This window comes from Salvelinus alpinus, chromosome 11 (genome assembly GCF_045679555.1).
Source record: "Salvelinus alpinus chromosome 11, SLU_Salpinus.1, whole genome shotgun sequence".
Lineage (NCBI taxonomy): Eukaryota > Metazoa > Chordata > Actinopteri > Salmoniformes > Salmonidae > Salvelinus > Salvelinus alpinus.
Window position 1 is genome coordinate 22,198,928 of NC_092096.1, and position 144,179 is coordinate 22,343,106.

At 45.4% G+C, this 144,179-nt stretch overlaps 2 protein-coding genes across 3 annotated transcripts in view; both read left to right on the top strand.

The window, feature by feature from the left end:
- LOC139533756 (protein RIC-3-like) overlaps positions 1-233 on the top strand; it is a 6,774-nt gene extending 6,541 nt beyond the window's left edge. The window contains exon 7 of the mRNA XM_071332098.1: positions 1-233. This exon is cut by the window's left edge and continues 547 nt beyond it. The gene's annotated coding sequence lies outside the window, so the exon portion shown is untranslated.
- Positions 234-5,873: 5,640 nt separating this feature from the next.
- Positions 5,874-98,967, top strand: kcnc2 (potassium voltage-gated channel, Shaw-related subfamily, member 2). Of its 2 annotated transcripts, XM_071332100.1 has the most exons (5): positions 5,878-7,115; positions 87,072-88,011; positions 89,091-89,267; positions 96,369-96,459; positions 97,403-98,967. In XM_071332100.1, exons 1-4 carry the CDS (start codon positions 6,564-6,566, stop codon positions 96,425-96,427), a joined length of 1,728 nt encoding a protein of 575 aa, XP_071188201.1. In that variant the 5' UTR covers positions 5,878-6,563; the 3' UTR covers positions 96,428-96,459; positions 97,403-98,967. The 2 variants fall into 2 exon arrangements, with proteins under 2 accessions (XP_071188200.1, XP_071188201.1); XM_071332099.1 differs by having other exon boundaries at positions 5,874-7,115; positions 93,966-98,967.
- Positions 98,968-144,179: the final 45,212 nt, after the last annotated feature.

The window sequence follows — 144,179 nt, forward strand, 5'->3', positions numbered from 1 at the left end:
ATCTTGTCTTGTGATAACTATAGCTTTGGAGCAAATATTTAGCGAACACACAATTCATATATCTGGAGACTATAGAAACACTGCCATGTTTGTCTCCTGTTTGAGAGGCCATTTGTCTGCTAACTCTATTTATTTTGTATAGCTGTGCTCTTGGGTATGCATAACTGAGGAACGTTGAAAGATGGGAGAAAATGTTCCACTCCTTACTAGAAAATAAAGGTGCTATGTGGCAACCCTTTTTTGTGAATATTTACTCCATTTCATGAATCTGTTTGATGGATTGATTTGATTTGCAGTATCATTCATACCTCAGGCTGGCTCGTGGTTGAATGAGCTAAGCACAATAGAGCTTTAAGTCAAAAACCAACCCACAGCAGGCAGTGGATATCTACTGCTATAATTACACTGAGAGAAGAGCAGTCGGACTGCTCTGTGTGTAATGGTCCTCTGTATACAGAAGATGGCGGTAGAGGAACACAATACTTCAACGCAATTCCCCAGCAGAATCTTTGTCAGACGCTCAATACTTCTAGACCTGCTTGTATCTGAGCAAAATCAAAATGTCAGTTCAAATGTAAAACATGTAAACTATTGCCTCTCTACATTGAGAGAGATCACACATTGTCTGATCGTTGCCTTATAACTGTATATGCCTCTAACCAGACACTGTTATCCAAAGCAACTTACACTGTGTATGTGATTCCCTGCAGGAATTGAACACACAACCTAATCCTGGATGTTGCTGCTTCATGCTCCAACGGAGCTGTATAGCAGTCAGAACCGCATTGCCTTGACTGAATGTCAAACACTTCAAAAATAATTGACCAGATGTTTTAGCAAGAGGGAAGACATTTTTTAAGAAACATTAAAATCCCTAAATAATATCCTGAAGCTATATGAGCTAGACATGTACTGTATACTTGTAGCTTAATTGTGAAGGTTCACAGTAATTCACCACAAATTAATATGCCTCTTTTAATTAGCAGAACGCACCTCAGTTTCCATCTAATCAGGTCAAAATTCACCCCAGAGATTCAACCGACTTTCACTGCAATACCCGAGCTTGTCAATTAGTTAAATAAACTGAAATTACCCTCAGTGGCAGCAAAGGGAGTCCTTTCACATGTAACCAGTGCTGTGACACCAGGGTCATGTTCATCAGGCACCAAATGTTTTGAGTTACATGCCGTATTGAACCCTGTGGTTCTGCTTGTTGTGGTCCTCTTTTCCACACCCACTAAACCCTGTTAAGGAAACTACAGGTTAATAGCGCAACTGACGTCATTTGAAATTTAGAGTTCAAATCACTTTCCAAACTTGAATAATGCATATGAATATGCTGTTTAGCCGAAGGCTGTGTTTACACATCCACCCTAAGAACCCAAAACGGATTTTCATCCTATATCTGGTCTTTTTTTCCGAAAGTCCACACTCAGATTTACATGTGACACATATCAGATTTGCGTATTCACACTGATGTAGGCTCTGAACCAGCACACAGATGCTGGTGCTATAAATCAGAAGTCAAAAGATCAGATTCCATGTGTTGTTTTGTTGTTGCTGTTTACACATTAGGGAGAAGTTCAAATAGGTATCAGATATGCAGAAGATATGAATTGGGCTGCCTGTGTAAACTAAGATAGGCTATGTCACCAAACGGAAGCAAACTATACCAAAACCCTTACTAATTTGGGTTGTGTCCAGAAGTTTATTGTGATGGTTCACTCAAACTGTCTTAGTATTTGTTTAATAGCCCACTGTTAATACGATCCCAAACAGTTTTGCATGTCAGTAGTCAAGTTTTCAAGATGGAGCACTTTCAGCCTGACGTTCAGTGGTCCTGTGCGTACACAACCTTTAATCGTTATTCCTTTGTCTGCCAATTTACACTAAACCTGTAGTATAGGACCACTTAGACTGAGTAAAGTCCTGAATGTTTCTCAAAGGGCTGGTTTCCCAGACACAGATGAAGCCTAGTCCTGGACTAACCAATTTTTATGGAGATTCTCAATTGAGCATGTTTTTTAGTCCAGGACAAGGCTTCATCTGTATCCTGTAAACCAGCACATGGTGTTTGCTGAAGCTCTGTGTGGTCTAAAGACACCCATTGTCTGCCAGGGTATTGTCTGCCAGGGTATTGTCTTGGACTAGTTTGCAATGTAGTCTTTCCTTGATTCTTTGTGTCCTCTCTCCACCTTCATCGTGGAGGACAAACAGAATTGTAGATGCTTGTTCATTGGACATCTTAAATGTCAGCAAGCTAGTCTACTGGGGGAGAGAGAGAGAGCAGGGAGAGCTCATGATCTGGGATAAAATTAGGATAGGCCGAACAGGACGGCACAAAAAGTTCATGCTGAAATGACGGCAAGGAGGTTGTGTGTTTGTGTGTGTGTTCAGGAACACTGCATCTCTGTTATGCAGGTGAATGAGGACCCAAAAGCGACTTAATAGAAACAGAGTCTTTATTCCAGTCTTAAACAAAAACGATACTCCTGGATATTATCTTAGGTAAATCCAAAACAGGAAAACTGAAATCCTCTCGTCAGTAGAGAGGAACGACTGGAGACGCGACCACAGACTGCAGGTCGCTTCGGGAAGGCACCGGCCGTAGCTGACATAGACACCTGCTCACACGCAGCATCTGAAGAAGGCAAAAACACGACAGGGCGGAACAAGGACACAGAACAGCAAACATCAAACAAGGATCCGACAAGGACAGAAGCGGAAAACAGAGGGAGAAATAGGGACTCTAATCAGAGGGCAAAATAGGGGACAGGTGTGAAAGATTAAATGAGGTAGTTAGGAGAATGAGGAACAGCTGGGAGCAGGAACGGAACGATAGAGAGAGAGAGCGAAAGAGGGAGAGAGGGAGGGGGAGAGAGGGATAGAAAGAGGGAAAGAACCTAATAAGACCAGCAGAGGGAAACGAATAGAAGGGAAGCACAGGGACAAGACATGATAATCAATGACAAAACATGACAATCTCAGCCTTCACAAGGTCACTTTCTCATAGTTCTGTGAAAGAGTTAGCTGATGTTTGAAAAGGCTTCCTATTGGCAAGGCTTTGCCAATTCAGTAAGCTCTCAGGACTTTGTATAGAATGAATCGCTTCTTAACAGCCTTCTCTATCACAATTGTAACCAATTATCTTTCATTTACATCCTCAGAGGCAAACTTGTCAAACCCTTTTGAACAAAATGCATTTTTTTGATTAGGCTAATATCCATGAAAACCTTTTAGTTTCCTGACTATAATAATGTCTTTGGTCAAATGGGAGTAGCTTACAGTGAACAAAACATACTAGTGGTCCTTATGCTGGACGTGAGCCATGTTACAATTCCCATCAAGTGGGTTAACCCTGTCGGCGCGATGTGTATGGTGTTTGCCTTTCAAGCCAGCGACCTTTCAAGCCAGCTTCCCTACCCTGCAGTTTGCTATGCTGGTGTCAGAAGTGAGATGGCGGCTTTGAAGCCATCGGAGAGCACAGCCCGGATGTGTGAGGAGGCTGAGCAGTTGAAGCACGGGGAGGTGCCTTCCCGTTCGGAGGGGGCAGTGTAGCGATCCTCGCTATATATGAGCCATGTCACAATTCCCACCAAGTGGCTTAACCCTTTTGGCGCAATGAGTGATTGCTTTTCATACCAGCGACCCGGGTTCACTTCCCTGCCCCGCCATTCGCTACAATACTATGGCTCCTTGCTCTTGAAGAAAGTATCTTGTTGCCATAGCACCTTGCCAAATGTTAAATGTTAGCTAAGTGCTGCTATCTGTTCTGTTTTTGTATCAGGCCTGATTTGACACATTCAGACTAGTGCCATTTGAATTTGTCTTAGTTGATTTGCTCTGAAAAGATTAATTTGTCTGAACTGTGTAAAATAAGCTGTGAGTACCACACAATGGAAGGTCAAACATTAGCCATTAAGCTAAGCTAGTTGAAGGGTATTTTTTAGGAAATGTCTCTACTCATATGAACCCCCTCCTAGTTTTATGAAAATGTAATCTTTCTGAAAGATGTACATTATATTGTTTATATTAGCTGCTTAAGTTATAGTTGATTCAGATGAAATATATCCATGATATAGATATTAGGCCTACTAGACAGAGAGGGTGGGTAGACCAGAGACATATATTTAAAGAGTTTGGGCATTGTCCTTTCTGCATCTAAATGTGTCTCTGGGGTAGACTATGGCTTAAAATATGAAAAATTGAACTTGCACTTGAACCCAAATGCATTCAAACCCAGGCTGCAAGACCCCTCCCTGGAGAAATGGCCACGCAGATCTACATGGCTGATATGGGCAGCCTAGGAACCACCTTGGCTCTCTGAAACGTATTTTTTACCCTTCACTTCCTGATAAAGATCAGCTCTCTGGCAGTCTGGCTGTTCTATTTTTAGCAAAGCGCTGTGGTCGAGGGGGGAAATAGATAGGTGCTGCTGGTTGTTTGGTTCTTGTATTGGTCATGTGGAAGTAGACCTCCCACTGGGCACACACTGGTTGAATCAACGTTGTTTCCATGCCATTTCAATTGAATTACATTGAACCAACATATGGATTAGACATTGAATTGGCATCTGTGCCCAGTGAGCTGTTTATTAGGAAAGACCCTTTCAGTCCACATGTGCTGAAGGCCATAATGATGAATGGCTCCCAATAGTATTAAACAAAACGTCAATGAAACAGACGGTTAAACTGCTCTGATCAGAACCATCTCACAGATTGAGGCTCCATTTTGAGAAAAAGCCTAGTTATTCTCTTCTCCTTTTCTATTTACAGCCCAATAGTATATGCAGGCTATAGCCTACTCTTCTCATTGGCTACGGTTTGTAAATTGTAATTTAAATTTTTTAAAACAAATCAACTTTGAATGGGAGTGGAGTTTTCCCCCTTTGTAGATGAGAAATTAGTTTTCATTACTGTTCAGTCGAGCGTGGCACGTTTTTACGGCATGTACATCGGGGAATATGATGCGCGTAATTATAGCTATCCTCCTCTCAAGGCCTCATCCCGTTGATTGAGCTGCGCTGAGCACATCAAAGGAGACTCGCTCTCTAGTGCCACCCAACCAAGTGTAGACATTCAAAGAGATGTCACATTTTAGGCTTGAATGTCTTGATTTCACGACGTCTTTATTTAGTTTATTTTCCGCATTGGCTAATTCCCAGCACTTTTGTAGCGTATAGGCCTATAGCTATTGCGTTAGTACATAGGCCTATGCGTTATGTTACTCCAAAAAGGGCTCTATGCTTGCTTAATGTATGGCAACACTTAAGGTTCTGTATAGAACCGAAATTGGTTCCATATAGAACCATTGCGTTCCATATAGGCTTCCATATTGGGTTCTATTTGGAACCAAAATAAAAAATGTTGGTTAAATCCAGAACCTTTTTTTCTAAGAGTGTATTGTGGCTGATCTATTCAACAAGTTAACCAGAGAGAGAGACACACTGACCTGACCAGTTCTGTTTTGCTCTTGGCAAGTGGTCCGAATCACGAGTTATTATGAGAATGTAATTGATAGCCTATGTTGCTCGAATTAAACCACTCAGCATGCCATGTAGGCTAAATCAACGTGTTGAAATACAACCCAACAAATGGAACCGAAAGTTTAACTATTTTCCTGCGGTTGCTGATGTCACAGATGTAAGGTGCTGAAAGGACAGCTCCCTCGCTTTGAAAGCGCATCTCGCGTCATTGTGAAACCAGATCGAAGATAATTCCTATAAATAATTGCACAATGAAATGTAGGACCACACTCTGTGATGGAAATAGAACGGGAACCACGTGAGACATGTTTTTCAGTCAAGCAATCTGACCTGTTGAGAACACTCACGTTCAACATCTTATTTCGGCGAATCATAAAAGCTGAAAAAAGTTGCACTAGATATTCGTTGGCATAGATTTCAACTATTTTGATTGCCAATCCAATAATGAGTGATCGTTGCTACATAGCAACATGAGCACGTGTGAGAGGATCGCTAGTAACACGGACGCACACACACACTATAGCAACAGACAACCTGTGTACAGAAAGGGAGAGGGTGTGCCCTTGACGTCGTTTCTCGTCAAAGACTCACATTTCGGAGAGAACCATATCCAGGTTTGCTTACTTGCTATTCACCACGGCATTGTCATGACCTTTAACAAAAAGGGCACAGAGCTCAAGGTTACAAATCAATAATTGGAATGGTTTCGTTTGACTTCACCTGTCCAAGTGTTGAGCGGAGAAGAGAGTAAAGACACCCCCAAGGCACACATAACCGGCGCTGCCTGTGCTTGGAGCTACTGGCTGACAGATCCTTCGCACAAGGAGGAACTGGAGGGAGTCTGACACGCGATAAGATCCTATCTTCCAAATCACCAACAACGATGAGATTGGTAAAGCACTTTCACCAAGCGTAATGAGAGCTCCAGGCTGAATTTGGAGTGGCTGCTCTCAGCTGAATCCAAAAGGGCTTTCGTGAGATTTTCTAACCCAACTGGGTGTGTACAGCACCGTGCCCGCTGTTACTCTGGACTGCACTCGATATACCTTATTTACCAAGTCATGTCTTATACAGAGCGATGGGTAAGTTCGACGACAACGAGAGGATAATCCTCAACGTTGGGGGAACCAGGCACGAGACGTACAAGAACACGCTGAGGACACTGCCGGGGACTCGGCTGGCCCTTCTTGCCTCCGATTCTGACATCGAGTCCGTTTTGGATCAGCTGCAACAAGTCCCCGGCTTCATAGAGTACAACACGCGGAACAACGAATACTTTTTTGACCGCCACCCAGGGGTATTCGCTTATGTCCTTAACTACTATCGAACCGGGAAACTCCATTGCCCAGCAGATGTTTGTGGTCCGCTGTTCGAGGAAGAGCTGTCCTTCTGGGGAATCGATGAGACGGACGTGGAGCCATGCTGCTGGATGACCTATCGCCAACACAGGGACGCCGAGGAGGCGCTCGACGTGTTCGACATAAACGTTGACAATGGAGACGACGACGAAGAGACGGGGAAAAGACTCGGAATTGAGGAAGTGGTTGATCCTAATATCAGCCGCTGGAAAAAGTGGCGACCTGTGATTTGGAATCTATTTGAGGATCCCTATTCTTCCAGAGCGGCAAGGGTAAGAGCGCGCGCTTGTGTGGAGAGCTCACATAACAGTCCATGCACAACAAGTTCCCCCGATTCCTTCTTTGCACAGAAAAGTGTAATTACATTAGACATCAATTCCTCCTAATAAAATAAAAATTATTACACAAATATAACATACATTATACATTATTAACATTTTTAAATTCGTTGTAAGGGACATAGGTTGTCTGCTTATTCACATTTCAGTGTGCATAAAATATGATTTCCCCACGACTGCTTTCATAAACACATTTTAAACTTGAATATAGTTCAATAATTAAACTCGATATTTTTCCTCTTTTTGTCATACACAAGTATGCATCTAAACATATCAATGCACTATACTTGTGGTGCGTAAATACATATTTAAGTTAAGCTACACTACCGATCCATGATAATGAGAATAAGTAGAAATATTTAACGAATTAGATGACAGTTTTTTTTCCTGATACCACCAAATGAGTTTTTTTTCTTCTGTCGGTTGTGTTTGTTTGATATTGAGCATGACGTGTGATAGAGGGGTGATGGAATGGTCCATCGCTCAACAGAGATAGGCTAATGTAGAACCTGTGGTTAGACACACCACCATATTACCAAATCGAGCCATTTATCTGCAGTCCTACACCAGAAACATTACGTATTTGTACCATTTATCTGCAGTCCTACACCAGAAACATTACGTATTTGGCCTTAAGCCTACATTTACGAACAAGATTCGGGCGGTTATTTATTTAAAATTATTAATTCATTTCAAAATATAAGTTTAAAACATATCAATTAATTTTAAATGTTTACCGCAGTAACTCACAACATGAGCCTAAATTCGATCATTGCAACAATGTAAACATGACCTTGAATTGATTGCTTTTGATTGAAATGCTCATGGGCAATTTTACCTGTTGGAGTGAGATGTGCCCCGCATATTAATAGCCTGTGAGAGAAAGTATTTCAGAATCTTTACGTATCGCAGAGGGCATTAGACCAATTGTCACTTACAATTGACTCTTTTGCATACTTGGTTATCTATCAGTTGTTTATTGTTGATTTAAGTCGAATTCTATAGGTTGCTGTCAATCATTTGTTCATTGTACACCTGGCAAACGTGTCTTCTCTTACTGAAATGTTAGGGTGAGCCTCCTACATATATATCTACCTATCAGTCCACACCTTATCCATGCGAACTGTATGCTCACATGACCAGTGAAGGACCTGTGTTTACTGGCCTGCAGTTGTTTTGCTCAATAGGCAGTAAATAACCATCTTATTGGCCGACTGGCTGTGGAGTCAGCGCTCCAGAGACTCCTGGCCACTGTCATGTCACAATGTGTACCCCATCCTTTTCGGAGTCTAATATGACCTCCTGTCTCATCTCCCTCCTGCCTAAACGGCCTTGTTTATATCCAGCTCATCTCTCACTGGCAGGAGGCCCATTAATAGCATATCCCTGGGGAGATTGTGCTGATGATGGTGCCTTGAAACAGACAGGTCCGTCTTGAGCTAATAGAATAATGAAGCCAGCAAAGCTTGTCACTCAGAGTAGGAGTGCTGATCTAGGATCAGATCCCCACTACCCATGTAATCATTTTCCATTATGATCGAAAAGGCACAACTGATCCTATATCCGTCCTGGGCTAAAGGCTAGCGCTACCGCTTACAATGAACGGGACATGGACATGGACTCATGCAATAAATCCCACTACGACCTCTGACGAGAGACATCAAACATGCAAAATGACAATATAGGAGGAAGGTCGCTTCGAGGAATATAACATTGTACATTGCGTGAAAGCCCATATGACTGTGTGATCTCGCTTTCCATGGCCGATGTGAGCAAAACGTTAAAACAGGTTAACAATCATAAGGCCGCCAGGCCAGATGGAATACCAGGGCGTGTTCTCAAAGCACGCGCAGACCAGCTGGCAGGTGTCTTCACAGACATTTTCAATCTCTCCTTGTCCCAGTCTGTAATCCCAACATCATTTTAATTGACCACCGTTGTCCCTGTTCCCAAGAGCTCCAAGGTAACCTACCTAAATGACAATCGCCCTGTAGCACTCACATCTGTAATTATGAAGTGCTTTGAAAGGCTGGTCATGTCACACAACAACACCATGGCCGTGCATGACTCCAACACCATCATCATGAGTCAGCCTACAGGGAGGAGGTCAGAGACTTAGCAGTGTGGTGCCAGGACAACAATCTCTCCCTCAATGTCAGTAAGACCAAGGAGCTGATTGTGGACTACAGGGAGGAGGTCAGAGACTTAGCAGTGTGGTGCCAGGACAACAATCTCTCCCTCAACGTCAGTAAGACCAAGGAGCTGATTGTGGACTACAGGGAGGAGGTCAGAGATTTAGCAGTGTGGTGCCAGGACAACAATCTCTCCCTCAACGTCAGTAAGACCAAGGAGCTGATTGTGGACTACAGGGAGGAGGTCAGAGACTTACCAGTGTGGTGCCAGGACAACAATCTCTCCCTCTATGTCAGTAAGACCAAGGAGCTGATTGTGGACTACAGGGAGGAGGTCAGAGACTTAGCAGTGTGGTGCCAGGACAACAATCTCTCCCTCAACGTCAGTAAGACCAAGGAGCTGATTGTGGACTACAGGGAGGAGGTCAGAGACTTAGCAGTGTGGTGCCAGGACAACAATCTCTCCCTCAATGTCAGTAAGACCAAGGAGCTGATTGTGGACTACAGGGAGGAGGTCAGAGACTTAGCAGTGTGGTGCTAGGACAACAATCTCTCCCTCTATGTCAGTAAGACCAAGGAGCTGATTGTGGACTACAGGGAGGAGGTCAGAGACTTAGCAGTGTGGTGCTAGGACAACAATCTCTCCCTCAATGTCAGTAAGACCAAGGAGCTGATTGTGGACTACAGGGAGGAGGTCAGAGACTTACCAGTGTGGTGCTAGGACAACAATCTCTCCCTCTATGTCAGTAAGACCAAGGAGCTGATTGTGGACTACAGGGAGGAGGTCAGAGACTTACCAGTGTGGTGCTAGGACAACAATCTCTCCCTCTATGTCAGTAAGACCAAGGAGCTGATTGTGGACTACAGGGAGGAGGTCAGAGACTTAGCAGTGTGGTGCCAGGACAACAATCTCTCCCTCTATGTCAGTAAGACCAAGGAGCTGATTGTGGACTACAGGGAGGAGGTCAGAGACTTACCAGTGTGGTGCCAGGACAACAATCTCTCCCTCTATGTCAGTAAGACCAAGGAGCTGATTGTGGACTACAGGGAGGAGGTCAGAGACTTAGCAGTGTGGTGCCAGGACAACAATCTCTCCCTCTATGTCAGTAAGACCAAGGAGCTGATTGTGGACTACAGGGAGGAGGTCAGAGACTTAGCAGTGTGGTGCCAGGACAACAATCTCTCCCTCAATGTCAGTAAGACCAAGGAGCTGATTGTGGACTACAGGGAGGAGGTCAGAGACTTACCAGTGTGGTGCTAGGACAACAATCTCTCCCTCAATGTCAGTAAGACCAAGGAGCTGATTGTGGACTACAGGGAGGAGGTCAGAGACTTACCAGTGTGGTGCTAGGACAACAATCTCTCCCTCTATGTCAGTAAGACCAAGGAGCTGATTGTGGACTACAGGGAGGAGGTCAGAGACTTAGCAGTGTGGTGCCAGGACAACAATCTCTCCCTCAATGTCAGTAAGACCAAGGAGCTGATTGTGGACTATAGAAGAAAGAGGGGAGAGCACACTCCCATCCACATCGACAGAGCTTTTGTGGAGCGGGTCGAGAGCTTCAAGTTCCTTGGTGTCCACATCATTAAGGACTTAAAATGGTCCACACACACCCGCACAGTTATGAAGAGGGCACGACAACACCTCTTTCCCCTCAGGAGGCTGAAAAGATTTGTCATGGGCCCTCAGATCCTCAAAAAGTTCTACAGCTGCACCATCGAGAGCATCTTGACTGGCTGCATCACCACCTGGTATGGCAATATCACCGCCCTTGACAGCAAAGCGCTACAAAGGGTGGTGCGGACCGGAAAACGGTATCGAAGCGTTGGCTCTCAGACCAACAAGCTCAGAGACAGCTTCTACCCCAAGCTATAAGGCTGCTAAATAGCCAGACTGCGAAATAGTCAATTAATGTTACCTGAACTGTCTGCACTGACTCTATCTTGCCCTGACCCTGTGCACATCCACTTTATATACACACAATATACACACTCACTCACACACACTAAGCTTTTAAACCCTCACATATTCACAAACACTACACACACACACGCATACCGACACAACACAAACACACACACACGCATACCGACACAACACAAACACACACACATACATACATACACGCACATTCACACAGACACACTTTTACACTCATTATTTGCTGCTGCTACTCCGCTCTTTATTTTACCCTTATTATTATCTATCCTGATGCCTAGTCACTTTACACTGCCTTCATGTACATATCTACCTCAAATACCTTATTATTATCTATCCTGATGCCTAGTCACTTTTCCTCTGCATTCATGCACAGTGGGGCAAAAAAGTATTTAGTCAGCCACCAATTGTACAAGTTCTCCCACTTAAAAAGATGAGAGAGGCCTGTAATTTTCATCATAGGTACACTTCAACTATGACAGACAAAATGAGAAAAGAAAATCCAGAAAATCACATTGTAGGATTTTTAATGAATTTATTTGCAAATTATGGTGGAAAATAAGTATTTGGTCACCTACAAACAAGCAAGATTTCTGGATCTCACAGACCTGTAACTTCTTCTTTAAGAGGCTCCTCTGTCCTCCACTCGTTACCTGTATTAATGGCACCTGTTTGAACTTGTTATCAGTATAAAAGACACCTGTCCACAACCTCAAACAGTCACAATCCAAACTCCACTATGGCCAAGACCAAAGAGCTGTCAAAGGACACCAGAAACAAAATTGTAGACCTGCACCAGGCTGGGAAGACTGAATCTGCAATAGGTAAGCAGCTTGGTTTGAAGAAATCAACTGTGGGAGCAATTATTAGGAAATGGAAGACATACAAGACCACTGATAATCTCCCTCGATCTGGGGCTCCACGCAAGATCTCACCCCGTGGGGTCAAAATGATCACAAGAACGGTGAGAAAAAAATCCCAGAACCACACGGGGGGACCTAGTGAATGACCTGCAGAGAGCTGGGACCAAAGTAACAAAGCCTACTATCAGTAACACACTACGCCGCCAGGGACTCAAATCCTGCAGTGCCAGACGTGTCCCCCTGCTTAAGCCAGTACATGTCCAGGCCCGTCTGAAGTTTGCTAGAGAGCATTTGGATGATCCAGAAGAAGATTGGGAGAATGTCATATGGTCAGATGAAACCAAAATATAACTTTTTGGTAAAAACTCAACTCGTCGTGTTTGGAGGACAAAGAATGCTGAGTTGCATCCAAAGAACACCATACCTACTGTGAAGCATGGGGGTTGGAACATCATGCTTTGGGGCTGTTTTTCTGCAAAGGGACCAGGACGACTGATCCGTGTAAAGGAAAGAATGAATGGGGCCATGTATCGTGAGATTTTGAGTGAAAACCTCCTTCCATCAGCAAGGGCATTGAAGATGAAACGTGGCTGGGTCTTTCAGCATGACAATGATCCCAAACACACCGCCCGGGCAACGAAGGAGTGGCTTCGAAAGAAGCATTTCAAGGTCTGGAGTGGCCTAGCCAGTCTCCATATCTCAACCCCATAGAAAATCTTTGGAGGGAGTTGAAAGTGCGTGTTGCCCAGCAACAGCCCCAAAACATCACTGCTCTAGAGGAGATCTGCATGGAGGAATGGGCCAAAATACCAGCAACAGTGTGTGAAAACCTTGTGAAGACTTACAGAAAACGTTTGACCTCTGTCATTGCCAACAAATGGTATATAACAAAGTATTGAGATAAACTTTTGTTATTGACCAAATACTTATTTTCCACCATAATTTGCAAATAAATTCATAAAAAATCCTACAATGTGATTTTCTGGATTTTTCTTTCTCATTTTGTCTGTAATAGTTGAAGAGTACCTATGATGAAAATTACAGGCCTCTCTCATCTTTTTAAGTGGGAGAACTTGCACAATTGGTGGCTGACTAAATACTTTTTTAACCCACTGTACATATCTACCTCAAATACCTTATTATTATCTATCCTGATGTCTAGTCACTTTACCTTGCCTTCATGTACATATCTACCTCAAATACCTTATTATTATCTATCCTGATGCCTAGTCACTTTACCCTGCCTTCATGTACACATCTACCTCAAATACCTTATTATTTTCTATCCTGATGCCTAGTCACTTTACACTGCCTTCATGTACATATCTACCTCAAATACCTTATTATTATCTATCCTGATGCTTAGTCACTTTACCCTGCCTTCATGTACACATCTACCTCAAATACCTTATTATTTTCTATCCTGATGCCTAGTCACGTTACCCTGCCTTCATGTACACATCTACCTCAAATACCTTATTATTATCTATCCTGATGCTTAGTCACTTTATCCTGCCTTCATGTACACATCTACCTCAAATACCTTATTATTATCTATCCTGATGCCTAGTCACTTTACCCTGCCTTCATGTACATATCTACCTCAAATACCTTATTATTATCTATCCTGATGCTTAGTCACTTTACCCTGCCTTCATGTACACATCTACCTCAAATACCTTATTATTATCTATCCTGATGCTTAGTCACTTTACACTGCCTTCATGTACATATCTACCTCAAATACCTTATTATTATCTATCCTGATGCTTAGTCACTTTACCCTGCCTTCATGTACACATCTACCTCAAATACCTTATTATTATCTATCCTGATGCCTAGTCACTTTACCATGCCTTCATGTACATATCTACCTCAAATACCTTATTATTATCTATCCTGATGTTTAGTCACTTCACACTGCCTTCATGTACATATCTACCTCAAATACCTTATTATTATCTATCCTGATGCCTAGTCACTTTACCCTGCCTTCATGTGCACATCTACCTCAAATACCTTATTATTATCTATCCTGATGCTTAGTCACTTTACACTGCCTTCATGTACATATCTACCTCAAATACCTTATTATTATCTATCCTGATGCTTAGTCACTTTACCCTGCCTTCATGTACAAATCTACCTCAAATACCTTATTATTATCTATCCTGATGCTTAGTCACTTTGCACTGCCTTCATGTACATATCTACCTCAAATACCTTATTATTATCTATCCTGATGCCTAGTCACTTTACCATGCCTTCATGTACACATCTACCTCAAATACCTTATTATTATCTATCCTGATGCTTAGTCACTTTACCCTGCCTTCATGTACACATCTACCTCAAATACCTTATTATTATCTATCCTGATGCTTAGTCACTTTACCCTGCCTTCATGTACATATCTACCTCAAAAACCTTATTATTATCTATCCTGATGCCTAGTCACTTTACCCTGCCTTCATGTACATATCTACCTCAAATACCTTATTATCTTCTATCCTGATGCTTAGTCACTTTACCCTGCATTCATGTACATATCTACCTCAAATACCTTATTATTATCTATCCTGATGCTTAGTCACTTTACCCTGCCTTCATGTACATATCTACCTCAAATACCTTATTATTATCTATCCTGATGCTTAGTCACTTTACACTGCCTTCATGTACACATCTACCTCAAATACCTTATTATTATCTATCCTGATGCCGAGTCACTTTACCCTGCCTTCATGTACACATCTACCTCAAATACCTTATTATTATCTATCCTGATGTTTAGTCACTTCACACTGCCTTCATGTACATATCTACCTCAAATACCTTATTATTATCTATCCTGATGCCTAGTCACTTTACCCTGCCTTCATGTACACATCTACCTCAAATACATTGTACCTCTGCACATTGATCTGGTACTGGTACTTCCCGTATATAGCTCCACATTGATCTGGTACTGGTACTCCCTGTAAATAGCTATACATTGATTAGGTACTGGTACTCCCTGTATATAGCTATACATTGATTAGGTACTGATACTCCCGGTAAATAGCTCCACATCGATCTGGTACTGGTACTCCCTATATATAGCTATATATCGATCTGGTACTGGTACTCCCTGTATATAGCTCCACATTGATCTGGTACTGATACTCCCTGCATATACTGTAGCTCCACATTGATCTGGTACTGGTACTTCCTGTATATAGCTCCACATTGATCTAGTACTGGTACTCCTTGTATATACAGTGAGGCAAAAAAGTATTTAGTCAGCCACCAATTGTGCAAGTTCTCCCACTTAAAAAGATGAGAGAGGCCTGTAATTTTCCTCATAGGTACACTTCAACTATGACAGACAAAATGAGAAAAAGAATTCCAGAAAATCACATTGTAGGATTTTTAATGAATTTATTTGCAAATTATGGTGGAAAATAAGTATTTGGTCACCTACAAACAAGCAAGATTTCTGACTCTCACAACCCTGTAACTTCTTCTTTAAGAGGCTCCTCTGTCCTCCACTCGTTACCTGTATTAATGGCACCTGTTTGAACTTGTTATCAGTATAAAAGACACCTGTCCACAACCTCAAACAGTCACACTCCAAACTCCACTATGGCCAAGACCAAAGAGCTGTCAAAGGACACCAGAAACAAAATTGTAGACCTGCACCAGGCTGGGAAGACTGAATCTGCAATAGGTAAGCAGCTTGGCTTGAAGAAATCAACTGTGGGAGCAATTATTAGGAAATGGAAGACATACAAGACCACTGATAATCTCCCTCGATCTGGGGCTCCACGCAAGATCTCACCCCGTGGGGTCAAAATGATCACAAGAACGGTGAGAAAAAATCCCAGAACCACACGGGGGGACCTAGTGAATGACCTGCAGAGAGCTGGGACCAAAGTAACAAAGCCTACCATCAGTAACACACTACGCCGCCAGGGACTCAAATCCTGCAGTGCCAGACGTGTCCCCCTGCTTAAGCCAGTACATGTCCAGGCCCGTCTGAAGTTTGCTAGAGAGCATTTGGATGATCCAGAAGAAGATTGGGAGAATGTCATATGGTCAGATGAAACCAAAATAGAACTTTTTGGTAAAAACTCAACTCGTCGTGTTTGGAGGACAAAGAATGCTGAGTTGCATCCAAAGAACACCATACCTACTGTGAAGCATGGGGGTGGAAACATCATGCTTTGGGGCTGTTTTTCTGCAAAGGGACCAGGACGACTGATCCGTGTAAAGGAAAGAATGTATGGGGCCATGTATTGTGAGATTTTGAGTGAAAACCTCCTTCCATCAGCAAGGGCATTGAAGATGAAACGTGGCTGGGTCTTTCAGCATGACAATGATCCCAAACACACCGCCCGGGCAACGAAGGAGTGGCTTCGTAAGAAGCATTTCAAGGTCCTGGAGTGGCCTAGCCAGTCTCCAGATCTCAACCCCATAGAAAATCTTTGGAGGGAGTTGAAAGTCCGTGTTGCCCAGCAACAGCCCCAAAACATCACTGCTCTAGAGGAGATCTGCATGGAGGAATGGGCCAAAATACCAGCAACAGTGTGTGAAAACCTTGTGAAGACTTACAGAAAACGTTTGACCTCTGTCATTGCCAACAAAGGGTATATAACAAAGTATTGAGATAAACTTTTGTTATTGACCAAATACTTATTTTCCATCATAATTTTCAAATAAATTCATTAAAAATCCTACAATGTGATTTTCTGTCATATGAAGAAAATTACAGGCCTCTCTCATCTTTTTAAGTGGGAGAACTTGCACAATTGGTGGCTGACTAAATACTTTTTTGCCCCACTGTAGCTCCACATTGATCTGGTACTGGTACTCCCTGTGTATAGCTCCACATTGATCTGGTACTGGTACTCCCTGTATATAGCTCCACATTGATCTGGTACTGGTACTCCCTGTTTATAGCTCCACATTGATCTGGTACTGGTACTCCCTGTATGTGGCTCCACATTGATCTGGTACTGGTCCTCCCTGTGTATAGCTCCACATTGATCTGGTACTGGTACTCCCTGTATATAGCTCCACATTGATCTGGTACTGGTACTCCCTGTATATAGCTATACATTGATCTGGTACTGGTACTCCCTGTATGTGGCTCCACATTGATCTGGTACTGGTCCTCCCTGTGTATAGCTCCACATTGATCTGGTACTGGTACTCCCTGTTTATAGCTCCACATTGATCTGGTATTGGTACTCCCTGTATGTGGCTCCACATTGATCTGGTACTGGTCCTCCCTGTGTATAGCTCCACATTGATCTGGTACTGGTACTCCCTGTATATAGCTCCACATTGATCTGGTACTGATACTCCCTGTGTATAGCTCCGCATTGATCTGGTACTGGTACTCCCTGTATATAGCCCCACATTGATCTGGTACTGGTACTCCCTGTATATAGCTCCACATTGATCTGGTACTGGTACTCCCTATATATAGCTCCACATTGATCTGGTACTGGTACTCCCTGTATATAGCCCCACATTGATCTGGTACTCCCTGTATATAGCCCCACATTGATCTGGTACTGGTACTCCCTGTGTATAGCTCCACATTGATCTGGTACTGGTACTCCCTGTATATAGCCCCACATTGATCTGGTACTCCCTGTATATAGCCCCACATTGATCTGGTACTGGTACTCCCTGTGTATAGCTCCACATTGATCTGGTACTGGTACTCCCTGTATATAGCTTCACATTGATCTGGTACTGGTACTCCCTATATATAGCTCCACATTGATCTGGTACTGGTACTCCCTGTATATAGCTCCACATTGATCTGGTACTGGTACTCCCTATATATAGCTCTACATTGATCTGGTACTGGTACTCCCTGTATATAGCTCCACATTGATCTGGTACTGGTACTCCCTGTATATAGCTCTACATTGATCTGGTACTGGTACTCCCTGTATATAGCCCCACATTGATCTGGTACTGGTACTCCCTGTATATAGCTCCACATTGATCTGGTACTGGTCTCCCTGTATATAGCCCCACATTGATCTGGTACTGGTCTCCCTGTATATAGCCCCACATTGATCTGGTACTGGTACTCCCTGTATATAGCTCCACATTGATCTGGTACTGGTCTCCCTGTATATAGCCCCACATTGATCTGGTACTGGAACTCCCTGTATATAGCTCCACATTGATCTGGTACTGGTACTCCCTGTATATAGCTCCACATTGATCTGGTACTGGTACTCCCTGTATATAGCTCCACATTGATCTGGTACTGGTCTCCCTGTATATAGCCCCACATTGATCTGGTACTGGAACTCCCTGTATATAGCTCCACATTGATCTGGTACTGGTACTCCCTGTATATAGCTCCACATTGATCTGGTACTGGTACTCCCTGTATGTAGCTCCACATTGATCTGGTACTGGTACTACCTGTATATAGCTCCGCATTGATCTGGTACTGGTACTCCCTGTATATAGCTCCATTCTTGTGTATTTTATCATATTCCTCTTGTGTTAGTTACTATTTTATTTTGTATTATTATTTTTAAACTCTGCATCGTTGTGAAAGGTTCGTAAGCAAGCATTTCACTGTACAGTCTACACCAGGTGTATTCAGGGCATGTGATAAATACAATTTGATTTGATCAGCATGCCTTCTCTGAGACTCTTTATGAATAAAGGACCTGGCCACTCTCCCTTTTGCTATTGATACATAGCTACACTGGCCACTCTCCCTTTTGATACATAGCTACACTGGCCACTCTCCCTTTTGATACATAGCTACACTGGCCACTCTCCCTTTTGATACATAGCTACACTGGCCACTCTCCCTTTTGATACATAGCTACACTGGCCACTCTCCCTTTTGATACATAGCTACACTGGCCACTCTCCCTTTTGCTATTGATACATAGATACACTGGCCACTCTCCCTTTTGATACATAGCTACACTGGCCACTCTCCCTTTTGCTATTGATACATAGCTACACTGGCCACTCTCCCTTTTGATACATAGCTACACTGGCCACTCTCCCTTTTGATACATAGCTACACTGGCCACTCTCCCTTTTGCTATTGATACATAGCTACACTGGCCACTCTCCCTTTTGATACATAGCTACACTGGCCACTCTCCCTTTTGCTATTGATACATAGCTACACTGGCCACTCTCCCTTTTGATACATAGCTACACTGGCCACTCTCCCTTTTGATACATAGCTACACTGGCCACTCTCCCTTTTGATACAAAGCTACACTGGCCACTCTCCCTTTTGCTATTGATACATAGATACACTGGCCACTCCCCTTTTGATACATAGCTACACTGGCCACTCTCCCTTTTGCTATTGATACATAGATACACTGGCCACTCCCCTTTTGATACATAGCTACACTGGCCACTCCCATTTTGATACATAGCTAGCTGGCCACTCCCTTTTGATACGAAGCTACATTGGCCACTCCCCTTTTGATACATAGATACAGTCAGTAACAAAGTTATTTATTTATTTGATCCCTCTTTTTCTCCTGCATCTTGACATAACTTGTCAATCAAAGTCTCCATTAGATAACTGTCTTTGACCCCACACCAGAAGTATAGAGAGCACCAGACCAGGAGGATAGAGAGCACCACACCAGGAGTATAGAGAGCACCACACCAGGAGGATAGAGAGCACCAGACCAGGAGGATAGAGAGCACCACACCAGGAGTATAGAGAGCACCACACCAGGAGGATAGAGAGCACCACACCAGGAGTATAGAGAGCACCGCACCAGGAGGATAGAGAGCACCACACCAGGAGGATAGAGAGCACCACACCAGGAGTATAGAGAGCACCACACCAGGAGTATAGAGAGCACCACACCAGGAGTATAGAGAGCACCACACCAGGAGTATAGAGAGCACCGCACCAGGAGTATAGAGAGCACCACACCAGGAGTATAGAGAGCACCGCACCAGGAGTATAGAGAGCACCACACCGGGAGGATAGAGAGCACCACACCAGGAGTATAGAGAGCACCACACCAGGAGGATAGAGAGCACCACACCAGGAGTATAGAGAGCACCACACCAGGAGTATAGAGAGCACCACACCAGGAGTATAGAGAGCACCACACAAGGAGGATAGAGAGCACCACACCAGGAGGATAGAGAGCACCACACCAGGAGTATAGAGAGCACCACACCAGGAGTATAGAGAGCACCACACCAGGAGGATAGAGAGCACCACACCAGGAGGATAGAGAGCACCACACCAGGAGTATAGAGAGCACCACACCAGGAGGATAGAGAGCACCACACCAGGAGTATAGAGAGCACCACACCAGGAGGATAGAGAGCACCACACCAGGAGTATAGAGAGTATAGAGAGCACCACACCAGGAGTATAGAGAGCACCACACCAGGAGGATAGAGAGCACCACACCAGGAGTATAGAGAGTATAGAGAGCACCACACCAGGAGTATAGAGAGCACCACACCAGGAGGATAGAGAGCACCACACCAGGAGGATAGAGAGCACCACACCAGGAGGATAGAAAGCACCACACCAGGATTATAGAGAGCACCACACCAGGAGGATAGAGAGCACCACACCAGGAGTATAGAGAGCACCACACCAGGAGGATAGAGAGCACCACACCAGGAGTATAGAGAGCACCACACCAGGAGGATAGAGAGCACCACACAGGGAGTATAGAGAGCACCACACCAGGAGGATAGAGAGCACGACACCAGGAGGATAGAGCGCACCACACCAGGAGGATAGAGAGCACCACACCAGGAGTATAGAGAGCACCACACCAGGAGGATAGAGCGCCCCACACCAGGAGTATAGAGAGCACCACACCAGGAGGATAGAGAGCACCACACCAGGAGGATAGAGAGCACCACACCAGGAGTATAGAGAGCACCACACCAGGAGGATAGAGCGCATCACACCAGGAGTATAGAGAGCACCACACCAGGAGGATAGAGAGCACCACACCAGGAGTATAGAGAGCACCACACCAGGAGGATAGAGAGCACCACACCAGGAGGATAGAGAGCACCACACCAGGAGGATAGAGAGCAATACACCAGGAGTATAGAGAGCACCACACCGGGAGGATAGAGAGCACCACACCGGGAGTATAGAGAGCACCACACCGGGAGGATAAAGAGCACCACACCAGGAGGATAGAGAGCACCACACCAGGAGGATAGAGAGCACCACACCAGGAGGATAGAGAGCACCACACCAGGAGTATAGAGAGCACCACACCAGGAGGATAGAGCGCATCACACCAGGAGTATAGAGAGCACCACACCGGGAGGATAGAGAGCACCACACCGGGAGTATAGAGAGCACCACACCGGGAGGATAAAGAGCACCACACCAGGAGGATAGAGAGCACCACACCAGGAGGATAGAGAGCACCACACCAGGAGGATAGAGAGCAACACACCAGGAGTATAGAGAGCACCACACCGGGAGGATAGAGAGCACCACACCGGGAGTATAGAGAGCACCACACCGGGAGGATAAAGAGCACCACACCAGGAGGATAGAGAGCACCACACCAGGAGGATAGAGAGCACCACACCAGGAGGATAGAGAGCAACACACCAGGAGGATAGAGCGCACCACACTAGGAGTATAGAGAGCACCACACCAGGAGTATAGAGAGCACCACACCAGGAGTATAGAGAGCACCACACCAGGAGTATAGAGAGCACCACACCGGGAGTATAGAGAGCACCACACCGGGAGGATAGAGAGCACCACACCGGGAGTATAGAGAGCACCACACCAGGAGGATAGAGAGCACCACACCAGGAGTATAGAGAGCACCACACCAGGAGTATAGAGAGCACCACACCAGGAGTATAGAGAGCACCACACCAGGAGTATAGAGAGCACCACACCAGGAGTATAGAGAGCACCACACCAGGAGTATAGAGAGCACCACACCAGGAGTTTAGAGAGCACCACACCAGGAGTTTAGAGAGCACCACACAGGGAGGATAGAGAGCACCACACCAGGAGTATAGAGAGCACCACACCAGGAGTATAGAGAGCACCACACCAGGAGTATAGAGAGCACCACACCAGGAGTATAGAGAGCACCACACCAGGAGTATAGAGAGCACCACACCAGGAGTTTAGAGAGCACCACACAGGGAGGATAGAGAGCACCACACCAGGAGTATAGAGAGCACCACACCAGGAGTATAGAGAGCACCACACCAGGAGGATAAAGAGCACCACACCAGGAGGATAGAGAGCACCACACAGGGAGGATAGAGAGCACCACACCAGGAGTATAGAGAGCACCACACCAGGAGTATAGAGAGCACCACACCGGGAGGATAAAGAGCACCACACCAGGAGGATAGAGAGCACCACACCAGGAGGATAAAGAGCACCACACCAGGAGGATAGAGAGCACCACACCAGGAGTATAGAGAGCACCACACAGGGAGGATAGAGAGCACCACACCAGGAGTATAGAGAGCACCACACCAGGAGTATAGAGAGCACCACACCGGGAGGATAAAGAGCACCACACCAGGAGGATAGAGAGCACCACACCAGGAGGATAAAGAGCACCACACCAGGAGGATAGAGAGCACCACACCAGGAGGATAGAGAGCACCACACCGGGAGGATAAAGAGCACCACACCAGGAGGATAGAGAGCACCACACCAGGAGTATAGAGAGCACCACACCAGGACGATAGAGAGCACCACACCAGGAGTATAGAGAGCACCACACCAGGAGGATAGAGAGCACCACACCAGGAGGATAGAGAGCAACACACCAGGAGGATAGAGAGCACCACACAAGGCCATAAAACGTCTGGACCATTGATCCAGTCAATAATTAAATAATTAAAGCTCTGTCTGCCAGCCTTCAACTACAGTATTGCTGTAATTGCGTTCATAGAGGTCGCTCCCCCATGCTCCTCTGATGATGCTCATGGTAATCTCATGTCTCAGTGTGGTGGAGGAGGCTGCCTGACTGCTTCACTTTGATGCCTAAGCCCCTCTGTCATGTTATTCCTGTGCTCCTGGGCTTTACTTCTCCCCTGAGTGCTGCGAGCCTGAGATCTCTCACCTCCCCAGACTGTGTGTGCTAGAGAACCCACAGGCTCCTAATCCTCCCTTGACAGGGTGTTAAAGTAGAATAATGGGGACTTATTCCCATGGAAATTAGATGGCTGGTTGGCGTTGCTGCAACTCCAGCCACCACCGCCGTCCCCTCAGACACTGTTATACCAGGGAACGACTGATGCCAGTGGGCATTATCTTAAATTAGTTCCACGGATCAGACAGTGAAAAATGCACTTGGCTTATTCTACTAGCACTGACTATCACCAAGACAAGAGAGCATGTCTATAGCAAACACTTAGCGGAGGGACCAAATCCCCACATCTCACATGCCTTTCAGCAATGACGGATGAAAGCGAGGACAGGTCCCAGAACACAGGCCCTGTCCCCTATCCTGGCTTTGTTTTCTGTCACATATAAATGCTAAAGCTTGAGAAGTTATCTCCAGTTTGAGGTAGTCATATTATGAGTTCTCTCAACGCCATCTAGAGTCTTCCGTGCTCCTCAACTTTGGCCTCTTCCTTGCCTCTCAACTTTGACCTCCTCCGTGCTCCTCAACTTTGACCTCTTCCGTGCCCCTAAACTTTGACCTCCTCCTTGCCCCTCAACTTGGACCTCTGCTAAACCAGACAGGAAGACCACAACACCACAGTCAGGAGCTCAGTCTGGGATTTGCTGTAGGGAGGATAATGTGTTCTGAACAGTGCTGCTTCTGTTTACAAGGCAGTGTGGTGCATGGTTATGATGGTGATGGTGACAATGACAACAGTAGTTGGGGTGGTGATTATGATGATGATACGTATATATGGATACTACAAGCATTTCGTTACACCAACAATAACATCTGTATCTGACCAATAAAATTAGATTTTATATGGTTGCGTCCCAAATAGCAGCCTATTTCCTGGCAGCCTATTTCCTGGCAGCCTATTCCCTGGCACCCTATTCCCTGGCACCCTATTCCCTGGCACCCTATTCCCACAGCATGTAGAGAATCTGGTGCCATTTGAGATGCACACCATGAGTTTGTACAGTCTGTGAAGGTGCAAGAGCTACAGCTCCATATGACTTCTCCTTTTCTGACATCATTCTACACACCATGAGTTTGTACAGTCTGTGAAGGTGCAAGAGCTACAGCTCCATATGACTTCTCCTTTTCTGACATCATTCTACACACCATGAGTTTGTACAGTCTGTGAAGGTGCAAGAGCTACAGCTCCATATGACTTCTCCTTTTCTGACATCATTCTACACACCATGAGTTTGTACAGTATGTGAAGGTGCAAGAGCTACAGCTCCATATGACTTCTCCTTTTCTGACATCATTCTACACACCATGAGTTTGTACAGTCTGTGAAGGTGCAAGAGCTACAGCTCCATATGACTTCTCCTTTTCTGACATCATTCTACACACCATGAGTTTGTACAGTCTGTGAAGGTGCAAGAGCTACAGCTCCATATGACTTCTCCTTTTCTGACATCATTCTACACACCATGAGTTTGTACAGTATGTGAAGGTGCAAGAGCTACAGCTCCATATGACTTCTCCTTTTCTGACATCATTCTACACACCATGAGTTTGTACAGTATGTGAAGGTGCAAGAGCTACAGCTCCATATGACTTCTCCTTTTCTGACATCATTCTACAGATGTGTTCTAGTGTCTATTTGCTCAGTGTTCATTGAAACTCTCTCTTGGAATAGGAGCTAGAACTGGCCTTAGAATGCACAGAGAATTCTGGTAGTGCTGGGAACCGATTACTGATTGGAGGAAAACCCTTAGAATTAGCTCCTTCAAATTCCCCCTGCTGACGTCACATAGCAGGCTTCCGAATGTCAATGTGCTCCTCCATCTGGGAATGCTTATGCTAGCTGATAACAACAGCAGTTGTGTGTGTGTGTGTGTGTGGCTATGTCCTACAGATTGATGAATCCATACTGTTCTCCCCATGCTGAGCAGCCTCTCCCCTTAAGCTATGCTCAGTGTGTGTGTGTGTGTGTGTGTGTTTGTGTGTTCTCCTGTGTTGCTATTCAGTTTGTTTGTCTATTCTTGTATCTCTGTAGTTGGCCGTGGCAGGATTGGGGTGGTGAAACAACTCATTACCATTATCATGTTGTTTGTGCCTGTATACAGTAACTCGAGGATGAGGTCCCCCTTCCGACGCCCAGATTCTGACCCTTTCCTACGCTTTCTTTCATTTCCCATGATCCCATCAGAGACTGACGCTTTGCTTCCCGCCACTTAAGAGGTTAAACCCACACCGTCTGGGTTGCCGCTACCGCCCGCCCGCCGCACGCCTGGAGATGCTTCCGACCCCGGCACAGGCTTGCGCTCGCTCAGCCTGTTGTCATGGCAACATGCTCGCTCTCTTCCTGTTTTCATTCAGAGCTGCCTGCTCCATGAAACCGTTTGATTTCAGGAATTCGCTCAAATATGACCCCCCCCCCCCACCACCACCACCACCACCACTCCATAACTGTTTATGTACTTGCATATTGGATGCAAAAAGGTATTAAATGTTTTTGAGTGCCAATAGGGCCGTCGTCTTTATGCATGCGTTTTTAATCATGTCTCCTATAGTCTGAGCAGCTCGGTGGATGAAGGAGGTTTTTAATAATGTCTCCTATAGTCTGAGCAGCTAGGTGGATGAAGGAGGTTTTCAATAATGTCTCCTATAGTCTGAGCAGCTAGGTGGATGAAGGAAGTTTTTAATAATGTCTCCTATAGTCTGAGCAGCTCGGTGGATGAAGGAGGTTTTGTTTGTCTGCTTGTTTCTGTGGTGAATCGTCACAGCTACAGGTCTGTGAGAGAGAGCCTGCCTGTGTCAATGCTGGCACATAATATGCCTGTTCTGCCTTTCTATAGGCCTGTTCTGCCATTACAAGCACCTATAGGCTTATTCTGTCTAAGTTTATGAGTGCAAGGTAACCCGGTGATGTGGTAACAACTGACTGCTGTGCCTTTTGAGGGAATTCAACCTGACGTGTAAACAGCAATAGACCTGACGCTGGAAGAGGAGGAAGGGCAAATGCCTGCCTGTGCGTGGGTGGCGTCGGCACGCCGCTGGGTATGTTTGTAGCCACTGCCAGTCACGTTAATCTCTCCCGTCAATCATCCCACACTCCTCTCCTTTGGAGTGTAATAACTCACAGTATTAGAGAGAGTGGAGAGCCACGTCGTTAAGGAGCTATTATTTTGGCCTCGTCATCATCAAGTGCTCACAAGTGGACTTATTTTCCTACTGTTGCTGATGGTAGTCAACCACATTATGGCAGGTGACTGATCCATGACGGGTGACTGATCCATGGTCTAGGACTGATCCATGACGGGTGACTGATCCGTGATGGTAGTCAACCACATTATGACAGGTGACTGATCCATGATGTAGGACGGATCCATGACAGGTGACTGATCCATGACGTAGGACTGATCCATGACAGGTGACTGATCCATGATGTAGGACTGATCCATGATGTAGGACTGATCCATGACGTAGGACTGATCCATGACGTAGGACTGATCCATGACGTAGGACTGATCCATGATGTAGGACTGATCCATGATGTAGGACTGATCCATGACGTAGGACTGATCCATGACGTAGGACTGATCCATGATGTAGGACTGATCCATGATGTAGGACTGATCCATGATGTAGGACTGATCCATGACGTAGGACTGATCCATGATGTAGGACTGATCCATGATGTAGGACTGATCCATGACAGGTGACTGATCCATGACAGGTGACTGATCCACGCCTGTACCCCACGCCTCAGAGAGTAGAGGGCGTCTTCTCTGTACAGAGCTTCACAAGGCTGCATCCATTTCTCTCTTTATCCCTCCTTTCCTGCATGCGGCATCAACTCATGCCTTGGCCAAAAGCCATAAAGAAATATCACTACACTTACCAGTTAAAACAAAACACACTGTCTAAAGGAGCACGTGTGAAGGAGAGGCTGTGGCGTGGAGGTGCCAGGATGGAATAATGACCTCCATCATCGCTCAGGAAGGACAGGAGCCTGATGGATTGTGGGAAGTCATTCATTGCCACACAGTCTTCCCCTTGTCCTTGAGAGATTCTGACCTGTTAAAGCAAATTCCCACATAGTGTTAATGTTCAGGGGAGTGGGGGGGTTGATGCTGCACGCCCTCTGAATGAAATGCATTTGAAATATGTATGAATGGGGCATCTCATGCATGTTATCGAAAACACATGTGTTCTAGAAATAGAAACCTTGATCTTGGAATGGAACATGTTCAGCTGTTGCGCTGAGACTCAGTGATATAACCTGAGAATAAACGGTGGCACAAACAAAGACTCTATTGAGAGGTCGTAAGGCAAGAGGCTGCCCTTGTTAGCATCACCCACATAGGTACCTTTACGTACACTATATCTGCCCATGTGCGCAAGAGAGTGCCTCCTGCTTCATACTTGCTTTATTTGTGTCTGAAGCCGGTCATTTGTGGTAATGTCACATTGATGAATTGAGGCCGTTTCAGCTTTGGTAAGATCTTTGGTCAGAGGGGACTAGTATGGACAGAGGTTTTAATAGGAGACGTTTTGAGGTGCTGGAACCTGAAAGCTACCAAGTGGTTCTTCACATTCATATATTCTGGAATAAGCACCTGTGACCAACCGAGAGTCTCTTGTTCACCAAAGGGCTGTTTTAGCCCACCGAGCTCAAGCCTAAATATCGTCTCAGGGAGCTAACGCTAGTCTTCAGGTCTCAGGCAGTTTCTGAACCACCTCTCTTACACCAACCCACATGTTACAGCGGAAACTGCTCTTCAGAATTGGTTAGGATAAGAGAGATACAGTATATTGCCTGTTTCATGCATTTATGGATGTGATGGTGATGGCATGCATGAGAAAGGTGTGTGTGCTCTCAGAAAGCGCTCCTTCCTCCAACGTAATGCTCCTAGAGTGCCAAGCGGGGCCCGATATGCACAGGGCCACATTAGTTTTAACAGAAATGCCATTTGTCTGGGGGTTCTGCTACATTATTGATGTTCCTACTATTCACCAAGATCGAGTGCCTCCTAAGGACAATGGGCATATTAAGCATGACATTTTCCAGCGCCATCCCTCAACTCTTACGCTCACACATTAAAAACGTGATTAATAAAACTGATAGATTTTTTTTCTCCAAATCAAACCCCCAATTGGCCGTCAGTGAATAATAAAACTGTGGGAAAGTTGGAGTGTTTGAGCTCTGGTAATACTAATTGTGTCTCGCATGACAGTATGTCATACTTAAGGTTAGCTTTTGTCTGTAAGGATTTAAAGGCCTTCTGGAGGTCTTTAGTCAATTGTCACACTTTTCACAGGGGCATCCATGTTGTTTAGAACTCAGACTAATGAATCAGTGAAGTTGTCATATTTAGAGCAAGGGATATTCTGGGGACTGACTCCCCTCTCCTCCCTTCATGGCAGAAGGCCATCTTAGCAGGTCTGTGATTTGCATATCCAATCGTTCATTTAACACTTGAAGGAGAGAGAATTTATTTCCAGAAGCGCCTCGCCGTCAGATTCCTCGTGACCAGGGGTGGACCGTCCGCCTCGCCGTCAGATTGCTCGTGACCAGGGGTGTCCGCCTCGCCGTCAGATTCCTCGTGGCCAGGGGTGGGCCGTCCGCCTCGCCGTCAGATTCCTCGTGGCCAGGGGTGGGCCGTCCGCCTCGCCGTCAGATTCCTCGTGGCCAGGGGTGTCCGCCTCGCTGTCAGATTCCTCGTGGCCAGGGGTGGGCCGTCCGCCTCGCCGTCAGATTCCTCGTGACCAGGGGTGGGCCGTCCGCCTCGCCGTCAGATTCCTCGTGGCCAGGGGTGGGCCGTCCGCCTCGCCGTCAGATTGCTCGTGACCAGGGGTGTCCGCCTCGCCGTCAGATTCCTCGTGGCCAGGGGTGGGCCGTCCGCATCGCCGTCAGATTGCTCGTGACCAGGGGTGTCCGCCTCGCCGTCAGATAGCCACACGTTCGATTAAAGCAGCAAAAAGCCACAGAGTCCATTAATTTCTCTTCCGCCCCCTTCCAAATATAGGTCTCCGAATACTGGAGGAAGCCATTTCTTTTCCCCTATCTTTGTCAAATGCTAATTGCACGCCTGGTTATCCTGGGAAATGAACTATGTGACTTTCAACTCGCTGCACTGATCATTTCCATTGGTTCAAAGACGTGGCTTGAAAGAGGTGCCCATTATTTAATATAGCCAACCGGAGCTCGGTGGCCAATTAGACGAGAAGCGGTTAAACTTTGGACGTACAGAAAACCGAAAGGCAGAGCGAGAGCTTGAAATGGATGATTGATCATAGCACGAAACGTTCAGCCCTCTGCAGTGTGCCAGGGTAAATGGTGTCTCTGTGATAATGGGTTCATTGAGGGCAGATGCCTTACTAATAATAAAATTATGTGATCAGTGTATGAACAGCAAAGCTGTTGTTAAAGTTGGACTTCAGTATGTGTTTGCCCATTATTTTTAAATAAGATCTAGGCCTGTATTTACAAATCGTCCTAGAGTACTGCTCTAGAATCAGGTCCCCCTTCTTATTCATTATGACTTAAAAGTCTAAACTGACCCTAGATCAGCTCTCTTACTTTTTATGAATATGGGCCTAGGTTTATAAGACTTCAACAGGATCAGTGGTTGGGATACTGACAACCTCGCCTTCTATATTATATGTAATTGACCTGATATTGATTAATGGCACAATGCAATATTTCTATACAGTGAGGGAAAAAAGTATTTGATCCCCTGCTGATTTTGTACGTTTGCCCACTGACAAAGAAATGATCAGTCTGTAATTTTAATGGTAGGTTTATTTGAACAGTGAGAGACAGAATATCAACAAAAATATCCAGAAAAACGCATGTCAAAAATGTTATAAATTGATTTGCATTTTAATGAGGGAAATAAGTATTTGACCCCCTCTGCAAAACATTACTTAGTACGTGGTGGCAAAACCCTTGTTGGCAATCACAGAGGTCAGATGTTTCTTGTAGTTGGCCATCAGGTTTGCACACATCTCAGGAGGGATTTTGTCCCACTCCTCTTTGCAGATCTTCTTCAAGTCATTAAGGTTTCGAGGCTGACATTTGGCAACTCGAACCTTCAGCTCCCTCCACAGATTTTCTATGGGATTAAGGTCTGGAGACTGGCTAGGCCACTCCAGGACCTTAATGTGCTTTTTCTTGAGCCACTCCTTTGTTGCCTTGGCCGTGTGTTTTGGGTCATTGTCGTGCTGGAATACCCATCCACGACACATTTTCAATACCCTGGCTGAGGGAAGGAGGTTTTCACCCAAGATTTGACGGTACATGGCCCTGTCCATCGTCCCTTTGATGCGGTGAAGTTGTCCTGTCCCCTTAGCAGAAAAACACCCCCAAAGCATAATGTTTCCACCTCCATGTTTGACAGTGAGGATGGTTTCTTGGGGTCATAGGCAGCATTCCTCCTCCTCCAAACACGGCAAGTTGAGTTGATGCCAAAGAACTCCATTTTGGTCTCGTCTGACCACAACACGTTCACCCAGTTGTCCTCTGAATCATTCAGATGTTCATTGGCAAACTTCAGACGGGCATGTATATGTGCTTTCTTGAGCAGGGGGACCTTGCGGACGCTGCAGGATTTCAGTCCTTCACGGTGTAGTGTGTTACCAATTGTTTTCTTGGTGACTATGGTCCCAGCTGCCTTGAGATCATTGACAAGATCCTCCTGTGTAGTTCTGGGCTGATTCCTCACCGTTCTCATGATCATTGCAACTCCACGAGGTGAGATCTTGCATGGAGTCCCAGGCCGAGGGAGTTTGACAGTTATTTTGTGTTTCTTCCATTTGCGAATAATCGCACCAACTGTTGTCACCTTCTCACCAAGCTGCTTGGCAATGGTCTTGTAGCCCATTCCAGCCTTGTGTAGATCTACAATCTTGTCCCTGACATCCTTGGAGAGCTCTTTGGTCTTGGCCATGGTGGAGAGTTTGGAATCTGATTGATTGATTGCTTCTGTGGACAGGTGTCTTTTATACAGGTAACAAACTGAGATTAGGAGCACTCCCTTTAACAGTGTGCTCCTAATCTCAGCTCGTTACCTATATGAAAGACACCTGGGAGCCAGAAATCTTTCTGATTGAGAGGGGGTCAAATACTTATTTCCCTCATTAAAATGCAAATCAATTTATAACATTTTTGACATGCGTTTTTCTGGATATTTTTGTGGTTATTCTGTCTCTCACTGTTCAAATAAACCTACCATTAAAAGTATAGACTGATCAATTCTTTGTCAGTGGGTAAACGTACAAAATCAGCAGGGGATCAAATACTTTTTTCCCTCACTGTATGTTTAACTGCACCACTCAATCCATGCAATATATCATATCAGTGAGGTATTTTCTCAAGTGAATTGGATGCTATACTGATATATACTATGACCCTATTATGTACATCTACATATTTTAGTTACCTGTCAAGTGGGTGTCTTGAAGACATTTATAAATGGTGCTGTGTGAAAGTCCAGTCAGCTTGGGTATTGACTGAACATGTGCATCCCAAATGGTACCCTATTTACTATGCATAGTGCACTATTTTTGTCCACGGCCCATAAGCTGTATACAGAATATGAACATAGTTTACTTTGTAGGGAATAGGGTGCCATTTGAGACGGGCCCCATGTAACATAAGCTTCTCTGGAGGTCGTCTCAGGGAAGAAGCAAGTCGCACAGAGGGTCAATGAGTTGCCTCTGCCCTCTGGCAGAAATCAGAATGTCAATCTCTGCTCCGCTGCACGTCAGAGGAAGGATCAGGGACACACCATCAGAGATGGAGGGAGAATCTCAATGGAATTTCCTTGATTCCTCACGTCCTCGTGTCCCCTCTCCTCGCGCCTTCCTCAAAATGCATCAAAGAAGTAGTTTGGGGAAGTACCTTGGAACCTCCTCCAATGCGTTTTAAGAAGGAGGCGAGGAGAGGACGCAAGGAATCAAGGAAATAAATATTATATTCTCACAGTGAAACAATTGGAAGCTGTGTAACCAAAACCCCAAAAAAGTTGCAGCGGTGAGACAAGATCGTAATCACGAAATTGGGGAGAAAAATAATCCCAGTGCTGTATTAGTGAAGTTATGGCACCACTAAGGGTAGTAAGGGCAGATTCATAGGCTGTTCCTCTCTCAGGCACAGATCAACTGTATAATTGTGACAAGCCCTCTCCATCTGCTATATGTGTCACTTTATTAAGGCTAAGATCTACTGTACTGCCATGGGGCTTGGTGACACTTTATTAAGACTGAGCTCTACTGTACTGCCATGGAGCTTGGTGACACTTTATTAAGGCTGAGATCTACTGTACTGCCATGGGGCTTGGTGTCACTTTATTAAGGCTGAGATCTACTGTACTGCCATGGGGCTTGGTGTCACTTTATTAAGGCTGAGATCTACTGTACTGCCATGGGGCTTGGTGTCACTTTATTAAGGCTGAGATCTATTGTACAGCCATGGGGCTTGGTGTCACTTTTTTAAGAATGAGATCTACTGTTCTGCCATGGGGCTTGGTGTCACTTTTTTAAGACTGAGATCTACTGTACTGCCATGGGGCTTGGTGTCACTTTATTAAGACTGAGATCTACTGTACTGCCATGGGGCTTGGTGACACTTTATTAAGACTGAGATGTACTGCCATGGGAGCTTGGTGTCACTTTATTAAGACTGAGAGCTGACATCAACTGTTGAGAAGACCCTTCATGGTTGGCCAGTTTTCCCCTCTAGTAGTAACATTTATTTACATGATTCTTGAAAAGTACTGTCCTTTCCCTGTCAGTGTCAGATTTGGAAAAAGCCTGGATCAAAACTTCTAATGTGCTTCCCAGTGTCACACATCTCGATAGGACAGGGCAGTATGGACCAGTTATTTTGACTCCCCCAAGGGTTAGGGAATCCAACCTGGAGAATACACAGTATAGACCAGTTATTTTGACTACCCAGTGGTTAGGGAATCCATGCTGGAGAATGTATAGACCAGTTATTTTGACTACCCAGTGGTTAGGGAATCCAACCTGGAGAATACACAGTATAGACCAGTTATTTTGACTACCCAGTGGTTAGGGAATCCATCCTGGAGAATGTATAGACCAGATATTTTGACTACCTAGGGGTTAGAGAATCCAATCTGGAGAATGTATAGACCAGTTATTTTGACTACCCAGGGGTTAGGGAACCCATCCTGGAGAATGTATAGACCAGTTATTTTGACTACCCAGGGGTTAGGGAATCCATCCTGGAGAATGTATAGACCAGTTATTTTGACTACCTAGGGGTTAGGGAATCCAACCAGGAGAATGTATAGACCAGTTATTTTGACTACCTAGGGGTTAGGGAATCCAACCAGGAGAATGTATAGACCAGTTATTTTGACTACCCAGGGGTTAGGGAATCCAACCAGGAGAATGTATAGACCAGTTATTTTGACTACCTAGGGGTTAGGGAATCCAACCAGGAGAATGTATAGACCAGTTATTTTGACTACCTAGGGGTTAGGGAATCCAACCAGGAGAATGTATAGACCAGTTATTTTGACAACCCAGGGGTTAGGGAATCCAACCAGGAGAATGTATAGACCAGTTATTTTGACTACCCAGGGGTTAGGGAATCCAACCAGGAGAATGTATAGACCAGTTATTTTGACTACCTAGGGGTTAGAGAATCCAACCTGGAGCATGTACAGTATAGACCAGTTATTTTGACTACCCAGGGGTTAGGGAATCCAATCTGGAGAATATACAGTATAACAGTAACAGCACTATCCCTGGCTGTCTCTTCTCCTCTATACGGTCCAGTGATCCAGGCCAGGTAGATACCCCACCCTCGCTATTAAGAATCCTCCATTTGGAGCACACCCCTGGGGCCTCCACCTCTCCTCCTCGACCCCTCTTGACCCTGACAGAGTCCCGCTCGGGTGCGTTTTGTGTTTCACCGATCACAATCAGGAGCTCCGGTACGGAGTCAGTCTGAGCCACAGGGTTTTGCAGGACAGAAGCCTTATCTGTGTCAGGGACGATATATCTATGTTCACGCTGCCTGTGATGAGTAGCTTTGTTCCTCAAAGGCAGCCCCCATGTTCTTTAGACAGATGTGTGAACATCATACATCGAGGTTCTAGCCCGAGAGAGAACCGGCTCATTAGAGGGAGAGGACTGTGGCCCACGGCCAAGTTTGCCATTTCATCATCCAAGGTGAAATCAAAGTTTGATATTTCTATCTTTTGTGTGGAAGTAGGACAGAGGACAGTTAGATAGGTTTTTAATAGTTTTCTTACCTAGCGAGAATCAATCCATCGGTTTCTTACCTAGGGAGAATCAATCTACCGTTTTATTACCTAGGGAGAATCAATCCTCTGTTTTATTACCTAGGGATAATCAATCCACTGTTTTATTACCAAGGGAGAATCAAACAACTGTTTGGATGTCCTAGTTTGTCATGTTGGCACATTGCTAATGTTAGCATCCAATTGGTTTTCATTATTTCACTATGTGTCAGGTTTTGGCCAGGACTGTTTAGGTTTTGTTCACTAGATGTCCCCCTTGCACCTTTTTTGTACCTTTTGTTTTTCTTGCTCCAATTATTGTTTGCACCTGTAAGTCATTCCCTTGTTAGTATTTAAACCCTGTGTGTTCCTTAGTTCCTTGCTCAGTGTTTGTAAGTTAGCACCCAGCCCAAGCCTTGTTTTATATAGACTTTTCTCTTGTTGGATTTTCCAGAGGTTCTCTGGTTTTGTTCTTGTTTATTATTTGAGTAGTCTTTTGAGGTTTGTTTTTCCCTGCTGTTTTTTACCACTTTGTGGATTTTTCGTTGTATTTTGGAGGATATCCATTTTTCATTAAACCACCATCTCTAGTACTGCTGTGTCTGCCTCATCTTCTGGGTTCTGCCAATTATTAAGTGACTGTTTCTCGCACCGGGTCCTGACAGAAACACTGAGCCATTAATATGAACCCAGAGGCAGCCAGTACCCAGGACTTTTTTCCCATGCTGTCCCACCACGAGGGGACTGTCCAACGTCACGAAGCTGCTCTGGTTCAGCAAGAGGCCTTACTGGCTGGACATTCTCAACTTCTGTCGGAGATGATGACTTCCATAAAGCAGATTTCTGATCAACTTTCTCCTGCAACCGCTTCTGCTCCAGTTCATCAGATTCAAGTGCCCGTGGCAGTTAACCCCCTGGCTGAACCTCGTCTGCCGCCTCCCCAACGGTTCTCAGGTGATCCGAGTGTTTGTAAGGGGTTTTTCACCCAATGTTCTCTCTCCTTCGAGCTGCAACCCTCGTCGTTTCCCACCGACCGGTCCAAGATAGCATATATCATCACCCTGCTGTCGGAAAAAGCCCTAGCCTGGGCTACTGCTGTGTGGGATGCCCAAAGTCCCTGCTGTGCCAGCTACTCTACCTTTGCTGAAGAATTCAAGCGAGTGTTTCAAGGTCCTACCAGCGGTCCTGACTCAGCCAAACAGCTCCTGACTCTCCGCCAAGGTTGGCGCAGCGTGACGGACTATGCCATCCAGTTCCACACGGTGGCAGCAGCGAGTGGCTGGAACGACGAGGCGCTCACAGTGTGCTTTTTGAAGGGTCTTTCCGACACCATCCAAGATGAACTGGCCACTCGGGAACCACCAGACAACCTCGAGTCCCTGATCAAGTTGGCTTCACGCATAGACCAGCGTCTGAGAGAGAGAGAGCTCAACCGTAGATCTCTCACCCTAGCTCCTATTGGTCCCAGCTCCGAGTCTCCACCTTTATCCTCGCTGACTCCACCGGAACCCATGCAGGTTGGACGCATCTCCCAGGCTGAGAGAGACCGCCGGATGAGGGAGCGATGCTGTCTATATTGCGGTAAACCGGGCCATTTCCTCTCCACGTGTTCCGGGCTCCAGGGAAAATGCACTCTCCCGTGCAGGCCTGGGAGGACTGTAACGGGAAACATAACCTCCTCCCATCCATCCAACTCCCGCCTGCTCATTCCAGTTACCCTTTCCTGGGACAACCACGAGCTTCCCCTTCAAGCCTTGGTAGACTCTGGAGCCGCAGGTAACTTCATGGATGGTGTCTGGGCGAAGGAGAATGGCGTTCCCTCTGAATCTCTAAGTGACCCCATAAGGGTTACTACGTTGGATGGAAGCCCTTTGGGATCTGGACTTGTCACTCGTGTCACTACCCCCTTGCGACTTTCAGTTTCCCAACACCAGGAAGTGATGAACTTTCATCTGACCTCGTGTTCCGAGTTCCCTCTCGTCCTTGGATACCCCTGGCTTCACAGCCATAACCCTCACATCGACTGGTCTGTGGGCACTATCAAGCAGTGGGGTCCTACGTGCCAAGCCACTTGTATCTTCCCAAGTTCCCCGAGTTCCCCTCCCGAGTCTCTAGAATCCATCGACCTGTCCCGAGTTCCCGAGTGTTACCATGACCTCAAACCGGTATTTAGCAAACAGAGGGCCACCAAACTACCACCCCATAGACCTTACGATTGCCCCATCGACCTGTTTCCGGGCACCTGCCCCCCCAGGGGTCGGATCTTTTCCCTATCTCCTCCCGAACGAGCTGCTATGGATACCTACATCAAGGACTCTCTGGCAGCAGGCCTCATGCGTCCATCCACCTCGCCAGCGGGAGCAGGGTTTTTCTTTGTGGCCAAAAAAGACGGGGGATTACGTCCTTGCATCGACTACCGGGGACTTAATGCCATAACCGTCCGTAACCGCTACCCGCTACCCCTTATGGCCACAGCCTTTGAGCTGCTCCAGGAAGCAGTGGTCTTCACTAAGCTTGACCTGCGGAACGCATACCATCTTGTGCGGATCAAACCCGGTGACGAGTGGAAGACCGCTTTCAACACGCCTACTGGTCACTACGAATACTTGGTGATGCCCTTCGGCCTGACCAACGCCCCGGCTGTGTTCCAAGCGCTCATAAACGATGTGCTTAGGGATATGCTTAACATTTTCGTGTTTGTTTACTTGGATGACATCCTCATCTTTTCGAGCTCCCTTCAAGAACACACCAAGCATGTCAGACAAGTGCTCAAACGCCTCCTAGACAGCCATTTGTACGTTAAGCCGGAAAAGTGTGAATTCCATTCCTCTCGAGTACAATTCCTGGGATTTATAGTGGAACCCGGTCGAGTCCAGATGGACCCCAAGAAGGTAGGGGCGGTAGCGGATTGGCCCACCCCCAAGTCCGTTAAGGAAGTTCAGCGTTTCCTGGGCTTCACCAACTTTTACCGCAAGTTCATCAAGAACTTCAGCTCGGTGGCAGCCCCTCTCTCAGCTGTAACCAAGGGTGGCAACACAAGGTTTCTGTGGGGAAGAGAAGCTGAGACGGCCTTCCAAGGACTCAAGCAGCGCATCCTCTCTGCTCCCATTCTGACACTACCAACGGCGGATGAACCTTTTGTGGTGGAGGTAGACGCATCAGAGGTTGGGGTTGGAGCTGTCCTGTCTCAGAGGGGTGAAGACAAGAAGCTTCATCCTTGCGCCTTCTTCTCTCACCGGCTTACCCCGGCCGAGAGGAATTACGATGTGGGGGATCGTGAACTCCTAGCGGTTAAGATGGCATTGAAGGAATGGAGACACTGGCTCGAGGGGGCTTCTCAACCGTTTCAAGTGCTTACGGACCACAAAAATCTGGAGTATATCCAGCAGGCGAAGCGGTTGAACTCCAGACAAGCTCGATGGTCTCTTTTCTTCAGCCGATTTCAGTTTATCCTCACCTATAGACCCGGGTCGAAGAATCTCAAACCGGACGCCTTGTCACGAATCTACTCTCCTGCCATTCGAGAAGATACTGACATGACTGTCCTTCCGGCCGCTAAGATCGTGGCTCCGATCTCGTGGCAAGTGGAGGATACCGTGAAACAAGCTCAAGCCATCGAACCGGGCCCTGGAGGAGGTCCTGCTAATCGGTTGTTTGTTCCCAAGGCAGCAAGATCCCAAGTCCTTCTGTGGGGGCACTCCTCTCGCCTCACCTGTCACCCGGGCGTAGGTCGCACCTTGGAGTTCATTCAGCGTAAGTTCTGGTGGCCCACCATAAAAGAAGACGTTGCCACTTTCGTCAAGGCCTGTCCCGTGTGCTGCCAGGGCAAATCTTCTCACCTCAGCCCTCAAGGACTCCTTCACCCTTTATCTATTCCCCACCGACCCTGGTCCCATATCTCGTTGGACTTTATTACTGGCCTTCCTCCGTCCCATGGTAATACTACTATCCTAGTCATCATCGACAGGTTTTCTAAGGCGGCCAGGTTTGTTCCCTTGACCAAATTACCTTCTGCCAAGGAAACAGCTGAGTTGGTGATTAACCATGTGTTCCGAGTCTTTGGTATCCCGCAAGATATGGTTTCCGACAGAGGTCCCCAGTTCGCCTCAAGGTTTTGGAAGGCCTTCTGCCAACTCATAGGGGCCACGGCCAGTTTATCTTCAGGGTACCATCCGGAGTCCAACGGCCAAACTGAGAGGATGAATCAGGAGCTGGAAACCACCCTCAGATGTATGGTTTCCAACAACCCGTCCACATGGTCATCCTTCATTGTTTGGGCCGAGTACGCGCACAACACCTTGTGCTCCTCCTCCACTGGTATGTCTCCGCATGAGTGTCAGTTTGGCTATGCTCCGCTATTGTTCCCGGACCAGGAGGCAGAAGTCAGAGTGCCTTCAGCCTCGAGGTTCATCAGACGCTGTCGGCTTACGTGGAAGAAGGCCCGTCTTAATCTTCTGCGTTCCTCACAGCAGTACCAGCGACAAGCCAACAGACGTCGCCGTCCCGGTCCTACCCTGTACCCCGGCCAGAGAGTATGGCTCTCAACAAAAGACTTACCGCTAAGGGTGGAGTCTCGCAAGCTGTCCCAGAGATTCATCGGTCCCTTTAAGATTGCCAGGAGAGTCAATCCCGTTACTTTTCGCCTGCACTTACCCAGATCCCTTAAGATCAATCCCACATTTCACATTTCCTTATTAAAACCTGTTGTTTTTTCTCCCCTTATCCCGGCAGGCAGACCTCCCCCTCCGCCCCGTGTCATCGGAGGCCAGTCGGCTTATACCGTCCACCGGATACTGGATTCCCGCCGGGTGCAGCGGTCCTGGCAGTATCTGGTGGACTGGGAAGGCTACGGTCCCGAGGAGCGCTCCTGGGTTCCTGCCAAGGACATACTGGACCCTGACCTCATTCGTCAGTTCAGGGTCCTCCACCCTGAGAAGGCTGGTAGGAACGTCAGGAGCCGTTCCTAGGGGGGGGATTCTGTCAGGTTTTGGCCAGGACTGTTTAGGTTTTGTTCACTAGATGTCCCCCTTGCACCTTTTTTGTACCTTTTGTTTTTCTTGCTCCAATTATTGTTTGCACCTGTAAGTCATTCCCTTGTTAGTATTTAAACCCTGTGTGTTCCTTAGTTCCTTGCTCAGTGTTTGTAAGTTAGCACCCAGCCCCAGCCCAAGCCTTGTTTTATATAGACTTTTCTCTTGTTGGATTTTCCAGAGGTTCTCTGGTTTTGTTCTTGTTTATTATTTGAGTAGTCTTTTGAGGTTTGTTTTTCCCTGCTGTTTTTTACCACTTTGTGGATTTTTCGTTGTATTTTGGAGGATATCCATTTTTCATTAAACCACCATCTCTAGTACTGCTGTGTCTGCCTCATCTTCTGGGTTCTGCCAATTATTAAGTGACTGTTTCTCGCACCGGGTCCTGACACTATGCTTCTACAGAAACATCCCTAAATAGCTGACACATAAAGATTTTGGAATAGAACTGTTTTACTAACTATTTTGAGTTCAGAGTTGGTTTTCATACTCACATAGTCACATTCCATGGTGCTTGAAGTGGAGGCAGGGATTTTAACCAGCCCAGCATGCATTTCTAGTCTACTTGTGTGTACTTGTGTGTAAAGATGGGCTCTTTAGCATATCTATAAAAAAAAATCCATATTGCAATAAATTGCCTGAATTAATACAATAATGATAAATATAATCATACATTTACAACATTAATGTCAGCCACAGATCTTTTTAACTACCCTTTAAACTACTGCTACTTGTTTGAATGTTGTAGCTATCAATTGTCCCATTAACAATCACCCACATCAGCACTCTTATTTCATTTCAAACTTCACATTTCTCTAGTATAGGCTACTTATTGTAATGAGCAATATCAGCAAAATGCCCATGATAAGTGGTCGTTATAGTCAGTGTCAATCATTTTCAGTTTATCGTCCCAGCTCTAATCATTGTTCACACGTGATTTTCTGGAGGGCTGATTTCCACGATCTTTCCCGGACCTCTTTTGGTCAGATTTGGAAAATATAATTCAATTTGGGGTGGACATCTATGATCTATGCACATCTATATAATCTAATGTTCTGGGTGGGTGTGGTGGCAGGATATTGAGTCCTCAGCATCTGATTGAGTATGGTAAATAAATCCTGATAGATGGGGTTTAGCCATATGCAATGGGATCCGTAGAGGGTGAACTATTTTTGGCAATATCCTTTAAGGTCCTTGCCTTATTCATTGGATATCTGTCCCCTGAGTGTGGCTTGACTTCACTTGGAACCCTAAGTCTACAGTGCATTCGGGAAGTAGTCAGACCCCTTGGCTTTTTCCACATTTTGTTACGTTACAGCCTTATTCTAAAATTGATTAAAATGTTTTTCCCCTTATCAATCTGTACACAATACCCCATAATGGCAAAGCAAAAACAGGATTTTAGAAATCTTTGTAAGTGTATAATAAAAAAACAAAAAGAAAAATCACATTTACATTAGTATTCAGACCCTTTACTCAGTACTTTGTTGAAGCACCTTTGGCAGCGATTACAGCCTTGAGTCTTCTTGGGTATGACACTACAAACTTGGCACACCTGTATTTGAGGAGTTTATCCCATTCTTCTCTGCAGATCCTCTCAAGCTCTGTCAGGTTAGATGGGGAACGTCGCTGCACAGCTATTTTCAGGTCTCTCCAGAAATGTTTGATTGGGTTCAAGTCCGGGCTCTGGCTGGGCCACTCAAGGACATTCAGAGCCATTCCTGTTGGAAGGTGAACCTTCGCTCCAGTCTGAGGTCCTGAGTGCTCTGGAGCAGGTTTTCATCAAGGATCTCTCTGTACTTTGCTCCGTTAATCTTTCCCTCGATCCCGACTAGTCTCCCAGTGCCTGCCTCTGAAAACCATCCCCATAGCGTGATGCTGCCACCACGATACTTCACCGTAGGGATGGTGCCAGGTTTCCTCAAGACGTGACGATTGGCATTCTGGTGAAAGAGTTCAATCTTGGTTTCATCAGACCAGAGAATCTTGTTTCTCATTGTCTGAAAATCCTTTAGGTGCCTTTTACCAAACTCCAAGCGGGGTGTCATGTGCCTTTTACTGAGGAGTGGGGCTTCCGTCTGGCTACTCTACCATAAAGGCCTGATTGGTGGAGTGCTACAGAGAATGGTTGTCCCTCTGGAAGGTTTTCCATAGGTTCTCCATAGAGGAACTCTGGAGCCCTCTCTGACCAAGGTCCTTCTCCCCCGATTGCTCAGTTTGGCTGGGCGGTCAGCTCTAGGAAGAGTCTTGGTGGTTCCAAACTTCTTCCATTTAAGAATGATGGAGGCCACTGTGTTCTTGGGGACCTTCAATGCTGCAGAAATGTTTTGGTACCCTTCCTCAGATCTGTGCCTCGACCCAATCCTGTTTCGGAGCTCTACAATATCTTCGACCTCATGGCTTGGTTTTTGCTCTGACATGCACTGTCAACTGTGGTACCTTATATAGACAGGTGTGTGCCTTTCCAAATCATGTCCAATCAATTAAATTTACCACAGGTGGACTCCAATCAAGATGTAGAAACTTCTCAAGGATGATCAATGGAAACAGGATGCACCTGAGCTCAATTTCAAGTCTCATAGCAAAGGGTCTGAATACTTAGATATTTCAGGGAGTTGTTCTCCATAAAATGTCAAACATTTCTAAAAACCTGTTTTCACTTTGTATGTACAGTGGGGGGAACAAGTATTTGATACACTGCCGATTTTGCAGGTTTTCCTACTTACAAAGCATGTAGAGGTCTGTCATTTTTATCATAGGTACACTTCAACTGTGAGAGACGGAATCTAAAACAAAAATCCAGAAAATCACATTGTATGATTTTTAAGTAATTAATTTGCATTTTATTGCATGACATAAGTATTTGATACATCAGAAAAGCAGAACTTAATATTTGGTACAGAAACCTTTGTTTGCAATTACAGAGTTCATACGCTTCCTGTAGTTCTTGACCAGGTTAAATACTATCAAATACTTGTTCTCCCCACTGTATGTATGTAGAATGATGAGAAAAAAAATATTGAATACATTTTCAGAATAAGGCTGTAACGTAACAAAATGTTGAAAAAAAGAAGGGGTGGCCCTGGCCAAAAGTAGTGCACTATATAGGGAATAGGGCACCATTTGGGAGGTAGGCTGTGTTGTGTCGGCAAGACTAAATACATGTTGTTCTCTAATTCTCAACAAAACATTTCAGATGGACTACATTGTCATTCATTGGATGGTTCTCTCATCGATGGGGTTCCCACCTATAAACATCTGGGCATTTGAATTGATAAAGATTTGATGTTTAAAAAACATCTTGATGAATTTGTTAAAAAGCTAAGATTTAAATTGGGATTATTTTTTAGAAATAGATATTGCCTCTCTCTCAATAGCAGGAAGCAGATTGTACAGTCAACTGACAGTTCTTGACTATGGTGACACCATTTAAAACTTTGGATTCCGTCTACAATGGCGCCCTTCGTTTTATCACAAGTAACAGTTTTAATACTCACCGCTGCACCCTTATCAAAAGGTTGGCTGGTCCTCATTAAAGTCCCGTAAGTTGGCTGGTCCTCATTAAAGTCCTGTAAGTTGGCTGGTCCTCATTAAAGTCCCGTAAGTTGGCTGGTCCTCATTAAAGTCCCGTAAGTTGGCTGGTCCTCATTAAAGTCTGACTTTGTTGTTAAAGTATGAAACATGAGATGCCAAACCCATTCACCTGGTTGGTTACTCTTGAGGTTCCTCGAGTCTCCACAGAACTAGATATATCCGTATTTTTTTTTCTTTTGGGGGGGAATCGCTTACAAAATTCATTACATTTGGATTGCCTGGTGCCACTAGGACAGTTTAAAACCCTGATGATAAACGTGTTCACCGAGGTGTGCAATTGTTTTGATTGATTGACTTTAATAACTTGTTTATGATGCCTGTGATGTTTGTGATGTTCTAATGTAATGTACCTGTTATTGTATCTTGTATCTTGTAGTTTTATATTTTCTTTTACGTCCTCAGGGCACCATTGGAAATGAGGCTCTGGTCTCGATTGGGCTCCCCTGAATAATAAAAAAAGAGTTAATAACATGGGGAGAAATAGATAAACGTGTAAAAAGGAAGAAAGAGGTGTTTATGGGAACAGCCGTGCAGACATGCAGGAGCCTACATGGACCTGGGGGGAGGTCACTAATAATCCTCTCCCTTTAATACAGTTCAGGATAACCTTCATGAAATGTACAACTTGTAGTGTATTTGAGGTTTAAAAAGGCTTCTGAAGTCAATTTAAAAAGGCTTCTGAAGTTGATTTTCCCTTACGAAAAATGTATTAACCCCTTCAAAAATGTCCATTAATTATAATCCACATAATACTTCACATGACCTTTTAATGGAAGGATTATTTTCCCCCTTTAGCAAACTTGCTCAAACTGGGGTCTTGCAGCACTAACACAGTGCCATAAACATTTATTGGCAAGCTCAATGGCCCCTTAGGCATTAGAGCGTGCCACCTTTAAATTACAAGCTCGATTCATTCAACCCACTGATACCATTGTCGGCCCATAACACTTTATATTGACTTTATATTACAATCAGAAGACAGAGAAACAGGAGGTGGCTGGGTGATTGACAGGTTAGGATCATCAGAGGGTCATCCTCTAAATTGCTGAAGGGAGGAGAGACACAATTGTTTTGGCTCAGAAAGAGACACGTGTCAAATGAAGAGGCACTTTGGAGAGCAACAATAATGGCCGCCACATTGTAAATGGGCCTTACACAAAGTGTAGTAAACCGCCAAGACGGTCGGTCCCGCCCCATAGGGCGGGTGGCAGATTTCTTAAGCCAGCCCCCCTGGCGTCCACTACCACTGAGTATGGCCACTGCTCTGAGTCTAGCACTGAGTGACCTTTTTGCTCTTCCCGCCCCTCTGAATAGGTTCCCAGGGGGCAATGTTTTTGTGGAGCACTATTGAGCGAAGTCGTAACGATAAAGTAGCATTCAGAAAATACAAGCAGCGGGGGAAATCTCTGGGCTTGAGAGAGGTTCTCTCGCTCGGTGGGCCCAAGAGGTACATTTTTCTCACACTGCACTGTGACTCAATCAATAACAAATGATTTGCTTGATCATTTTGAGAGATTTCTGGGAGAAATATACTTCAAATGTTTTTCTGTGTGAAGCCAGCACACACACACTTTAATTGAGGATGCTTTTTGACCTTTGGACTTTGACTGAAAAGCAGGGGTAAAAAAACTCAGACGCCTACCTCATGTCCTGTTAGTTTGCAAGGCAGCTGACCACACACGTATAAAGCTTGTCCTTGCAAAAATACACATGCCCTTCAACAGTCTTTGGTGTAGGAGGGGACTGGAGAAGAAGAACAATTTGTTCATTTACAAACAGGCAGAATAGAAAACTGACAAATAATACTTGATTGATTGATCGTACAGTTTAAAAAGTACAAAGAAATCCCACAGGATAACACATGAAATTGTTAAATGTGGTTATTTCCAATGTGGTGAAGCTTAACGACAGCACAGATCATTGTTCTGTACCACCATCTTCCTTAAAGCAACAATCATGGACCTGGAGAAATGTAACCACTCTCAAATTCATAGACAGAGCTATGGATGCAAGGACTGGCCATATCAAAATTAGAGTTGTAACCATGTTTTGAGGCTATATAGTGTTTGTTGACATTTACTATTATGTAAAGAAGAATTTGTTCTTAACTGACTTGCCTAGTAAAATAAGGTTAAATAAAAGAAAATAAAAAAGACTGTTTACAAACATTGAAATACAACATGCTTATATTTTGGGTTCTGTTAACACTGTTAAACTCGAGACATTTAGAAGTTATATTCTTCAACAATTGATACCTACATATCATTCATTTATGAGTCCCAAAAATGGATGTTGCAACTGCTGATTGCCCCTTTAAGCATTCCTTTTCTTGACACATTCTGACTTGAGATCAGCAACATGCCCCTTTAAGCGTTCCTTTTCTTGACACATTCTGACTTGAGATCAGCAACATGCCCCTTTAAGCGTTCCTTTTCTTGACACATTCTGACTTGAGATCAGCACCATGGCTCCTCTCCCTGTAGTAGAATGACTAGAAAGCATCTGGATGAAGCATTACTCCCAACTGATAACACGCTAATTCATTTGATGCACTTCCACAGGAGTTGAGGTGAATGAGGAAACCAGATAGATGGGTCCAGAGCAGTACTGTCAGGCACTGTAGGCTAGGGCCATTTTAACAGCCTGATTCCAATGTTGCTCGAGCCATGAGAGATTGACCCACGCCTGACATTAGCGAAGCGCACCGTTTCCATTAATTCCAAGCCTTGTTGGACAAAAAATATTCTACAGCGTATGAGAGGATTTATCTAACCAGATGCGTGCCAGCTACTAATGCTTCTTGGCATATGCTGTTTCTTAAGGCTACGTCCCAAATGGCATAGGGCTCTGGTCAAAAGTAGTGCACTACACAGGGAATAGGGTGCCATTTTGGATGCATCCACTGGCGCTCCTCAGAGTAATTATAAAAAGGAAGTGTTTTTAAATAGACATGAGGCTGAACCACAGGGCTTTTTAATCCTCCACCTCCCTCTTGTAGGTGAGCCATAATGATATGCTGTCCTTTAACCCTGGCAGCCTGTTTTGGCGGCTGGGAGTGAGACGGGATAGCTGGGAAAGGTATGATAAAGAATTTAAAGTGAATTTGAGACGTCCACAGTACACCCCCAAAAATATGTCAGAGCGCAATGAAATAAACGTTTCGAGAAGGGCACCTTTCATAATGATATTTACTATAGCGTCTCTTGTACTAACTCATCACTGGTGTAAGCCCATTTCAGCCATGTTGGACTTTAGTGTAATGTCTCCAGTTTACCCTGTTCCCCCGGTAACCCGGTCTTTGGTTGCTGTGGTGATCCATCAGGTCAGACCGCCCCTGTCAGAGGTAGCTCCTTTTTTTGGATCCTTCTTCAGGAACTGGGCAAACTCTCTCTCTCTCTCTCTCTGAGGAGATGAAACTTTTGAGCTTTCTCTAGGGAAAGTCCGTTGGAAGTCCTGCTGTAGTAAGCTGAACGTGTCAGTCAGACTTTAGTTGAAGGACACAAAAGGATATTTTTCCCTTCGGCCACCCAGAAATATACGTTTGACTACTGTAGTCAGCTAGCCTCTGCTGAAAGGAAAAGAGAGCCTCCGAGGCAACTTCCACTATTGGACGTTAACAAGGCGACACTCCATCTTAACCCCTCCTCCACATTTACTGGATTGGTTGAACAGTGCAGAAGAGAACCTCCCCCGACAGGTTGTTTCTTCTTGTCGAGACCAGTATGTAGAGCATCTAGTTTCAGGCGTTTCTTATACGCCTGCTACGTTAGGTTAGTAGTGGACAAACAGCACTGAAGACATCACAGGCTTCAAATGTAATCTGTCACACAGATAGAATTTCAAAGACCGCTGTCTATATCTCCTCACTACTTTTTCCATAGCCGTCTTTCTGCAATTCATTTATATCTGATTTCAAGCAATACTGTGATTCCTCTCAAAATAGCATTGCTTTACATGACCAGTTTATGGAGTAAAAAAACATGGTAACACTTTGCCTTAATCTGTCCCCATACCTGTATGTTACTACACAGTAATAACTGTGGTAGCGTTGTATTAACATGTAGTTACGTAGTAACCACTTAGTAATTACAAGTGTTACCAAATACATTCTGCTACATGTTCTCCTTGTGTCTGACAGCTGTACTGTCCTACTAACGACAGTATCAGGTATAAACGTTGTTCTGTGTCTGACAGCTGTACTGTCCTACTAACGACAGTATCAGGTATAAACATTGTTCTGTGTCTGACAGCTGTACTGTCCTACTAACGACAGTATCAGGTATAAACGTTGTTCTGTGTCTGACAGCTGTACTGTCCTACTAACGACAGTATCAGGTATAAATGTTCTGTGTCTGACAGCTGTACTGTCCTACTAACGACAGTATCAGGTATAAACGTTGTTCTGTGTCTGACAGCTGTACTGTCCTACTAACGACAGTATCAGGTATAAACATTGTTCTGTGTCTGACAGCTGTACTGTCCTACTAACGACAGTATCAGGTATAAACGTTGTTCTGTGTCTGACAGCTGTACTGTCCTACTAACGACAGTATCAGGTATAAACGTTGTTCTGTGTCTGACAGCTGTACTGTTCTACTAATGACAGTATCAGGTATAAACGTTGTTCTGTGTCTAGCTACATTCACAACACTCTCAGCATGTAAATATACCCTTTTCACTCCAGCACCTTCGTATCCCCTCCCTCCTCAGACAATTGTGCTATTCACTCCATTCACAGCCAAACACACTGCCTGAACCGTGAATTTCTCTTGTTATATCTGCGTCCCAAATAGCACCCTATGCCTTATATAGTGCACTACTTTTGACCGGGGACCATAGGGTACTATATAAGGAATAGGTTTCCATTTGGGACGCAGTCTAGAAGTCCCTTTAGCACAGTGCTGGAGTGACTCTTGTTAGAGGGTCTCTCACTGAGCTCTAGGTCCACTCCATCTGAGTGGCTATCAACACCAATGAGACATTCGACAGGGAAGTGGAGGGGCCCCCATGTCACGTTCCTGACCTGTTTTCTCTTGTTTTGTATGTCTTTATTGGTCAGGGCGTGAGTGTTGGGTGGGCAGTCTATGTTTTCTATTTCTATGTTGGGTTTTGTGTTCGGCCTGGTATGATTCTCAATTAGAGACAGGTGTGTATCGTTTGTCTCTGATTGAGAGTCATACTAAGGCAGCCAGGGTTTCACTGGTGTTTTGTGGGTGTTTGTTTCCTGTGTTAGCGTTTGGGCCACACAGGACTGTTGCAGGTTAGTCACGTTCGTTGTTTTGTTTATTTGTAGTGTTTGTTGGTTTGCCATTAAAATCATGAATACCTCCTACTCCGCATCTTGGTCCGATCCATGCTCCTCCTCGTCTGAGGAGGAGAACGACATTGACAGCCGTTACAGAAACACCCACCAAACCAGGACCAAGCGGATTGGAGAAGGACGGCAAGAACCAAAGCAATGGAGTGAAGAGGAATGGACTTGGGAGGAGATCCTGGACGGTAAAGGACCCTGGGCACAGCCAGTGGAGTGTCGCCGCCCCAAAGCGGAGCTGGAGGCAGCGAAAGCGGAGAGGCGGCATTATGAGGCGCTTGCAAGGCAGAGTGGCTGGAAACCCGAGAGGCTCACCCAAAAATTTATTGGGGGGGGGGGCTAAAGGGGAGTGTGGCGAAGCCGGGTTGGATACCTGAGCCAACTCCCCGGGCTTACCGTGGAGTGAGAGGGCGTCGTACTGGTCAGACACCGTGTTATGCGGTAAAGCGCACGGTGTCCCCAGTACGCGTGCTTAGCCCAGTGCGGGCTATTCCACCTTGCCGCACTGGGAGGGCTAGGTTGGGCATCGAGCCGGATGTCATGAAGCCGGCCCAACGTATCTGGCCTCCAGTACGTCTCCTCGGGCCGGCGTACATGGCACCAGCCTTACAGGTGGTGTCCCCGGTTCGCCTGCATAGCCCAGTGCGGGCTATTCCATCTCGCCGCACTGGCAGGGCTACGGGGACCATTCAACCTGGTAAGGTTGGAGAGGCTCGGTGCTCAAGAGCGCGTGTCCTCCTTCACGGTCCGGCATATCCGGCGCCACCTTCCCGCCCCAGCCCAGTACCACCAGTGCCTACACCACGCACCAGGCTTCCAGTGCATCTCCAGAGCCCTGTTCCTCCTCCCCGCACTCGCCCTGAGGTGCGTGCCCTCAGCCCGGTGCCTCCAGTTCCGGTACCACGCATCAGGCCTATTGTGCGTCTCAGCCGGCCAGAGTCTGCCGTCTGCCCAGCGGTGCCTGAACTGCCCGGCTGCCCAACGCCGTCTGAGCCATCCGTCTGCCCAACGCCGTCTGAGCCATCCGTCTGCCCAGCGCCGTCTGAGCCATCCGTCTGCCAAGCGCCATCTGAGCCATCCGTCTGCCACGAGCCATTAGAGCCGCCCGTCTGTCCTGAGCCGTTAGAGCCGTCCGTCAGTCAGGAGCCGCTAGAGCCGTCCGTCAGTCAGGAGTTGCCAGAGACGCCAGACAGTCAGGAGCTGCCAGAGACGCCAGACAGTCAGGAGCTGCCAGAGACGCCAGCCAGTCAGGAGCTGCCAGAGACGCCAGCCAGTCAGGAGCGGCCAGAGACGCCAGCCAGTCAGGAGCTGCCAGAGACGCCAGACAGTCATGAGCTGCCCTACGGTCATGAGCTGCCCTACGGTCATGAGCTGCCCTACAGTCATGAGCTGCCCTACAGTCATGAGCTGCCACTCAGTCCGGAGCTGCCACTCAGTCCGGAGCTGCCACTCAGTCCGGAGCTGCCACTCAGTCCGGAGCTGCCCCTTATCCCGGAGCTGCTGCCCCTTATCCCGGAGCTGCTGCCCCTTATCCCGGAGCTGCTGCCCCTTATCCCGGAGCTGCTGCCCCTTATCCCGGAGCTGCTGCCCCTTATCCCGGTGCTGGCCCTTATCCCGATGCTGCCCCTTCATTTAGGTGGGTTGAGTTGGAGGGTGGTCATTGGGAGGGGGATACGGAAGCGGGGAGTGACTATGGTGGGGTGGGGACCTCGCCCAGAGCCTGAGCCACCACCGTGGTCAGATGCCCACCCAGACCCTCCCCTAGACTTTGTGCTGGTGCGCCCGGAGTTCGCACCTTAAGGGGGGGGTTATGTCATGTTCCTGACCTGTTTTCTCTTGTTTTGTATGTCTTTATTGGTCAGGGCGTGAGTGTTGGGTGGGCAGTCTATGTTTTCTATTTCTATGTTGGGTTTTGTGTTCGGCCTGGTATGATTCTCAATTAGAGACAGGTGTGTATCGTTTGTCTCTGATTGAGAGTCATACTAAGGCAGCCAGGGTTTCACTGGTGTTTTGTGGGTGTTTGTTTCCTGTGTTAGCGTTTGGGCCACACAGGACTGTTGCAGGTTAGTCACGTTCGTTGTTTTGTTTATTTGTAGTGTTTGTTGGTTTGCCATTAAAATCATGAATACCTCCTACTCCGCATCTTGGTCCGATCCATGCTCCTCCTCGTCTGAGGAGGAGAACGACATTGACAGCCGTTACACCCCATCTGTATCCATGTCTATTACACAGCTGGTCTGCGTGCCAAATGGCACCCTATTCATATATACAGTGCGCTAGCTTTGACCAGGGGCCCATAGGGTGCACTATATAGCAGAATAGGGTGCCATTCAGGACGCAGAACTTGTCCTCCCTCTTCTCCTGGCACTCCAGAACAAATCACTATAGCAGCTCCTCCTCGCGCTGTCTAGCGACTATCTTGCTATCTCACAGTCTTGTGTCCTCCTGCCCGCTTCTCATTAGTGATTTGTAATGAGAGTGTGTGTTGCTCTCAGAGGCACTGACTCCAGTTAGCTTTTGCTTCGCCTCCCATGGATCTCTCAACCCCTCAATGTAGCATCCAGCTAATTGGATGGCGTAGATGTCAAACCGCTATTGCACTTTCTAAGCACATTGTTTGAGGTGTCATGTGCTTTTTGTAATATATAAATGTTTTTACCATTATCAATGTTCAATGAGGGTGGGATTTCTCAGTCAAATGTTTAAGTCTTCTTTCCCTTTTAGTAAACAGACCATTGTTATGTTACTGAATGGACAGTTTTAGAGTGAGTGATATACCACAGGATATCTGTGGCACTGGAGAAGCCCTGCACTGAAACCATCTGTGCCATGCTCGGCCTAGCCAAGCGAGCGAAAGATCACATGAGCCACCAACGTCACTCCCCACTCCTTAACTACAGGAGCTAGCCAGACAGAGAGACAGACAGCGAGAGAGACAGACAGATGGACAGAGAGAGAGGGACAGCCAGCCAGCCAGCCAGCCAGCCAGAGAGCCAGCCAGAGAGCCAGCCAGAGAGCCAGCCAGCCAGAGAGCCAGCCAGAGAGCCAGCCAGAGAGCCAGCCAGCCAGCCAGCCAGCAGACAGACAGACAGACAGAGGCAGACATACAGGCATAACATTACAGCATCACACCTCAGACTCCCGAGAGTCCTGAGAGAGAAAAGAGAAAATAAATACATTTGCGATCAGCTCATAGTAAATGTTAAGAGACGATGTCACTAGCCATCAGGAAAAAGCCTCATTATCTCCACAGCTCTGGCCTAATCGCTCACGGCAGATCTGAGGCTCCCTCGGCTGAGCATGTCAGAGTCACTGCCTTGATCTGTCCCACGATGCATTGTTTGTTCGTGACTGTCGACATGCCGCTGCCCTGATGTCTGTCCAGAACCCTGGCGAGGCAGGCTGAGTGGATCTAATGAATCTGCTGAGAGACAGCGGGGAAATAAGTATGACGTGGTTAGTCCATAGCACGCAAAGAAGCGGAGCAATAACGTCGGCCATTTTGTACCTTACACTAGGGGTTCCCAAGCTTTTCCCCCCAGGGACCCCTATTTCACATATCTCACAGTTGATGCATTTCATGCCACCTCTCAAATCAAGTAAGGCCCAACGACCCTCCCGGTAAACTGTGAGGGGTTGGGAACCACTACCGTTGAGAGTCCACTATCTCCCCCTTGTTGCATAATGCACTCCAGTCATTCATTTGGTATCTTAACAGTGACCACACGACTGAGGTGGTTCAACAGAATAGCACCTCAGCATTACAGATCCTCTGTCTTCAAACCACGCTGTACAACTACCACCATCTCATTTTGGGTATACTTGATATTACTACACTCAGGAATATACCTGACCCATGCTGTCTAAACGGTTCCATAAGCACCACAGTATCCCTGGTAATCCTCTCTTTACCACACTGTTCAACTACGTTTTGTTTTCTGGATGCATTCCAATATCACTGTACTGTTGTTGATGGAATAACCCTGACCTGTGTACTGTAAACCTCTGAGCCCACGGCTGAGGAGATATAATACGTGGTGGGCCTCTTTATGGACCCTGACGTATAAAATCACTCAGGAGAAACCAATGACTTTGACAACCCTGGGCGTTGTTGCCACGTGTGTCTGAGGGGGTGGTGATGGTGGTGTGGCGGACAGGGGTGAAAGGTGGCGTCTCCTGCCCAGCAACGGTAGTGGTATTCTGGGACATCCCTGCCATGGCCCTCAGGGTCTCACTCCCACACACCCAGGATGCAATGTGTTTGGACTGTGAGTTACAACCCACCCTAACGCCCATCGACAGCCAGCGTGGGCCGTCAGACAGATGCCAAGGTTGCACCCTAAATGGCTCCCTATTCCCTATATAGTGCACTACTTCCTTATATAGTGCGCTACATAGGAATCTGGTCAAAAGTAGTGCACTATGTAGGAAATAGGGTGTCATTTGGGACTGAACTCAACTGTAGCGTCAGTGGACATTGGCCAGCTCATAGAGAGGATTCAGCTGTTACAGGAGTATAGTATAGCTCATATAGAGGATTCAGGTGTTACAGGAGTATAGTATAGCTCATAGAGAGGATTCAGGTGTTACAGGAGTATAGTATAGCTCATAGAGAGGATTCAGGTGTTACAGGAGTATAGTATAGCTCATAGAGAGGATTCAGGTGTTACAGGAGTATAGTATAGCTCATAGAGAGGATTCAGCTGTTACAGGAGTATAGTATAGCTCATAGAGAGGATTCAGGTGTTACAGGAGTATAGTACAGCTCATAGAGAGGATTCAGCTGTTACAGGAGTATAGTACAGCTCATAGAGAGGATTCAGGTGTTATAGGAGTATAGTACAGCTCATAGAGAGGATTCAGGTGTTACAGGAGTATAAAGGGGTTTGCATACATAGGTTCGCTTGAAAATCGAGAAAAAACGATCAATATTACTGTTTGTCCCTCTTTAGATGCCATAGCCAGTACACTTCCTCAAAATAGTCCAAATTAATCTAAGATGGCTCAAGAAATCTGTAATTAATTTAGACGTTTTTGCCAAGGTCTTAGTCGCACAATTTTACATCTAACTGCAAACACTTAATTGAAGAATCCCTACTGTTGACTAATGGTGCGCTTGACCAGCCGAAAAAACCCCTGTCGAACGCTGCCGAACACCAAATTGAACAAAAACGTCATAACACATGTCATAATATATAGTACATTCGGAAAGTATTCAAACCCCTTCACTTTTTCCACATTTTATTACGTTACAGCCTTATTCTAAAATTGATTAAATTATCTTTCTCTCTCTGTCTCTGTCTCTGTCTCTGTCTCTGTCTCTGTCTCTGTCTCTGTCTCTGTCTCTCTGTGAAGGTAGCATGTGTTCTCTCTTGTTCAGAACCTCAGATTGGTTAGGATATGCTTGGCCATAACTTAGAGAGACTAAATGAAAGAGAGAGAGAGACAAACTGAGCTATTTCCTTCCCTAGCAGTCTGTGATGTGTATGTTTCACAAGAAGTCTCTGAGAAGACTTGGCTTATAAGGTCAAAAATCCAGCAACTCAGTATTTATAGCCTTGCCCCATCTAGAGTTGACGACAAGAATGGACAAATCCAAGGACTGGATTCTTTCCGAGAAGCCCAGAATTCCTTTTGTAAGTTATCATGGGTAAAACAACTCTATGAGCAGTTTTTTTCAGATGCGGTGTCGCAGTGTGACTGTGAATACATCCCCCTCATCCCCAATTCCTCTTCCCCCTTAATTCTCTCAATTTCCTCACCCCCCCCCCCCCCCCCATTCCTCACCCCTTCCCCCAGCCTACATATTATCCAAGCCTGTAGCTGGGACTGTGGCTGTATACTGTTCCTCCTGCCTACATATTATCCAAGTCTGTAGCTGGGACTGTGGCTGTATACTGTTCCTCCTGCCTACATATTATCCAAGTCTGTAGCTGGGACTGTAGCTGTATACTGTTCCTCCTGCCTACATATTATCCAAGTCTGTAGCTGGGACTGTGGCTGTATACTGTTCCTCCTGTCTACATAGTGTCATCAGGGAGGTTTCAACCTGTCAGGATAGGAATGGAAGGTCTCTGGCCCCACGAGAATCACTAGCGCCCAAGCAAAGGTCAAGTTTTATAGTCCTCTCTCCTAACCCTTCCAAATAGAGGTGATTATGGCCTGTGGAGTCCAATGACACGGTGCACTACCACAGTGGCATTGTTTTACACTTAACCCAGTGCTCTCATAATAGGGGGATTGTGTAAAGATGCATCTGCAAAAATCAACTAGTATTCTGAGGACTAAGATGTCTTATTTGAAATACATTGAACATTTTCACCCCAAACTGTCATTACTGAAATGCATCCAGATTAAATTCTCAGCTCATTTTATACAATTTTACTTTAGAAAAACCTAACTTATTTGAATGAAACACAAAATATGTTTCTGTAGTTTGTCCATAAATCATAAAAATGGTATACTAGTTTACGTTGAACTATAATCTTTATTACGTACAAACACAGTGTCTGTGGACATGTTTCATTACCGTAACACTTTTTCAAGTTCCTGTAAAAACTCCAATCAGTTTTTAAATAAACTTTTATTCCCCCATGATGCATCATCTAGAGGAGAAGTAGATGTTTAGTTAATTTATTCGCTTCAATGCCTTCAAAATGAGGTTCTGATTCTCCAACACTCCCTTTACCCCACTTGGCCTTCTCATTACCGAAACGACTAAAAAGCTCAAATTGGGGGAAAAGTCCAATTTAATTGTATTATAATTTTATAATTTCATTTAAAATATTTGTAATTTCAGTGTAATGTTTAAATCAGGCCTTTTCATTAGGGGAGCAATGTAAAAAAAATATTAGAACTTGATTTGTTTAACTTTTTTGGACTGTTTTGGTATTTTGTGGCAATTGTAGTAAAATGCATCAAATCGGATGAAAAAACATAATAATTATGAAATAGCTAAATACAGATCCTAATCTCAGTGATCCAAGAGGAAAGTTTGTGAAAATGACACTTGAGAATTTGTTGGTCAAATGTCAGTTTCGTGAGAATGACCCAATAGCAACGCTGCACCGTTTGTCACTGTGACAAGGCCATTACTGCCCCGGTCTGTCACCCTCTGGCCGTACATCCTATCCAACTCCAACCAGGAGTCATAGAGTTGCTCATTGATATATCCTGGCATCGGCAGTGCCACAGCCCCAGCCCCGTGGAGACGAGTGAGCAGGAGACCATTGTTGACATATCGCTGACTTCTTAACAGTATTATATATAGTATTATATTATTATATGATAATAATATAATATATTATTATTTATTATATTAGTATTTTATTATATTTTATTATATTAGTTATTATATTATATTAATTACTAATTATATTAATTATTATATCAGTATTATATTATAGTATTATATTCTTAACAGTATTATAGCCTTGGTTTGTATATCATTGAGAGAGGAGGGATTAGGCCTACACTAAAGGGGTTTTGCTAAATGATGACTTCAAGGAGTCCAAGGGAACTTTCTCCAAAATGCCTCCTCCCTCACTGCGTTCTAATGGCAAACGGTGCCAACCTACACAGCAAACCGTTCTCAGAAAGGGGGATGCTTCTTTTCAATAGTTAACGGTTTAATTCTGGGAATCCTTGTCTGCTGGCCAACTTCTATATTTTCCCTATGGCTTGGCACCGACTTCAGTTGGCACTGTTTTATAACAGTGTTTTTTATCTGTATTAAACAGGGAAGACGAATCAATAGACATTAAACCAGAGGGCAAATGTTTAAGTGCTCGGGGAAATGTTAACACTACGCGCTTAGAATGACTCAAAGTGGCTCGGTGTGTACTTTTCAGTCTAGTCAAACGCAACCCTGAACAGGGGCCAAGTCTCACTAAACGCTGAGGATAAAGCAGGAACATGACATGTAGCTATTACCTCTTGAACATGTACGGACGCATTGTCTGGCTGTAAATGAGGGAGAAGAGGGATGAGCTGTCACCCAGAATAAACCAGAAGACCAAGATGATTACCCATCAATGGGATCACTTTTTATTTGAGACAGATGCTGTCAGCCGCACTCCGCCCCGTAATGATGAAGTAATGTATTCCACAGTGAGAGGATGGGAGAGGAGCGAGTCAGGAAAGCTGAACTCGTTCCTTGTGTTCCTGGATGACCTGTGTGTGTGTGTGTGTGTGTGTGTGTTTGCTCCTCAGTCTCACCTAATTGTGCAGTCAGGCCCATCCCAGGGCATGTGATGAGAATGGAGCACCCTCTCACTTGTGGAAACTTGAGGTGATCTGTCAGAACAGGTAGAACGCACACACACACACACACACACACACACACACACACACACACACACACACACACACACACACACACACACACACACACACACACACACACACACACACACACACACACACATTTTGACCCCATCACTGAAAGTCTCTCTGAAAGACTCTACAATGTCCACAAGCCGTGTAGGACGTGTAATAATGATGTTATTTTCTACAAGGAAGATCATCCAAAACTATAGCCTGGTGATCTTGTGAACTTCCCAATACCTTTCTGATGCATTTCAGTCACTTCAAACCATATTTCCTTTAGATTGAAATACTGTCCGACTGATTTCTAATAGACTGTCAAAGCCTCGATTAATAAGTTAACATTGGCTGTTGATTGGCCGTTTCTTTACATGCTGGAGTTTTTTGATACCAAAAATGTTTGGGAACCCCCATCCTGTCGTCTGTGACTTTGACTGTGCCACATTTGACCTTGACCTACATTTTCATATAATTGAATACATTTTACATCATTGTGAAATGGAGCTTGATGATTCTAAAGGCAACTTTGTGATATTATAGAGAGTTTTTGCTCTGATGGTTTTGAAGCATTGAGAGTGAGGTATGCATTGGTATGCTGTGTGACTGTGTGACAGAAATCATTTCCTAATGGATACAAATAAAGGCATCATCATCTTCGTCACCATCATCATTACCATCCTCATCATCATCATCAACAGCACCCCCTGACCCTTGGTACTCCAGACCTCCACCCCACCCCTCCTCTGACCCTTAGTACTCCAGGCCTCCACCCCACCGACCCTCTGACCCTTATTACCCCAGACCTCCACCCCACCCCTCCTCTGACCCTTAGTACTCCAGGCCTCCACCCCCCCGACCCTTAATACTCCACCAGGCCTCCACCCCACCGCCCCTCTGACCCTTATTACCCCAGACCTCCCCCACCCCCCCTCTGAACCTTAGTACTCCAGACCTCCCCCACCCCCCCTCTGAACATTAGTACTCCAGACCTCCCCCACCCCCCCTCTGAACCTTAGTACTCCAGACCTCCCCCACCCCCCCTCTGAACATTAGTACTCCAGACCTCCCCCACCCCCCCTCTGAACCTTAGTACTCCAGACCTCCCCCACCCCCCCTCTGAACATTAGTACTCCAGACTTCCACCCCCCCCCCTGACCCTTGGCACTCCAGACCCCCCCCCCTCCCCACACCCCCTCTGAACATTAGTACTCCAGACCTCCCCCCCTGACTCTTAGTACTCCAGACCTCCCCCCCTCCCCACACCCCCTCTGAACATTAGTACTCCAGACCTCCCCCCCTGACTCTTAGTACTCCAGACCTCCCCCCCCTGACTCTTAGTACTCCAGACCTCCACCCCCCCTGACCCTTGGTACTCCAGACCTCCTAATCCCCCCCTTAGTACCCCAGGCCTCCACCCCACCCCACTCTGACTCTTAGTACCCCAGGCCTCCACCCCACCCCCCTCTGACCCTTAGTGCTCCAGACCTCCCCCCACCCCCCCTCTGAACCTTAGTACTCCAGACCTCCACCCCACCCCCCTATGACCCTTAGTACTCCAGACCTCCACCCCACCCCCCTATGACCCTTAGTGCTCCAGACCTCCCCCCACCCCCCCTCTGAACCTTGGTACTCCAGACCTCCTAATCCCCCCCTTAGTACCCCAGGCCTCCACCCCACCCCCCTCTGACCCTTAGTACCCCAGATTTCCACCCCCCCCCTGACCCTTAGTACTCCAGACTTCCACCCCACCCCCCCTGACCCTTGGTATTCCAGACCCCCCCCCCCTCCCCACACCCCCTCTGAACATTAGTACTCCAGACCTCCACCCCCCCTGACCCTTGGTACTCCAGACCTTCTAATCCCCCCTTAGTACCCCAGGCCTCCACCCCACCCCCTCTGGCCCTTAGTACCCCAGGCCTCCACACCCCCCTCTGACCCTTAGTACCCCAGGCCTAAACCCCACCCATCCTCTGACTCTCCTCTGGACTTCTCCCCTTTTATGGAACAGTGTGAACAGTCCAATCCATGTGCGTCTCCCAACCCACCTCACTCTCTCCCCATATCCCCTTTCCCCCCATGTAATCCCCCCTGTAGCGCTATTCACTCCCCCGCCCAGTGCTGTAAGACAAGACGTGTGGCAAGTTTTGCTGCAAGTCTGGCTGGCACTGATCCCCTGGCACACCTCCTCTCCTCCTCTCCTCCTCTCCTCCTCTCCCACTCCGAAGAAAGAGTGTTTCACCCTGTTTTTATGAGACAGCATGCATCTCTCTGCCTCTCACTTTTCGTCTGTACCACAAGAAACCCAGGGAAGGCGTTTGGTGGGCTGTATCATCCAATTCTCACAGCATGGCTGTATTTATTCATAGACTTCTTCAGTTGTTGGGTCTTTAGCCAACCAGTGCCTTTCAATGGGTTTATTTTCCTCTCACACTGAGGGAGCGTGGAGGTGGTTTGTTATTTCAAGCGTCAATATTTTTAGATGTGAAGTGAAAACTCCATGTGAAAGTGGAAAATGGCAAGCCTGAGAGGTCAGATATTGACCATTTGTCACCAGCCAGCAGCAGTAAATGAAGCTTAAAAAACAGAAATAGCCCCGTTTGACTGCCAAGTAATCTCCAGCCAATCTACTGGAAGACTGGGCCCAGGGTGGTGTTGTCCGGGTCACCAGGCAGCTCCAGGCTCTCCACATCTTGCAGGGTCTCCTTCATCCAACACCTGTCACAGGCTGCCATGAGCCCTGCCTGCACACAAAGCCATAAATATCCCACCATTCCACACGGCTTGCTTTCACATCATGGACTCTCATAGTGGATAGCTCCTTTTTAGTTTTTCTCCTCAGAATTGCACACCGTCCTCTCTACGGGAGTGTATACCTCTAATGGCATTTCTCTCATTAAGGATTAAGACTGGTCAGTTCGTCATGAAGACTGAGATATTTTAGATGGCCATTAGAGGAGACGTTCGGCTGTTACCTTCTGAGACAAACCCTATCGCCACTTAGACTTCCATTGGTGTGAAGCAATTCACTCACCAGGGAGCTTGGAGCCAGTTCCTTGGGTTCAAATATGTAACCCCGGCAACAATGACTCCACTTATTTAAAACCCCACATTACTCAACTTGTCACTTCATAAGAATATCACCCATTGTCCACCTGCCAGTGGTAAAAGCACTTTAGCCTTCCTGAGGGGTTAGAAATTCTAACGATTGGTAATAGCACATACAGAGAGTTCAAATGGTGTTGTTGCCTGGGATGGCCAGGAGCGCTAGGGCGTAGCGCACACTTCCACAATGGAGAAGCAACATTGGTCATCACTCATCGCCGGTTGGCGACAGGGTGTGACTGATGGTTGCCGTGGCGATTTATGAGATGGCCTTTATTCAGGCCTGGAGAGACTGAGGAAATCGAGGAGCGAGTGGAGGATGCACTCATTCCTCCCTTCCTACCTCTCTCCCTCCCTTCATTCCTCCCTCCCTTCTGCTCTTTCTTTCTTCTCTCTCTGTCTGACATGGAGAAACAATGACCTTGAAGCAGCTGGGAATTACAGGAATCATCCACTTGGAGACTTGGGGAGAGGGGCAAAGGAACTCGAGGAGTGTTTTAAGGGATTCATTTCACCCGTTTGTTCGAAGGAGCAGTCCAGGATCCTCACATTAGGGATTTGGGGGAGAGAGAGCGAGCAAGTGTGTGCTTTGGTTACGCAAGGTGATACCCACCAGCAGCCAAGTGCAAGGGCACCAAGCAGGCTACAGTACAGACAGGAGGCAGGGTACTGGTAACGCCAGAGACATAGTCTTTTGAGTGTCCATGCTGCTTCTGTCCACACACACACACACACACACACACACACACACACACACACACACACACACACACACACACACACACACACACACACACACACACACACACACACACACACACACACACACAACACAACACAACACAACACAACACAACACAACACAACACAACACAACACAACACAACACAACACAACACAACACAACACAACACACACACACACAAAACGGTTCATTTACACACAACAACAACAACAACACTGCACTGCTATTTGATTTCTTATCTGAACTGTAGCCGTCCGCATCCCGCTAGCAATCCCTTTAATGTTTACCCCACATCAATCTCCAGGGCTGTGCTCTGGATGCACGCAGCCTTGCTGTGATGCTTATCATAGTCAAATTGGGATAACGAACTGTACACATTATCCATTCTGCCTCACAGCGATGCTGTGAGGCAATCCCACTGGGCAAAAACTAGTTGAAACAATGTTGTTTCCACATCATTTCAACAAGAAAAGTCTATGTGAAGACGTTGAATCAATGTGGAAAACTGATTGGATTTGCAAAAAGTCAAGACATTTTTATTTATTTTTATACCTAACTTTTTACCTAAATCCAATGACATTGTGATTTTTTATTTTATTTTTCACGTTGAATTCACGTTAGTTGACAACTTAAGCAAAAATAGACGTTGAACTGACATCTGTGGGATGTTACGGGCACTGACACCCGTAAAAAGGTAAATTGCCCCTTAGAACCAACTCCTCTGGTTTTAAACTCTAGTTTCAAAATTGACTACAAAGTATAAATAGGATCATTTTGGTCATAAAGTCAGTCTTGTCCAAAGCTGAGTTTTGTAGGTGAGTTCTTCACGACTTACTGGAGGGGTGGGTATGGATTAAGATCATGCCCACTGACACCGTGCCCACAAACAAGACAGAAGCAGCTGTGTTGATTGCACTTTATCAGCTGCACACACTCTATCCAATCACAGCTCCCAGAACCTCCACACAGAGACAGACCTGCCCATTACACAGCGCCTCAGACTTGTTTTCAGAAGACAACACGTCCCAAAAGTTATGTTGAAATAACCTCTGGCCCTAGGCCCTTTATGGAGTGGCCACTTGCTGATGTGTTTGACAGTGTCAATCACGCCAGTCTGCCACTTTTCTGGGCAAAATGAGAATTGAGACGATCAGAGAGCACTTGTATACCAACTGCAACTTGTCAATATTCCAAAACGTATTTGTATAAATATCTTGTGTCGCCCCGTGATCTGTTTTGTAACATGATTCCCAATGAAACACTGCCAGACGGATGCACACTCTGGTAAAAGATAGTGAGAAAGTTGTAAAAAACTAAACGGTACGGAAGCACACACGTCGCCACTCGCCAGATAAGCTGCTTGTGGCCTGGCTGCTCAACGTGCCTGTTAGCTACTACTTGCTAGCATCATTAACAAACACAGTTGGAACTTAGCTAGTTAGCAAGAGATTTTGGGGACTGATAAAAAGCGTGTACTGTAGCTTGTGCTTAATTTATGATAGTTTGACAACTTGTTTGACAAGTTGTAGACGTGTTATTGTTCTCAGAAATCAGTCCTGAGCACGCAGCCAGACTTTCCCTACTCGATAGACTGTACGCAGTGCAATGTCTATTTTTACATGAGAAATGCTGCACCAAACACCTTAGCTAAATGTAGAATTGCATCATTAAGGCCACCTAGGCAGAAACGTCTGAATTAATTACAGATTTCTTTATCTTAGATTAATTCAGACTATTTTAAGGAAGTGACTATTTTGAGGAAGTGGCTATGTTGTTGCTACAGAGGGACAAACAACAGTACCTGCCAGGGTACAGTATACCAAGACAGCTTTCGTTTGGCTTCAGTCATGGCCACTAGCATTTCTTAATGAGCAATCTTTGAAACGAGACCAAATCAAGAAGTGCAGTCGCCCTTTAATCCACCCCTCCACCCCTCCCACTTCACCCCTAGAACCCTACAACCCTTCCACCCATCTCCACCCCTCCCACACCTCCCACCCCTCCACCCCTCCACACCTCCCACCCACCCCTCCACCCCTCCCACCCCTCCCACCCCTCCACCCCTCCCACCCTCCCACCCCTCCACCCCTTCCACTCCTCCACCCCCACTACTGGTAATTGGTGCCGTGAGGCTCCATAGTTCTTTGTGTACTGTACTGTTCTACCCTGCTCTCCATGAGCTCCCTGGCTCCCTACAGACTAATTGGGCTAACTGGATGTGAAATGCCTAGATAGCTTCCCCTTAACGCTAAGAGTTGATATGTATCCGCTAGGGGATTGTAGTCTTTGCCTGCCTGCCTCTCTGCCTGCCTCTCTGCCTGCCTCTCTGCCTGCCTGCCTCTCTGCCTGCCTACCTCTCTGCCTGCCTCTCTGCCTGCCTCTCTGCCTGCCTCTCTGCCTGCCTGCCTCTCTGCCTGCCTCTCTGCCTGCCTACCTCTCTGCCTGCCTCTCTGCCTGCCTCTCTGCCTGCCTACCTCTCTGCCTGCCTCTCTGCCTGCCTGCCTCTCTGCCTGCCTCTCTGCCTGCCTCTCTGCCTGCCTACCTCTATGCCTGCCTCTCTGCCTGCCTGCCTCTCTGCCTGCCTCTCTGCCTGCCTCTCTGCCTGCCTACCTCTCTGCCTGCCTCTCTGCCTGCCTGCCTCTCTGCCTGCCTCTCTGCCTGCCTCTCTGCCTGCCTGCCTCTCTGCCTGCCTCTCTGCCTGCCTCTCTGCCTGCCTCTCTGCCTGCCTCTATGCCTGCCTGCCTCTCTGCCTGCCTACCTCTCTGCCTGCCTCTCTGCCTGCCTACCTCTCTGCCTGCCTCTCTGCCTGCCTGCCTCTCTGCCTGCCTGCCTCTCTGCCTGCCTCTCTGCCTGCCTGCCTCTGCCTGCCTGCCTCTCTGCCTGCCTACCTCTCTGCCTGCCTCTCTGCCTGCCTCTCTGCCTGCCTCTCTGCCTGCCTCTCTGCCTGCCTGCCTCTCTGCCTGCCTACCTCTCTGCCTGCCTCTCTGCCTGCCTGCCTCTCTGCCTGCCTACCTCTCTGCCTGCCTCTCTGCCTGCCTGCCTCTCTGCCTGCCTACCTCTCTGCCTGCCTCTCTGCCTGCCTGCCTCTCTGCCTGCCTACCTCTCTGCCTGCCTCTCTGCCTGCCTCTCTGCCTGCCTGCCTCTCTGCCTGCCTCTCTGCCTGCCTCTCTGCCTGCCTCTCTGCCTGCCTGCCTCTCTGCCTGCCTCTCTGCCTGCCTCTCTGCCTGCCTGCCTCTCTGCCTGCCTGCCTCTCTGCCTGCCTACCTCTCTGCCTGCCTCTCTGCCTGCCTGCCTCTCTGCCTGCCTACCTCTCTGCCTGCCTCTCTGCCTGCCTGCCTCTCTGCCTGCCTACCTCTCTGCCTGCCTCTCTGCCTGCCTGCCTATCTGCCTGCCTCTCTGCCTGCCTCTCTGCCTGCCTGCCTCTCTGCCTGCCTCTCTGCCTGCCTGCCTCTCTGCCTGCCTCTCTGCCTGCCTGCCTCTCTGCCTGCCTCTCTGCCTGCCCGCCTCTCTGCCTGCCTCTCTGCCTGCCTGCCTCTCTGCCTGCCTCTCTGCCTGCCTGCCTATTTGCCTGTCTTCCTCTTTGCCTACCTCTCTGCCTGCCTCTGAGCAAGGTAAGGCAGGCATATGCATACGGCCGTGCGCTGTCTGCCAGTGCGTGCCTGCGTGATGCACTTGCTAGCGAGCCGAGCTAATGCTGCTCCCAAATGTCGTTTTGTGCCTCTCAGGTTGCATGGCAGCCTGCACAGAAGTCAGGCAAGCATGTTAATTCACTAAACATTCTTATTGAAATGCACCAAATACAAGTTAGTGCATCATTAGGACTGCTAATCTGAATGCACTGTGTTTGAAACATCCTTATGTAGGACTAGATGCTATACTTGAAGCGTTCCCTGTAGATTGAATTTGCGTTGTAGTTAAAGATTTATCACTTTGAGGATACATGTCACAGGACTGTTTTCAGTCATTCAAAACTCTCCAGTACGACACACTATTTCCCTAGAACCTTATATACAGTGACAGGGATCTTCATGAATCTTTCTTCATCAGGTTATTTTTTTCTGCATTTGAGTGATTTGATTGATTTTTTATTTATTTAACCTATATTTAACTAGGCAAGTCAGTTAGAGCAAATTCTTATTTTACAATGACGGCCTACCCCGGACAAACCCTCCCCCACCCCGGACGAACCCTCCCCTACCCCGGACGAACCCTCCCCTACCCCGGACGAACCCTCCCCTACCCCGGACGAACCCTCCCCTACCCCGGACGAACCCTTCCCTACCCCGGACAAACCCTTCCCTACCCCGGACAAACCCTCCCCCGGACAAACCCTCCCCTACCCCGGACGACACTGGGCCAATTGCGCGCCACCCTATGGGACTCCCGATTACGGCCGGTTGTGATACAGCCCGGGATCGAACCAGGGTCAGTATTGATGCCTTTAGCACTGAGATGCAGTGCCTTAGACCGCTGCTCCACTCAGTAGCGTGGATGCTGAGTGTCTTCATGTGAACTCCATTATTGAAGGAGGAGGGTGGGGAGATGGATTGTTGGGCTGGTTTCTGGGTGTCTAGCTCATCCATCATCCCACTTCATTAGAGTTTTCCAGACTGGGCGTTCCATTAACGGAATTCCCATTCTGAATTCCACAGTCCAGAGCTATGATAGATACTGAGATATACTGCATGTTTTGCATGCATTTCAGTTCAATCAACGCAGGAAGTAAACTGAAATTGAAAACCAATGAGGAAAATTAGAATTAGAATATCAGTTTACTTCATGAATATGCAGTTTGGTAAATGGTTGTGCCACCTTGTGTAGTGAATTGCAAGGACTGTGTCACCTGTAGCCTTAATGATAGGAAATCATTTGACCCTCAAAGATATGGACAACTGGCACCTCCTACCTGGACTGACTCAAAATGAGGATCACCTAATACAAATGGATCTCTAAGTACCATTTATAGAGACATGGCTCATTTCAGTGTTATCAACATTTTACACACAGCCTTAGCAACACAGAGTAAACTGACATTTTTGGAGGGAATTAGGTAACACTTTTTACCTGTGCACTAATTGGTGCTGATCTGGGATCAGACTGTAAGCACGAGTGATATTAATAATTCAGCAGATACACCATGAATAGATTAATGGCGAAGCGATAAACCCCAGTTTGCTGTCGCTCTGTTCACTTTGATCCTGTTTGAAGAACAAATGTAATCTAAAGCTTGTGGAGCAGTGTCATACATTCCCACTGAATCAAACAGTGCTAGAATGGAGAACTAAGGACAGGTGACAATGCATCAGTCATAGAATGATACTAATAATATCCACACAGAATGCTCAGTAAATTGATTGATAGGGGTTGGTTGATTCATTGATTCATTGGTTGGTTGATTCATTGGTTGATTAATTCATTGATTCATTGGTTGGTTGATTAATTGGTTGATTGATTACTTGATTTATTGGTTGGTTGGTTGATTTAATGAATCAATTATCAATATGTTGTTGATAATGAAATATACAGAGATCTAGATTTGTCCAGTTTAGTTCACATGCATGAGTATCGTGATGTATTCTTCTTAAAGTTATAGGCCGTCATCATTTAATACTCTGTAGTAACAGGGAATATGGTGTGCATTCATATGCATGTTATTATTCAATCATTATTCTGATGTAGAGTATGAGGTTGTTCTCTTAGATACAACACCTCCCATCATGCACTCTCAATGACCTCTGGATTGAGGTCATGTGTGTCTCCTGTGTCTGAACGAACAAGCCTGTACCACGGTTGCGTCCCAAATGGCACCCTATTCCCTATATAGTGCACTACTTTTGACCAGAACCCATAGTCTCCCATTAGGATATACTGTATAGACCCCAGCAGCCTGCTATCTGACAGTGGATCATTTATTTATTGTATGGACCATTTATCTCCGCTGCTGCTTAGCTGTTCCAGTGGGCAGGGACCTAGTGAACTATATATTTCCCCATGATTCTGTCAAATGGAAAAACAAGGTATTTTCCATTCATCCAGGGGCTACTCATCAATCAGAAGTCCATTCCCATGTTTAGGTCCCACAGGGGAGTCCCAGACATAGTTATACCATGGCCGGCACACATGGGTGGGCAATCACAGACCAGTTTGGGCTAGCATTGGTTGAGGCCTCCCAGGGTGTGTGAATCTCTTGTCCTTGAGGCTGGGTAAGTAAGAAGAGAGGGAGGGGGCAGCGAATTGGAGCATAAATTGCCTTTTTCCAATGGAGCTTTGTCTGACATTTCAGTCACTGAAATAATTCCGTTATAGTAGTTTACTGCCTGCCTCTCTGCCTGCCTGCCTCTCTGCCTGCCTCTCTGCCTGCCTCTCTGCCTGCCTGCCTCTCTGCCTGCCTCTCTGCCTGCCTCTCTGCCTGCCTCTATGCCTGCCTGCCTCTCTGCCTGCCTACCTCTCTGCCTGCCTCTCTGCCTGCCTACCTCTCTGCCTGCCTCTCTGCCTGCCTGCCTCTCTGCCTGCCTACCTCTCTGCCTGCCTCTCTGCCTGCCTGCCTCTCTGCCTGCCTACCTCTCTGCCTGCCTACCTCTCTGCCTGCCTACCTCTCTGCCTGCCTCTCTGCCTGCCTCTCTGCCTGCCTCTCTGCCTGCCTGCCTCTCTGCCTGCCTACCTCTCTGCCTGCCTCTCTGCCTGCCTGCCTCTCTGCCTGCCTACCTCTCTGCCTGCCTCTCTGCCTGCCTGCCTCTCTGCCTGCCTACCTCTCTGCCTGCCTCTCTGCCTGCCTGCCTCTCTGCCTGCCTACCTCTCTGCCTGCCTCTCTGCCTGCCTGCTCTGCTCTGCCTGCCTCTCTGCCTGCCTCTCTGCCTGCCTCTCTGCCTGCCTGCCTCTCTGCCTGCCTACCTCTCTGCCTGCCTCTCTGCCTGCCTGCCTACCTCTCTGCCTGCCTCTCTGCCTGCCTGCCTCTCTGCCTGCCTACCTCTCTGCCTGCCTCTCTGCCTGCCTGCCTCTCTGCCTGCCTACCTCTCTGCCTGCCTCTCTGCCTGCCTGCCTATCTGCCTGCCTCTCTGCCTGCCTCTCTGCCTGCCTGCCTCTCTGCCTGCCTCTCTGCCTGCCTGCCTCTCTGCCTGCCTCTCTGCCTGCCTGCCTCTCTGCCTGCCTCTCTGCCTGCCCGCCTCTCTGCCTGCCTCTCTGCCTGCCTGCCTCTCTGCCTGCCTCTCTGCCTGCCTGCCTATTTGCCTGTCTTCCTCTTTGCCTACCTCTCTGCCTGCCTCTGAGCAAGGTAAGGCAGGCATATGCATACGGCCGTGCGCTGTCTGCCAGTGCGTGCCTGCGTGATGCACTTGCTAGCGAGCCGAGCTAATGCTGCTCCCAAATGTCGTTTTGTGCCTCTCAGGTTGCATGGCAGCCTGCACAGAAGTCAGGCAAGCATGTTAATTCACTAAACATTCTTATTGAAATGCACCAAATACAAGTTAGTGCATCATTAGGACTGCTAATCTGAATGCACTGTGTTTGAAACATCCTTATGTATGACTAGATGCTATACTTGAAGCGTTCCCTGTAGATTGAATTTGCGTTGTAGTTAAAGATTTATCACTTTGAGGATACATGTCACAGGACTGTTTTCAGTCATTCAAAACTCTCCAGTACGACACACTATTTCCCTAGAACCTTATATACAGTGACAGGGATCTTCATGAATCTTTCTTCATCAGGTTATTTTTTTCTGCATTTGAGTGATTTGATTGATTTTTTATTTATTTAACCTATATTTAACTAGGCAAGTCAGTTAGAGCAAATTCTTATTTTACAATGACGGCCTACCCCGGACAAACCCTCCCCCACCCCGGACAAACCCTCCCCTACCCCGGACGAACCCTCCCCTACCCCGGACGAACCCTCCCCTACCCCGGACGAACCCTCCCCTACCCCGGACGAACCCTTCCCTACCCCGGACAAACCCTTCCCTACCCCGGACAAACCCTCCCCCGGACAAACCCTCCCCTACCCCGGACGACACTGGGCCAATTGTGCGCCACCCTATGGGACTCCCGATTACGGCCGGTTGTGATACAGCCCGGGATCGAACCAGGGTCAGTATTGATGCCTTTAGCACTGAGATGCAGTGCCTTAGACCGCTGCTCCACTCAGTAGCGTGGATGCTGAGTGTCTTCATGTGAACTCCATTATTGAAGGAGGAGGGTGGGGAGATGGATTGTTGGGCTGGTTTCTGGGTGTCTAGCTCATCCATCATCCCACTTCATTAGAGTTTTCCAGACTGGGCGTTCCATTAACGGAATTCCCATTCTGAATTCCACAGTCCAGAGCTATGATAGATACTGAGATATACTGCATGTTTTGCATGCATTTCAGTTCAATCAACGCAGGAAGTAAACTGAAATTGAAAACCAATGAGGAAAATTAGAATTAGAATATCAGTTTACTTCATGAATATGCAGTTTGGTAAATGGTTGTGCCACCTTGTGTAGTGAATTGCAAGGACTGTGTCACCTGTAGCCTTAATGATAGGAAATCATTTGACCCTCAAAGATATGGACAACTGGCACCTCCTACCTGGACTGACTCAAAATGAGGATCACCTAATACAAATGGATCTCTAAGTACCATTTATAGAGACATGGCTCATTTCAGTGTTATCAACATTTTACACACAGCCTTAGCAACACAGAGTAAACTGACATTTTTGGAGGGAATTAGGTAACACTTTTTACCTGTGCACTAATTGGTGCTGATCTGGGATCAGACTGTAAGCACGAGTGATATTAATAATTCAGCAGATACACCATGAATAGATTAATGGCGAAGCGATAAACCCCAGTTTGCTGTCGCTCTGTTCACTTTGATCCTGTTTGAAGAACAAATGTAATCTAAAGCTTGTGGAGCAGTGTCATACATTCCCACTGAATCAAACAGTGCTAGAATGGAGAACTAAGGACAGGTGACAATGCATCAGTCATAGAATGATACTAATAATATCCACACAGAATGCTCAGTAAATTGATTGATAGGGGTTGGTTGATTCATTGATTCATTGGTTGGTTGATTCATTGGTTGATTAATTCATTGATTCATTGGTTGGTTGATTAATTGGTTGATTGATTACTTGATTTATTGGTTGGTTGGTTGATTTAATGAATCAATTATCAATATGTTGTTGATAATGAAATATACAGAGATCTAGATTTGTCCAGTTTAGTTCACATGCATGAGTATCGTGATGTATTCTTCTTAAAGTTATAGGCCGTCATCATTTAATACTCTGTAGTAACAGGGAATATGGTGTGCATTCATATGCATGTTATTATTCAATCATTATTCTGATGTAGAGTATGAGGTTGTTCTCTTAGATACAACACCTCCCATCATGCACTCTCAATGACCTCTGGATTGAGGTCATGTGTGTCTCCTGTGTCTGAACGAACAAGCCTGTACCACGGTTGCGTCCCAAATGGCACCCTATTCCCTATATAGTGCACTACTTTTGACCAGAACCCATAGTCTCCCATTAGGATATACTGTATAGACCCCAGCAGCCTGCTATCTGACAGTGGATCATTTATTTATTGTATGGACCATTTATCTCCGCTGCTGCTTAGCTGTTCCAGTGGGCAGGGACCTAGTGAACTATATATTTCCCCATGATTCTGTCAAATGGAAAAACAAGGTATTTTCCATTCATCCAGGGGCTACTCATCAATCAGAAGTCCATTCCCATGTTTAGGTCCCACAGGGGAGTCCCAGACATAGTTATACCATGGCCGGCACACATGGGTGGGCAATCACAGACCAGTTTGGGCTAGCATTGGTTGAGGCCTCCCAGGGTGTGTGAATCTCTTGTCCTTGAGGCTGGGTAAGTAAGAAGAGAGGGAGGGGGCAGCGAATTGGAGCATAAATTGCCTTTTTCCAATGGAGCTTTGTCTGACATTTCAGTCACTGAAATAATTCCGTTATAGTAGTTTACTGCCTGCCTCTCTGCCTGCCTGCCTCTCTGCCTGCCTCTCTGCCTGCCTCTCTGCCTGCCTGCCTCTCTGCCTGCCTCTCTGCCTGCCTCTCTGCCTGCCTCTCTGCCTGCCTCTATGCCTGCCTGCCTCTCTGCCTGCCTACCTCTCTGCCTGCCTCTCTGCCTGCCTACCTCTCTGCCTGCCTCTCTGCCTGCCTGCCTCTCTGCCTGCCTACCTCTCTGCCTGCCTCTCTGCCTGCCTGCCTCTCTGCCTGCCTACCTCTCTGCCTGCCTACCTCTCTGCCTGCCTACCTCTCTGCCTGCCTCTCTGCCTGCCTCTCTGCCTGCCTCTCTGCCTGCCTGCCTCTCTGCCTGCCTACCTCTCTGCCTGCCTCTCTGCCTGCCTGCCTCTCTGCCTGCCTACCTCTCTGCCTGCCTCTCTGCCTGCCTGCCTCTCTGCCTGCCTACCTCTCTGCCTGCCTCTCTGCCTGCCTGCCTCTCTGCCTGCCTACCTCTCTGCCTGCCTCTCTGCCTGCCTCTCTGCCTGCCTGCCTCTCTGCCTGCCTCTCTGCCTGCCTCTCTGCCTGCCTCTCTGCCTGCCTGCCTCTCTGCCTGCCTACCTCTCTGCCTGCCTCTCTGCCTGCCTGCCTCTCTGCCTGCCTACCTCTCTGCCTGCCTCTCTGCCTGCCTGCCTCTCTGCCTGCCTACCTCTCTGCCTGCCTCTCTGCCTGCCTGCCTCTCTGCCTGCCTACCTCTCTGCCTGCCTCTCTGCCTGCCTGCCTATCTGCCTGCCTCTCTGCCTGCCTCTCTGCCTGCCTGCCTCTCTGCCTGCCTCTCTGCCTGCCTGCCTCTCTGCCTGCCTCTCTGCCTGCCTGCCTCTCTGCCTGCCTCTCTGCCTGCCCGCCTCTCTGCCTGCCTCTCTGCCTGCCTGCCTCTCTGCCTGCCTCTCTGCCTGCCTGCCTATTTGCCTGCCTTCCTCTTTGCCTACCTCTCTGCCTGCCTCTGAGCAAGGTAAGGCAGGCATATGCATACGGCCGTGCGCTGTCTGCCAGTGCGTGCCTGCGTGATGCACTTGCTAGCGAGCCGAGCTAATGCTGCTCCCAAATGTCGTTTTGTGCCTCTCAGGTTGCATGGCAGCCTGCACAGAAGTCAGGCAAGCATGTTAATTCACTAAACATTCTTATTGAAATGCACCAAATACAAGTTAGTGCATCATTAGGACTGCTAATCTGAATGCACTGTGTTTGAAACATCCTTATGTATGACTAGATGCTATACTTGAAGCGTTCCCTGTAGATTGAATTTGCGTTGTAGTTAAAGATTTATCACTTTGAGGATACATGTCACAGGACTGTTTTCAGTCATTCAAAACTCTCCAGTACGACACACTATTTCCCTAGAACCTTATATACAGTGACAGGGATCTTCATGAATCTTTCTTCATCAGGTTATTTTTTTCTGCATTTGAGTGATTTGATTGATTTTTTATTTATTTAACCTATATTTAACTAGGCAAGTCAGTTAGAGCAAATTCTTATTTTACAATGACGGCCTACCCCGGACAAACCCTCCCCCACCCCGGACAAACCCTCCCCTACCCCGGACGAACCCTCCCCTACCCCGGACGAACCCTCCCCTACCCCGGACGAACCCTCCCCTACCCCGGACGAACCCTCCCCTACCCCGGACGAACCCTTCCCTACCCCGGACAAACCCTTCCCTACCCCGGACAAACCCTACCCCGGACAAACCCTCCCCTACCCCGGACGACACTGGGCCAATTGTGCGCCACCCTATGGGACTCCCGATTACGGCCGGTTGTGATACAGCCCGGGATCGAACCAGGGTCAGTATTGATGCCTTTAGCACTGAGATGCAGTGCCTTAGACCGCTGCTCCACTCAGTAGCGTGGATGCTGAGTGTCTTCATGTGAACTCCATTATTGAAGGAGGAGGGTGGGGAGATGGATTGTTGGGCTGGTTTCTGGGTGTCTAGCTCATCCATCATCCCACTTCATTAGAGTTTTCCAGACTGGGCGTTCCATTAACGGAATTCCCATTCTGAATTCCACAGTCCAGAGCTATGATAGATACTGAGATATACTGCATGTTTTGCATGCATTTCAGTTCAATCAACGCAGGAAGTAAACTGAAATTGAAAACCAATGAGGAAAATTAGAATTAGAATATCAGTTTACTTCATGAATATGCAGTTTGGTAAATGGTTGTGCCACCTTGTGTAGTGAATTGCAAGGACTGTGTCACCTGTAGCCTTAATGATAGGAAATCATTTGACCCTCAAAGATATGGACAACTGGCACCTCCTACCTGGACTGACTCAAAATGAGGATCACCTAATACAAATGGATCTCTAAGTACCATTTATAGAGACATGGCTCATTTCAGTGTTATCAACATTTTACACACAGCCTTAGCAACACAGAGTAAACTGACATTTTTGGAGGGAATTAGGTAACACTTTTTACCTGTGCACTAATTGGTGCTGATCTGGGATCAGACTGTAAGCACGAGTGATATTAATAATTCAGCAGATACACCATGAATAGATTAATGGCGAAGCGATAAACCCCAGTTTGCTGTCGCTCTGTTCACTTTGATCCTGTTTGAAGAACAAATGTAATCTAAAGCTTGTGGAGCAGTGTCATACATTCCCACTGAATCAAACAGTGCTAGAATGGAGAACTAAGGACAGGTGACAATGCATCAGTCATAGAATGATACTAATAATATCCACACAGAATGCTCAGTAAATTGATTGATAGGGGTTGGTTGATTCATTGATTCATTGGTTGGTTGATTCATTGGTTGATTAATTCATTGATTCATTGGTTGGTTGATTAATTGGTTGATTGATTACTTGATTTATTGGTTGGTTGGTTGATTTAATGAATCAATTATCAATATGTTGTTGATAATGAAATATACAGAGATCTAGATTTGTCCAGTTTAGTTCACATGCATGAGTATCGTGATGTATTCTTCTTAAAGTTATAGGCCGTCATCATTTAATACTCTGTAGTAACAGGGAATATGGTGTGCATTCATATGCATGTTATTATTCAATCATTATTCTGATGTAGAGTATGAGGTTGTTCTCTTAGATACAACACCTCCCATCATGCACTCTCAATGACCTCTGGATTGAGGTCATGTGTGTCTCCTGTGTCTGAACGAACAAGCCTGTACCACGGTTGCGTCCCAAATGGCACCCTATTCCCTATATAGTGCACTACTTTTGACCAGAACCCATAGTCTCCCATTAGGATATACTGTATAGACCCCAGCAGCCTGCTATCTGACAGTGGATCATTTATTTATTGTATGGACCATTTATCTCCGCTGCTGCTTAGCTGTTCCAGTGGGCAGGGACCTAGTGAACTATATATTTCCCCATGATTCTGTCAAATGGAAAAACAAGGTATTTTCCATTCATCCAGGGGCTACTCATCAATCAGAAGTCCATTCCCATGTTTAGGTCCCACAGGGGAGTCCCAGACATAGTTATACCATGGCCGGCACACATGGGTGGGCAATCACAGACCAGTTTGGGCTAGCATTGGTTGAGGCCTCCCAGGGTGTGTGAATCTCTTGTCCTTGAGGCTGGGTAAGTAAGAAGAGAGGGAGGGGGCAGCGAATTGGAGCATAAATTGCCTTTTTCCAATGGAGCTTTGTCTGACATTTCAGTCACTGAAATAATTCCGTTATAGTAGTTTACTGGTTTGTACCACGGGTTTAAATTACTGGTTTGTACACGAGTGCTGGGAAGTGAGAACTCCCTCAACAAATCAAGCCATCACATTATGCTTATAAATGTTATGTGGACATCCCTATAAATGCAAAAAATGTATATTCCTTCACCATTGTCATGGCACCACCAAGCATCCATGTAATTCACACCTTGCATGATGCTGTCTACAAGGATTGCATTCCCTGAGTGACCTTCATATAATAGGGAGAATAGCTATGTATACTACAGGGGTCAAATTTCAGTTAGTGGTGAAACACCTGCCAACATCACTGTGTGGAATAGTAGTGGTTAACTGGGAGTCCATCTCGCTGTGTATAAATAACTGTGAAAATGCAGGGTAGTCACATCAACTGGCCTGGGGGTGCGATAAGGGTGGCCAGAAGAATATGGGCCTCCTCTCTGAACCTGGTTCCTCTCAAGGTTTCTTTCCTCTGGGAGTTTTTACTAACCACTGTGCCTCTGCTTCTGTTTTGGTCTTTGGGCTTTCGGCCGGGCTGCTGTAAAGCCCTTTGTGACAACTGCTGATGTAAAAAGAGCTTTATAAAAACATTTAGTTGGGTGAGTGATTGGGTTGGGACCCTCACCATGGAAACCACCATTTCCGACCGTGTCCGGCCATCCTGGAAAGTAAGCAGTTGCGATAAGGTCCTCTGAACGTTGACTGAACATTGTCAAAAGTAATGACACTCAGCCGCTAGCCTTTGGGACAACGGGCAGGCTTCGTCACACCTGTCCTCTGTCCTCAGAACGCTTCCTCAATGACAACTTATGTAACCCCGGCCTCATGCTCCGCATCACCATAGCAACTACATCATCCTCATCCGTCTCTTCCAGCCAGGGCCGCAGCCCCAATAATATGTCATAGATGATAGTAACGATGCTTCTAGATTACATGTCAAAGGAAGAGGAGAAAGTGTTGAAAGTGCTGCTATATGTTGGACTATCAGTGTGAGCGAAAAGATTCACTTTTTAATAGTTGTCCTGATATTATATTTATTCTCGCTTCAAAGCTAAAATTGAAAAATGTGATCACACAGACTTCACGTCGTGGGCATTATACGTATCTGCTCTTAACCCCAACATTCTATTTTTAAATTCCTTTCTAGGTGTCGGGGAGAGAGAAAAACAACATCCAAATAAATGCATTATAACCCAGCTGTTTAGAAGATCAATCATGGCTCTCGGGTGGGCAGTGTTTCAGCCTGGCAGGGAGAGATCTGGCAGGTAGAGTGGCCCAGTGCTGCTCTCTCAGGGAGAGATCTGGCAGGTAGAGTGAACCAGTGCTGCTCTCTCAGGGAGAGATCTGGCAGGTAGAGTGAACCAGTGCTGCTCTCTCAGGGAGAGATCTGGCAGGTATAGTGGCCCAGTGCTGCTCTCTCAGGGAGAGATCTGGCAGGTATAGTGGCCCAGTGCTTCTCTCTCAGGGAGAGATCTGGCAGGTATAGTGACCCAGTGCTGCTCTCTCAGGGAGAGATCTGGCAGGTATAGTGACCCAGTGCTTCTCTCTCAGGGAGAGGTCTGGCAGCTTGTTTTTATGACTGGGGGAGGGGGGGGGGGGTGGATGTGCTCAATGGAGTGGGCTTCTCCCTAATAACTCAACTAAATCTTGTGGATGTGAATTTACATTTTAAATGCATGTCTCCATCGATTTGAGACGCCAGTTTGAGATTTGAGACGCCTGGTCATAATTGTTTTTGCTCCTCCGAGATCAAAACATTTCTGAATTAATGTCACATTTGCAAATGTAATTCAAACAAAACTCTGCTTGCTGAACAGTAATTTAGTCAAGGGTTGTGTCAAAAGTAATGCACTATGTAGGGAATAGGGTGCCATTTGGGATGCACCCTAGATGTTTTTGTCATCATGGCCAGTCCTCTTTGCGGTCAAGCAAACAAGGGAAGGGCAAGGGGAATCCAGCCAGGCAGAAACGTAACCCCTCCCTCCCTCCATAGCCTTTGTTTCTCAGGTCTGCAGGTTACACAGTATCAACTCCCACTGGCTGCATAACGGATGGCCTGGACACTGTGGATGGTACAAGATACACAGTATCCACTCCACTGGCTGCATAACGGATGGCCTGGACACCGTGGATGGTACAAGATACACAGTATCCACTCCACTGGCTGCATAACGGATGGCCTGGACACTGTGGATGGTACAAGATACACAGTATCCACTCCACTGGCTGCATAACGGATGGCCTGGACACCGTGGATGGTACAAGATACACAGTATCCACTCCACTGGCTGCGTAACGGATGGCCTGGACACCGTGGATGGTACAAGATACACAGTATCCACTCCACTGGCTGCATAACGGATGGCCTGGACACCGTGGATGGTAAACAGATTATTTATGCCAACGCCAATCAGCCAACAGCACCAGGGCTAGTGGTAAGGGAAATTACCCAGACAGCCTGTACTGCTGACCCTCCTCCCAACCCGCTATTTTTGGGTGACCCACTTTGCTAATGCTATACTAAGAAAAGCATAATGTTAAATCTGGAACAAACTATTCATCAGTCCATTAAGTGACAAATTATAGAGCTATTTATTCAAGGAGCGGATATTTTTCATCAATAGTTGCCGGGAGGAAGGTGTGTGTTTGTGTGTGTACACGTGAACGTAGGTGTCTGTTCTTGAGTTCATGCAGGGGTGTGTGTGTGTGTGTGTGTGTGTGTGTGTGTGTGTGTGTGTGTGTGTGTGTGTGTGTGTGTGTGTGTGTGTGTGTGTGTGTGTGTGTGTGTGTGTGTGGTGGGGGGGGGGGGGGGGGTTATACATCTGACAAGGCAGGTTTTTAAAATGACAATAATATATTAATGTATTCTGGAAGCTCTGGGAGGGCTGAACAAATGCCTGCCAACTAGGTTTTATCAAAGAGGAATAAAGCCTGGATTCTGACATTCACACACACACGTATATTAACACACACACACACACACGTGTATAAACACACACACACATATATAAACACACACAAACTATTGATCAAGAAACTGGAGCATGTACTACTTTCATCTCCCTTGTGTTCTCTACCTGGAGAAGACTGCAGACAAAAGATGTCTGCCGGCCACAGCTTTCTCTATGTGTTGATATATAATCAGGGAGGAAGGGAACCTGACTAGAACTTTACAGACTAGTCAGAGGAGAGTTATCTTTTATTAAAGGAAAACTCCACCCAAAAACTATATTTTAGTTTTAGCAAAATGCATCCTACGGGGTTGATTTCTGTATTTTGAAAGTAACATATCTTGAAAACTTGAGTGCTGACAAGCAAAACATTTGGGACTATGTCAGCAATGGACTAATGAATCAAATACCAGAATAGCTTTAAGTATTTCCTTGTTTTATGACAAGGCTGTTGGTAGGAGAGCATTCAAGTAGCTACAAGCAATTGGACTGGACTCTCCCGGCCAAATGGACCAAATGGCTACTCGAATAGAATAGGTTTACTTTTTGCGTTTACATTTTAGTCATTTAGCAGACGCTCTTATCGAGAGCAACTAGGGTTAAGTGCCTTGCTCAAGGTCACATTGACAGATTTTTCACCTAGTGAGCTCGTGGATTTGGCCCAGCAACCTTTCGGTTACTGGCCCAACACTCTTAACTGCTAGGCTACCTGCTCATGAGTAGGAAGTGTGTGTTTTTGTCCAAATACTGGACAGTATACAGTATGGTCTCTGGGACAAGGATCTCCACCGAGCCCCTTCAAAATGTAAAGTAATGCAGTGCAGACAGACAGACTTGTTTCATTACATCTCATATAGACAGTCCATCAATGCAATACATCACCATAACGCCGCCATGCACCGGTCATGTCTCTGTGATGCACTCTTCATGGGGTTTCCCCCCATCGGTGAACATCACCTGTGTCATGACGGATATTTATGCATCCGCTACGTGTTCTCATAAATACAAGCTCTGGGGAGTCAATAGCATGTCTGCGATAGAAGCACGTCTTGAAATATTGATGGCCAGATGAGTGAATGAAGAACAGTATGGCGTATAGAGTGTGTTGTGTGTGATGTTGGCATGACAACATATGGATGTTCTATGTGGAGGTTATTTCAAGAAAGACCTTCACTGATGCCACATACAGTACATACTCACGTGTTCAGAATGCCCATTCCTCATTCTCTGTAACGTGTCAAACTGCACATTGGTACTTGTTAAGGTGTTTGAACCACTCCTTTCCTATATACACCATTCCTATGAATGACAACCAAATAGTTTCCCCATTGGGCAGGCCACGAACTATGTCTATTTTTACCTGCTGTTGTCGTGTATGTCTCCGCTATTGATGTCATTGCCCCAGCAGCAGGATGACCTGGGTCTTGTAGTTATGTAATCCCTGACCTCTGACCTCTAATGGGCCAGTGTTTCTTTTCCGACTAATTTCCTACACATGGTAGGGCACACGTGTAGGCCTGCAGTTTACAATTCGTCTCTTTTGGACAGCTGCTTTGAGTATTATTGTTGCGGGGCCCTGCGAAGCTCTATGGACTGACAGTATTGTGCCTGGCAGTTTCTCATCCCCCCCACGTCGACTTTATGAGGGAAAGTAATAATGAATTATTCAAATTAGAACGTCTGGAAAGGTTTGATAGGCTATTTTTAGACCCGGTATCTGGCTGGTTGCCAAAAGCTATGGGGTTTTAGAAGGGTTTCCCGAGCGCATCTGCTGTCATGTCACAGCGAGATGCATAATGAGAACGGAAGCCAGGGTAAGTGTGAGAGGGAGACAGTGACGTAGAGTGGGAGAGAAAAAGAGCGAGGGAGAGAATAGCAAATGTCTCTCATAGAGGAAGGGTTTTCTCCACCTCTAATCCTCTTCAGTTGAGGTTGATTCCACCTTTTCTATTTTTACCCCAATGGATACTGTCTCTTAGTCTGTCAGCACAGAAATCTCTTCTCCGCTGCGTTTGTGTTTGGGGAAAAGAGGGGGAAACCCTTTTCCTTTCTCTGCCATGAACACATCCATTCACCCCCCCCCCCCCCATTCTCTCTCTTGGTCTCTCTCATTCTCTCTCTCTTCAGCCTGGTCTCTCTCTCTCTCTCTCTCTCTCTCTCTCCCTGTCTCTCTCTTTCTCTCTTGACAACACGACTTTACCATGCCAAGTTGTCAGAAAAAGTTGCCGTTACCATGGCGCCATGCACTTGATCAAAAGAGAAGAGCAGGCAGGGTGTGTGACAATGGCTTTGTGTGGGACTTCATTGTTACATGGGGACAATTCACTCCTGTTTCCTCCCGAGGATATTCCCTGGGAATACTGTTTCATCAGCTTCACCTTATGATGAACCCCAGACTCTTCAAGGTCTCTGAAGAATTCAGCTGAGATGAAAATCTATTATTTGGCAGGTTAATTACATATGTGTTATGTCGTTTGTAAATTAACAGATCCGGAAACTGCGGTACATGATGTAGGTTTTAACTACTGTTTATTTCTGGAACAGGCACAGGAAACTTGAGTCGACAAGACGAGCAAATATGGTTGACATGATTAATTTATCTTATTCAGTATTAGTATGTATGGTGGTGCACCAGTGCTACCAATCAAGCCTCTCTTGACTTGTTATCCACTGTCTTAACACATCCAGCTGAAACCATACAGTCTACATGACACCACCAGCATTCTCCATGTTCCATATGGCATGTTTGATAAGGGGGTCTGTGTGCGACAGTAATCATTTTAGGAGATGCACAGTGCCGCCCTGGGTTGGAAAGCAGGAGATAAACAGTGCCCCCCTGGGTTGGAAAGCAGGAGATAAACAGTGCCCCCCTGGGTTGGAAAGCAGGAGATAAACAGTGCCCCCCTGGGTTGGAAAGCAGGAGATAAACAGTGCCCCCCTGGGTTGGAAAGCAGGAGATAAACAGTGTCCCCCTGGGTTGGAAAGCAGGAGATAAACAGTGCCCCCTTGGGTTGGAAAGCAGGAGATAAACAGTGCCCCCCTGGGTTGGAAAGCAGGAGATAAACAGTGCCCCCCTGGGTTGGAAAGCAGGAGATAAACAGTGCCCCCTTGGGTTGGAAAGCAGGAGATAAACAGTGTCCCCCTGGGTTGGAAAGCAGGGTTTTTGAAAATATTCCATGTTAATGTCGGAAACCGCTGGGTTCCCCTTGGTGGGAGATGACGTCACAAAGGCTCAGTGCTGGATGGGTCTTTTGGGCACTAGGCCAGGGCAGTATGGGGAGGCTCATAGGCAGGACTTGGACTCCCCATGGTTGGTAGAGCTACAGAGCTCTACGAGCTCTACGAGCTCTACCATCCCAAGTGGCACCCTACACCCTATATAGTGCACAACTTTTGACTAGGGAATAGGGTGCCATTTAAGATGCAACCTACATCTCCTACAGATGATGGGTGTCCAGAGGAGATAGGGCTAATGGGCCCTCTGATTGGTTGAATGTGTCGGGCTGTTGATGACACGGATAGCAGAGGAGTAGTAGCCTGATCTGGTTTTTCTTCTGATGGACTGATGCCAGGGTTTGCCCAACCACGTCTGTTGTTGTGCCAGCAGTCAAAGCAATGTGTGTGGAATTGGAGCCAAGATGGACGTTCTGTTTCCAGGCTGAGATAGATCCGTCTGGTTATTCCCCCTACTGGGATGACTGTGCTGTATAGTGCTTCATTGTAAGTGTAACAGAGGTTTGGTGAACCACACATGACGAATGACCTTGCCGGATACCTGAAGACTCGTATTAGCTCCCCAAGCCTATGGCATTAGCTCAGAGGGTTAGCAAGTTTGTGGCTCACAGACCAGGGTTTGAATGCATTTGTTTTCACAAACTCCCTATGGTAAAGTTATAGCTCAATTGTAAGTATGTTGTTGCGTCCAGTAGAAATTGCATCCAGGATGTCTATACAGTACCAGCAACATGTCCTACTCCTCGCTAAAGCTCTCGTGGTATCCGTTACGGCTGCAGCTCAGTAGTATAACTATACTGTCTGTTGGCTGGACTGGGAGTGTGTTCCAAATGGAACCCTATTCACTATCCCTCCGCAAGGCAATCAAACAAGCTAAGCGTCAGTATAGAGTCAAAGTAGAGTCGCAATTCAACGGCTCAGACACGAGAGGTATGTGGCAGGGTCTACAGTCAATCACGGACTACAAAAGAAAAACCAGCCCCGTCGCGGACCATGATGACTTGCTCTCAGACAAACTAAAAAACTTATTGGCTCGCTTTGAGGACAATACAGTGCCACTGGTAGGAAGGAAGGAAGCATCATGGCCGCCAGTCTTCTTGTTTTGTGTTCATGAGAATGGCAGGAGAAAGAGAAATAGTATAAGTTATAGTATGAGTTATACAGACAAGATACATTAGATATTTATTAGTAAGGTTGTTACTTTAAAAGGAGGATATTCCCCATTTTGAGGACCAGTTTACACACTTAACCCGGCTGTTGTTGATACCGCGGCACAGTTTACACACTTAACCCGGCTGTTGTTGATACCGCGGCACAGTTTACACACTTAACCCGGCTGTTGTTGATACCGCCACACAGTTTACACACTTAACCCGGCTGTTGTAGATACCGCCACACAGTTTACACACTTAACCCGGCTGTTGTTGATACCGCGGCACAGTTTACACACTTAACCCGGCTGTTGTTGATATCGCCACACAGTTTACACACTTAACCCGGCTGTTGTTGATACCGCCACACAGTTTACACACTTAACCCGGCTGTTGTTGATACCGCGGCACAGTTTACACACTTAACCCGGCTGTTGTTGATACCGCCACACAGTTTACACACTTAACCCGGCTGTTGTTGATACCGCGGCACAGTTTACACACTTAACCCGGCTGTTGTTGATACCGCCACACAGTTTACACACTTAACCCGGCTGTTGTTGATACCGCGGCACAGTTTACACACTTAACCCGGCTGTTGTTGATACCGCCACACAGTTTACACACTTAACCCGGCTGTTGTTGATACCGCCACACAGTTTACACACTTAACCCGGCTGTTGTTGATACTGCGGCACAGTTTACACACTTAACCCGGCTGTTGTTGATACCGCGGCACAGTTTACACACTTAACCCGGCTGTTGTTGATACCGCCACACAGTTTACACACTTAACCAGGCTGTTGTTGATACCGCGGCACAGTTTACACACTTAACCCGGCTGTTGTTGATACCGCCACACAGTTTACACACTTAACCCGGCTGTTGTTGATACCGCGGCACAGTTTACACACTTAACCCGGCTGTTGTTGATACCGCCACACAGTTTACACACTTAACCAGGCTGTTGTTGATACCGCGGCACAGTTTACACACTTAACCCGGCTGTTGTTGATACCGCCACACAGTTTACACACTTAACCCGGCTGTTGTTGATACCGGCGCACAGTTTACACACTTAACCCGGCTGTTGTTGATACCGGCGCACAGTTTACACACTTAACCCGGCTGTTGTTGATACCGCGGCACAGTTTACACACTTAACCCGGCTGTTGTTGATACCGGCGCACAGTTTACACACTTAACCCGGCTGTTGTTGATACCGCGGCACAGTTTACACACTTAACCCGGCTGTTGTTGATACCGGCGCACAGTTTACACACTTAACCCGGCTGTTGTTGATACCGCAGCACAGTTTACACACTTAACCCGGCTGTTGTTGATACCGGCGCACAGTTTACACACTTAACCCGGCTGTTGTTGATACCGCCACACAGTTTACACACTTAACCCGGCTGTTGTTGATACCGCGGCACAGTTTACACACTTAACCCGGCTGTTGTTGATACCGCCACACAGTTTACACACTTAACCCGGCTGTTGTTGATACCGCCACACAGTTTACACACTTAACCCGGCTGTTGTTGATACCGCCACACAGTTTACACACTTAACCCGGCTGTTGTTGATACCGCCACACAGTTTACACACTTAACCCGGCTGTTGTTGATACCGCGGCACAGTTTACACACTTAACCCGGCTGTTGTTGATACCGCGGCACAGTTTACACACTTAACCCGGCTGTTGTTGATACCGGCGCACAGTTTACACACTTAACCCGGCTGTTGTTGATACCGGCGCACAGTTTACACACTTAACCCGGCTGTTGTTGATACCGCGGCACAGTTTACACACTTAACCCGGCTGTTGTTGATACCGGCGCACAGTTTACACACTTAACCCGGCTGTTGTTGATACCGCGGCACAGTTTACACACTTAACCCGGCTGTTGTTGATACCGGCGCACAGTTTACACACTTAACCCGGCTGTTGTTGATACCGCCACACAGTTTACACACTTAACCCGGCTGTTGTTGATACCGCGGCACAGTTTACACACTTAACCCGGCTGTTGTTGATACCGCCACACAGTTTACACACTTAACCCGGCTGTTGTTGATACCGCCACACAGTTTACACACTTAACCCGGCTGTTGTTGATACCGCCACACAGTTTACACACTTAACCCGGCTGTTGTTGATACCGCCACACAGTTTACACACTTAACCCGGCTGTTGTTGATACCGCGGCACAGTTTACACACTTAACCCGGCTGTTGTTGATACCGCGGCACAGTTTACACACTTAACCCGGCTGTTGTTGATACCGCCACACAGTTTTTCTGGTCAAAGTGGTGTTTTTGTGCCTAAGTTGCACAAGATTGTGGTCAGGGGGAAGTGCCTTATGAATCTGTCTTCAGTGCTCATTATTATGTTGAAATAGATGCAGTAGAAAAACGTGAAGGCTTTTGTGAAGCTCTGGAAAGTAAAGATGTTGTCGCGGCGGCACATTGTAAACAACTGAGCTTCTGTCCATTGTATGGCTCCCGTGCCTGCCTCTTACTCCAAAATGGTAAATGTGCTTCACGATTTCATGTTCTGTTCTGTTGCGGCCTTGACTATTCACTTGGCTCGCTCTAGAGATCCATTATTAAATAGCTAGTACCTCGGTTCTGTAACAACGAATGCTTGTTAACTTTGCAAAGTAAATTCATGGGTTTTCATTTATAGTTTCTCTCAGTTGCCTGCTGCCTGCTGCCTTTTTAGAACTTGTCCTCCTGGTGAAAAAAATACAGAAAGTTTATGAATAAAATAAAGTCACGTTCTGGAAAAGACATGCATAATACATGTGAAAGGCTGCATGCAACCAGTGACTGCCAGGATGAATGCACAGATACACTTCATGAGTGCAGAATGACGTTCTGAGACTGCATGAGTCATAGGCTGCTTTCCAAATGGGACCCTATTCCCTAGATAGTGCTCTACCAGAAACGCATACAATTCAAAACAAGGGAGGGTGTGAAACCACTTCCTCTGAGCTCTAGGAGAGATGGAGGGAGAGCGATGGAGGGAGGAGAGGAGCAAATTGTACACCTCTCTGGACCCAGCTCCATTTGCACATACAAACACAAATGCATACGCCCGCGCACACAGTCTACACATCTGGGTCAAACAGACTGAAGTTTGTCTGCCAAGGAAATCAGTTTCTGAGTACAACAGGTCTGGCTGTTTTGAGCTCAAGTCAAAACCACGTGATGCAGTGGACATTCTGAAGTAAATTGTTTTGTGTAGCGACCGTGCTGTTGACATTCATACATACAGTGGCTACTTTTAAAGGGCAAAGCTGAAAGCCTTCCACTGAAGAATACACTAATTCATTGAATGTTTCACTGTAGTCATAAAAACATGGATAGGGATGCATGTAAACCAGAAAGGTCACAATCTCTGCCACTGAGGCTGTACAACATAGTCCCAATGAAATCAATCCCCCTGTCGTCTCCCACTTCCTCTGGCTTGTCCATAAAGACAGGGCTTTGGTCAGTAAACTAGACCCAGGGTGTCACGTGTGCTCCCTCTCCAGCCTCTAGGTCACCAGGCTGCTCGTTATGGCGCACACCTGTCACCATCGTTACGCGCACCTGCGCGTCAGACTCACCTGGACTCCATCACTCCCTGATTACCTTCCCTATATATGTCACTCCCTTTGGTTCCTTCCCCAGGCATCATTGTTTCTGTTTCAGTTTGATGTCTGTGTTCTGTTAGTGTTTCTTGTTTTGTATTATGGTCTGTTTATTTCATTAAAACACTCACTCCCTGAACTTGCTTTCCAACTCTCAGCTCATATCGTTATACAGGGGTTAATGAATAGGACCAATGAGGGCTATTTAGTCATCCCTGTCTCTGCTTGACTTTGCCGTGGGGGCACTGTGCAGACCCTGAGATATGTTTTGTGAGTGACAGAGAGATTTCAGCTAGTGAAGACTGAAACAGAGGTATAGGCAGTAGACAGAGAGACTGATTAAAGAACCTTCACTGTGTCTCACCAACAGCTGATGTTTAATTAAAAGGTGACTCATTCCTAGGAATATATATCCTTCTGTGTCTCTGTTTCTGTCACTGTGTCTCTCTCTCTCTCTGCATCGATATTTTGGTTAAAATCACACAATTGCTTTATTATTTAGGGGGTTTTATGGACTAATATAAGGTTGACATTCACCACATGTAAAAAAGAATGTTTTTTTGTTGTCTGTTGTATTAGAAAATAATATACTTCAAGGATTTCCTCTTGTAGTTATTGCCTTCAGCTACATTCAAGTGAAATATTTGTTATTGACTAAGCTATGTGCTGAATTCCCCTGTGCCACTCTGCTCATCTAAAGCAATGTGTACAGACTAGTTTTCGAGAGACAATCTGAACTGACCTGAAGAGGTAGTCTGAGTCCATTACACAGAGGATGTGGGCTTGTGCTGTGTAGAACGACAATTCTATACCGCTTTCTACTCAGTCATTGGGGCTGGATTGTAAATCTGTAATGTGGAGGACAAGGGCTGCATTTCCATACTAATTGGTGTCTTATGACCCAAAGATCTGATGTGATTGGTCAAAAGACCAAATAGTGGAGAGGGAAAAAATCTGAATTGTGCTGCCTGTTTAAACGCAGACAATGAGATCCATCAATCAAGTATTTGTTTTTGTATATGGCTTTTTAGAAATATATTTGTCACAATTTGTGACTCACGTGCTGAACAAAAACCCAGCCTTTATCTGTTTGAGCTCTTACCAACTCCATACAGTCATGCAAACCAACCATGGCATGACGCGGTGGAAAGGAGTGGCATGATGGCAGAAACAGACTGGTACCCACTACCAGGCTACCAAATGGACTGGACAGATCTTTCCTCATCCACTCAAAAGGATGACACCTCATTCACTCCAACACACTGTATAACAGTGACTGAATGTTTTTTAAGACTTGAATACTGTAAGCCCTTCTGCATCAATGAACCTTCACCGATAGGTTTGAGGGAATGAGTGGGCCAGTCAGCGGGTTTAACTGCATTAAGACTGCCAGGCCACGTCCCAGTGAGCCACTGGCTGGGTTTATTGCTAGTACTAATAGATTGCTCTCTCTCTCTCTGGAGTGTATTGTATTTGATGAAGGTGATGTTAATTAACGTTGCTATGGTTCTCCCTCCCTCCCTACCTTTCTATCTCTCTCTCTCTCTTTCTTTCTCTATTTCCTTCTTTCTTTCTTTTTTTCTCTCTCTCTCTCTCTTTCTTTCTCTCTTTCTCTCTCTTTCTTTCTCTCTCTGTGTGATGAGTGAATAAATTAATTAGTAAATAGAAGGTTATCCAGATTGTATGTATTGTGCTTTATGAGCTGCAATGACACAAGAGAATTTGACATTCAAAAGTCTCTCTAATTCCCTCTCTCTCTAATCTCCCCCCCTCTCTCTCCTTATCTCATCTCCTCTTCTCCAGTTTGTGGCCTTTGCCTCCTTGTTCTTCATCCTGGTCTCGATCACCACCTTCTGCCTGGAGACCCATGAGGCATTCAACACCATCACCATCATCAACAAGTCTGAGGCGGTGCTCAACGGCAGCCTGCCGGACCTGGGTCCTGATTACATTATCGAGACGGACCCGGCTCTCACCTACGTGGAGGGTGTCTGCGTTCTTTGGTTCACCCTGGAGTTCATGGTGCGTGTCATCTTCAGCCCAGACAAGCTGGAGTTTGTCAAGAGCCTGCTCAACATAATCGACTTTGTGGCTATCCTGCCTTTCTACCTGGAGGTAGGCTTGAGCGGACTGTCGTCTAAAGCAGCTAAGGACGTCTTGGGCTTCCTCAGAGTGGTAAGGTTTGTCAGGATCCTGCGTATCTTCAAGCTGACGCGACACTTCGTGGGGCTGCGGGTGCTGGGTCACACATTGAAGGCTAGCACCAACGAGTTCCTCCTTCTCATCATCTTCCTCGCCCTAGGTGTGCTTATCTTCGCCACCGCAATCTACTACGCCGAGCGCATCGGCGCCAACCCCAACGACCCCACGGCCGGCGAACACACCATGTTCAAGAACATCCCCATCGGCTTCTGGTGGGCCGTGGTCACCATGACCACGCTGGGTTACGGTGACATGTACCCGCAGACGTGGTCGGGCATGCTGGTGGGCGCGCTGTGTGCCCTGGCGGGCGTGCTGACGATAGCCATGCCTGTGCCCGTCATCGTCAATAACTTTGGAATGTACTACTCGCTGGCCATGGCCAAGCAGAAGCTTCCCAAGAAGAGGAAGAGGCACATCCCCCAGGTCGCACTGGGGGGATCCCCAACCTGCCTCAAAGTAGACCTCAACACCACCTGCAACAGCCCCCAGGGGGACCTCTGCAACATGCAGGGGAGCAGGGTGCTGGAGCGCAACCAATCAGGTGAGACCGCCAGCATACCACCCTTGTATCTTAAGGTGGAATTTGTCAGTGGGCTAGGGGTTATTCATGTATAGACAGAATGGGGGGGGCAAGGGGAGAATCTATGAGGGATCTCATTCAGGTGGAAAACAGTGGCCTTTTAACAGACCCCCCGGGGCAACACATGGTTTTCCTCTTGAGAGACTCTAGCACCGCTGATGTCCTTAGAATGTTTAGCACTTCTGTTGCCACGGACATAAGAGAATGATGCGAAAGGAATTGATGGGTCGGAGATGATTGCTGTGAAATATTTCTTCGCTAATAAGATTTTGGACGAAAACAGAAAAAGCCTTTGACTCTTGAGGTTTTAAAGTAGGGATTGTTCATTTGTGACTTGACTGTAGGTGGCCGTTTTCCCCCTGCAGGCGTTCATCTGTAAATCACTCTGACACATCTGATATTGATGGAAATGAGTGTTGACCCTTGTCTCCTTAGTTTCTTTTAACTATAATCCAGAAATTCCTCAGGGTATTCACATGCTCTGGTTTCTTTGCAATATGTTGCTTTATTAGATGTGAAATATTAACATTTAATAAGTTCAGAACTAGCCATGCTTTAATAAATGTATTCCAACACAGATTAAATCTGTTGAGAAGCCAGCATGATTTTCTTTTTTGGGGGAGGCGGGGGGCTAATTTGAAAGGCAGGCAATAGCATTGGCTATTTATTCTTAACATGCTGTGTGCAATCAAATGATATGCTGAATTCAAAGTGGAATTTTTCAATAGATTAATTCTAAATAAGCTTTTTGATTATAAGATGTGATAAATGCTAAATTTCAGCCTGTTTTGTTTTGACATTGGCAAGTTCTTTTATAGGCAGACACTAGGTGCGCTGACACCATCAATTGGGGTCCTGTCTATTTCACCTTTGACCCTTGTCCCCCAGCGCGCCTGGTCCTCGTGGCATTTGGCAAGCGCTCTTGATGTGGGAGTTTGTTTGATGTGTCCTGATTCGATCCCTTAACCTGCCTTTCCTCGCCCCCTCTTCCGCCCTACCACCCTTAACCCCTCCTCCTCCTCTCTCCCTGCGGTCACCAGTGCTGTCAGGGGACGGCAGTGGAGGCAGTGATCTCACCATGTCCCCCAGCACAGAGGAGAGGGTCCCCATGCGCAGGTCCAGCACCTCAGAGCAGGAGCGGAGGAGTGAGGGGACGTGCTTCCTGCTGGCTGCCAGTGACTACACCTGCCCTGCCGACGGTGGGGTCAGGAAGACAGGTACTGCGTCACCCCTCTGGATCAGGATCTTTATGCATGTGCATCAGCACCCGTCATCATGGACGTGTCTATTTTCATGGCTTTTGTTTGGTTTTGAAAGGCATGGCAAATGTCAATGTCCATTATCCATTATTACAGTGGGGAGAACAAGTATTTGATACACTGCCGATTTTGCAGGTTTTCCTACTTACAAAGCATGTAGAGGTCTGTAATTTTTATCATAGGTACACTTCAACTGTGAGAGACGGAATCTAAAACAAAAATCCAGAAAATCACATTGTATGATTTTTAAGTAATTCATTTGCATTTTATTGCATGACATAAGTATTTGATCACCTACCAACCAGTAAGAATTCCGGCTCTCACAGACCTGTTAGTTTTTCTTTAAGAAGCCCTCCTGTTCTCCACTCATTACCTGTATTAACTGCACCTGTTTGAACTCGTTACCTGTATAAAAGACACCTGTCCACACACTCAATCAAACAGACTCCAACCTCTCCACAATGGCCAAGACCAGAGAGCTGTGTAAGGGCATCAAGGATAAAATTGTAGACCTGCACAAGGCTGGGATGGGCTACAGGACAATAGGCAAGCAGCTTGGTGAGAAGGCAACAACTGTTGGCGCAATTATTAGAAAATAGAAGAAAATAGAAGAAGTTCAAGATGATGGTCAATCACCCTCGGTCTGGGGCTCCATGCAAGATCTCACCTCGTGGGGCATCAATGATCATGAGGAAGGTGAGGGATCAGCCCAGAACTACACGGCAGGACCTGGTCAATGACCTGAAGAGAGCTGGGACCACAGTCTCAAAGAAAACCATTAGTAACACACTACGCCGTCATGGATTAAAATCCTGCAGCGCACACAAGGTCCCCCTGCTCAAGCAGGCGCATGTCCAGGCCCGTCTGAAGTTTGCCAATGACCATCTGGATGATCCAGAGGAGGAATGGGAGAAGGTCATGTGGTCTGATGATTCAAAAATAGAGCTTTTTGGTCTAAACTCCACTCGCCGTGTTTGGAGGAAGAAGAAGGATGAGTACAACCCCAAGAACACCATCCCAACCGTGAAGCATGGAGGTGGAAACATCATTCTTTGGGGATGCTTTTCTGCAAAGGGGACAGGACGACTGCACCGTATTGAGGGGAGGATGGATGGGGCCATGTATTGCGAGATCTTAGCCAACAACCTCCTTCCCTCAGTAAGAGCATTGATGATGGGTCGTGGCTGGGTCTTCCAGCATGACAACGACCCGAAACACACAGCCAGGGCAACTAAGGAGTGGCTCCGTAAGAAGTATCTCAAGGTCCTGGAGTGGCCTAGCCAGTCTCCAGACCTGAACCCAATAGAAAATCTTTGGAGGGAGCTGAAAGTCCGTATTGCCCAGCGACAGCCCCGAAACCTGAAGGATCTGGAGAAGGTCTGTATGGAGGAGTGGGCCAAAATCCCTGCTGCAGTGTGTGCAAACCTGGTCAAGAACTACAGGAAATGTATGATCTCTGTAATTGCAAACAAAGGATTCAGTACCAAATATTAAGTTCTGCTTTTCTGATGTATCAAATACTTATGTCATGCAATAAAATGCTAATTAATTACTTAAAAATCATACAATGTGATTTTCGGGATTTTTGTTTTAGATTCCGTCTCTCACAGTTGAAGTGTACCTATGATAAAAATTACAGACCTCTACATGCTTTGTAAGTAGGAAAACCTGCAAAATCGGCAGTGTATCAAATACTTGTTCTCCCCACTGTACATCATTATTGGGAATTCATAAATCATCATTCATTAATGGTGATTCATAACTAAATCATTTAGGCGTTTCTGTCATTGCTCATTCAAGGCTGTGGGGCTTCATTTGTGGTAGTGGTCACTAAAATACCGCCACCAAACCTAATCCACTAGTCTAGCTTGTGTGATAAGGGAGACCTACTGCTACGTTCAGTTGACACCAGTCACCCCTTGGGATATGGACAATGATCAGATGACCCACGAAAAGTCTCCTTCCTGTATCTGCCCACATGTTGAATTCCTCCCAGGAAAGGGGAGGAAGACAGAGGCCCTCGTCTGCTAATGTAATCCAGCCTGAGGCTATAGGGGGATGTTGCAGTGGCGCAGTCCTGTAGTGTGTCTGTGGAAAGGTCATGTTGTGTGGCGACCCAGTCTTCCCACCACTGTGCCCTAAAGGTCATCAGGAAGGTAGAATCCATCTGCAGCACCAGACAGAGCAGACAAAGTGCACGACAAGCCTTCTATCTTTGAATGGCATGCTAAATGCCGTCACTGAAATGTAGGCTAAAGAACACAGCACAGAACAATACTAAACACTAGACAAATAGAAACAATAGAAATAGAATCAAGGTTGTTAATGAGGTCATGACCTGCTGTTTGTACAGGTGCTGCCTGTGTTGAGTTAGAATGACCTGCTGTTTGTACAGGTGCTGCCTGTGTTGAGTTAGAATGACCTGCTGTTTGTACAGGTGCTGCCTGTGTTGAGTTAGAATGACCTGCTGTTTGTACAGGTGCTGCCTGTGTTGAGTTCGAATGACCTGCTGTTTGTACAGGTGCTGCCTGTGTTGAGTTAGAATGACCTGCTGTTTGTACAGGTGATGCCTGTGTTGAGTTAGAATGACCTGCTGTTTGTACAGGTGATGCCTGTGTTGAGTTAGAATGACCTGCTGTTTGTACAGGTGATGCCTGTGTTGAGTTCGAATGACCTGCTGTTTGTACAGGTGCTGCCAGTGTTGAGTTAGAATGACCTGCTATTTGTACAGGTGATGCCTGTGTTGAGTTAGAAGTCACTACCATACTGTATCGTGTCTTCAAAATAACCTTTTTGTTGGAATGAGAAATTACATTTTGGGCCTAATGAACGTTTAGACCTGAATCGTACTTCACTGTCTTAATTCCCAAGCTTTATCTCTGTCATCTTGAGCAGTTAATGCTGTGTTAATCTATTCTACACTGTAATATGGAACTCTGTTACGCTTTTGCTAATTGCCTCTTATCAGAAGTGAACTGCCTCTCCAGAAGGCAATCTAAATCGCATGCTTACACTGGGTCTGCTGTATGGCCTGGCAATCAACCCACTCCTCTGTGTGTAATTGTAGAAGGGAATGGTTATAACTGTCAATTGGGGTTAATGTTAATTATAGCATTATTACTATAGGATACGTTTAACTGTTGCAGGAGTCTTTTCTTATTAGGATTCATTCTATGGTTCAGATTGTTATGGTTGATTAATTGATTTGATATTGACTTAGTTCAGCTCTGATGTCTGCGCAGTTAGTGTTCCTGTTTAACTCAACCATCCATTACATGGAGACACACACAAAGCCAGTCAGTAAATCTCTCTGGGGTACCAACTCATAAACCTCACAGCCCCCCATGTTTTGACCGGGACAGTGCTGTGCCATGCTCAGCCCACCTGGGTCTTGAGGCAATCTGCCAGGCATGAGACAACCCTGGGCCTCCCACCACCTGGACCCATGCCCACCACAGGGCGACTCTGCATCATCATGGGCTATGGAACAGTTGGGTGCCACAAGGCGAGCGTCCAGCTGTGCCCTCGTCTCAGCCTCCTCAGCCGGCTGTGGCGGTCGCAGCAGTGCAGCGGTTAATGCATAAAACATGAGGTCCTTTCTAGTCCCCAGCACTACCTGTCGGCACAAGCTGAAGCTGCCCTTTGTTCTGCCAGCTCGGCTGGTTCTGAAGCGGCCTCATTTGCGCGCCGTCCCTTTTGAGTAAACGCTGAAACAAATGGATCCATCTACAGTATGGTAATGATGCTGCAATCCCATTAGCTTGTCTTTCTTCCTCTCCCTCTGTCTTTGTGCCAGCTGATTGGCCAGCTCTGTTAATGGTCTGGCTGGTTTGTCGTTTGTTTGTTTCTCACTGGCGTCTGGACATTTAAAAAGGACTGCTGATATAAATGAATGTACATTTAGTTGGTGTGCACCACCTGCTTACAGGCTCGTCAGCGCCGTTCACTTTCCCATTATCATCACCGTCATTTCCACAATCATCACACTCCTCATCATCTTGCTTTACATTTAAACACAGTTATTTTGCATTTAAACACAGTTATTTTACATTTAAACACGGTTATTTTACATTTAAACACAGTTATTTTACATTTAAACACAGTTATTTTACATTTAAATATGGTTATTTTACATTTAAACACAGTTATTTTACATTTAAACACAGTTATTTTACATTTGCACGCCCTGTGTTTTTGATGCTGGCTTTATTTCAGAGACTTTGTACACATCAGCACAAATGCTAGAGCTCCTGAATGAAAAGCAGTTTTTAGCCTGATATATATATATATATATAAACACTTTAATTAGCAATTGAAATATGAACACATCTGTATGAGATTATTGCTTGAATAAATTGTGTGACAAAACGTAGTAATGATGCCATTATATGAGACATTCATATTGGCATAACTTCAAAAGCAGTAATTAAAGCAAAGTTCTGTCAACATATTCAATTAAATGGACATTTTCCGTCTGACCTGTGTCATGAGAAACTACATATGTGCATGAATCACCGTATGTATGTACTGCTGCTCTGTCTCACTCCTGTCTCCTGTCTTGTTTCATTCACGTGGCTGGCTTGGACTTGGAATACTTGACTGCGTGCCTGTGTGTGTTCATGTCCCGTTCCTGTGCCCTCGCCCACTCATCCGAAGGCTGTGAGAAATCCCCAAGCTTAAGCAACATAGCGGGCTTGGCTGGTAACGCCCTGACGCTGTCTCCAGTGACCTCACCCTACGATTCACCGTGCCCGCTGAGGCGTTCCCGCTCCCCAATACCATCCGTCCTGTGAGGCCCGGCCCAGAGCGAGGCTTGCCTTCCATCTGAGCACACTCCCTTCCCCCACCCCTACCCCCAAAACACCCGACAGAAGCCAGCTTCATAGGCGTTAGCTCTCTGTAGCATCCTGGAATCATATAATATACTCTGTGAATGTTGTTAGCTACTTTAGAGACTAACCTTAGTGGTTTCGACCACAGACTAACCCTGCTCTTCTCCTCTTCCATACAAACGTTGCTTTGAACTGTAGATGTGGTGACCACCCCTGAAGTAGCTTAGCTGTGCATCACTTTGAATTCCCATTACTTCAGTTTTGTTGTACTTTAATAATGGCAATAAAAGGACTCTTGAATGGTGGCTCTAAAAGTAGCAGCCACAACATTTAGTAAATACGTATTCATAATCAGGGAGATTTACATGTTGCTATATTTAGATACTTAGAAAATACGTGCTTCCATAAAAAATAAGAGAAATGTCACTTTATTTTGTGGGGGGGGTGGGAGAACTTGTCATGGACTATATCTTGATTCACACGCTCTCACCTGCCACCCTCTCGCTCTCACCTGCCACCCTGTCCCTATGACCTGCCCCCCTGTCGCTCTCACCTGCCACCCTGTCCCTATGACCTGCCACCCTCTCGCTCTCACCTGCCACGCTGTCGCTCCCACCTGCCACACTGTCGCTCTCACCTGCCACCCTGTCTCTCTGACCTGCCACGCTGTCATTCTCACCTGCCATGCTGTCGCTCTCACCTGCCACGCTGTCGCTCTCACCTGCCACGCTGTCACTCTCACCTGACCCCCTCTCGCTCTCACCTGCCACCCTGTCCCTATGACCTGCCCCCCTGTCGCTCTAACCTGCCACCCTGTCCCTATGACCTACCACCCTCTCGCTCTCACCTGCCACGCTGTCGCTCCCACCTGCCATGCTGTCGCTCTCACCTGCCACCCTGTCTCTCTGACCTGCCACGCTGTCATTCTCACCTGCCATGTTGTCTCTCTCACCTGCCACGCTGTCACTCTCACCTGCCCCGCTGTCGCTCTCACCTGCGCCGCTGTTCGTCTCTCCTGCCACACTGTCTCTCTCACCTGCCACGCTGTCGCTCTCACCTGCCACGCTGTCACTCTCACCTGACCCACTGTCGCTCTCACCTGCCCCGCTGTTCGTCTCTCCTGCCACGCTGTCACTCTCACCTGACCCGCTGTCGCTCTCACCTGCTCCGCTGTTCATCTCACCTGCCACACTGTCTCTCTCACCTGCCACCCTGTCACTCTCACGAGCCACCCTGTCGCTCTCACATGTCACCCTGTCCCTCTCACTTGCCACACTGTCGCTCTCACCTGCCACCCTGTCCCTCTGACCTGCCACCCTGTCGCTCTCACCGGCCACCCTGTCACTTTCACCTGCTACCCTGTCGCTCTCACCTGCCACCCTGTCACTTTCACCTGCTACCCTGTCGCTCTCACCTGCCACCCTGTCCCTCTGACCTGCCACCCTGTCGCTCTCACCTGCCACCCTGTCTCTCTGATCTGCCACGCTGTCATTCTCACCTGCCCCGCTGTCGCTCTCACCTGCCCCGCTGTCGCTCTCACCTGCCCCGCTGTCGCTCTCACCTGCCCCGCTGTTCGTCTCTCCTGCCCCGCTGTTCGTCTCTCCTGCCACGCTGTCACTCTCACCTGACCCACTGTCTCTCTCACCTGCCACGCTGTCGCTCTCACCTGCCACGCTGTCACTCTCACCTGCCCCGCTGTCGCTCTCACCTGCCACGCTGTCGCTCTCACCTGCCACGCTGTCACTCTCACCTGACCCACTGTCGCTCTCACCTGCCCCGCTGTTCGTCTCTCCTGCCACGCTGTCACTCTCACCTGACCCGCTGTCGCTCTCACCTGCTCCGCTGTTCGTCTCTCCTGCCACGCTGTCACTCTCACCTGACCCGCTGTCGCTCTCACCTGCTCCGCTGTTCGTCATCCTGTGTAATCATCTGCCAGCGGTGTGGTGAGAAAGAGAGAAGGAGAGATAAAAACTAAAGAGAAGACAGGTTAAAAACGGTGGGCCTGGGCCGTGGGAATGTGCATGGGACTTGTGTGTCTGCATCGTGCCATTGGCCTCCACCTGGGGGACTGAACACACAACATAAAATGCACAACAGTGTTTTTCTGTTTTCTCTGCATGTGGGCTATGCTGGTTTGCTACTGTTTCAAATGTTTTACTGTGATCTTATTTAACTGTCAATCGCTGTGTTGCCAAGCTGAAGTGTCTCTGATATTGTTTACTCACAGATAACTGCAAAGAGATTGTCTTTACTGGTTTCACGCAAGCAGAGAGCAGCATTCTTTAATTGCTGGGGGAAGGCACATCCCTGGTGGAAAGGTAACATTGTCATTCTGAATGGCATGTGAGCTGCCTGCTGAACACTGTGCTGCTGATCCCTGGTGGTCACCTCTGGCTAATGGCCTTTTGTTTAAGTGTGTGTGCAGAAGGGGGTAATTCAACAATTGTAGTCACGGAAATGACATCGGCACCCCCTCTGCATCATGACTCATGGCTTTATACACACATGCGTGCATGTGCACTCATATACACACACACAAACATTTGACAGACGCGCACACACACATACACCACATTAGACACAGACACACACACACACATTAGACACACACACACACACCACATTAGACACAGACACACACACACACACACACATTAGACAGACACACACACACATTTCTGTATATTCTTTAAAAGACAGCAGGAATGCCTTTGATGGTCCTATCAAACCAGAGCCTTTGTTTTATTAATAGCGATGTAATTCATTATTGATGAGAGAATTTACTACTCACATAAATTGTTGCCGATGCTAACAGGTGTGTCGCACGACAGAGGACATTACCATTCAGCAATATGCCTCACCCAATCCTTTGTCTATACTAGTTGCAGGAAGGTTGCTAAGCAACTGGCACATAGTCAGACGCATCTCACAGTTGCTGAACACACAAACTGTCTCCTAATTAAAACGAAAAGCTCACGACTAGCGCTTTCCATATTTCTATATTAAAATAATTATTGAATCACCCCCCCTCCCATTGCAATACTGTGCATTGATTGAGCGTTTACGATCATGACTTCATAGAATGCCATCGATTTGTATATATTCATCTTTACATATAAACTGTAAATGAGAAGCAAATATCTGAACGCAAAAATAGCATGAATCTGCATGTGGTTATTGGTATAATGACTATAGATTATTATCATTAGAGAGATGCATTTCTGATATTTAGAGATGTGACCTGCTTTACATTCTGTTTAGCCGTTTACGTGTCCGATTGGAATGACGGCAGTCATCAGCCAATCAGTGGACTAACAAGACCTATTGGTGTGTGGATCCTATTGAATCACACAGCGTCACTCAAGGACGTGAACCAACCAGAACACTCACATCGGTGAAGGATTGTTGACTGACAAGCGTCAGGTCCAATGACGCTGCCTGGGAAAACAGGAACTGTCCAAGACTGAGGTCAATTGGAATTCTGGGAATAGATGGGACAGGGAAAGTTGTCTTTTTCCCAGATTCTCAATGTCATGGATATTGAGTGAAGCATAAAACTGTCACAAGAAAAAAGGACCCTTCTTGGAAGACGAGGCTAGCTGCTTTATTTAGATATTGTATTTGTAAATAATAACATGATACAGCACATGGGTCAAGAAGCTCCTCTCTCTCTCATCTGTCCTTTGGATTGCGAGCCAGGTAAAATGGTCATGCTTAGACCTCCATATCAATCGCTCTCCATGGTATCCCTCCTCGCAATACATGTTATTAAGATGCATCAGTTGAGGCACTATGTGTTCTGAAAATGGAGTGTATTAATATATGAATTCTGCTTAATATACTGTAAAGAGAGAATAACGTGGGATAAGTTGAATAAATGTGACATACGGTTTCATCAATGCTTTTGATTCCCTTAGACGTGTTGGTGGATTCCATGTCATTGCTGTGGTGTGCATTTACATGTGTGTGTTGTGAACTCCAGGGTAACATCTAGACATCATGCAGTTGTAAAGCAGAACAATGAAAACCTATAAGAAACCCATTTCACTCTTCCAGCTAGTTTGAACATAGAACGAGGAAGCTTAAAGTACCCTGTAGAGATGTGTTATCCTGGACACCATACCCCAACAATCAGATACAATTTGCAATAATGACACCCAAACGAAAGGCACCGATTTTCACTGTGATTTTAGCTACCTGCCACAAGAAATGATACACTGGTCTAGTACAGCCTATATAACAGGACAATGCTAAAGCACCCCTCCATTGACTTGATAGTGAGGGCAGATTTTGACCATCAGTAATTGAGGGATTGGAATACTGTGACCTGCACAGTGAAGACCCCCCCACCCACACACACACACACACACACACACACAACTCTCTGTGTAGTGCATTGCTGCTTAACTCTTTGAAACGTCAAGGGACACCAATCAGTATCTATTCTTCTATGACAAAAGTGATTTAAATGTGTTTATTTTTTTGAATCTCGAACATGTCATTTTGTGTCTCTTGTGGAGTGCTTGGTTTACTTGTGAAAGTTATGGTAGCCCAACACTGTTTCTCTCCATTACGTCCACAACTGTCACTTGGGCTTGATCCAGCTTCATGTTCTGTATCTTTTAATGTGACGACAATTCTAGTTGGAAGTCTGTATTTGTGGAGCCATTTGTTGGCATTCTGAAGTGCATGCTATAAAAAAAAAAAGAAAAAAAAAGAAAACATGTCAAATTGTAAAACAGGATGACAACATATATCACGTTCAAAGAGATGTGTAAAATGAAATGCCACGTGGGAAAATCACATAAACATATTTAACTTTTAAACCATTGTTGTTTCTTTACTTCACACAATTGCAGGAGAAGTACTGTCTTTGATAGAGGAACAGCTATAGCACCACGCTGATCCAACTAAGGTCCATCCTTTTTCATAAGACTCACACAGGTAATTCTATTGCAATTGTCTTTGTTCAAGCTACACCATTTTACGCTGTTGACGTATTGAAGAAGGATCCATTTTCATTCAGATATCTAGCATCACCCTTTACTCCTACGGCTTATCGTCAACGATAATGATAGCAGTCGTTGTGATAATGATATGCCTTTTCCCAGTTCTCTCTCCTGTGCTGCCTCTAATTCTCCAGCTGGCGTCCGGCGGCAATCAGCCCCTCCGTGCCGGTAACTCAGAGACATCCCAACTATCTTTACACCCGTCACCATGGAAACAGCAAACGTGTGTCTTGAAGATGTAAACAGCTGGGGATAGGAGTGTGTTTTACAGGGGAAGAAACTCCACACACCCCGGGCTGTGTCAAACTCCCTTAAGGGCGAGCGCGAGACATCCTTAGACAGCCAGGGGGAAAAAACAACCCTAATTTTCTAAATATCAAAATAGTGACTATGAATATAGAATCAGAGCGCTGTTCCTGGGCCGCCGTGAGAAACATCACAGACAAGTGTCTGTGAACTGGGCACTACTGCAACCTACAGTGAAAGACTTGTACTAAAAGTCTCTGTGAACTGGGCACTACTGCAACCTACAGTGAAAGACTTGTACTAAAAGTCTCTGTGAACTGGGCACTACTGCAACCTACAGTGAAAGACTTGTACTAAAAGTCTCTGTGAACTGGGCACTACTGCAACCTACAGTGAAAGACTTGTACTAAAAGTCTCTGTGAACTGGGCACTACTGCAACCTACAGTGAAAGACTTGTACTAAAAGTCTCTGTGAACTGGGCACTACTGCAACCTACAGTGAAAGACTTGTACTAAAAGTGTCTGTGAACTGGGCACTACTGCAACCTACAGTGAAAGACTTGTACTAAAAGTCTCTGTGAACTGGGCACTACTGCAACCTACAGTGAAAGACTTGTACTAAAAGTCTCTGTGAACTGGGCACTACTGCAACCTACAGTGAAAGACTTGTGCTAAAAGTCTCCGTGAACTGGGCACTACTGCAACTTACAGTGAAAGACTTGTACTAAAAGTCTCTGTGAACTGGGCACTACTGCAACCTACAGTGAAAGACTTGTACTAAAAGTCTCTGTGAACTGGGCACTACTGCAACCTACAGTGAAAGACTGGTCGTCTGCAGGTTTGATCGTGAAAACAAACAACGACAAAAAGAGAGAGACAGAGAAGGATGTGTCAGTGTCCGACGCTAAGTGCTGGTTGAGTGGTATACTGTATGTCTTAGTAACTCTGTGGAGTAGTTGTGCCAGGTTCTCCACATGATGTTGTGTCACACACTGCTGAGAGGGGACGGGGACAGACACTGCTGAGAGGGGATGGGGACTGGAACGAGGGCGGGGACGGGGATCAATGAGCTCACAACCTATTATGATTAATCTGTCAGAATCAGTTAGAATCCAACCTTCATTGACAAATATATTTATATCTGATGAATGGAAACAAGTTTAGATCATCGAACCGAAGCTCTCAACGTCAGAGTGGTGCTTTAATCACAATGTAATGAGTGTGGTATGAGAGAGGTGTAGTTGAGTAGGGAGCAAAGTGAATCAGGGAATAGAGTGGGTCTCATTTTCAGCCATTGTTTCAGGTTCTGTACTCAGAAAGCCACAGAAAATGCTCTCAATTCCAGTTACTGACACAGAGGCCTCTGTCGACAACCACAGGGGCTTGCTGTAGTGGTGTGTGCTGAGTGCTGGATGCTCTACAGCAGTAATGATAGCGTTATAGCTCTCCCAAACAGCAATTAGATGAGTGTTGCTATAATGGCCCTCCAGTTAAAATATGATTCATCGGCCGATAACAGATACATCAGCCTGGTCACTTCAGCGAGTCGGAAAAAACACTGCTATAGTTGTATAATGTGTAGTGTTGATAGTGTTAAACACTGCTATAGTTGTATAATGTGTAAGTGTAGTGTTGATAGTGTTAAACACTGCTATAGTTGTATAATGTGTAAGTGTAGTGTTGATAGTGTTAAACACTGCTATAGTTGTATAATGTGTAAGTGTTGATAGTGTTAAACACTGCTATAGTTGTATAATGTGTAGTGTTGATAGTGTTAAACACTGCTATAGTTGTATAATGTGTAAGTGTAGTGTTGACAGTGTTAAACACTGCTATAGTTGTATAATGTGTAAGTGTAGTGTTGACAGTGTTAAACACTGCTATAGTTGTATAATGTGTAAGTGTAGTGTTGATAGTGTTAAACACTGCTATAGTTGTATAATGTGTAGTGTTGATAGTGTTAAACACTGCTATAGTTGTATAATGTGTAAGTGTAGTGTTGATAGTGTTAAACACTGCTATAGTTGTATAATGTGTAAGTGTAGTGTTGACAGTGTTAAACACTGCTATAGTTGTATCATGTGTAAGTGTAGTGTTGATAGTGTTAACCACTGCTATAGTTGTATAATGTGTAAGTGTAGTGTTGATAGTGTTAAACACTGCTATAGTTGTATAAGTGTAGTGTTGATAGTGTTAAACACTGCTATAGTTGTATAATGTGTAAGTGTAGTGTTGGCAGTGTTAAACACTGCTATAGTTGTATAATGTGTAAGTGTAGTGTTGATAGTGTTAAACACTGCTATAGTTGTATAATGTGTAAGTGTTGATAGTGTTAAACACTGCTATAGTTGTATAAGTGTAGTGTTGATAGTGTTAAACACTACTATAGTTGTATAAGTGTAGTGTTGATAGTGTTAAACACTGCTATAGTTGTATAAGTGTAGTGTTGATAGTGTTAAACACTGCTATAGTTGTATAATGTGTAAGTGTAGTGTTGACAATGTTAAACACTACTATAGTTGTATAATGTGTAAGTGGAGTGGTGATAGTGTTAAACACTGCTATAGTTGTATAATGTGTAAGTGTGGTGTTGATAGTGTTAAACACTGCTATAGTTGTATAAGTGTAGTGTTGATAGTGTTAAACACTGCTATAGTTGTATAATGTGTAAGTGTAGTGTTGATAGTGTTAAACACTGCTATAGTTGTATAAGTGTAGTGTTGATAGTGTTAAACACTGCTATAGTTGTATAAGTGTAGTGTTGATAGTGTTAAACACTGCTATAGTTGTATACGTGTAGTGTTGATAGTGTTAAACACTGCTTTAGTTGTATAATGTGTAAGTGTAGTGTTGATAGTGTTAAACACTGCTATAGTTGTATAATGTGTAAGTGTAGTGTTGATAGTGTTAAACACTGCTATAGTTGTATAAGTGTAGTGTTGATAGTGTTAAACACTGCTATAGTTGTATAAGTGTAGTGTTGATAGTGTTAAACACTGCTATAGTTGTATAATGTGTAAGTGTAGTGTTGATAGTGTTAAACACTGTTATAGTTGTATAATGTGTATGTGTAGTGTTGATAGTGTTAAACACTGCTATAGTTGTATAAGTGTAGTGTTGATAGTGTTAAACACTGCTATAGTTGTATAATGTGTAAGTGTAGTGTTGACAGTGTTAAACACTGCTATAGTTGTATAATGTGTAAGTGTAGTGTTCATAGTGTTCACCACTGCTATAGTTGTATAGTGTGTAAGTGTAGTGTTGATAGTGTTAAACACTGCTATAGTTGTATAATGTGTAAGTGTAGTGTTGACAGTGTTAAACACTGCTATAGTTGTATAATGTGTAAGTGTAGTGTTGATAGTGTTAAACACTGCTATAGTTGTATAATGTGTAAGTGTAGTGTTGATAGTGTTAAACACTGCTATAGTTGTATAAGTGTAGTGTTGATAGTGTTAAACACTGCTATAGTTGTATAATGTGTAAGTGTAGTGTTGACAGTGTTAAACACTGCTATAGTTGTATAATGTGTAAGTGTAGTGTTCATAGTGTTCAACACTGCTATAGTTGTATAGTGTGTAAGTGTAGTGTTGATAGTGTTAAACACTGCTATAGTTGTATAATGTGTAAGTGTAGTGTTGACAGTGTTAAACACTGCTATAGTTGTATAATGTGTAAGTGTAGTGTTGATAGTGTTAAACACTGCTATAGTTGTATAAGTGTAGTGTTGATAGTGTTAAACACTGCTATAGTTGTATAATGTGTAAGTGTAGTGTTGACAGTGTTAAACACTGCTATAGTTGTATAATGTGTAAGTGTAGTGTTCATAGTGTTCAACACTGCTATAGTTGTATAGTGTGTAAGTGTAGTGTTGATAGTGTTAAACACTGCTATAGTTGTATAATGTGTAAGTGTAGTGTTGATAGTGTTAAACACTGCTATAGTTGTATAATGTGTAAGTGTAGTGTTGATAGTGTTAAACACTGCTATAGTTGTATAAGTGTAGTGTTGATAGTGTTAAACAGTGCTATAGTTGTATAATGTGTAAGTGTAGTGTTGATAGTGTTAAACACTGCTATAGTTGTATAATGTGTAAGTGTAGTGTTGACAGTGTTAAACACTGCTATAGTTGTATAATGTGTAAGTGTAGTGTTGATAGTGTTAAACACTGCTATAGTTGTATAATGTGTAAGTGTAGTGTTGATAGTGTTAAACACTGCTATAGTTGTATAATGTGTAAGTGTAGTGTTGATAGTGTTAAACACTGCTATAGTTGTATAAGTGTAGTGTTGATAGTGTTAAACACTGCTATAGTTTTATAATGTGTATGTGTAGTGTTGATAGTGTTAAACACTGCTATAGTTGTATAAGTGTAGTGTTGATAGTGTTAAACACTGCTATAGTTTTATAATGTGTATGTGTAGTGTTGATAGTGTTAAACACTGCTATAGTTGTATAATGTGTAAGTGTAGTGTTGATAGTGTTAAACACGACTATAATTTTATAATGTGTATGTGTAGTGTTGATAGTGTTCAATGTGTTTCTCCTTAAAGGTCCAGTATAGTCCAACGTGATGTTTCTGTGTTTCATATGCACTGAGTGTACAAAACATTAACAACACCTGTTCTTTCCATGACATAGACTGACCAGGTGAATCCAGGTGAAAGCTATAATCCCTTACTGATGTCACTTGTTAAAAACACTTCAATCCATGTAGATGAAGGGGAGGAGACAGTTTAAAGAAGGATTTTAAGCCTTGAGACATGGATTGTGTATGTGTGCCATTCAGAGGGTGAATGGGCAAGACACAAGATTCAAGTGCCTTTGAACAGGGTATGGTAGTAGGTGCCAGGCGCACCAGTTTGTTTCAAGAACTACAACGCTGCTGGGTTTTTCACGCTTTTCACGTACATGTCTCTTTTTTCCAGAGGCCTGTGTAGACGCCTTGGTGTGAGTCTCAAGGTTAGAGGTTAATAATGGTTAATGGTGTCTGACCACTTGTTTAACAAACACATTGAATCGCAGCAGCCCCAGACACAGAAATCATTAACAGAATTCTTGACATCTGTTTTACACCGACAAGGTGTCTGACACCTCTAAACTAGACCGGCGGAGGATTTGCCTCTCAACAAATAACACCCAGCTAATTTGGTTCCGTGGATGTTGTTCTCAAATAACCAAAGGAGAAACTTGAAGGGACGACACTGTTCAATGTTTGCTGGACACTTTGGATCAGACGGCTGGCTACACATTGAAATAAACTCCTATGCCATAATAGCTCTTGGGAAATGTTACTTTTTTATATGTCATTTAGATTTGGTTTTCAAATTAACATAATGGAATGTATCTGCTATTTAAATAGGCCTACACAAAATGAGAGAAGTCATGAGAAATGTAAAACTTTTTTTTTTTAAAGTTTTTATGTGGTTGTCAGTAAACAATGTAGTTTTGTGTCTTCAGTTTATCGTACAACATTCAGCTAGAAGTTGTATTTGAATGATTGATGAGCAACATTACCCAGATGACATTGCCACAATTAAGCCGCAAATCGTAGTCATCAAAGGCGAAAGCATCCAGTTAGAATACAGCAGATATCACTAATCAAGCTACAGTATGTCAAGCATTCTGTATGTCCTAGGAATGACAAGTAGGGCTGGAGGTTCAGCTCATTGGGTGTTGATCGAGTCTCCTAAATAAGGGTTGTCAGGTAACAGTTCACCATTAGCTCCTTGTTAGAGGGACAGGCATATGTTGGTGGTTTAGAAGTACAGCTGCATGACAGAGATGAAGCTTTTAAATCCTGCACATCCCCAGCCCCTCCTCACGTCACCATAGAAACACATCCCAGTGTGACTCCGGTGAGTGTGTCTGATGTTGGTGACAATTCCCCAGTCAGGAAGCTATAAATGTTTTCTGTGTGTGTGTGTGTCATCAATATGAGTTGTGTGTGTGTGTGTGTGTGCACGATCGATCGAGCGAGCGTGTGTGTGAATGTGTGTCATTATCAACAGGAGCTTTCATATTGGTTATTCTTAGTTCCTTGGAGAGATAAGCTGGGCATAGGGACAGACAGTGGCATTTTTCTCTTGTGATTCCCTTCGGTGTATCACAAACAGCGTAGTGATACTTCAAAAAGAACACTAAACAACTATTTTAGCTTTACACCATGGTATATTGTCTGATATACACATGGCTGGAATGCTGTTTCATCCAATCAGCATCCAGGATCCGAACTATCAATTTTATAATACAATGTAATAACACATGATACATGTTTTATTTCACAACATGAATAGTAGGGTGACCCTCTCCCTGTGGTCCAGCAAAATTAAGGCAGGTTATACAATTTTTAAAACATTACAATACAGAAGATAGCCCCATTTGGTAAAAGACCAAGTCCATATTATGGTAAGAACAGCTCAAATAAGCAAAGAGAAACGACAGTACATTATTTATTTAAGACACGAAGGTCAGTCAATGCGGAAAATTTTAAGAACTTTGAAAGTTTCTTCAAGTGCAGTCGCAAAAAACCATCAAGCACTATGATGGAACTGTATCTCATGAGGACCACCACAGGAATGGAAGACCCAGAGGTACCTCTGCTGCAGAGGATATAGTTCATTAAAGTTACCAGCCTCAGAAATGTGGAAATTTGTCCTTTAGTCTGATGAGTCCAAATGTGATATTTTTGATTCCAACCGCCGTATCTTTGTGAGACGCAGAGTAAGTGAACGGAGGATATCCACATGGGTGGTTCCCACAGTGAAGCATGGAGGAGGAGGTGTGATGGTGTGGAGGTGCTTTGCTGGTGACACAGTCTGTGATTTATTTAGAATTCAAGGCACACCCAGCATGGCTACCACAGCAATCTGCAGCAATACGCCATCCCATCTGGTTTGCACTTAATGGGACTATCATTTGTTTTTCAGCAGGACAATCAACAGGACCCAGCACACCTCCAGGCTGTGTAAGGCCTATTTGACCAAGAAGGATAGTGATGGAGTGCTGCATCAGATGACCTGGCCTCCACAATCACCCAACCTCAACCCAATTGAGATGGTTTGGGATGAGTTGGACCAGAGAGGGAAGTAAAAGCAACCAACAAGGGCTCAGCATATGTGGGAACTCCTTCAAGACTGTTGGGAAATCATTCCAGGTGAAGCTGTTTGATAGAATGCCAAGCATGTGCAAAGCTGTCATCAAAAATTTCACATGTAAAATATATTTTGATTTGTTTAACACTTTTTTGGTTACTACATGATTCCATGTGTTATTTTATAGTTTTGATGTCTTCACTATTATTCTACAATGTAGAAAATAGTACAAATAAAGAAAAACCCTTGAATGAGTAGGTGTGTCCAAACTTTTGACTGGTACTGTACTGTATGTCTATCTATATCTTATCCTATCCACTATATAACACAACTTAGCCGTTTAAAACTTTTACTTACCGTCCAATTACAAAGCAGTAGCCCCATTACACCGGGGACATACAGTATCTCCGCCCACAAAATGGTTACTATTGGACAGATGACTTGATTAAATCAGGCAATGTAATGGTGAATTATGTATGTACATTCTCAAGGTCAGAGCCCAGGTAAACATGTTTCCTGTGTCTGCAGACTGGCCGCTTGTATTGATGATCTTCTCTCTGTGAATACACAGAGCTCAAAAAATGTGTTTACACGCTCGATCAAGCTCACTGCAATGGGCTCAACCAAAATGCACTGTACATACAGTAGATATGATCAACGAGAGAAGATGTCTCCGTTGTCAGGAATTGCATAGCTGTTTGAAATCAAAGAGGTTACATTGAGAATGCATTATTGTCTCTAACAGGTACTAAACTAAACTAACAATTGATCTCATAAAAAAATGCAAGAACTCTTAACTCACTTAATTAGGATGTTTTACTCTACTTTACTTTACTTTTTAGTTTGTCTTAACTCAGGTCAACACAATCTTAATGGTTTTCATAGATTAAATACCTCAAAGCCATGTTTATTTTTACATTTATTGTGCTTTGCTGTGCAGGATGACGGCTAATTAGAGAACACTGTCGCTCTCCCATTTAGAGCACTTAAAGGGATACTTTGGGATTTGAAGGAATTTAGAGGTAGTTTCGCGAGCCAGTCTATGGGCATAGACTTCCAGTGATAGCGCTAGCGCTAGTTAGCTATTTTCTTCAAACTGCACACAGAGACATAACAAATGGTATCCACGAGTTCATCTGACTGGAGAAGTAGATAAAGGGCTTCATTGCCAAAATCCCCAAGTATCCCTTTAAGATCCACATTGGTTTATAAGTAAGGGGTTTCCCTATAGCAACCTTTATGTCTGCAGTAACCTTCCTCTGTATCAACATGAAAAATATAAATAACTGTTTATAACAGCTTCTGCCTCAGAATAACTCACTGAAATGTGTTCATGGCTCATCCCTAATGGCACCCTATTCTGATCAAAAATAGTGCACTATAAAGAGAATAAGGTGCAATTTGGAACCCATGTTTACTAGGCCTGCAGCCAACAAACTGAATCTACATGCAGAAGAGTAGGCTGTCCTGGTGGAGGCACAGCACATAAGAATATGCCGATTTATTGTGCCATGCATACTGTGAATGGGGCGGGTTATTGAAAAACACAGCTCAGACATGTCATTTACGATGTGGAGCGTTTATAGACTTGATGAAGTAACAGGCAATTAAACTGTCATTTTCCCCAACCACTCCACTGAGACACACACGAATCTTAATCTTATTCCATTTGGGCTAGCGTTTTATCCAGGGGCAAAGCCAAGTATTGCGATCCGAGTGATGAAATCATTGTGAATTGTGACTTCCAGGATCCGAAATGACATCGAACAAATGTTTTTTTGTTTTTATATCAGTCTCCTTTTGTTAGAGACAGTGTTTTTTGATCCTGGGGTCACACAAGAGTGCACATTTCTGTCCCAACCCAGTACTAATAACACACCCGTTAGAACTCATCAAGGGCTTGATCATGGGTTGATTAGTTAAATAAAATATAGGCCTATTAGTAGAGATATTATTAACTAACCCAAGATAGTTCATCTGAGTTCCCCCAGTATTGAACAACACTATTTTAGAAGCTTGGGCGATGCTCTTTGCCTAATATAAAATCTGTCATGACCCATACTACAAACAGAAACTTCATTTTCATCAGGCCTAGAATTAACAAGTTAAACATTCGTTAAAGCTGCAGTAATGTCTGAGTAACGTTAGAATTGTAGGTCAGAGAAACCACATCAGAGCAGCCTCTCGAATTAGACAGGAAACTGTGGTCTACAGTGTGTATTGAACCACTGTGCAGTTTTGACATATTTGGAGCAGATGTATTAGGCCAAGCCAGCATCCATTTGTCTTCTCATGCCTTGGAGAGCATGTGTGAATGGGTGAGAAAATGGATCTCGATTGGAAAATTAAGAGATGGCAAGATGTATTTCAGGAAATCCATTTTTACCTTATTTTAATTAGCTACTGGATTGCTACCAACAGCTTTCCTGGAGATAAATTCTAATGCACTCAATTATTATTGTTGGAGCCTCGTACAACGTTAAGGAACAGTGTTAATTAAAGCTGTGGACTCCCCAACCACCTCTTCTCCTATGAACAGTGAGAAATTCTGATGGCTGATATTTCCTCAAAGCTAATATACTCTGAAGTTAGATAGATTCATAGACTTATACAGTGGGGAGAACAAGTATTTGATACACTGCCGATTTTGCAGGTTTTCCTACTTACAAAGCATGTAGAGGTCTGTAATTTTTATCATAGGTACACTTCAACTGTGAGAGACGGAATCTAAAACAAAAATCCAGAAAATCACATTGTATGATTTTTAAGTAATTAATTTGCATTTTATTGCATGACATAAGTATTTGATCACCTACCAACCAGTAAGAATTCCGGCTCTCACAGACCTGTTTTTCTTTAAGAAGCCCTCCTGTTCTCCACTCATTACCTGTATTAACTGCACCTGTTTGAACTCGTTACCTGTATAAAAAACACCTGTCCACACACTCAATCAAACAGACTCCAACCTCTCCACAATGGCCAAGACCAGAGAGCTGTATAAGGACATCAGGGATAAAATTGTAGACATGCAACAGGCTGGGATGGGCTACAGGACAATAGGCAAGCAGCTTGGTGAGAAGGCAACAACTGTTGGCGCAATTATTAGAAAATGGAAGAAGTTCAAGATGACGGTCAATCACCCTCGGTCTGGGGCTCCATGCAAGATTTCACCTCGTGGGGCATCAATGATCATGAGGAAGGTGAGGGATCAGCCCAGAACTACACGGCAGGACCTGGTCAATGACCTGAAGAGAGCTGGGACCACAGTCTCAAAGAAAACCATTAGTAACACACTACGCCGTCATGGATTAAAATCCTGCAGCGCACGCAAGGTCCCCCTGCTTAAGCCAGTGCATGTCCAGGCCTGTCTGAAGTTTGCCAATGACCATCTGGATGATCCAGAGGAGGAATGGGAGAAGGTCATGTGGTCTGATGAGACAAAAATAGAGCTTTTTGGTCTAACTCCACTCGCCGTGTTTGGAGGAAGAAGAAGTATGAGTACAACCCCAAGAACACCATCCCAACCGTGAAGCATGGAGGTGGAAACATCATTCTTTGGGGATGCTTTTCTGCAAAGGGGACACGACGACTGCACCGTATTGAGGGGAGGATGGATGGGGCCATGTATCGCGAGATCTTGGCCAACAACCTCCTTCCCTCAGTAAGAGCATTGAAGATGGGTCGTGGCTGGGTCTTCCAGCATGACAACGACACGAAGCACACAGCCATGGCAACTAAGGAGTGGCTCCGTAAGAAGCATCTCAAGGTCCTGGAGTGGCCTAGCCAGTCTCCAGACCTGAACCCAATAGAAAATCTTTGGAGGGAGCTGAAAGTCCGTATTGCCCAGCGACAGCCCCGAAACCTGAAGGATCTGGAGAAGATCTGTAGGGAGGAGTGGGCCAAAATCCCTGCTGCAGTGTGTGCAAACCTAGTCAAGAACTACAGGAAACGTATGATCTCTGTAATTGCAAACAAAGGTTTCTGTACCAAATATTAAGTTCTGCTTTTCTGATGTATCAAATACGTATGTCATGCAATAAAATGCAAATTAATTACTTAAAAATCATACAATGTGATTTTCTGGATTTTTGTTTTAGATTCCGTCTCTCATAGTTGAAGTGTACCTATGATAAAAATTACAGACCTCTACATGCTTTGTAAGTAGGAAAACCTGCAAAATCGGCAGTGTATCAAATACTTGTTCTCCCCACTGTACATGAAGCAGACAAAATGGTTTATCTTCTCACAAAGTCTACGTTGAAGTAAACAGTAACTTAGTTGTTTAATAGTAGTTTGTCTCCAGATATATAAAGCAGTGGTGACTCACTAATGACTTAACTGTGGAAAGAAGTCAACCTTTAGTAAAGTGTAGTATGAAGAATACACTCTTATAAAAGAGGGTTCCAATAACCCGCCCCATTCACAGTCCTTCAGCTATCCCCATAAGAGAACCCTTTTTGGTGCCAGGTAGAACTCTTTTGGGTTCAATGTAGAACCCTCTATGGAAAAGGTTCTACATGGAACTCAAAAGGGTTCTACCTGGCACCAAAAAAGGGTTATTCAAAGGGTTATCCTATGGGAACATCCAAAGAACCCTTTTAGGGTCTAGATAGCACCTTTTTTTCTAAGAGTGTAGGCTACCAACCCCTGTCAGTCACCATACTAGAAAACCAGAACAGCTATATGAGACATTTTGGGGGGCAGCTCTACGGAGAGTTGTAGTCCCTCTCCCAAGGCTGCAATGTGAACAATGCAATGCCCACTGCAATTCTATCCCAAGCAGGTGCCAATCATTGAAACTGATTTCCCCACACCATAAAGACTGGCACAGAAGCATGTTACAGGAAGAAAACGATGGATGCAGGGGGGCATGCTGCCGGTCCTCCTTGCAAAACTTAAAGTCGAGGATTAAGTTGAAGTCACATTCTGTGATAAAAAAAAAAAAAAAAACTGTCCCGCTGTTGCCCCAATTCCTGGTGGTGCACCCAACTCCTGGTGGTGCCCCCAACTCCTGGTGGTGCCCCCAACTCCTGGTGGTGCCCCCAACTCCTGGTGGTGGCCCCAACTCCTGGTGGTGGCCCCAACTCCTGGTGGTGGCCCCAACTCCTGGTGGTGCCCCCAACTCCTGGTGGTGCCCCCAACTCCTGGTGGTGCCCCCAACTCCTGGTGGTGCCCCCAACTCCTGGTGGTGCCTCAATGTAGTGCAGAGGAGTCTAGGAGAGGAAGCAACTCCTGGTGGTGCCCCAACTCCTGTTGGTGCCCCCAACTCCTGGTGGTGCCCCCAACTCCTGGTGGTGCCCCCAACTCTTGGTGGTGCCCCCAACTCCTGGTGGTGCAACCAACTCCTGGTGGTGCCACAATGTATTGCAGAGGAGACTAGGAGAGGAAGCAATGTGAGAGCATTGAGTTGCACCCCAGGTCTCAGGGAATGTGACATCACCAGGCCAGGCTCCCCTTGTTCCCCGGAAAATCCCTCTTCTGTGTAAGCGTGGCAGCTAAATGACATGACGCGTTTGGAGCCGATAGGAATAATCCAATTATTTTGGGGGGGAAGATTAGAGTACAGTTAGACTTGTGTGGAAATACAATAACCCAGTAACTTAGATCAGCCATGAGATGTATGTCTGCCTGCGTTAATAAACCAGTTGTCTAGTAATTGCCCAGAAAACTGACTTCAAAACAGTCATTTGGCAACATCCAAAAGGATTAGAAACATCATCAGTGAACACCAAGGGGACAGGCACTAACAGCATACCAATTACTACTCTGCTATTAGTATAACAGGAGCTTTTCAAATAACACTGCTTAGGAATGATTAAGAGGAGACTGTCCCATGTCAAATTAGGGACTTCTCATCTTGCAGTTGACTCTACATTACCTGGAAGATGGGGTTGATTACACTACACTACAGTAGCTTACAGTTAGTACAGTACAGTAGCTTACAGTTAGTACAGTACAGTAGCTTAGTTAGTACAGTAGCTTACAGTTAGTACACTACACTACAGTAGCTTAAAGTTTATACACTGCAGTAGCTTACAGTTAGTACAGTAGCTTACAGTTAGTACAAAACAGTAGCTGTACAGTATATGTTGAAATAATTGTATAATTGAGTGTTGATGAACAAAAACAAAGCATACCTACTGCATAGTCCCTATGGCTTATTCTGATGTTTCCTAGCTTTAGATAAACCCTTAAAAGGCATCCATGCCCAAACATGGATGTACCAATCCCAGACTGCAGCTTTAAAGAGGAGACTAGGTTCTTTATAAACTGCCATTCGAGCAGCCAGGCATGAAGGCAAACAAACTTCAGAGGGGCTATTGATCGTGAGGCGCCAGGCGACACTGCCCTGCATTTACAGTATAATGAAACATAATCACTCTGACAGTCACATCTTTGTTTATTCATAGACAGGCTTCAGATGTCTGATTCTCTTCCAACTGAGTCGGAGAACGAGAAAGAGAGAGGGGCGGGTTGGAGAGAGATAGAGGGGGGGAATTACAGAGAGAGAGAGGGGGGATTAAAGAGAGAGAGCGAGATTGAAGGGGGGGTCTTGGTAAGGAAGGCACAACTTGCTTACACAGAAAGAGTTGGCGTGAGAAGGGAAGGATGCAAGCAAAATGAAAGTGAGACAAGAGAAAGGGAGCGAGAAGGGAAGAGTGAGAGTGAGACACTTTCTTGGAGAGAAAGAAACAGAGAAAGGAGAGGTGTCTTAAAATGAAACATACAGCTTACTTACACAGAAACAATAGGAGGATGCTGGCAAAATGAGGCATTGCTAGAATATAATGAATAAAGGGAGAGAGACAGAGACATAGAGGGGAAAGGAGCGGGAGAGAGACGTAGATGGGAAGGGAGAGGGAGAGAGATAGAGGGGAAAGGAGAGGGAGAGAGACAGGGAAATATACATGAAAGGAGAGAGATACTGTAACGGTTCTCCTCCTCCTCTTCATCCGAAGAGGAGGAGCAAGGATTCGACCAAAATGCAGCGAGGTGTGATGACATATTGAAATTTATTTAAAGACGAAGACGAACACGAAAAACACTTGGAAAATTACAAAATAACAAAACGACGTAGACAGACCTGAACATGGAACTTACATAACCACACGAAGAACTCACGAACAGGAACAGACTACATCAAACGAACAACCGAAACAGTCCCGTGTGGTGCGCAGACACAGACACGGAAGACAATCACCCACAAACAAACAGTGTGAACAGCCAACCTATATATGCTTCTCAATCAGAGGAAAACGTCAAACACCTGTCTCTGATTGAGAATCATATAAGGCTAATTACAAGTGACCTAAACATAGAAACACAAAACATAGAATGCCCACCCCAACTCACGCCCTGACCAACTAAACACATACAAAAATAACATAAAACAGGTCAGGAACGTGACAGATACAGGGAAATAGAGGGGAAAGGAGAGAACGAGAGACAGAGAAATAGAGAGGAAAGGAGAGAGAGAGAGAAATATAGGGGAAAGGAGATGGAGAGAGACAGAGAAATAGAGGGGAAAGGAGAGGGAGAGAGACAGATAAATAGATGAGAAAGGAGAGGGAGAGAGACAGAGAAATAGAGGGGAAAGGAGAGGGAGAGAGAGAAATAGAGGGAAATGAGAGGGAGAGAGAGAAATAGGGGGGAAAGGAGAGGGAGAGAAATAAATAGAGGGGAAATGAGAGGGAGAGAGACAGGGTAATAGAGGGGAAAGGAGAGGGAGAGAGAGAGACAGGGAAATAGAGGGAGAGTGTGAGAGGGAGAAATAGAGGGGAAAGGAGAGGGGGAGAGAGATAAATAGAGGGGAAATGAGAAGGAGAGAGACAGGGTAATAGAGGGGAAAGGAGAGGAAGAGAGGGAAATAGAGGGGAAAGTAGAGAGAGAGAGACAGAAATAGAGGGGAAAGGAGAGAGAATGGAATAGAGAGTGGCCATACAGAGATTCTGTGCTTTAGCAACAACACAGATGCTTCTTCGGCCCATCTTCCCTCCCTGGTATTATGGATCAAGCGTTCACCTTTTATGAACATTGTGGCAAGCTGGCGCCCACTCAACACCTACAGTACCTCAACACCTCAGCTTTTCAGTCCTGGCTGAGCATGGTCATGTCACGCCCTGACCTTAGAGAGCTTTTTATGTCTCTATTTTGGTTTGGTCAGGGTGTGATTTGGGGTGGGCATTCTATGTTCTTTTTTCTATGTTTTGTATTTCTTTGTTTTGGCCGGGTATGGTTCTCAATCAGGGACAGCTGACTATCGTTGTCTCTGATTGGGAACCATACTTAGGTAGCATTTTCCCACCTGTGTTTTGTGGGTAGTTGTTTTCTGTTTAGTGTTCTGCACCTGACAGGACTGTTTCGGTTTCGTTTATTCACTTTGTTATTTTGTTCTAGTGTTCAGTTTAATAAAATCATGAACACTTACCACGCTGCGCTTTGGTCCGATTCTTCCTCATCAGACGATGACGACCGTTACAGAACTACCCACCACCAAGGGACCAAGCAGCGTGGTATGGAGGAGCAGAGGGTTCAGGACTCCTGGACATGGGAGGAGATACTGGTCGGAAAGGGACCCTGGAGACAGGCTGGGGAATATCGCCGCCCGAAAAAGGAACTGGAGGCAGCTAAAGCTGAGAGGCGGCGATATGAGGCAAGTGAGCGACGCAGGCACGAGAGGCAGCCCCCCCCAAAATGTGGGGGGCACACGGGGAGATTGGCGAAGTCAGACTATAGACCTGAGCCAACTCCCCGTGCTTACCGGAAGCAGCGTGGTACTGGTCAAGCACCGTGTTTGTTAACAATATCACTGAAGATATAAAAAAAGAAGGTCCAAGCTTCTTCGATAGAGGGGATCAAGCTGATTCTATACCAATTTACAGAGGCCAGGTCATGAAGGAAGGCTTGCTCATTAAAGTGTTTTAGTCTATGACAAATCAGGACAGGACGTTTCACTGAGCAGCCAGGTCTTCTTCGTGTTTTCATTTTTGCCATGGAAAAAATATTGCACCACTGGTATCGTCCTGGCTCTAGCTTTTCGGTATTGTCATTAACACACAAGACACATTAGGTGTTATGTGTTTTGATAAAGCGTCTACTATACGCCCACATGAAATGGAAATTGTATTGCCCATTTACCTGATGGAACGGTCTCCCACCTTTGGTGAAGCCACGTGTGTAGTATCATAGCCTACTTTAGTTTCTCTAAAATACGATGGCAGGGAAATTAATTAGAACCATTCATTATTGCCTGGCTACTTTACCGCCCCCATTTTTAAAAAAGGTTTTAGCTCCTAATAGCACTGACTTTGCTGATAGCTACTTCATTGAGGAATAATGGACTTACTATTATGGAGATATGTGGTTGTTTCACCAAGCTGAATGCACTGTAAGTCGCTCTAGATAACAGCATCTGCTAAATTACTCAAATTACTTTTAAAATGAGTGAACAGCACTTCTGCATTGAATGTTACCCTGTTTACATGTTCACTGCACTGGGGGCTGTTCCAGATAGCTTGATCAAAGAGATAGCCAGCCAATTGTCCAAAAGTGCTTGAAATAACTTAATCTTCTTGAGAAATCTTCACTTAAAATTTGCAAGGTATAATTGAGTTGACAACAGCAACCAACATACACATGTTGCTTTCTTAATCAACCAGACAATCAAGAGTTATATGTGGCTGTTTAGCACCATGGTAATTTAATAATCCTGCTTCCTGGAATGTCCCACTGGCCTGTAATACAGTATTCTGTGTTGCACAGTCAATGAGTGAAATGGAGGCACTCTCTTTAGCATGTAAGTGCTAGGTTAGCTTGTCCTTGAATTGTGCATAAACTGTGTATCCAAAGTGAACCATCTTCAGGGTTTCAGTCTAAATCCCTAAACTGAAACAAAACATCCATATAAGCATAACAGCTAGCACATTAGGCTCCTTGGAAGTTGTGGGAATGTAAGATTTTGGTTTCCCATTGGTTCTGAGAATGCCACAAGTTTCATAACCAGTAAAACGTAAAGTTTTGAGAACTGAAGTACAAATTTAGCCTGTTCTGGGAATGTACATTTTTTGGTTACAGGGAGGTTCGGAGAACATTTTACTATGATTCCCAGAAGGTTTTACTCGGAGTGTAACGAAGACACAGGGAGTCAGGAAAGTATGTGCAGATGGTGAGTTTAATAATAACAAACATAGCGCTTTACAAAAACAAGAGACATGTCTGGACATGGAAGCAGAACCAATACAGCTTAATCACTGAGGTTGGTGAGGGCTATATGAAGGGAGAGTAATCAGGGTGATAATGAAGTCCAGGTGTGCTTAACGATGGGGAGCAGGTGTGCCCAATATGGGTTGCCAAGGCCGGTGGTTAGTAGACCGGTGACGTCGAGTGCCGGAGGGAGGGAGCAGGAGTAGGTGTGACAGGGAGGTTTTATTAACGTTTTGAGAATGAAATCATAGGTTATTATATTCTGAATATTTTTGAACGAAATGTAAAGGTTATTTGGAGGTTTTTAAATAACTTCCTTAGAACTTTCACTGAATGTTTAAGTAAGACTTTTAATAACACTGCTAGCTTAGGTTAACTGTTTTGAACTCCAAGCACAGATATGACGATGGCGCCGGAGCAGAAGGCAGACGTTTTACGTGCCCCCAACCGATTGTGTTGTTTGTAGCTTATTTTTTTACTCATTTTGTACATAATGTTGCCGTTACCATCTCTTATGACAGAAAATAACTTCTAGACATCAGGACTGCGATTACTCACCACGGACTAGCAGAATCCTTTTTCTTCTTTCACAACTCTGACGAGCCCGAGGCGGAGGATATACGGCTCCCTTGAGAACAGGCCCAACCCCCGTGATCTGCGTGAAGAGGAGGCGGAAAAAGAGAGGCCGGAGAGCGGGCGGGCTGCCTTCTGAGAATTCGAAGGCGATCGAATAAACCCCCACTAACCTCAATTCTGCTAGCAAACATGCAATCTTTGGACAATAAAATTGAAGAGTTAGGGGGAAAATTAAACTACCAACGGGACATTAAATACTGTAACATCTTATGCTTCACGGAGTCGTGGCTGAATGACGACAATACCAACATACAGCTGGCTGGTTATACGATGTACCGGCAGGATTAAATAGCAGCGTCTGGTAAGACAAGGGGCGGCGGACTATGTATTTTTGTAAATAACAGCTGGTGCACGATATCTAAGGAAGTCTCGAGCTATTGCTCGCCTGAGGTTGAGTATCTCATGATAAGCTGTAGACCACATTACCTACCGAGAGAGTTCTCATCTGTTCTATTCGTAGCTGTTTTTACATACAACGTCAGTCAGAGGTTGGCACTAAGATAGCAGTGAATGAGTTGTATTCCACCATAAGCAAACAAGAAAAAGCTCACCCAGAGGCGGCGCTCCTATTAACCGGGGCATTTAATGCAGGGAAACTTAAATCAGTTTTTCAAAATTTTTATCAGCACGTTAAATGTGCAACCAGAAGGAAAATAACTTTGGACCACCTATACTCCACACACAGAGATGCATACAAAGCTCTCCCTCGCCCTCCATTTGGCAAATCTGACCATAATTCCATCCTCCTGATTCCTGCTTACAAGCAGAAATTAAAGCAGGAAGCACCAGTGACTAGATCAATAAAAAAGTGGTCAGATGAAGCAAATGCTAAGCTTCAGGACTGTTTTGCTAGCACAGACTGGAATATGTTCCGGGATCCCTCCGATGGCATTGAGGAGTACACCACATCTGTAATTGGCATCATCAATAAGTGCATTGACGACGTTGTCCCCACAGTGACCGTATGTACATACCCCAACCAGAAGCCATGGATTACAGGCAGCATCCTCACTGAGCTAAAGGCTAAAGCTACCGCTTTCAAGGATCGGGACTGCAACCCGGAAGCGTATAAGAAATCCCGCTATGCCCTTCGACGAACCATCAAACAGGAAAAGCATCAATACAGGACTAAGATCAAGTCTTGCTACACCGGCTCTGATGCTCGTCGGATGTGGCAGGGCTTGAAAACTATTACAGACTACAAAGGGAAGCACAGCCGAGAGCTGCCCAATTGACACGAGCCTACCAGACGAGCTAAACTTCTTCTATGCTCGCTTCGAGGCAAATAACATTGCATGCATGAGAGCACCAGCTGTAACGGAAGACTGTGTGATCACGCTCTCCGCAGCCGATGTGAGTAAGACCTGCAGAGCCAGACGGATTACCAGGACGTGTACTGTGGGCATGCGCTGATCAACTAGCAAGTGTCTTCACTGACATTTTCAACCTCTCCCTGTCCGAGTCTTTAATTCCAACATGTTTTAAGCAGACCACCATAATACCTGTGCCCAAGAATACTAAGGTAACCTGCCTAAATGACTACTGATCCGTAGCACTCACGTCTGTAGCCATGAAGTGCATTGAAAGGCTGGTCATGGCTCACATCAACACCATCATCCCAGAAACCCTAGACCCACTCCAATTTGCATACCGCCCCAACAGATCCACAGATGATGCCATCTCTATTGCACTCCACATTGCCCTTTCCCACCTGGACAAAAGGAACAGCTATATGAGAATGCTATTCATTGACTATAGCTCAGCGTTCAACACCATAGTGCCCTCAAAGCTAATCAATATGCTAAGGACCCTGGGACTAAACACCTCCCTCTGTAACTGGATCCTGGACTTCCTGACAGGACGCCCCCAGGTGGTGAGGGTAGGTAACAACACATCCGCCACGCTGATCCTCAACACAGGGGCCCCTCAGGGGTGCGTGCTCAGCCCCCTCCTGTACTCCCTGTTCACTCATGACTGCACGGCCAGGCACAACTCCAACACCAACATTACATTTGCAGATGACCCAACAGTGGTAGGCCTGATCACCGACAACGATGAGTCAGCCTATAGGGAGGAGGTCAGAGACCTGGCCGTGTGGTGCCAGGACAACAACCTCTCCCTCAACGTGATCAAGACAAAGGAGATGATTGTAGACTACAGGAAAAAGAGGACTGAGCACGCCCCCATTCTTATTGACGGGGCTGCAGTTGAGAGCTTCAAGTTCCTTGGTGTCCACATCACCAACAAACTAACATGGTCCAAGCACACCAAGACAGTCATGAAGACCGCACAACAAATCCTATTTCCCCTCAGGAGACTGAAAATATTTGGCTCAAAGGTTCTACAGCTGCACCATCGAGAGCATCCTGACTAGTTGCATCACTGCTTGGTATGGCAACTGCTCGGCCTCTGACCGCAAGGCACTACAGAGGGTAGTGCGAACACTCTCTGCTAGACTGTTCTCTCTTCAAGCGGTACCGGAGCACCAAGTCTAGGTCTAAGAGGCTTCTAAACAGCTTCTACCCCCAAGCCATAAGACTCCTGAACATCTAGTAAAATGGCAACCCAGACTATTTGCATTGCCCCCCCTCCTCTCCACATCACTTTCACTATCTATGCATAGTCACTTTAATAACTCGACCTACATGTACATATTACCTCAACTAACCGGTGCCCCCGCACATTGACTGTACTGGCACCCCCCTGTATATATTGTTATTTTTTACTGCTGTTCTTTAATTACTTGTTACTTTTATCTCTTATTCTTATCTGTATTGTTTTGAAACTGCACTGTTGATTAAGGGCTCGTAAGTAAGCATTTCACTGTAAGGTCTACACCTTTTGTATTTGGCGCATGTGACTAATAAAATTTGATTTGACATACGGAAATGTATTTGCTTTAGCATTAATCATGCAAACACATTTCTTTTTTATTGTGGCTCAGCATCAGTGAGATTCAAACCTATGATCTTATTTTGTCTGTCCATGGAATCAGTCCACTGTGCCACCAGAATGGAGCTAGCATGCCATGTTTTTTAGTTTTTTATCATACAAAGTTTTTCATTTTAGTCTATTCAATCAGACCCCATTTCAAAAGATCATATTAAGATCAGGTGTGGCCAATTAGTGGTGTAGCCAACACACCTGAACACACTTAACAAGATAGAGGATAGAGAGAGTTTTGTTGAGAACGGAATGTATCTGTTTTTAAATAACATTCTTTGAACATTGAACTTTACTAATGTATTTTTTTTTAATGGAAAGTCTTCTTAATGTTCTGAGAACATGACTTTAACTAAAACCACGAGGAAACCTGCAGAAAACGTTATGCTGAAGTACTGAAATTCCCACAGAATAACTTTGTTTCTTCTTCTTCAGGATTGGTGTCCCTTCCACGGGATGGTTGAGCTAACGTAGGCTAATGCGATTAGCATGAGGTTGTAAGTAACAAGAAAATTTCCCGGGACATAGATGTAACAGTATAACTTTACGTCCGTCCCTCGCCCATACCCGGGCGCGAACCAGGGACCCTCTGCACACATCAACAACAGTCACCCACGAATCATCGTTACCCATCGCTCCACAAAAGCCGCGGCCCTTGCAGAGCAAGGGGAACCACTACTTCAAGGTCTCAGAGCAAGTGACGTCACCGATTGAAAGGCTATTATCGCGCACCACCGCTAACTAGCTAGCCATTTCACATCCGTTACATAGACATATCGGATATTGCCAGAAAGCTTAAATTCTTGTTAATCTAACTGCACTGTCCAATTTACAGTAGCTATCACAGTGAAATAATACCATGCTATTGTTTGAGGAGAGTGCATAATGTTGAACATGAAAAGTTATTAATAAACAAGTTAGGCACATTTGGGCAGTCTTGATACATTTTGAACAGAAATACATTGGTTCATTAGATCAGTCTAAAACTTTGCACATACACTGCTGCCATCTAGTGGCCAAAATCTAAATTGCACCTGGGCTGGAATAATACATTTTGGCCTTTCTCTTGCATTTCAAAGAGGACGGGTCAAAAAAAATACAAAAGAACAGTTGTTTTTTTCTTTGTATTATCTTTTACCAGATCTATTGTGTTATATTCTCCTACATTCCTTTCACATTTCCACAACTTCAAAGTGTTTCCTTTCAAATGGTACCAAGAATATGCATATAATTTCTTCTGGGCCTGAGCTACAGGCAGTTAGATTTGGGTATGTCATTTCAGACAAAAAATTTAAGAGGATCCTTAAGAGGATCCTTAATGTTCTCTGAATGTTCTGAGAGCATGACTTCAAATAGAACCATGAGAAAATCTGTAGAAAACGTTATGCTGAAGTACTGAAATTCTCACAGACGAATGTTGTTTCTTAACGTTCTCTGAACTATTTGAGAACATTCCTAATGTCAAACCAGGTGTAGAACGTTCCTAGAAAATGACAAAAAATGTCATTAAATCTAACCATGTTTTAACTTTTTGGAAACGTTCTGTTAAAGTAATGAAAGACCAAGAAAATAAAGTTAGTTTAGGTTCCTTAAATGCGCTGAGAATATTCCAAAGCCAAGCAACTATCCTTTACCATTCGCAGAATGTTGTGGGAAGGTTGAATGCAAACAACCATAGGACAACCACACTCTCACCAAGCTCCAAGAAACATATGGTTCTCAAAACATTATGTGCTAACTGGGTATGTTGTAGTTTTCCGTTCATTACAACGACCCCTGTCCTTGTCATATCCTAATTCTCCTGATTTCCCGCTCTGTGACTCCCTGTGGTGTTCACAACACCATAATCCTTGCTCAGTACCTCTCCATTTTGTAGTAAACCATCTTTCCTTGTTTAATTCCCAAATCTCCAGGCTGGTGTGTCTGTGTTAGGCTGTTAAGGCAGTCAAGTAAGAAGAGCTTTTGACGTGTTGCCGCCACAAGGCAATCAATCCACACGTTTATTCGACACTGCTCCCGTTAATTTCCCACGATGTTGACATTTGATTTGCCATCCATAACATTTGCCCGCCGTTAGGGGAGCGATCCATCAGGTTTTGTTTTATAGGTGAGCAGGCGTTGGGTTACATAGCTAATGAAGTTCATTAGAGCCAGGGCCTCAGTGTTCCTTTGATGCCATATTCATGCCGATGCCTTCTGTAACTGTGTGAAATGTAAAATACTCTGTTAATAATTCCACTGCTTGGAGAAGATAACGGGCAGGGCAATGAAGTTAGTGTTGGAGGGCGTTGAGAGCAGTGGAGGCTGCTGAGGGGAGGACGACTCATAATAATGTCTGGAATGGAGTCAATGGAATGGTATCAACCACATGGAAACCACATCATTGATGTGTTTGATACCATTCCATTGACTCCATTCCAGTCATTATTATGAGCCGTCCTCCCCTCAGCAGCCTCCACTGAGTTGAGAGAAGTAGGCCTACTGTAATTCATCAAGCAGCATTTGTTGATCTCCATGCTAAAGGTACAAAATATTGCAACCCAACCTGTCCAGGGCACGTTTTTGCAGTATTCATGGGTAAACCATTGGTAATGTCTGGAGTGACCTGCCACAGTGCAGTCTAATGTTGCGTTGCACCTTAGGAGTTGCCTCTTACTGTAAAAAAATGTATTAAAAATAATCTCATCTGATTTTATATCATTACCTCTGTCATAGATATTCATTGGCTGGCACTGCTAATGTTCACAAAGGTTATCTGTAATCTGAATGTATATTGGTGGCATGTTGGAAAAAGCAGTGCTGAATCAGCAGTAACTCAATGCATGTAAGAACCCTGAATAATAGTTTTTTGACTGGATGCCAAGACTGTTTCTAGATAGAGGCTTTACTGAACGTAGAATTACAATTCATTTCATTTGCAATTTTAAGCTTCCCCATGAGTTTACTGGTCAAATTTCCATGGTCAGAGGTTCCAAGTCTGTTCTATTCATTCCATTTCTATGGTACTGAAGCTCTAACTCTCCTTATCTGACCATCGAGAGTTAATCAGCCACCTCATCCAATTACAGAGATTGCCTGTAAAGTCACATTGAAATGCAATCGATCTGAGGTGAGCGTCCATGACACTTGTAAGGGTCAAATAATCAACTGTTGTTTATTAAAGCACGTTTGTCATTGACAGATCTGCCACACAGGGCCTTAGAATAGCGTTACACTTGGAAAAATATGAAGGTCCGCATTACAAACTATGCATACATTCCAATTAAACATGCTAATTTCCTCTCTCTTCCTTTTGATTGTTCTCAATGTAAACCGCTTAGTCCCTATTCACTTGCCTCGTAAACCACTTCTGGTGTGTTGTCGCTAATGTCTCAGAGCAGTTTCGCCAAATGACAATGACGACTTTTATAATTCAGCTGGGTGTTTTAGTCGACACGGACAACAGTTTGCCCTCTATCGGACAGATCCGGCTAGGTAATTACTTCCATAATCCCCCTCACCTGCTTCCATAGTCAAGATTCATTAGCCGTATCAGTTTATTAATCCATGTGTAATTAAGCACGGGACACCTCAAGGGCCCAACAAGGGAATGTCACCTCTCCTGTTATCCGTGTGACGTTCCCGGTGAAATTCACCTCAAATGACCCCAGAGGCCCTCTTGGCCTTGTCACTTCAGAGAGCCTGGAGATATGCCAAGTTGCTAAACTACCATTTAACCATGAACATTGTGTAGAGGATAACTTGTTTGCTGGTAAAAGTGTATGTCTTGACTTTCTGTGGAGGAATGGATGAGATAGGCTATATACTAATCCATTATACACAAACACATATCCCTTTAGTGATATTCAGGATCTGTCAGCTAGGAAACACATATCCCTTTAGTGATATTCAGGATCTGTCAGCTAGTAAACACATAATATCCCTTTAGTGATATTCAGGATCTGTCAGCTAGGAAACACATATCCCTTTAGTGATATTCAGGATCCGTGAACTAGGAAACACATATCCTTTTAGTGATATTCAGGATCCATCAGCTAGTAAACACATAATATCCCTTTAGTGATATTCAGGATCCGTGAACTAGTAAACACATAATATCCCTTTAGTGATATTCAGGATCCGTGAACTAGGAAATGTCATAGATGTAATATGTGTAAAAGGTTGAGACAGGATTAGACCTACTGCCATTTGGCAGCTGAAAAAGTATAATTTAGTAAATTCTGAAATTGCCCTCAGAAATGGAAAGTGACTTGTATAGACCTACAGTGCTGTCCTTTACAAAATGACTGAAGGACAGTATCTTCTAACAAAGATGTGTTTTTATTTCCATTAGTATAGAAATAGAGGCTAACTTTTAGTAATATGTATAGTTATTCTACAGACACAGATAGGAATGGGTGATATTTTAGACTGAATGTCACTGACTATTCTGAGCACAAGGGTAGGCTGAAATGAGGGACCCTGAAGGTGACTGTGACTTTGGAAGGAGACTGCCACAGGGAGATGTGATTTGGTTGGTTGGTTGCCCTGCTCTACCATACAAATAAAATAGTAATTTCTCCAGTATGGAGAGATCTGAGGAGAAAGACCTCAAATAGGATGATGTAGTACTCTTAACCAGGGGTTGGAACTGGTTCAGCGAACAGAACCGAAAACCGGAAAATAAGGACATTTTTCAAGGAACAGAAACTGTATCCGGAACGAAAGCGATCCATACTGTTCCGGAACAGAACAGTTATTCTAAAAGCATGGGACCCGGTTAATAACGTTATTTTACATTCCAGACATTTTATTCTAGTCCCACAAAGAAACTCAGCGCCAATGCAAAGCCCTCACTCTGTCACTCAGAAACGTATTCCATTGTCTGCCTGCAAGCTGAAAATCTTTACCTGTGTGTGTTTAGGCTACCTGCCTCTACTTCCGCCGAACCATAGGTTACTGTACTAACGTTACAAGTGTGATTCAGAAGATAGGGAGAGATATTTATAATTAGCTAGAAAATAATGGATTACCTTTTTCAATGCTAGTTAAGGATACTATAGGCCTAGTTATCACATTTCACGTTGAATTTATTAAAAGGTAAGACGTGTTGTTTAAATTCTGGTGCCGCTCTGCAAACACAAACTTGTTAGCTAGCTAGCTAGCTCAAGCTTGTTTGCTAGCTAGCTAAAGCTTGTTCACCAGCTAGCTCAAAATACATTTGAAGTTCCTCCATAGAAGCCTCTACTCCTTGGTATAGTTCTGTGGACCTAATTCAGATAATGCATGTCTTAACAAGAGGCCCTGCGCTTTAAAGCCTCCTCCTCAACCATCTTTCGCTCTCTCCCCACCCGCAAAATGTCAATGGTATCTTGCGCCATAGGCTACACTTGTCTGTCCATCACGCATGTAAACAATTAGCTTGCCTGATCTATCCACACTGATTGGTGAAGTAATTTAATGGGGAAAATGATTTCACAGGTTAAAAAAGGAACAGAAAGGAATAATATCAACCAGTACCTTTTGTTCGACCTGGTTCATAATTTCTGGAGCTGGTCGGAACAGTGGAACGGAACAAAAAAATGTGTGGTTCTGTTCACGACAAACTTAGTTTCCAACCCCTGCTTTTAACCCTTTTTCACACTAATAAAGCAAAGCCAGTTCAAAAAGGGAACCAAATTGCCCGCCTCAGCTGATGATTCAGCTGAGATTGCCCCAATTAGATGCTAGTAACAATCACGCTACCTTATTTAGCAGTCTATTTAAGCTGACTGGTTTTGCTCTCACATCCTGCTGCAGTTTGCTGCTACTGCTAGTATGCGTTTGCTTTTTCTCCCACCACCTTCCCAGCATCCACCTGTTATATTCCGTTTTCCTGCTGGGGGATTGGTGTAGTTTACTGCACTCACTGCTTGTAGGTAATTGTATATATTGACGCTTTGCTTGGGCAGTGTGCTACACTGAAGGAGCAGAGCCTATATCACCAAGTCTTGCATTATTAATTCTTTAATGAATGGTTAAACATATTTCTAGGTGGTGTTTCCTTTCTGAACTGAACTTAGCCAAGCCAAGCCAAGTCGAGCTGTACTGTGCTAGCATCCACCACAGTTTCTGGTACCTTGCTCTGAACAAAATATCATAGCCAGCGCAGTACGGTTTGAGTCAGCATGATCATGTAAAAAACGCTACTTGACTCGTAACGCGTTCTGGTATCACTTCTCCTGTATCCTCCGCCCAGACAAGTAGTCTTCACTCGCCATTGATTCAGCCCTCTTCATCTGGGAATACTTTGGAACAGCTCTGTAGAGGGTTTGATATAAACAGACAGTTTTAGGATGATTAATTCGTTATAATCTGTGTTTCATTGAGTCCTCCTGGGTTGTGTCTCAAATGGCACCCGTTTCCCTATATAGTGCACTACTTTGGGCCCTGGTCAAAAGTAGTGCACTATGTAGGGAATAGAGTGCCATTTTGGATGCATCCCTAAAGCTGTAGCATGTAGACATGATTGGAGGCGATGCGACGAGCACCTGCAGTCCCAACACATTACGCAGTTCCCACCCGGTAATGGTGAAATGAATCCTGTTACCTCTGAGACTCCTAACATTTTGCTGAGATTTCAACTTCAAAGCTCTTACCGGATTTGCCACCTGGGGTCCGTAAGCAAAAAAGCATGTCATGAAGCTTGGAGAATGTTGTTTTCTGATAGCAGTATCGGGCAAGCAGTTAAGTTTCTCTCACTTCTGGGCTCACTCTCTCTCTCACACACACACATGCACACACACACACCCTACCACCTGCATTGTGTTTTCAGCATTTCAGGAGCTCATGCCCATCATTTGACTTTGTCTTTTTGTCATTGTTCTAATGTTTTAACCCCATTACAGGACTCTGGTTTTCACCCCATTGCAAGACTCTGGTTTTCACCCTATTGCAAGACTCTGGTTTTCACCCCATTGCAAGACTCTGGTTTCATCAATTACAAGAGAGTCATTCGCCTTCAATAGGAGCCTGAAGCAAGAGTTCCAATCATCCCATTGATGTGTTCTTGCTTGGCCGCACTGAGATGGCCGCCTGGGTTCTTTTTCTTTGGTTAATAATTTGGGTGAATTTTGGCCCATTCCTCCTGACAGAGCTGGTGTAACTGAGTCAGGTTTGTAGGCTTCCTTGCTCGCACACACTTTTTCAGTTCTGCCCACACATTTTCTTTAGGATTGAGGTCAGGGCTTTGGGATGGCCACTCCAATACCTTGACTTTGTTGTCCTTAAGCCATTTTGCCAAAACTTTGGAAGTATGCTTGGGGTCATTGTCCATTTGGAAGACCCATTTGCGACTAAGCTTTAATTTCCTGACTGATGTCTTGAGCTGTTGCTTCAATATATCCACATAATTTTCAATCCTCATGATGCCATCTATTTTGTGAAGTGCACCAGTCCCTCCTGCAGCAAAGCACCCCCACAACATGATGCTGCCAACCCCGTGCTTCACGATTGGGATTGTGTTCTTCGGCTTGCTAGCCTCCCCCTTTTTCCTCCAAACATAACGATGGTCATGATGGACAAACAGTTCTATTTTTGTTTCATCAGACCAGAGGACATTTCGCCAAAAAGTACGATCTTTGTCCCCATGTGCAGTTGCAAACCGTAGTCTGGCTTTTTTAAGATGGTTTTGGAGCAGTGGCTTCTTCCTTTCTGAGCGGCCTTTCAGGTTATGTCGATATAGGACTTGTTTTACTGTGGATATAGATACTTTTGTACCTGTTTCCTCCTGCATCTTCACAAGGTCCTTTGCTGTTGTTCTGGGATTGATTTTCACTTTTCGCACCAAAGTATGTTCATCTCTAGGAGACAGAACGCGTATCCTTCCTGAGCGGTATGACGGCTGCGTGGTCCCAAGGTGTTTATACTTGTGTACTATTGTTTGCACAGAAGAACGTGGTACCGTCAGGCGTTTGGACATTGCTCCCAAGGATGAACCAGATTTGAGGAAGTCTACAATTTTTTTTCTGAGGTCTTGGCTGATTTCTTTAGATTTTTTCACATGATATCAAGCAAAGAGGCACTGAGTTTGTAGGTAGGCCTTGAAATACATCCACAGGTACACCTCCAATTGACTCAAATGATGTCAATTAGTCTATCAGAAGCTTCTAAAGCCATGACATCATTTTCTGGAATTTTCCAAGCTGTTTAAAGGCACAGTCAACTTAGTGTATGTACATTTCTGACCCACTGGAATTGTGATAGAGTGAGTTATAAGTGAAATGATCTGTCTGTAAACAATTGTTAGAAGAATTACTTGTGTCATGCACAAAGTAGATGTCCTAACCGACGTGCCAAAACTATAGAGTGTTTGAAAAATTAGTTTTAATGACTCCAACCTAAGTGTATGTAAACTTCCGACTTCAACTGTACCATGGAGGCTTGTGGTATTTATACTATCTCCTGAAGGACACGTACCATGGAGGCTTGTGGTATTTATACTATTTCCTGAAGGACACGTACCATGGAGGCTTGTGGTATTTATACTATTTCCTGAAGGACACGTACCATGGAGGCTTGTGGTATTTATACTATTTCCTGAAGGACACGTACCATGGAGGCTTGTGGTATTTATACTATTTCCTGAAGGACACGTACCATGGAGGCTTGTGGTATTTATACTATTTCCTGAAGAAAGGTTGTTAGCCGTCATGTCCTTTCCCAGTGATAATTGGCCTAACAAGAACTGCAGTAAGCATAATGAGGCTTTGCAGATGGACTATTCCCGGCTTGATCAGCTTGCTCAGCATCTCGTGGATGTGGCATTCTCCATATCATGTGTGTGCACTTTACGTAGAGCAGCCTGCACCACATTGGTTTTGTTTTTTCAGATCCTTCCTAAAAAGCTATTTTCTTCTTGTTTTTCCACCAAGGCTATTGGTCTATTCCATTTCCCCATCCCCTGGGCCTGCGATCCTGCAGGGCCTGATTGTGAAAGCTGTGGCGGATTTGTGCTCTTATCACAGTGCAGCCGATGCTCTCCCCAGGCTCCCCGAAAGTCTCCTTGATTCATTAGTGCATTTGATTATTAGCATCTGAGTGCTGAGGATCTCTGGCACCGCTTTGACCTGAAAACGTCCGTCTGGATGTGAGTGGAACGATTTAAAAAATTGTGACTCAGAAAAAACAGCCCCTTAGCCACACACACACACACACACACACATACACACACACCCACCCACACACACATACATACACACACACACCTAGAGCAGCTCCCTGGTTGCCCGTAGAGCTCTAGGTCTACTTTGTCTCTGGGCATCTTGGGAGCCTCAATGCTTTCTGGGTGCTAAAAGGCCATCAGGGAGCGATACTTCAGACTAAATAATAAGACCAAGTCATCTATTGTCTCGTGGACAGATTATGTGACATAAATGGTGTCGTAGCGTCTGTCAACAGACTGTGGGATGGGAAGACTAATGAGGAACAGTAGTTCAGGTGCTTTGTTTTTCAGAAGGGGAGGGGGCTTTGGATGAGGCTTTCTGTTTGGGGGGGTGGAGACTTCTCGGATCTGGTTAGTATCTTATCTCATAAATCTCTCCCCAAACCTCATTGGGATCTTACGCAAATACGCAATATTTTAGTTCTGGATTACAGAGATAACCCGGGTGTTTATTCTTGGCAGAACAACAACAGCAGAGATACACCATAAAACTAATGCTACAAGACTGCAGGTGAGACGTTAGCCATTAGCATACTGTATATCCATCTTTTTTTATATCACAAACGGTCCATTCTACTGTATTTTCAAAACAGAACATGAATAGCACATTCAACAACACCTCTCCTGAGACCTCCCTGAGGTGAGAAAACACAGGCAACCATCCAAGAGACACGCGAGACTAAATAAACAAGAGCGCTCTTAGTCAAATCAAATCAAATTTGATTAGCCACATGCACCAAATACAACAGGTGTAGACCTTACAGTGAAATGCTTACTTACGAGCCCCTAACCAACAGTGTAGTTTAAAAAAAATACGCATAAGAATAAGAGTTAAAAGTAACAAGTATTTAAAGAGCAGCAGTAAAAAGTAACAATATATACAGGGGGGTGCCAGTACAGTACAGAATGTGCGGGGGCACCGGTTAGTTGAGGTAGTATGTACATGTAGGTAGAGTTATTAAAGTGACTATGCATAGATGACAACAAAGAGAGGCAGTGGTGTGGAGAGGGGAGGGGGGGCAATGCAAATAGTCTGGGTAGCCATTTTACTAGATGTTCAGGAGTCTTATGGCTTGGGGGTAGAAGCTGTTTAGAAGCCTCTTAGACCTAGACTTGATGCTCCGGTACCGCTTGATGAGAGAACAGTCTAGCAGAAAGAACAGTCTATGACTAGGGTGGCTGGAGTCTTTGACAATTTTAAGGGCCTTCCTCTGACACCGCCTGGTATAGAGGTCCTGGATGGCAGGAAGCTTGGCCCCAGTGATGTACTGGGCCGTTCGCACTACCCTCTGTAGTGCCTTGCGGTCGGAGGCAGAGCAGTTTCCATACCAGGCGGTGATGCAACCAGTCAGGATTTTTTTTTTCACCTTTATTTAACCAGGTAGGCTAGTTGAGAACAAGTTCTCATTTGCAACTGCAACCTGACCAAGATAAAGCATAGCAATTCGACACATACAACAACACAGAGTTACAATTGGAATAAACAAAACATAGTCAATAATACAGTAGAACAAAATAAAACAAAAAGTAAATATACAGTGAGTGCAAATGAGGTAAGGTAAGGCAATAAATAGGCCATGGTGGCGAAGTAATTACAATATAGCAATTAAAACACTGGAATGGTAGATGTGCAGAAGATGAATGTGCAAGTAGAGATACTGGGGTGCAAAGGAGCAAGATAAATAAATAAATACAGTATGAGGATGTGGTAGGTAGATAGATGGGCTGTTTACAGATGGGCTATGTACAGGTGCAGTGATCTGTGAGCTGCTCTGACAGCTGGTGCTTAAAGCTAGTGAGGGAGATATGAGTCTCCAGCTTCAGAGATTTTTGCAGTTCGTTCCAGTCATTGGCAGCAGAGAACTGGAAGGAAAGACGACCAAAGGAGAAATTGGCTTTGGGGGTGATCAGTGAGATATACCTGCTGGAGCGCGTGCTACGGGTGGGTGCTGCTATGGTGGCCAGTGAGCTGAGATAAGGCGGGGCTTTACCCTAGCAAAGACTTGTAGATAACCTGTAACCAGTGGGTTTGGCGATGAGTATGAAGCGAGGGCCAACCAACGAGAGCGTACAGGTCGCAATGGTGGGTAGTGTATGGGGCTTTGGTGACAAAACGGATGGCACTGTGATAGACTGCATCCAGTTTGTTGAGTAGAGTGTTGGAGGCAATTTTATAGATGACATCACCGAAGTCGAGGATCGGTAGGATGGTCAGTTTTACGAGGGTATGTTTGGCAGCATGAGTGAAGGATGCTTTGTTGCGATATAGGAAGCCAATTCTAGATTTAATTTTGGATTGGAGATGCTTAATGTGAGTCTGGAAGGAGAGTTTACAGTCTAACCAGACACCTAGATATTTGTAGTTGTCCACGTATTCTAAGTCAGAACCGTCCAGAGTAGTGATGCTGGACGGGTGGGCAGGTGCGGGCAGTGATCGGTTGAATAGCATGCATTTCGTTTTACTTGCGTTTAAGAGCAGTTTGGAGGCCACAGAAGGAGAGTTGTATGGCATTGAAGCTCGTCTGGATGTTAGATAACACAGTGTCCAAAGAGGGGCCAAAAGTATACAGAATGGTGTAGTCTGCGTAGAGGTGGATCAGAGAATCACAAGCAGCAAGAGCAACATCATTGATATATACAGAGAAGAGAGTCGGCTCGAGGATTTAACCCTGTGGCACCCCCATAGAGACTGCCAGAGGTCCGGACAACAGGCCCTCCGATTTGACACACTGAACTCTATCAGAGAAGTAGTTGGTAAACCAGGCGAGGCAATCATTTGAGAAACCAAGGCTATCGAGTCTGCCAATAAGAATGTGGTGATTGACAGAGTCGAAAGCCTTGGCCAGGTCGATGAATACGGCTGCACACTAATGTCTCTTATCGATGGTGGTTATGATGTCGTTTAGGACCTTGAGCGTGGCTGAGGTGCACCCATGACCAGCTCTGAAACCAGATTGCATAGCGGAGAAGGTACGGTGGGATTCGAAATGGTCGGTAATCTGTTTGTTAACTTGGCTTTCGTAGACCTTAGAAAGACAGGGTAGGATAGATATAGGTCTGTAGCAGTTTGGGTCTAGAGTGTCTCCCCCTTTGAAGAGGGGGATGACCGCGGCAGCTTTCCAATCTTTGGGAATCCCAGACGATACGAAAGAGAGGTTGAACAGGCTAGTAATAGGGGTTGCAACAATTTCGGCAGATCATTTTAGAGAGGGTCCAGATTGTCTAGCCCGGCTGATTTGTAGGGGTCCAGATTTTGCAGCTCTTTCAGAACATCAGCTATCTGGATTTGGGTAAAGGAGAAATGGTGGGGGCTTTGGCGGGTTGCTGTGGAGGGTGCCGGGCAGTTGACCGGGGTAGGGGTAGCCAGGTGGAAAGCATGGCCAGCCGTAGAGAAATGCTTATTGAAATTCGCAATTATAGTGGATTTATCAGTGGTGACAGTGTTTCCTAGCCTCAGAGCAGTGGGCAGCTGGGAGGAGGTGCTCTTATTCTCCATGGACTTTACAGTGTCCCAGAACTTTTTTGAGTTAGTACTACAGGATGCAAATTTCTGTTTGAAAAAGCTAGCCTTAGCTTTCCTAACTGCCTGTGTATATTTGTTCTTAACTTCCCTGAAAAGTTGCATATCACGGGGGCTGTTTGATGCTAATGCAGAACGCCACAGGATGTTTTTGTGCTGGTCAAGGGGAGACAGGTCTGGAGTGAACCAAGGACTATATCTATTCCTAGTTTATTTAAGATGGTGAGGAAGGCACTTTTAAAGAATAGCCAGGCATTATCTACTGACGGGATGAGGTCAATGTCATTCCAGGATACCCCGGCCAGGTCGATTATAAAGGCCTGCTCGCAGAAGTGTTTTAGGGAGTGTTTGACAGTGATGAGGGGTGGTCGTTTGGTCGCAGAGCCATTACGGATGCAGGCAATGAGGCAGTGGATGCTCTCGATGGTGCAGCTTTAGAACCTTTTGAGGATCTGAGGACCCATGCCACCCAGGCCCACTTCACGACTGTCTTGCTGTGCTTGGACCATGTTAGTTTGTTGGTGATGTGGACACCAAGGAACTTGAAGCTCTCAACTGCAGCCCTGTCGATGAGAATGGGGCGTGCTCGGACCTCGTTTTCCTGTAGTCCACAATCATCTCCTTTGTCTTGATCACATTGAGGAGAGGTTGTTGTCTTGGCACCACACGGCCAGGTCTCTGACCTCCTCCCTATAGGCTGTCTCTTTGTTGTCGGTGATCAGGCCTACCACTGTTCTGTCATCAGCAAATGTAATGATGGTCTTCGAGTCGTGCCTGGCCATGCAGTCGTGGGTGAACAGGGAGTACAGGAGGGGGCTGAGCATGCACCCCTGAGGGTTGATGATCAGCGTGGTGGATGTGTTGTTACCTACCCTCACCACCTGTGGGCGTCCCATCAGGAAGTCCAGGATCCAGTTGCAGAGGGAGGTGTTTAGTCCCAGGGTCCTTAGCTTATTGATGAGCTTTGAGGGCACTATGGTGTTGAACGCTGAGCTATAGTCAATGAATAGTATTCTCACATAGGTGTTCCTTTTGTCCAGGTGGGAAAGGGCAGTGTGGAGTGCAATAGAGATTGCATCATCTGTCGATCTGTTGGGGCGGTATGCAAATTGGAGTGGGTCTAGGGTTTCTGGGATAATGGTGTTGATGTGAGCCATGACCAGCCTTTCAAAGCACTTCATGGCTACAGACGTGAGTACTATGGGTCGGTAGTCATTTAGGTAGGTTACCTTAGTGTTCTTGGGCACAGGTATTATGGTGGTCTGCTTAAAACATGTTGGTATTACAGATTCGGACAGGGAGATGTTGAAAATGTCAGTGAAGACACTTGCTAGTTGGTCAGTGCATGCTCGCAGTACACATCCTGGTAATCCGTCTGGCCCTGCGGCCTTGTGAATGTTGACCTGTCTGAAGGTCTTACTCACATCGGCTGCGGAGAGCGTGATCACACAGTCTTCCGGTACAGCTGGTGCTCTCATGCATGTTTCAGTGTTATTTGCCTCGAAGCGAGCATAGAAGTAGTTTAGCTCGTCTGGTGGGCTTGTGTTACTGGACAGCTCTCGGCTGTGCTTCCCTTTGTAGTCTGTAATGGTTCCTTTGTAGTCTTTAATGGTAATCCGACGAGCATCAGAGCCGGTGTAGCACGACTCGATCTTAGTCCTGTATTGACGCTTTGCCTGTTTGATGGTTCGTCAGAGGGCATAGTGGGATTTCTTATAAGCTTCTGGGTTAGAGTCCCGCCCCTTGAAAGCGGCAGCTTTTGTCACAATGGGAAAGAGGCCCATCATGTTCAATGCGTTGAAGAGTGAGTTTATTGTTCCACAGTGGGTTAAAATGGCGGGTTAGCGTGTAGGGTCAAGTGTTTGATTAGGGACTGGGGAAAATGATTGCTTTGTCACCCACTAGACTGCTATTACCACCACTACTACTATTATTACACCCCCAATGATGGTAATGATTGCTTAGGAGTTGGCTGAATTGGTACTGATCATATATCAGGATCCATTTAATTCACTTTATTATTTACCTAATTCTTACACCTTGTGATGGCTGTATTTCAGAGAGAATCAGAGAGGCCTTTAGGAAAAATGGGCCAGTGTGGGGGCCTAGAAGAAAAACTATTTGTTTTTGAGTCCCAGTCCACCCTGATTGAGAGGAAGTGAAATATCAGCCATACCACCTTGGTCCAACACATTCTAATACTAAACATTGGTGCAGTACTGCAGAGCATTTCCTTGACCAATTTGTTTCAGTTGTGATATTGTCGTCAATTGTTCATACAAAACCTCAAAATGAATAGACACACTCTTTAATTTCTTCAACTATCACGTTTGATTCCTCAATTGGCAATGAGAAAGGCTCCATGCTCAAATAGATGAAAGCCTGGGCAATTTCCAATGCACTTTTTTCTGGTTGATACCGGGGGCGAAATAGTTCTGTACTTGTAATTAGATTTAAATTGATTCTTTCGGACAGTTCCCTTCCTTCAGCACTCTGCCAGCCTTAAGAATCTGCTCATCTCAACATGACAAAGCCCCATTCAACACAAACCTTTAACATCATCCAAAATGTATCATTTTCTGATCACTGTGCGATGGTCTTTTGAAGACCAATGCAATGTCCATCAAAATAAAGCATCGCCCTCTTTGCATTTTACGAGGTTTCATTCTTTATCAAATGGAAGTACTGAAGGCATGTGGGTTATCTGGCGGCCTTCACTCTTGGGGGGGGGGGGGGGTCTAAATGGTTTAGATCTCTGAGGCGCAGAGAGGAGAGATAAAGAGCGAGTTAGAGAGGGTGAAAGGGAAAACCAGAGTGAGACACACATGCTCAGTGAGACACACATGCTCAGTGAGACACACATGCTCAGTGAGACACACATGCTCAGTGAGACACACATGCTCAGTGACTGCACTTTTCAAGATCGTGGGTACGTGTTCATCCTTTCCGGCAGAATTCTCGAGCAGACGTCTTCTGAAGTATTTACACGGGACTGGAGCCCGGCGCTACATCCGTCATCCGGACAGAGGGACTAAAGACAGAAGCACACGGGCCTGGCAGAGAGCTGTACGGAGCAGCCGTCTCAGACGATGACTCAACGGACTCCCTGGGTGTGAAAATATGAGGCGGGGAATAGCAATATCACACTGTAGTAAGTTTCACTAAGGGATGTACACACTCAATGAGTCCTAAATGGCTCCCTATATAGTGCATTACCCTATGGGCCCTGGTCAATGTAGTGCACTACAAAGCTAATAGGGTGCCATTTGGGACTCACAGACTTCATTGACCCAGGTGAAGTAAAACTACAGAGATGAGGGCAGGAAAAATGTATTAACCCCTACAAAAATGTCCATTAAATATAATCCACAAAGTGTAGTAATTCCCATTTCCTGCTATAGCAAACTGGCTCAAATTAAGATCCTGCATCTGCTCAGGGTCAAGATGTGTTCCAGAGTCTACTGTGAGCACAGAGGCAGAATGACTTATCACAAGTCCTTGAAACCTACTGCGACTCCACACAACCATGCTAAATGACGGCCATTCCTTTGTTGAACTAAACTGCAAAGTGAAAGTCAAGTCCTTCACATTTTCCTTTACAGACTGCTCTTGCAGATATGCGGTACACAAATCTGTCATTTTCAAGGCTGTTCTGTGAGAGAAAAGAAAGGCCACTGGGCAATGTGGTCTGACGCCACTCAAGGGCTATTGGGATACGTCTTAAGAAAAGGGGGAAAGGCTGTCCTCGTCTCTCGTGTAGAATGATGAATATGATGTTCATACAATTGACCCCAACCGGCCAATTAGGTTAAAGAGAAAGGATGACGCCCTCTGTTAGTGCTTCTCACTCTAAACTATAATGGTGTGTGGAGGATTGTTCATCATTCCCACTGACACTCTAAACTATAATGGTGTGTGGAGGATTGTTCATCATTCCCACTGACACTCTAAACTATAATGGTGTGTGGAGGACTGTTCATCATTCCCACTGACACTCTAAACTATAATGGTGTGTGGAGGATTATTCATCATTCCCACTGACACTCTAAACTATAATGGTGTGTGGAGGATTGTTCATCATTCCCACTGACACTCTAAACTATAATGGTGTGTGGAGGATTATTCATCATTCCCACTGACACTCTAAACTATAATGGTGTGTGGAGGATTATTCATCATTCCCACTGACAGTCTCATCTTTGACTATTTTACCTTTCCACCCTACTGAGCCTAGTCAGGCAGAGGAGCACTATGTTGGCCTGGTTACCCTTTCCACTCTACTGAGCCTAGTCAGGCAGAGGAGCACTATGTTGGCCTGGTTACCCTTTCCACCCTACTGAGCCTAGTCAGGCAGAGGAGCACTATGCTGGCCTGGTTACCCTTTCCACCCTACTGAGCCTAGTCAGGCAGAGGAGCACTATGCTGGCCTGGTTACCCTTTCCACCCTACTGAGTCTAGTCAGGCAGAGGAGCACTATGTTGGCCTGGTTACCCTTTCCACCATATTGAGTCTAGTCAGGCAGAGGAGCACTATGTTGCCCTGGTTACCCGTCAAACATAGTTCCTAAGACTGTGCCAGAAAGGACAATGTGACAAGAACATCCCACTGGGCAAAAACTGATTGAATCAACGTTGTTTCCACATCATTTCAACATAAACTTTTAGTGTGACAACATTGAATCAACGTTTTGCAAAAAGTTATCAAAGTAAAGGAATTTTGAAAGTTTTGTTGAATTCACATTAGTTGACAACTCAGCCAAATGTAAATCAAAATTAGACGTTGTGCCCAGTGGGTTATCAGAGCCAACACTATGGTTCAGGTTGATATAGTAGTGTGAAAAGTGTATTTTTTCCTAATCGGGTTCCCAACCAAAATGTTGTGTGCATTGCAATATCAAAAGTATTTCTTAAGTATAGACTTTATCAATCAACTAATGAACAGAATGAACAGAAGTATCTTAGCGATGATATATTTAAGCAATAAGGCCCGAGGGGGTGAGGTATTATGGCCAATATACCACGGCTAAGGGCTGTTCTTATGCACGAACCACCGTGGAGTGCCTAGATACAGCCCTTAGCCCTGGTAAATTGGCAATATCCCACAAACCCAGAGGTGCCTTATTGCTATTATAAACTGGTTACCAACGTAATTAGAGAAGCAAAAATACATGTTTTGTCATACCCCTGGTATACAGTCTGATATAACACAGCTTTCAGCCAATCAGCATTCAGGGCTCGAACCACCCTGTTTATAATTAATGTTTTCCATCTCCTTTAGAAGTAAATGTTTTCCATTTCATGAAGTCTCTGAGGTATAGTGCACATTTGTAGTTATTATTAGCTATCCTACATCCCTGCTGCATTGGCTTTGAGTCCAAGTTGGCAAACACATTGCATGTTAAAAATAGCGCAGGTTAATATAGGCCTAGCTCTTTCCAAAACTATGGATCCATGGGAGATGCGTGGCCCCATTCCAAAACGTTTCAGTTTCCTGCTGGTGTTTCTGGCTGCTGCTGCCCCAATCACAATACAGCAGCAATGAAAGGTAGCAACGGGATCTGGCAGCCATATTGAACATTGTGGATAACAGTCCCTTTGAGGTGGCACAGTATTTGCTTTGTGCCGTGTTTGCCTCTGAACATCCCCTTAATTCACGGAGGAGGACAGTAGAGGGCAATGCACATGATTGAGTGTGCAACCTTTATTGATTGCCATATGGAGAAGCTATGCTGCCGGGCGATGCCATCTGCCATAGTGTTTGCTGGGAAAGCCTCTCATTTATGGTGCATGTTCTTTTTATAGTGAGGGAAAAGTGTGGACAGAAGTGTCTCTGTAGAGGATCCACCTGTCCTAGCCAACACAGACACTTGCCCTAGGTTCGCGTGTTTTCAGATCAAACACATCATTAACCTCTTCATGTGAAATAAACCTGGATTCCATAGACGACAGATTCATAATCTAAAGACATCACAGCACTCACATAGATCTACTGGGATATCCAGCTTCATCTGCCTTGCAATTGTTGGGAAGACACATTGTCCCAATGGCCTGGTAAACACTCAGGTTCTATAGCTGTAAAGGGGATTTCCAGGGGAACAAAAAGGAGAGCAGTCGTTGATAATATCCATCAAAAATCAATCCGGTTTACTACAACATTTCAGGGAGAACACCTCCAGGGTAGATGCGGCGAAAATGTATAATGGGCCTCTTGGAGACAGGCCCTTTATATCCTAATCAGACAGCACCAAATGTTCTGTTAACACCAGCCTCTTGGAGACAGACCTTTTATATCCTAATCAGACAGCACCAAATGTTCTGTAAACACCAGCCTCTTGGAGACAGGCACTTTATATCCTAATCAGACAGCACCAAATGTTCTGTTAACACCAGCCTCTTGGAGACAGACCTTTTATATCCTTATCAGACAGCACCAAATGCTCTGTAAACACCAGCCTCTTGGAGACAGACCCTTTATATCCTAATCAGACAGCACCAAATGTTTTGTAAACACCAGCTTCTTGGAGACAGACCCTTTATATCCTAATCAGACAGCACCAAATGTTCTGTAAACACCAGCCTCTTGGAGACAGACCCTTTATATCCTAATCAGACAGCACCAAATGTTCTGTAAACACCAGCTTCTTGGAGACAGACCCATTATATCCTTATCAGACAACACCAAATGTTCTGTAAACACCAGCCTCTTGGAGAAGGGCCCATTATATCCTAATCAGACAGCACCAAATGTTCTGTAAACACCAGCCTCTTGGAGACAGACCTTGTATATCCTAATCAGACAGCACCAAATGTTCTGTAAACACCGGCTTCTTGGAGACAGACCCTTTATATCCTAATCAGACCGCACCAAATGTTCTGTAAACACCAGCCTCTTGGAGACAGACCTTTTATATCCTAATCAGACAGCACCAAATGTTCTGTAAACACCAGCTTCTTGGAGACAGACCCTTTATATCCTAATCAGACAGCACCAAATGTTCTGTAAACACCAGCCTCTTGGAGACGGGCCCATTATATCCTAATCAGACAGCACCAAATGTTCTGTAAACACCAGCTTCTTGGAGACAACCCCTTTATATCCTAATCAGGCAGCACCAAATGTTCTGTAAACACCAGCCTCTTGGAGACGGGCCCATTATATCCTAATCAGACAGCACCAAATGTTCTGTAAACACCAGCCTCTTGGAGACGGGCCCATTATATCCTAATCAGACAGCACCAAATGTTCTGTAAACAGTAGCTTCTTGAAGACAAACCCTTTATATATGTTCATAATGTCATCAATACATAAACAATCTGTGTGTGCTCGGTCTTCTTATTAACTGAATATGAACTTTATTCATCTTAAATATTCCCATTTCAACAACTGATATGCAACATATTGGACACAACATATTGTGATACAACAGAGTTTTCCTGCACAAAAATCAGCCCACAGTAGATATTTCATGCATGCTGCACATTCTATTCTAGTATTGCCTTTATACAAGAATGACCCATTACATAGATGGATACCCATGCTTGTAATATACGTGGGGTTTCCCTAAACAATCCATTACAGTAGCATTCAGAGGTCATTAATAAAGGTAAGCTCTTAATGACCTGATTCTAATCAATGATGCACCCTAGGTTATAAAATAGGCCTTTATGACAGATGATATAGAGACATCATCTACTCACCAACACGTGGAACGCTCAACAGGTTTACTGGTGAGTAAACACAATGTTTATTCAATCGAGCGCACACACACACACCTGTCCAGCTTAAGCACACACACACACACACACACACACAAGTGTATGCACACTCTCACACTCTCACTCTCTCTCACACACAAACACCATACTTAATCAAACATTAAAGACAGTTTTTGTTGACCATATTTAGCTTGTTTTTCTTAAACATGGTTAAACAGCTTTGTTTCACATTCTGTAGCAGCTGGTCAGAATATGGAGACTTCTCTCGCTCAATGCTTTTGGGCTGTTTCCCAATCTTCGTCCTAGGGACCCAGGGGAGTACACATTATCGTTATTGCCCTAGCAACAACACCCGATTCAACTAAAGGCTTGATGAGTTGATTAGATGAATAAAGCGTGTTAAGAGCCAGGGAAAAAACTACAATGAGCACCCCTTTGGTTCCCCAGGAGTCAGGAGTCAGGACCAGAAGGACAATGAGCACCCCTTTGGTTCCCCAGGAGTCAGGACCAGAAGGACAATGAGCACCCCTTTGGTTCCCCAGGAGTCAGGACCAGAAGGACAATGAGCACCCCTTTGGTTCCCCAGGAGTCAGGAGTCAGGACCAGAAGGACAATGAGCACCCCTTTGGTTCCCCAGGAGTCAGGACCAGAAGGACAATGAGCACCCCTTTGGTTTCCCAGGAGTCAGGACCAGAAGGACAATGAGCACCCCTTTGGTTCCCCAGGAGTCAGGAGTCAGGACCAGAAGGACAATGAACACCACTTTGGTTCCCCAGGAGTCAGGAGTCAGGACCAGAAGGACAATGAGCACCCCTTTGGTTCCCCAGGAGTCAGGACCAGAAGGACAATGAGCACCCCTTTGGTTCCCCAGGAGTCAGCAGTCAGGACCAGAAGGACAATGAGCACCCCTTTGGTTCCCCAGGAGTCAGGAGTCAGGACCAGAAGGACAATGAGCACCCCTTTGGTTCCCCAGGAGTCAGGAGTCAGGACCAGAAGGACAATGAGCACCCCTTTGGTTCCCCAGGAGTCAGGAGTCAGGACCAGAAGGAGGAAACACTGCTGGAAGTGCTTTAGGCTGTAGGTAGCCGACCTGTGTCTGTGGATTGCTGTGCTACTGGCTGAAGAGAGGACGCTGTGACCGCTGGCGTCTCTAGCTCCCCAAACCTGTGGCCTCCTTTTCTCCACACTGATGTATCTATCCTGTAGGCCACGGCCATTTGTCTTCTTGAGAAGGGTTATCGTACTGCTTCTCTATTTTTTCTGTGTGTGTGTGTGTGTGTGTGTGTGTGTGTGTGTGTGTGTGTGTGTGTGTGTGTGTGTGTGTGTGTGTGTGTGTGTGTGTGTGTGTGTGTGTGTGTGTGTGTGTGTGTGTGTGTGTGTGTGTGTGTGTGTGTTCAATTTATCCCTGGCGCTTTTGTGAAACTTAGTGAACTACAATATAAAGGGCGATCAATAACCAAATCTGTGCAATCTGTGTAAAACCTTTTTTTTAAAGATTCAATCATATTCTACAATGGAACATACTGTATTTTTCAAATGGTACTGATCCCGTTTCATTCGGAACTCTTCTCCAACCAATTCACAATTGCCCTTCAAACAAGTAAACCTACAACATACATTCTTTAAGAAAATTACCATGGCAACAAGGACAAATGAATTCCTCAGTGCTTCGGTGACCATGAAATGTATTGTGTAACTTATAATGGATTTTTTTCAGAATATCTTTTCTGTATATCTGAACAAGTTTTATAACAAGTCCCAAAATAATTTTCAGACAATGCTACATAGATGCAGGCTGCGTCCCAGTGCTGCAGAGAACAGTTAGTAGTAAAACAAAGAGGATGGTTTCCCTCCAAGCCTGCCAAAGACAGTACAGTGACAGACTGTGAAGGGGCTTGTAGTGTCTGTAGAAAACAAGAAGACAGGGAAACTGAGAAACACAGCGGCAGTACAACTCACTGAGCTCCACAGAACATGTGTGTGTCTAAAAATATTCCCAGCTCTGGTGAATAGTAGTGCAGCATAGGGTATGATGTGAAACATCCAGTGTGTAGCTGATTACGGTGTGATTAAGGTCAAGGGTTCCTACTTTGTCTGCAGCGTACTCTGTTGTACGGTATTCTGAAAGCACCGAAAGGTGTCACTGCTCACGTACGGTATGTCAAATGTTAAGTACTTCCCTGTTCCCTCCCTCAAGCGTGTAGGGGAACTGCCCTTCCCTACTTTCAGGCTATGTTCAAACCCTACACCCCAACCCGAGCACTCCGTTGTACTCACTCAGTGAGCATGTACCAATCTATTTCAGTGAATGATGATTGGGGAATTACATAATCTACCAGCAGACACATCATGTACATTATTTACGGTAATGTGTTTTTACTATGATGCTATGCACTACCAATTCATCTCAACAGCAGTACTCATCATAGGAGGTTGATGGCACCTTAATTGGGGAGGACAGACTCGTGGTAATGGCCGGAGTGAAATAGGTGGAATGGTATCAAATACATAAAATACGGTTTCCATGTGTTTGATACCATTCCATTCACTCTGTTCCAGACATTATTATGAGCCGTCCTCCCCTCAGCAGCCTCCTGTGGTACTCGCCCACCAGGCACATCAAATACATTGTATACGGTAATGTGCTCGCAACTCTACTCATTGACCGTAACCAGGGTGAGTAAAACACAGGGTAGCTGAATAACAAGGGTAGAGTGGGGTCAACTGTTTGTCCTGTTGCCCATAACACCGGATCCATTTCTGCTGTTAGCAGCGGAGAAAGCTTTACCTTTGGGATGAGGAGGGGAGTGTTTCCTGACGATAATGGCCCTGCAAGCACATTAGTGCTCTGTGGGTTGACAGCTTACATTCGGAGCACTAACTGAAGTGCGCTCGTGGAGGTGTGTGTGTAATTTTGTTAAATATATTGATTTAGGGTATTTGACACTGATTGAGAAAGGTTGTAAATCAGAGGGGATACAGGGTAGAGGAGTAAATCAGAGGGGATACAGGGTAGAGGAGTAAATCAGAGGGGATAAAGCGAAGAGGAGTATGTCAGAGGAGTAAATCAGAGAGGATACAGGGAAGAGGAGTAAATCAGAGGAGTAAATCCGATGGGATTACAGGGAAGAGGAGTCAGAGGGGATACAGGGGAAGGGGTACATCAGAGAGGATACATGAAAGAGGGGTAAATCAGAGGGGATACAGGAAAGGAGGAAATTAGAGGAGTAATTTAGAGGGGATGCAGGGAAGAGGAGTAAATAAGAGGAGTAAATCAAAGGGGATACAGGGTGTAGGATTAAATCAGATGGGATACAGGGTGTAGGAGTAAAGCAGAGGGGATACAGGGTGTGGGATTAAATCAGAGGGGATACAGGGTGTAGGATTAAAGCAGAGGGGATACAGGGTGTAGGAGTAAAGCAGAGGGGATACAGGGTGTAGGAGTAAAGCAGAGGGGATACAGGGTGCAGGAGTAAAGCAGAGGGGATACA

Bases quoted from the DNA above. Each gene is read 5' to 3' on its own strand.
- kcnc2 (XM_071332099.1), top strand. From the start codon at position 6,564: ATGGGTAAGTTCGACGACAACGAGAGGATAATCCTCAACGTTGGGGGA. The intron at 7,116-87,071 runs GTAAGAGCGCGC...CCTCTTCTCCAG, and splicing joins ATTCTTCCAGAGCGGCAAGG to TTTGTGGCCTTTGCCTCCTT. The intron at 89,268-93,965 runs GTACTGCGTCAC...ACTCATCCGAAG, and splicing joins CGGTGGGGTCAGGAAGACAG to GCTGTGAGAAATCCCCAAGC.